Source organism: Botryllus schlosseri, chromosome 10 (assembly GCF_051294905.1).
Source record: "Botryllus schlosseri isolate E-star chromosome 10, Bs_hap1, whole genome shotgun sequence".
In the NCBI taxonomy this organism is placed as follows: Eukaryota; Metazoa; Chordata; class Ascidiacea; order Stolidobranchia; family Styelidae; genus Botryllus; species Botryllus schlosseri.
In genome coordinates this window covers 12,155,840-12,285,745 of record NC_137245.1, presented here as the reverse complement: position 1 = coordinate 12,285,745, position 129,906 = coordinate 12,155,840, and the positions used below count along the sequence as shown (strand labels likewise).

The 129,906-nt window shown below is 40.7% G+C and overlaps 4 protein-coding genes and 2 long non-coding RNA genes across 11 annotated transcripts in view; 3 read left to right on the top strand and 3 right to left on the bottom strand.

Annotated features, from left to right (window-relative positions):
- The window catches only part of LOC145448226 (uncharacterized), a 10,718-nt gene extending 2,690 nt beyond the window's left edge, over positions 1-8,028 (top strand). Inside the window, exon 3 of the long non-coding RNA XR_013917833.1 lies at positions 7,329-8,028. This is a non-coding gene — a long non-coding RNA (uncharacterized LOC145448226). The remainder of the gene's footprint in view (positions 1-7,328) is intronic.
- A 1,331-nt stretch (positions 8,029-9,359) lies between these two features.
- LOC145448221 (uncharacterized) lies at positions 9,360-15,446 on the top strand. Its single transcript, XM_080326582.1, has 5 exons — positions 9,360-11,816; positions 12,049-12,169; positions 13,089-13,260; positions 13,639-13,727; positions 15,042-15,446. Coding segments are annotated over exons 1-5 (462 nt in total). The 5' UTR covers positions 9,360-11,814; the 3' UTR covers positions 15,120-15,446.
- Positions 15,447-17,893: 2,447 nt separating this feature from the next.
- Positions 17,894-47,909, bottom strand: LOC145448209 (C-myc promoter-binding protein-like). Of its 4 annotated transcripts, none has more exons than XM_080326565.1 (30): positions 47,201-47,909; positions 46,588-46,740; positions 43,984-44,078; positions 42,370-42,530; positions 41,375-41,444; positions 40,552-40,721; positions 38,544-38,788; positions 37,395-37,461; positions 36,690-36,748; positions 36,408-36,552; positions 35,496-35,671; positions 34,528-34,717; positions 33,924-34,041; positions 32,104-32,338; positions 31,727-31,955; positions 30,607-30,965; positions 28,522-28,754; positions 27,799-28,005; positions 26,962-27,138; positions 26,083-26,189; positions 25,588-25,667; positions 24,829-25,015; positions 23,155-23,287; positions 22,354-22,564; positions 21,712-21,763; positions 21,554-21,652; positions 21,295-21,444; positions 20,445-20,646; positions 19,164-19,373; positions 17,894-18,190 (listed from the first exon to the last, which is right to left on the bottom strand). In XM_080326565.1, the coding sequence occupies exons 1-30, from the start codon at positions 47,368-47,370 to the stop codon at positions 18,042-18,044; spliced, it is 4,839 nt and encodes a 1,612-aa protein (XP_080182691.1). In that variant the 5' UTR covers positions 47,371-47,909; the 3' UTR covers positions 17,894-18,041. The 4 variants fall into 4 exon arrangements, with proteins under 4 accessions (XP_080182691.1, XP_080182690.1, XP_080182689.1 ...); XM_080326564.1 differs by having other exon boundaries at positions 26,083-26,192; positions 47,201-47,907; XM_080326563.1 differs by having other exon boundaries at positions 25,588-25,670; positions 47,201-47,907.
- Positions 47,910-53,204: 5,295 nt separating this feature from the next.
- Positions 53,205-56,721, top strand: LOC145448993 (uncharacterized). The gene is made up of 2 exons (XR_013918095.1): positions 53,205-54,136; positions 56,344-56,721. It is a non-coding gene; the product is annotated as an uncharacterized LOC145448993 (long non-coding RNA).
- Positions 56,722-65,544: 8,823 nt separating this feature from the next.
- On the bottom strand, positions 65,545-89,783 carry LOC145447892 (DNA (cytosine-5)-methyltransferase 3A-like). 2 transcript variants are annotated; one of them, XM_080326159.1, is made up of 17 exons: positions 89,312-89,768; positions 87,420-87,504; positions 83,633-83,770; positions 82,184-82,310; positions 81,183-81,281; positions 77,317-77,447; positions 75,173-75,280; positions 72,401-72,507; positions 72,295-72,346; positions 70,725-70,850; positions 70,112-70,184; positions 69,667-69,809; positions 68,814-68,907; positions 67,644-67,798; positions 66,665-66,750; positions 66,401-66,598; positions 65,545-65,804 (listed from the first exon to the last, which is right to left on the bottom strand). In XM_080326159.1, the coding sequence occupies exons 1-17, from the start codon at positions 89,368-89,370 to the stop codon at positions 65,666-65,668; spliced, it is 1,920 nt and encodes a 639-aa protein (XP_080182285.1). In that variant the 5' UTR covers positions 89,371-89,768; the 3' UTR covers positions 65,545-65,665. The 2 variants fall into 2 exon arrangements, with proteins under 2 accessions (XP_080182285.1, XP_080182286.1); XM_080326160.1 differs by lacking the exon at positions 65,545-65,804 and having other exon boundaries at positions 66,459-66,598; positions 67,654-67,798; positions 89,312-89,783.
- Positions 89,784-99,322: 9,539 nt separating this feature from the next.
- LOC145448214 (uncharacterized) lies at positions 99,323-121,083 on the bottom strand. Of its 2 annotated transcripts, none has more exons than XM_080326571.1 (13): positions 120,416-121,083; positions 118,610-118,748; positions 117,298-117,508; positions 117,119-117,225; positions 110,058-110,127; positions 109,846-109,978; positions 109,628-109,784; positions 109,028-109,196; positions 107,108-107,208; positions 106,980-107,051; positions 103,597-103,749; positions 100,070-100,232; positions 99,323-100,014 (listed from the first exon to the last, which is right to left on the bottom strand). In XM_080326571.1, the coding sequence occupies exons 2-13, from the start codon at positions 118,703-118,705 to the stop codon at positions 99,905-99,907; spliced, it is 1,542 nt and encodes a 513-aa protein (XP_080182697.1). In that variant the 5' UTR covers positions 118,706-118,748; positions 120,416-121,083; the 3' UTR covers positions 99,323-99,904. The 2 variants fall into 2 exon arrangements, with proteins under 2 accessions (XP_080182697.1, XP_080182698.1); XM_080326572.1 differs by lacking the exon at positions 120,416-121,083 and adding an exon at positions 119,366-120,350.
- Positions 121,084-129,906: the final 8,823 nt, after the last annotated feature.

The window sequence follows — 129,906 nt, the reverse complement described above, 5'->3', positions numbered from 1 at the left end:
GTACGGTCTCGTACGCGTGAGCGATACTGATATCATTTCAGTAGCACAATCTTTTCTGGGAATGGCGAAATAACATGGTTTAATTAAATAACAATGGGCTAGCGCGAAGTTAATCTGCGAGAAACTAACGAATAGTCTTCTCCGTGTGGCATGAATATTGCGTAAGATTTACTGTACAATTACATGCCCTGAATTTTCGAAGTCATCACTTTCATCAGGCAAATCTGATCACGTATGGTGAGACAGGATAATATGCAGAATATGCAAGTACAAGAACCAACATTGTTGAAAAATCCATCCCCTTGCAAACGTTGATCCGGAAACGCTGCAACTGTGCACTGTAGGGCGTTGAATTACATCAGTTTCTCAGCAGCAATACCGGAGGAAAATACTAAAAAATGGTGAATTGTTCCCATTTCGCAGTCGCAGGGCCGTAACTGCCGCACCACAAACCCCCCAATTGGGGTGGGGCCGAGCTCGAAGGGGACCAAAATTATTTCGTGAATTAGCATAAATTACAGGGTATGCTTCAAAAATTTATGCAACTTTTCAAATATTTTTCGCACTGCGCGCGATTTCAAGTCGCCAAATGTCTTGATTATTGGGTACTCTTCCCTCAATAAAAAATAGGCTACGCTAGATTTATAGAAATGGGCATATCGGCGTTGGCCATTACCGCGCCACGACGCACTAAGACATAAAAAGTTTTAGGCCATGTAACATGCGACTCCAAGAAGTGTGCCAGAACGATCGGCAGCAAGAAAACCTTGGCCGTAAAGGATTGCCCTATGCTGACCGAAAACTTCGTTTTATACAAAATACATATAGGTTTAATCGTCCATATAGGTGCCTAAATGACTGGCGCCGAATGTTCCTGTCTTGGCAATCTGAACCTCACAAGACAAATACCATCCCGCAGGAAAAATTTTTATATGCCAGTAAAGAAATACCAATCCGAAATCGTGTGATCTTTCAGTTTAGTACGTTTGGGCGATTCTATATTTTTTGATGTAACAGACAGGAGGTCACGAAATAACATCATGTAACGAAGATGTCCAATTATTATTTACGGGCTCTGCAGTTTCAAAGACACCTCACACAGCTCTACCAGTAAATCTGAATATACGTGAGCAGAGAGGACAAGGAATTGATAGCAAAAAATATGCATTTCCCGATCTTATTGATCGATTTTATCATGAATTATCGAAAATTTTCGCGCTTAGCGCTGGCTCACTAAACAGTACAACTATAATTTCGTGGCAAAAGCAAACAATGTAATAAGGAGGGGGGAGTTTATCACCCTATGGGAGCATAAGACTCAAGTTTTTTTGGGGAGGGGGGTGGCTAACGAAGTTCCTGCCAACGGTTATATACACCGGAAGATGTTAAAATATTATGGAGGGGTCCTACCTTTTCAAACACACCTCCCTCAGCTCTACCGGTAAATCAGATTACGTGAGCAGAGAGAGAGGATAAAAATTGATAGCAATATATACGCAATTCCCGATCATATTGACCGTTTCAGTCATGAATTATTGATATTTCTCGCGCTTCGCGCGTTTAGGCGAGAAAAGGTGACTCAGTAAACGTAGGCCCAATGAAGCAGATAAGTAGCGGGAAACAGCGTATAGCCTGAGGGGGGTCTGGGGGGCGTAGCCCCCCGGAAGTTCGGCTTATCACCATAAGGGGGGATGGTTGCGCACTGTTGTCCAAGGGCCTGCGCAGTGAGTTGGCATGTTTGCGCAGACTCGCGAAAAATTAGAGGGAACATTGGTCTTCGGACAGTTCCATCTGGAGTTATACATATCACCTGGTCTTAGAAAAAATCGTTTCTAGCTAGGTCTCATGCCCAGCAATCCATATTTTGAGGCATTGTCGAGATTGTCGACGACGTTAAGGACGCATGGTTCAAAATTGCTTGGTATATCGCTAAACCCATGAAATCTGCTTGAAAAGGTGTGTTTTCAACAAAACGTTACTATACTGTGCGAATCTCCGCTGTTTTCGGAATTTAGCAGCAAGGACAACTTCACCTAACAAATTTCAAAGCTGCAGTTGTCTGAATCAATCGTGACAAGAAGAGTGACAGCAATGTTAGTTAACCTTTTGTCGCATGCTTTGAAGAACGGTTGCCGCGTAGACGACTATAACCTAGCATTGGACAAAATCCACGGATATTGCAACGCTAATTGTATTAGAGTATTCTATCGGAGTGGATATATTTATAGACGTAATGCTGGCCGGGCAAACCTGGGGGAGGGGGCTAGCAAACAACATCACCTTGACAAAGCTGACTTCTGTAACTATTGGTGCAGGGCATCCGCCATGGAAGGAAAGGAGAAGGGTTGATTGGTTTGCTCAGAAATTACCCCGAACAAGAGACTTCTCATATCACTGAGAGCTCAAACTGACAACGGCCTCTGTAACGAAACAGTTACCTTAATTTTATGCTTGCTCGCTCACGCATTGAAAGAGAGGGTTCAGTTCTCTGGTACAAGGGTTTGAAGGAGCACACTGCACATACCGACTTGAGAACGAATGCAATACTCGCTTCATGAAGGGATTTACTTGTTCCGTCGGAAGATGACATAATCTCACTAGAAACAGCAACTGAAAGCTTACGAACGCTGTCCATTAATGCTGTAGAATGCATACAAATGTACTAAATGCCCATATACGACCGGTAAATAGGGTATATTAGCCTAAATATATAAGAGTAGTCCACAAATATACGGTAACAATGTTTTGCGGCCCGCAGCGGTTTTTGCTGTTAAGATGCGGCCCGTTATGCAAGGAAAGTTGAGAACCCCTGCTAGTCGGTAGTAACTTTGAATCGAGGAGCGAATATCGAGTTGATTATATTTCAACGGTATTTTGCATGGCTCACATATACGTAGAACTGCTATAAACGACATGGGTAACTGTGAGCATAGGCGCCGACTTACGAGGTTACGAGGTGGCGCAGCCACCTCGTCACCATATTTACGAGGTGGCGGCCACCTCGTACGAAATGCTCAAACGCCCAAGTTGTTTGTGACCAGTAATTAGTAATCAGGCGAATCGACGCGACCTCCTCAGAGACGTCTTCGTTATTTATACGCGCGTGTACCATGCGCGTAGCCAGGGGGTTCGAATCCCCCTGTTTGAAACGCGAAACCCCGTCCTTTTGAAATGACCATTTCAAAATCCAATATTCAGTAATTCAGTAATTGTGATATCATTGTTCCGTGCGGCGAATTTGCGAGAGGCAAGTTTTCAATCAGTGCGAACAGTCTGTGATGATTGATATCCGCTGAGATGGTCGCGAAATGAGGTCAGTCATTGCAGTGTGCGTGGCAATCGTCGCCAACCTGATTTATCGCATCTCGAACAAGCCTGATTCCGCTGGCTTGAACAATCGCATCTGCAATAGGCCCAGTTCAAACTATATCATCGCTTGTCTGCGCAATCGCATCTGCATTGGCGGCTTCTGCCTGGTGTGCACGATATGATCATTGTATTATATTGTCATTGTATTGATGATTATACGGCATTCTCGTATGATAACCTTGTCGACGAGTCCGGAAGTGTTGGAAGCGACTCCCTGATCTGTCGTGAACAATTAAATACGCGCGCTTATCAATGCGTCCTACGTCTTATGTAGCGTTGGCGACGATTTGCGCAAGTCAAAATGTACATTTGGAATATGTGTTACAATGACGCCGATTTCGGGTGGTTCAAACCTTTCCTGTTTTATAACTCAAGCCTTGTCACAGCTTCTGATGGTTATGTTCAAGTATTAGCGGAAATCGATTACGCATGTACGCAGTACGCACATGTTTGCGGACATTCGATATCATTCAGTTTCGCGAAGTCACACTTCCACAATCGCTAATCAGCATACACTTAACGGCATTTTATCCAAGCTATCGCCATCGGAAAGTAGGAGCCAAGGCTTGGTAGGCCCGAGACGCGGTAGTTGGGCTAGCGATATCTTTCGTACTAGGTCTATCGCAGATGCGATTGTGTAGGCCACTAATGATCACGTCGGCACCAAGCCAATGCAGATGCGATTTTGTAAGCCAATGATGATACCGCGCACACCGGGCCTATTGCAGATGCGATTACTTAAGCCAGGGGAATTAGGCTTGTAGGTGACGCAATAAATCAGGCTACCAACAATTGCCGAGCGCGGGGCAATGAATGACCTAATTTCGCAATTATCTCAGCGGGAGATCGTGTCGCGTTACATTGTACAGTGCAATGCGTACGGACGAATCTCACTTATTGTCGACACTCCTTTCGTTAATTGGCCGCGCGTAACTGTGATAAACTGATAATACGACTGAATTGCAACCGGGTATTACCGTCAGAGCGCTTAATTGAAAAGGGCGGGGTTTCGCGTTTAAGCAGGGAATTCGTGCTTCCAAAGGAGGGGCTTTCGACCCCCGAAAACCCTGGCTTCGCGCCTGGATGTACTCCAAAAATGCTTAGCGAACGTAAATCGGGAAATGCACCAATGCCGCCAAAATCCCTGTTTTAATCTGCAAACAATTGCCGCGATGCGAGCTTCTCAATGCGAAGTCAGAAACCACACGATTAGCACGATTAGCTGCGCGATTTCACGTTTGTAATCATCATTATTGTCGGTTTGAAATCTCATATTCGAGAGTTGTCGTGTGTTACTTGCGAACTTGCCAGCCCAGTGCGTGGTGTATTTCGTTACTCACACGACGCATTGCACGTTGATATTATTGATGCAACTTCAAATTCTCAATGACGTCCATTCTGATTTTTGTTCGATGCATTCCGCCTGATGGAATGCATCGTATACATCGTCGGACGAATGATCGTACCGTTTTAAGATTCCGCTTAATAACTTGACTGCATGGTTTGATAATAATGAGTGCAGAGTCGATATTAAAACGTAACATAAAACGCAAATGGTTAACGCTGATCAATCAATCAATCATCAGTGACTTTGCACGTACACCAGCGGCATGTAGGAAAGTACGTTTTAGTGCGACGATGACGTCATCGACACCGAACAATTATGACGTCACAAGACTTCGCCACCTCGTAAAAAAATAAAAGTCGGCGCCTATGACTGTGAGTCAGGTGAATGATAAAATATGAAACCTTGGAAAGCTGAAACCTATTGATATGATGCAGTACACAATCCACTTGAATTTTTGTACGATACAATTGTTAGCGAATTAGCCTGATTTAAATGACAATAGCAGTCGACAAACACCATGAATACCATAAACAAATAACAACACTGTCATAAATAGATCGCCACTAGTCTGCGACAACGTATGTTCCAATCCTGCGGTCACCAACTCAAGATATTGGTAAAGGGCCACTTTTCTAATTAAATAAGTTAAACACTTCAGCTAAGGTTCTACGATATTCCGTCCCTCATTACACAGTTCTGTCCAATAGACCTATAGGCCTACTTTCAATTGCATATACTTGGCTAAAAGTAGATATTGCGACAAAAACTCTATTTACATTTTGTATCGTGAGCCAGGCCTGATGTTAGGAAATGCTTTGCAGAACCAATATCGAGCCCATATTACGTCAAATTTTTTTAGGTTTTTTTCTACAATCGTTTGTACGTGTTCGTCTTCCTGGGACAACACGTATTTTCCCGTCTTGTAATATTGTAATTTCTCCTTGTGTGATTCTGACAAACACTGTGTTTCGTTCTAAAGGCAATAGTTCCGAAGCAGATGAGACAATGGGTTTGATTATTTCACTCTGAGACCGAACAGTACCGCCATTTCCTTACAATGTCCTGTACTCGTGGATACACTTCATTTTTTGGATAGTGTATTGAATGAGTGAAACTTGAAACTTGTAATTCTGTGAGTTTATAATAAATGATTAAGCATTAGCCACCGTAAATACTATTTTATTCAAATCCAGATTTTTCTACCGCAATAACTTCGTTTCTAGTGGCTGGATCGAGCCAATTTTTCGAGAATAAATTCAAAACTTTCTACCGCAAGAATCTCGCTTCTACTGGTTGGAATTGAGCCAAAGGTGGTGTGCAGCGTTATTTTCACCAACCTAACAATTTTATTGCAAATCTGAAGAAAAGTTTTTTTTTTTTTTGAACAGCCGCTCATAGGCGCTGAATTCATGTATGCAATATGCTGGTATGTCGCGCATACCTACTGATTTTTTTGGGTTCTGCGGCATACCCAGAAGTCGGTTAGGTCTGTAACTGACTGGCTATCGAATAGATCGATTTAGAAATAAGCAATGTATTTCGTAGTGCTGCTGGACATGTATAGGCAAATCAGCAGCAATGCATTCAGGCGCGTAGCAATACCCCGTCCTTTTGAAATGGCCAGTCCGAAGCGAATTCAGATGTATTTTATCAGTGCTGCGCGGCCAGGCTGTTTATGTATTGTATACGCTTGATTAGAAAATGAACATCAGGCAAAAACACACCGGGACCAATCGGATCCATGAAAAGAATACTTGTGGATGTTAATGCGGAACTAAAACCATTTTCTGTATAAACTGAACCAGAAATGTGTTTACTTTAAAGGCTGTTTAAGTGTTTATTCATGTAACATGATTGCGTACTGTATCCCATATACCTTGTAGGCCCCATGCGTAATCAAAATTCAAAATAACGCAAGGTATATGGCATAATAATCAGATCTACGAGTCCCTGTTTCCATATCCATTCGTTTAGTAAAAACCTTGTTGTTGCCATTGTTACGACTGTATTTAAAATTGCTCCGTCACAAGTTTCCAAAACCCTAATTTCAAAAACAAGTCATTCAGTACCTTTGATTAGCGGAATAGCGGTTATTGTCATCCGTAAAGGATGAATGGGCATGTCAAAGAGACCTGTGGAGATTGGGGGCCAGCATTTCAAGAAGATTTTGAGCACTTAATATTTGTTTACTGAAGTTGAGTCAAACTCGTCTTTATTGTGGTTTGTGGTGAGTCGGCCAACGTGTTTCAGGGATATAATTTGAATGAATGTTATGAGAAAACATAGGTATTTCCTTGTGGGACAATTCAATACACGGACTTTGCAATTACAATAATGGGATGGAGAAATTCGCCTAATAGAAAGCCAGACCTTTTTCTCAATCAGGTGAAAAATATATCACTTTTCATAGGCACATATATGTGCTGCGAAGTAAATATAAGCTTTATTTAACCCCATTTGGAAGTAGGCCTGTATTGAAATTCTAAGACACGTTTCTACTATCTTGAAGACATCTTCTGATGCAATTTACCACTTTGATTGAGTCTTGCTGTTGGTAGCTGGTGAATGATTGCTGATATCAGCTCATTATATTGAAACGTCTGTTCAACAGAAATCAATGAAGAAGATCTGATAAAAGTGGTCAATGCCAATACCCTCAATGTGACACGAGATTGCATACTCAAAGACTTCAAGTATGAAAAGCTTCATGAACCTGATTTCGCAGTCCATCCACGGATGCTAGAGGTTGACGTCAGTGCCTACTACAAAGGCCGTCATGGATTGGGATTAAGGGAAAATAATTCAAGCTCGGTGGCATCTCGAAATAGAGCTTCCAGAAATATGTTGACAGAAGAAGTTGGATTTCAGCGCCAACAGCAAAGCAAATATATATACAACAGTTTAACAATGTCTCATGTAGAAGTACCAGCCATGCCTCGCCCCACCTCTGGTATAAACAGTTCAGAATTTCAAATAGGATAACTGGTATTAACCAAAAATGCTACCGTCTCAAAAATTGATAATGCCATAGCACCAGAACCCTCAAAATCGCCATAAAATTTGACGCTGTTACGTACAATGATAGTGTAGCGAAACTATAAGAAGGTGAGGCACAGATCATTTCGATTATTGGCTAGCAGTCCGATAATCAGAGCGCCCTGAAACAATGGGGGTTCGCAAACCGACGGTGTAGTACGGATCTTTGAATCGCAACAGCCAACAGATATTGCAGTGCTAATAGATATATTTTACTAATGTAGCTGCTTCTGTATTTGCCATCTCTAGGCTACCTAGCCTACCTTCAGTTGCAGTTACGTCCCAGCAAACACTAGATGTCTTTTGAACCTGTCAGGATATCTTTTTCTTGTCCAGCCAGGTTCAAATCATATCTTGTGCATGCTTTGTGCTGAAGCACGACTTAAATATATCTTTTTCATGTCCAGTCATGTTCAAATCATATCTTTGTGCAAACCTTGTGCTGAAGCACGACTTAAATATATCTTGTTCTTGTCCAGTCAAGTCCAAATCGTATCTTGTTCATACCTTGTGCTGAAGCACGAATTAAATATATTTTTTTCTTGTCCAGTCAAGTCCAAATCATATCTCGTCCATACCTTGTGCTGAAGCACAACACAAATATATCTTGTTCTTGTCCTGTCAAGTCCAAATCATGTCTTGTCCATACATTGTGCTGAAGCACGACTTAAATATATCTTGTTCTTGTCCAGTCGAGTCCAAATCGTATCTTGTTCATACCTTGTGCTGAAGCACGAATTAAATATATCTTGTTCTTGTCCTGTCAAGTCCAAATCATGTCTTGTCCATACATTGTGCTGAAGCACGACTTAAATATATCTTGTTCTTGTCCAGTCGAGTCCAAATCGTATCTTGTTCATACCTTGTGCTGAAGCACGAATCAATTTTTTTTTGTCCAGTCAAGTCCAAATCATATCTTGTCCATACCTTGTGCTGAAGCACGACACAAATATATCTTGTTCTTGTCCAGTCAAGTCCAAATCATGTCTTGTCCATACCCTGTGATGGCCTCCGCTGCTTTCGGTGGTTGATGGGTATTATAGAGTGTATAATTGGAATTGGTCGGCTCCGAAATTTTGGAAGGCAATTTGAAAGTCAGCAAAATCCGGCTGGAGAATTTCCGGTTCTGCGTCCCAAAAACTTCTACCAAAATCATGATATCGTATTTAAGATTATAATTAAGAATGTTGCTAAAATCCAACTGTCGAAATAAATTCAGAATCCGCATCCAGTCCGGCTGAAATCGCTGAAATCCTGCTACGACTCCGGCTTCTGATCCGGAGTGTAAACGAGAGGCCGTTTCTCCCTTGCGAGTTCACATAAGTTTTGGCGCGGAATACTGGCAGACAAAGCGCTCTCGTAATGGCGGCTTACAGCTATACAGTCGTATGTTAGGTTTAGTTGCGTTCTGGAATTAATCGTGGTAAATTGAGGCTCAACCAACCATATTCCTTCAGAGGATTACTGAAAACTTAACTGTAGATGGTAATTTATATATGCTTCATACGAAACATAGGTATATGATGTATGGTATAAATGTCACAGAACTTGGTTTGCACTTTTGCGAATATCATAAGCTATTGTGACAGTGCTGGATTATATATAATATCATCAGATGGTGGTCGTTGAAATCATTCATTGTGATCGAATGTTTTTGTACTTTTGTCTATAATAGTGTAGTGGGGGCTCAGCTACCAACAACGTGGTAATGCCCAGACATAAAATAAGACGGGGGAAGCATAGACGTAGGCAGTACCAGAAAGAGTGGATACGGTCCAAGCGAGCTAGAATCGGCGATTTGACGGGACGGATCGTTTCATCATCATCAAGTCACTTGAGTACCTACTCCGAAAAGTCCAGTAGCAGTGGTGATGACGTTATACCTGAACCTGCAGTTATGTCGCACCGTTTGCATGATGCATATTCAGAGACACCTTTGTTGAACAAAGTCGGTACCTACTGTGGAAACTCCAGTAGCAGTGGTGATGAATTTATACCTGAACCTGCAGCTATGTCGCACCATCTGCATGATGCATGTTCAGACACCCCTTTGTTGAACGAATTAAAGTCACCCGAGCTAGAAGTTGTGAATCAGGAATCTGATGATGATGACGATGCTGAGCATATGATTGAAACATTCAAGACTGGGCTTGCTCATTGGGTTTCGGTCTGCAATATAACACAGAGCGCAATGGATATGTTGTTACGATTTTTAAGAGCAAATGGATCCTATATGGATTGGAAACAACTTCCTAAAACGGCTAGATGCTTGCAGAAAAGTGCAAGACAAATTGCCCTGAAAGAAATTTCACAAATGCAATATTATTATCTTGGTCTAGCTGTGGAATTAGATAAAATCATGAAAACGTATGCAAAATCTGAACTCGAAAATATTTTCAACCTTGAATTGTCCATGAATATAGACGGTTTGCCAATCTTTAAGAGCCTTAAGAGTAGTTTATGGCCAATACTGTTTTGCATTGACAACTTGGAACCCCAAAAAGTGTTTCCTGTTGCTTTAGCGTATGGGGGGTCGAAGCCGCAAAACCTTGACTTCATGCAAGATACAATCGATGACCTAAAAATTTTATTACGCGATGGTTTCTATTTTGGTAACAAGAAGTACAGTGTTAATTTAAAATGTGTTATTGCAGATGCCCCGGCTTGTGCTATGATAAAACTAGTCAAGCAATTCTCCGGTTATTCATCTTGCGGAAAGTGTACCATTAGGGGTGTTTATGTCGGTAATCGAATGACATTTGCCGATACTGCGAATTGTGAATTGCGGAGTGATCTTTCATTTCGCAATCAAGCTGATGCAGAACATCATATAGGCTTTACTCCTTTCTGCCAACTTCCTATCGACATGATTGCTGTGTTTCCTATAGACTATATGCATGCGGTCTGCCTCGGCGTGATGAAGAGGTTGTTGAGGTGGTGGACCACCAATAAAGGTCCAAGGAGTGTTCGTCTTTCACCCTCACAAATTGCAGTAGTGAACACAAGACTATTAAGCTTTAAAAGCTGTGTTCCAAAGGCCTTTGTGCGCAAGCCTCGGTCCCTCTCAGAGCTTGATCGCTTCAAAGCTACTGAGTTTCGAATGTTTCTCTTGTATTTTGGCAAAATTGCGCTAAAAGGAATTTTGAGGGAAGATTTATATCTTCATTTTTTAACGCTCAGTGTCGCAATTTGTATTCTTGTGTCTACTCATGTTACTAATGAATTAGCAGATTTTGCAAACAAGCTTCTCCAATCCTTTGTTCAGAAGAGTAGTGCGCTTTATGGCCAAGAATTTGTTGTGTATAATGTACACAGTTTACTCCATTTATCGAAAGATGCTGTCAGATTTGGCGGCCTTGATCAATTTTCTGCTTTCAAATTTGAAAACTACATGCAATCATTTTTGCGGAAAGTTCGATCTGGTAAAAGTCCATTATGCCAGATAGTAAAACGACACAGTGAAACTGTGCTAATGGAATGTCTGCACTTAGCTGGAAAGGAAAAGAACACACCAATGACAGCAGAAAGACCGAACAATGCATATATCCTTAAAAATATGTTATGTTTTGAAATTTTGAAAGTTGCGACCAGTGTGGAAGGATATCTTTATGGTCGTGTCTTCTCAAATGCTAAGCCGTTATTCACATTGCCATGCTCGTCGTCAATTATCGGTGCTTTCAAGGTTGAAGCTAAAAAAGGTGTTAATACCCGAGTCCATATCAAGGATTTGGCTTGTCAAGCCATTTTGATGGAGGGTTCTCTTGGTAAAATCACTTTTTTGGCAGTTTCCCATGATTTTCGTTATTGATAATTTCAGTTTCAAAGAACATTCAAGAGGTCTTCGCATTAGGTTTCATAGCATCTTATTTTGACTATAATTGTAGCCTGATATTCAAAATTTTTGTCTTTATATTTGCAGATTTCTAGACAACTACTTGTGTGTTTTTGGTTCTGTCTGATAATGATGGTGCTGTCTGATGAAGATGAATACCTGATTGTTATATTTCTCGAAGGAAAACAATCAGTTGCTGTGATACATAAAAGCTGGAAAACCACTGTAGATGTGAGTTCATTCAATCCTTTTTAACAGACTTGTATAAACTACCCAATAGTTTGTTGATGGTCAACGATTTGACGGTTTTGAGTAGTTGTAGCTCCAGTTGCTGATTTTAAAAACTGATTACGGTACTTCTGGTTCCAGTTGTGCTTTTTGAAAATCCAATAGATTATACAAGTCTGCTCGTTCGTATTTTATGGATTGTAATTTGCATGAAATTGTTTTTATCTATATTCAGGGAGTATTGCATTGCTGGTGGCCGAAGAAGAATGAGAATTATAAGGCAAAACACAAGAAGCAACCGAAATATGATACGGGCAATTGGTCTCTGTACAAAATATGTATCAAATGCTCATCCAGTAAGTCAACTCATAATTTGTGAAGGTTTACCATTACTAAGTACCATTAAATTCTCTTGCTTAGCTTGGAGTCTGGAGTTTTTAATTAGGATTGCAGAAAAGTTCTGAGTAGAGTGCTAACGTTATGTCACTACTGTATATAGGTATTGATAACTAATCTATAGATAGATATACAACACATGACTCACGGTTGAATACGCCGAGGCAAAACCCTAAATCTAGATCTAAAGCAGTCACGAATTCGCGCGGCCCCAACTATACTCTGAAATTCTAAATTTGGCCCTGACAGTGAAAAAGGTTGAGAACCACTGAGCTATACAGTTACTTGCGTACAGTATTTCATTAGCAGTCTAAGTTTGCGTGAGCGATACAATATCGTTTTTTCGAATTTTCAAATTTGAGTAATTCTTGATCTAGTTTTGCTGTTTAAAAATCCAGTAGTTTAATAAATCTGGAATCTGACCATCTATATCAGGGGTGGACAATTATTTTCCTCCGCGGGCCAAATGAGAAAAATAAATACGTTGGCGGGCCGAGTGAACATTTTTAGCTATATTCTCCAGCGTATTTCCAGCGTTGGCGGGCCGAGTGAACGATTTTTCTGTTCATTTGATATAGCCTATGGTTTTCGTCATTCAAAAAGCAAGTTTTATGTTTTGAATTCGAAGAAACCTTTCGCGGGCCGCACAGAATAGCTTCGCGGGCCGCATTTGGCCCGCGGGCCGCACTTTGCCCAGGTCTGATCTATATTATCCATCTGTTTTAGATGAATGGGACAAGGCCCTTCGTGATATGAGGGCAGTTGCAGACAATAGTAGCTTACCCTCCGCTTCAGATAAGGAGCTACAACGGTCTAACCGGAAACGTATTATTTTAAAAAACCCTACTTATTTTTTGCCATTTGTATTTTGTACTACAGGTATCTGCTTTGAAAGGACTTCACGGTGAACAATTGGCCTCAACGGTCAGAAATATCATGACAAGCATAGCTGTAAAAGATGTGTGGCAATTGTTCAGCCTAAAAGGTCAAAGAAGCAAAAATGGACAAAAAAGAAGTTTTCAAAATTTTACTCTTTACAAGACTATAAAACGTAAGTTGTTACTGATATTACAATCGCGATTTCAAAACCCATGATAACGATGTCTTCGAGAGCATTTTTACAGAGTTAGGGTATTTTGCTTTCCCTTCTTGTGAAAGATCATCGCAGCTAAATTGCAAATCGTTGCTGACCACACACCCTTATAAGCCCTCGTTTGAAGTCATCTTCTACTGACATTGCCGACATGGCGAAATCACAAGCAAGTGCGTTGATTGCGCAACTCCATGTTGAGTCTGGAATGTTTTGAAATACCAATTTTGACACCATGGGGTGATCACATTCGAGAGAGATTGTTACCGCTGGCGGAGATTCCGATTTGCCGCATTGTTTTGTAATGCCGCCCCTGATCTACTTATATTCTCTTTGAAGGAGCATGTAAAGTGGCTCATCCTACGGCCGACAGTACAACAATTACAACTAAAGTGGGACGATTTCTAACTGTTATTGGAGCTTGCAAGGTAATTTTGTTTATGAATCTGACGTCTGTGTGACAGCTGCGTTCTTTATCCGTAAGTGAATCGTTGCTACCTCCAGGGCCACGACCATTCATCTTCAGAACACTATACCAGTGGTTTCCAAACTTTGACGTGATGTAATTTAAAAAAAAATTATAGTTATTTAATTTCTCGGATTATCCTTGATTGGTGGATAATCCGCGATTTATCAACGAAAAACTCACATAAACCCGCTTCTACTGGTCGGAATTGACTCAAATTTGTTTTGCAACGTCTTTGAAGACAGCTCAACAATTTCATGGGGTTGGCAGGAAAATTGGGAAATTTTTTTTTTAATTTTCAATAATAAATTAAAAATTTTAATTGGATCTGCGGAGTCCTATACTTGTTAGAATCGAACCAAATTTGGTGTGCAGCGTTTTTAGGGTAACCTGACAATTAAATCAGTGAATGGCTGGAATCCGAGGAAAAAAGTTATTTTTGAACAGCCCTACTGCACACGTGAGCAATTACGCAGTGCTTAGTTGGTCTCAGCGCAGAAAAAGCGCAGAAAAAATCTGAAGTGATGTCATTTTTTTAGTCGTTACGTACTACTGTCGAAGGGACCGCGCAGTGAGTTGGTGAGTGTGTGCAGACTCTTCAAAAATTAGAGGGAACATTGGGCCGGCTGTTTCGGTGGCGAACAAGATGCATGGCAAATATGGCTCAATTCCAACGTGTAGAAGTCAAATCATTGAGATACAAAATTAGGGATTGGAAACTTCGCTGGTATATATATTAGGTACATTTTACAGCTAGCTATACTATCCCATTCACCAAAGAAATGTTTGAAGCTGGCCCAGAACGATAACGATGAGTTATACGATCTTCCAGGGCCGTAACTGTCACACTCCAAACACCCAATTAGGATAGCTCGACTGGACCCAAAATTACTTTGTTGGTCGTTTGTTGAAGTAGATGTAATCAAATTGAATATTTTTGTCGTGCTTAGCGCGATTTCTTGTCCCTGTAGGTCTACATTTAAATATGATTAGTAAGATAAAAAGGTGCTTATGTTAGAGAAATATGCAAATCGGTGGTGGCGATTACCACACATTGAAAAGGACTACGACTCTACTCTGTGCTAAGAGATGGGCCTCAAGAACATTTTCAAACAACACACACCACCAAGGTCGTCGTGACTTCCTAAAGGCGATTCGGAATCCTTGGATGAATGTGACTTGCCATGACCGTCCCATTGTACTCGCAACCAAACACATATAATGACTTTTGCTCTACTGCTAATCAATCGAAGTAATCAATTCATTTATGTTTTAGGATGACGATAAAGGAGAAAACAGGAGCAAGACTGTTATCGAGGAGGCTGAAGATTCCGATACCGATAACATAGACTAATGCTAATGCAGAAATATTTGCTGAAGTGATTGCACAGTTCTGTATCAAGGCCCAATTCTTGCTAACGTATTTTCTTCATCCATGTTTTTTTTGGCGTGTTTTGTTCTGATTTCATACAGAACAGAAAGCCATAAACATGATTTTTAAAATTGGCGATTAGTTTTAATTCTGAATCAAGGCCTACCTCTTGCTGCCTACTTCTTGCTAACGTATGTTGTGTCACGGACTGTTATTTTACCTTGATTCTTCATCTATTTTTATTCCAATTTTCCGTCGAGGTCTAGTCCAGTTCATTTTTTTTTGAACTGGTATAATACAGAACAAAAAGCCATACATGATTTGTAAATCTGGCGATTCGTATTCGTTCATATGTGAAGTCCAGCAAATAGCAGGTTTAGCCAACCAGGGTTCAGGGTCACACAGGGTCGAGTTATACAAAAAATCTCTTCTAGGATATGTTTAAGGATGTTAGTCAGGATATCTTTGAGGATGTTTATCAGGATATCTTTGAGGATGTTTCTCAGGATATCTTTGAGGATGTTTATCAGGATATCTTTGAGGATGTCCATCAGAATGTCTTTGAGGATGTTTATCAGGATATCTTTGAGGATGTCCATCAGAATGTCTTTGAGGATGTCCTACAGGACATCTTATATATATCCATTTCTGTCGACAAATGTATATATTTTGCAGTTCAGTGAAGGACATCTTTTGAACTCATGGAAGATGTTTAAAAAATATCTTTAATAAGTTTTGTGTTTGCTGGGGTAGTAGGTAGCAGATAGAGAGAGAGAGAGAATTATTTTATTAGTCAACCATGAAATATAGTATAGGCAAAGTCCACAAACATTCACGTCCAATAGTATACATTTTTTTTAAATATTTTCCTAACTTTATTTTACACGGTACAGTGGTGGGATCAAGTCACTGCCTTCTAGTCATTGCACATTATGACTTGAATCAAGTCAAGTCACTCGATTTTTGGAGTTGACCAGAGTCAAGTCGAGTCACAATTCAAGTCAAGTTGCCTTTTAGAAGTATGTGGCATGGGTCATTAGGTCATTGCATTTTGCTAGCTGTCTGAAATACTGATTGAGTGGTCATTGATTCAGAGCCGATGAATGAATATCGAGCTAAATATACGCCCAAGAAGGCGATGTATCGATCACATCAGGTTTGTAACCAAGTCACAAGTCAATTTTATTTTTATAGTTTTGACTCGAGTTATTTATAACTCACCACCGGGTCAAGACCGAGTCCAAGTCACCGAGCAGAGGGTCGAGTCCGAGTCATGGTATTATGACTCGAGTCGAGTCCAAGTCATTGTGTTGACTGCCCAGTTTCCAGTTAAATGCTTGTTAAATCCACTTTTTATAACTCTGTTTGGAATATCGAATGATTCGCATTTATAATATACTAATTTTCGTCATTTTTAGCAGTTTCTGGACGCATTTTCAAGTACCAGTGCCAATAGACGAAATCCCAATAGTGTGATTACTTTGCTATTCCTCGAAATTACAATGAAACGTCGGTCTTGGCCGTCTGAGTCTTGAGTCATATCACTTGGTTCGAGTCATGCGCAATGACTCGAGTCAATACCCAAATTGACTCGAGTCGAGTCATTTCCGTATTTTGAGAAAATCACTCGAGTCATCTGAAAAACGTGACCCGAGTCGAGTCATGACTCGAGTCATTACAACCCTGATTACATATACGTAGAACTGCTAAACTACTCAAGTAATTGCATAGCCTCAGTTTATATAGTTACCAGCCAAAATAGAGAAAAGAGAAACGAATTGATTAGATGCAATACATTACCCATCTACAAATTGATATGATACAATTCGAGCCTGCGCAAATGGTTGAGGAATATATAAACTATATTCGAATTCAATTTCAGTAAAACAAGAGGTTTGGTCAAGCTACGAACAGAGATAGACATTTTGCTATTAAATTATTTCACTTACTATACTAGTTTACGACAACGTAAGCTGTTAGCTTCGACCACTTCGTTTGCGGTCAATTTGTTTGTGAGAGAATAATGAATGTCCAGTTAAACGCACGATCATTGTATGATTGGCCGCTCTCACGGACCAGCACTTCGCGAACGATCAGAACATTTGCAAGATACAGTGATTTTTATCGACACCGATTACTTGAAATTGACCCGTGAATTTTGCTTCGAGTCACGAGTCAATCCACATTTCTGATGCGCTGAGTCAAGTCATTTGAGCAAAGTGACTCGAGTCAAGTCACACGAAAAAGGTGACTCGAGTCATCCCAACACTAGTAGGTAGTAGCTTCTTGCGTGTGAATAGTGCTAAGATGATTAAATAAAACAAGTCACTAACTGAATAAGCTAACCCTTTGAATTTATTTATTTGTATATCCATTACTAAGGGGTCAGTGCCTCACGGCCATGAACTTCATCGCTTGTCACTGTTCAGGAGTGAGATACAACAAAATGATCACTCATCTGAAAAAGTTTGAGAAGACAAATGAAATACGACAATGGGTTGCATACACTTATTATCCATAATCCCTCACTTCGTAATCTTGACGAAACAATTTTCTGTCCTTTACATCAAGTATGCATATGATCTTATTCATATAAGTTTCACAGCTAGTTAAAGTAAAAATTATCCAGTATCGACTGTCTTGAAAAGTTACGGAGTTGAGAGTGTTGAGACTCTTCAAAAACAATTTCTGCTCAGTCTTCATTAACACCCTGACCCCCAACATGCAGGTATACCACCAGAAACCAACAAACCGTCCACAGGCATCGTCAAGTTCATAATGACAAAGGTGAACATAAGCCAACAAAACGCTACCGTCAAAATAGAATGGATACTAAATCAGATCAAGCACCGTACGACGAATCAAGTTAAGTGCACGTTAATTCCAACGGACATCGCCCGCCGTTCATCGGATACCGGGCAGGTCCAGTTCGCCGAACAATGTCCTGCAGTCGCTGGCATGATGACTCGGCGGTTTATCGCAATTCGCGGTCATCTCCAGTTCGCTGACTGTGAGTTCATCGTAAGCTTTCTTGTAGGCTTGATCATACGCCTCTGTATGGTCAGAGAGCAAAGAAGTCAGTGGAGTAACCTCATAAATTTCAACTCAATTGCAAGTAGCGATTGCGATTTAAAAGCTCTGCCAGGTCTAATTCAAGTGGAAGTATAAATTAAAAGATGTCAAAAGGACTCAAGGAGTTCAAAAAGCAGAATTGACTACGGTATGACAGATTTTTAGAAGTCAATAGGAAATGGCTTCCTCCTAACTTGCAATATGCATCTACGCGACCAACGTACCATGGTGTCCTATTGTGTGAACACAGCGAGATATTACAGCTCACTGCATTTGGGTTACCATCATACTTTCCATTTGACCAATGGCAATTTTACGGCCATTTTGACTGGCTTGCCGAGCGCTAAATTTGATAAAACGGGTGTCAGTGGAAAGCTGTTTTTGTACTGATTACGAAAATATCAATTTTATTCTGCCCATGCTCTTGCTCCTGAGCTGCAGTTTTGTTTTGATAGACAGCATCGTTGTGTCTCAAAGCCAAACTCTGTCACAATGCAAAATTTGAGGCTGATTTTTTGGGATTCCAGGGAAAATGATACGTTATTAAATTTCTTGTAATCCAGATAGGATATACACACGAGATTCAATCATTCACAAATTGTCAACACACCGACACCAACCACACGAAATCCCCTACGACTGAGGATATTTAGAATTACTAGAGAAGTTCCAGATATCCCTGCCTAAAACTGACTGGTGATATGCAGCACGTTTACAACGGAAGGGTGTAATCATGTACATTATTTCAATACGATGGGGCAATAAGCCCCAGCAGTAAAACAAGGAATGGGCATTAAATGCAAATGAAGCACAAAAGTGGGCAAGGTTGATAGGACAGATTACTTTCAGCCAAGAACTCGGAAACATCACAGAAGACGAATTTTACGCTAATTCGATAAATAATAAACTAGTAACAATTTATAACAGATCACAGTAATAAGGGCCAATACTCACCGATATCGATTGAATCTTTCCCAAGCGCCACAATGATGAAGAATAGGATTTCGCGATACACGCCCCGCCTCGGCAATCGCGTGCTGTTCGAGTATTCGTTCAGCAACGTCAGAATTGGAGTCTTGACGTCGTCAGTCATGACGCTGTTTCGGATTGCATCAAACAGTTCCGCAGGATAATCGCACTCGACGGCAGACGGTCGCGATTGGGCTGAAAACGCATTCCGATGTCAGAATTGTAGCGGAAAAATGGAATCGGAAGCCATTCAGACAGTGTTGTTGTGTCGAAATATTGTCTCACACACACACCAGGATCATAAACACACCATTAATGCTGCATAGTTGGTATAGGGATTATAGTATTATTTGAAAACTGGAATTGGCGAATAGGCACCATTTGTAGAAGAGTCATTATAATCAAGCCAAGAGCCCCACAAGGCTCGTTAAGAATTAAGATATCGCTAGAAAGCTCGGATTCCTGGCATTATGTTGCTATCGATGTGCAGCCGCATAACGCCATCACTTCGAGTTATGTTCTGAAGGTAGGGACTTTTTGCAATTTAGCCACCTATTCGACAGAACAATTAAATTGGAAATTAACAAAGCTCATGTTCCTAAAATACAGAAGAGAAAATGTGGAGCAGGAAAGCGTACTTTTCGCCACTGCAATTTGAGTCCGATTGTCATGGATTTGTTTTAGCCGGATAGCGGCTACTAATAAAAAAGAACGCGAGTACGTTCATTTAATTCCGCAGCACATCACAGTATAGTGGAAATGGATATCCACAGGCCACAGCTACTAAAGTGTGATAATTAAATTGGGAAGGAAAACCATAGGAAAAACTATTTTCATGTTTACAAAACACTGAACTCTACGATATGCCGTTTCGGGACAACAAAAACGAAAATATTGAAATTTAAAATTTCCAGGTCAGTGGCTCTTAACCAGGCTTCGCACAGCCAGTCTCGGGGGATTGCTGGAGGTCATGACACACACCCCACTCATACAGTAGATATTACACTGATTTGAAGTATATTTCCATTATAATATTTTTTTTTGCTTGAAACCCAGGTTTTGATGGATTTGCTCTCATAACACTGATGATGATGATGCACAGGTCATTTTGATGCACCAGTATTTTATAGGACTGTATTAGATGTGTGATGTGGTACATTGCTGACGATTAACCCTGACGAGTGTCAGCCACAAATATTCGCGTTCATTTCAATATGAATGTTGAATATAGTATTCTATTGTAAGCTAGAGTAGAGCGTCACTCACATTGCAAATACGCCGAGTACAACGGAGCCTTCAGCTTCGTATCGTGGATGCTGACATTGTCCCACATGGTGGTTATCAAGACCCTGTCGGTATATTTGTTGGATTGCTCCCGGCCGGGTCTCGCAGCGTTGTTCACGTGCTTGGAATCCAAGATGAGGTTGTAGAGATTGCTTTGCAGGTCGAGCCGCCGGAAATACCAAACCTGCAAATGATGGCGATAGCGTACTAGCATTGGAACGGGCACAACAAACAAGCCAAGTTGACATGGGCCGCCATTAGTGCCGGATGGTTGAATGCCTCCAATTATTGGCATCAATCACATTTTCATAGTCGAACAGTCGTAGTTAAATTGAGGGTTAATTTTGATATCTGAAGGTTCACCGGTCCGCAATATTTGTTTTCAAGTTTTACTGATCCCCCGAGGTCAAAAAGGTTCACACACTGTCCAGGTGCGCCTGGTATATTTTCGCATACCCAGTCTCTAAGAAGAAAATGACAGACAATAAATACCATGAAATTCGTACGACCTAAGAGAAAGCAACTTGAAGTGCACAGCGCACATTGTATATACAGAGATTATCTCCATCCATAACAAGATTTCCATATTTTAGGCCTTCGAACCCAGTAACCAAATCTACTTTATTTATACCCAGGTTCAGTTATTCGCTTGGTAATCTTACAATGTCGACTGTTAAACGACCGTTTGTCAAATGTACATTCATTAAAATGTTACGAGCCCAGGCATACTTGTTATAACACATAACACGCGAACGAGACCAGGGACGGCATAAAGTTGATCAATCTGAGCTTACAACTATTGCAACCTTCAACGGCAAAACTGCCAACTTACGAAATTCCAATACACGATCGGATGATTGTCTACAAATTCGGGCTCTCCAAGAATGGCCATTCCTTCGTTTTCGAGCAGACTCTCCAGCTCCTTACGCAGAACGAGCGGGCTCAGATACGGCACCGAGACAGGGTCCAGTTCTTGAAAGCTCTGAAAGTACGGACGACAGCGTTAAGTAAGACCCATCCAGGGTGTCATAATGGCGAGGCATTCAAACAAGTTCTAAAAATTATGATAGTCCTTTAAAAAAACGACATACATCACGATTATTTGAAATAACGCTCCTCCTGTCGGGTACAGATAACTCGTGATGGGAAATCGAATCTTCTGAAACCACGTCGGTACGATTCCTGCAGTCCTAAGGAAAGATAGAATAAATATAAAAATGATAATTATTTTTGAACAAGAATATCTTACCATTAGACGAACGTTCAATTGCGGTACAAAGAGTCGATTGCAAAAGGGGCAGCTGCAAAAAAAAGGTAATGCTGTTACCAATGCCAAAATTGCCAATGGCCAAAATATTTGCTGGGATTTATCTGGAATAATGGTATTCAACTGTATCTCACCATACTTAAAAAGCAAATATGTCTCGAAAGTACAAGGTTGTTGCTAGTGTCATAGCCTTGTATAAATGTATATCAAAGCAGGATACCACTCGCAGAGGCAATTATTTGTCATTAGTTTATTGCACTGAAAACCCACATACGCAAAATCGCAGAGCTACTCAGCTGGCGGACTTCGGTTCAAATGTGGACCTTTTCAGTGCCAGTATCGATTTCTAAAACAAGCCAAATATGCCAAAGTAGAAGTAAAAAATTGATATACCAGTATGGAAACTTTCAAAAGTGGATTTGATCGGGTGGCGGTGTCATACAGTTAGCTGTTTATCGGGGAGGTGGCTCGAGTGAGCAGACAAACCAATGCCAACATTCCGAAAATTCAGAAGTACTGTTTTTGACCAGCTCGATTAAAATGGACATAATTATACGGTAGCCAGACCGCACTACACCTACGAATACAAAGCCAAACGTTATTTTCGCCATCAAAACATCTCACTGCGTATTGAGGTTCGACTCGTCGGCCATCCAGCCGGCCATGATTTCTTCATCGTAAACGAGACATTTGCATCGCGTGCATTTCGAACAGCTGCTCATCGACACCTCCATCTCCACGACGGCTTTCGAGTTGAGAGAAGTCGAAGACATGGCCAGAGTCGGCCGCGCCGAGTTCAGCGTTCCGAAATTTGACGGGTTCATACGCGACGACGCTGGAAAGAGAGAGATTTGATTATGCGAGAGACATTTTCATAGCAACGCTCATCGTGAGAAGTCGCAATCATTCAATCTAATTCTAATCAAATTCGTGAAACGTTTCAATAATCTAATTTCGATTCTAAAATTCCACAGGAGAGCTGTATCATGTGAAACAAGCCAAGAACTCTGATTTGATATAAAATGCACTTGAATTTTGGTTGCATTTTATTTTAAACTTTAATTAATATATTTCCAAGTTTTTGCTAATTCAGTAATATTGATTAAGACACAATTTTTCACAGTAATTTAACTTCTGAGAAGTAGGGGCACTTTTTGTCCCTAAAATCGGTTGATTTAAAAGTAAATTTCACTCATACATGTACATTGTACAGTGTACATTGTACACATTACTCGCGTTGCCACAGCCTATACTGTGTTTGTGTTATGTAGTAATGTATCGAGTGTCATACTTCAATTCACTTGAAACAAAAATAGCGATACCCATGCCCTTGTCTGATCTCTCATTCATAGGTTAATAATTGTGTCATCAAGTAGGCTGTAATCACTAAAAATAAGGGAAATGCATTCTTCCGACATAGTGTACCTGTACTTCTTGAACTTGTTTTCTCGTTGTAACTTTGTAGACTGGATTGACTTCCGCTGTAATCGTTATCGTCGCGTCTAGGCCTTGAGTTGTCTTGTCCGATTTCGGAAAGCGAACCCAGCGAACCTTTGAACTGAAAATAGGCGTAAAGGAGTTGCTTAAAACGTCGGGTAAATGGAACGGACTGCAATCCAATTAAAACTGGATACCATGCGCTTGTCAAGTTGTACCAAGTGGTCAGTGCGGCCTCGCAAGTAGCAGCAGAAGTAACGACTTCATTTCTACTCAATTACAAGTGGAAGTAGCGATTCCCAAGACAAGTCAACACTACTTGAATGGAGAACATGAAAAGTCTGTAATGTAACTGAATAAGCAGTTTCAAAATGTAGATTTGTTTGGAGGGCAGTAAAACTTTAGCATATCATCATATCAGCTAGTTTCGAAATCGCGAGAACATCTTCACGATTACGACACGGTGGCTCCTGACACTACAAAGAAGTGCAGTCTTTGAATATATCTTCCTTTATCGTCTTATTTCACGCCATTTCAATGACTATTTCTGACGCAAAGCGAAGTGATGCTAACTTTTGCCAAAACAATTTTCTAGTTTTACTTGAAAAATCTGTTTAAGTACTAATGAAAGAGGTCAAAAATATAGCCTCTCGAGCAGGGTTGTTATGAATGAGTCATACTCGACTCAAGAACGGCCAAGACAAACTTCGAAGAATAGCAAAGTCACCACATTATTGGTATTTCGTCTATCAGTCCTCATACTTGGAAAATAGGAACAGAAACTGTTAAGTAGGGCTGGGCAAAATCGAGTACCTGAGTGATTCGATTCTGAATCACGTAAAATGCTTCGAGTCGAGTCGAGTAATCGAGTATCACTCATTATGTCGTCATAGCAGAATATTATTTGTCAAAGTTTAGATACGTACCTTTTAAGCGACCACGAATAATATAATGCTTGTTATATTCATTAAGGATACTTTGTTATTTTTTTCGACCATACCGATTTCATTGCACTTGGTGACAATATTGTGTGATGATCATGACTTCGGAAATGTGCTATTTCCAGTTACGTTCGTAGCTTTGTACTTCATGTTTCGCATGCTACGATACGGCCAATCAAGGTTTCAAGGCTTCAACAGTGAAATTAGAATAAACTCGTTGATCGTTGATAAACTCCTCGTTGATAAATCAACTTTCAGTGGTGAGGAGCGTATAATTTCAGTACTCGAAAAAATAGTCTTTTACTACTCGACTCGAATCATTAAAATTAATACTCGATTCAGATTCGAGTACTCGAATCATTGTGCCCAGCCCTACTGTTAAGGCCGAGAAAAATTACAATATTATGAGTGCGATCCATTCTATATCACTCGAGCAGAGTTGAAAGAAGTGGGTTGAACCGGATTGAACTCAAAACTGAACAGTAAACACAATGACTTGGACTCGAGTCACAACAATATGACTCGGACTCGACCCTGTATTCACTGACCCGGACTTGACTCAGTGGTGAATTTAAAATGACTCGAATCAAGTCAAAACTATAAAAGTAAGATTGACTTGTGACTCGGAACCTGGTGACTCGGTTACAACCCTGCTTGAGTACTGCAAAATACACTATTACTTCGTTGCTAACCACCCCTGTTTTACAATCTAATAACAAACCTTTTCGGGAGTATAGTAGGAGAGGTTGGTCTGGACCGTTTCGTTGAAGTCTTTCGCGAGATTGGTGGCGAGCTTTTTCGCTTTGCTCGCTACGCCGAACGTGGTCGCCTTCAACAAGCTGTTCAGCTTCGACCCCGAGCTGATGACGCTTTCGGATAGCGTGGAGCCGGGCGCGAAAGAAAACGACCTGAGATTGAAGTGACGGAAAATTTGCAATTACAAATCTAAAACATGCAAATTGATCGAGCATATTTTTTGCTTTTGCAGATTTGTGTGATCCAATATATGACACTTGTCAGGTAGTGTGGTACGCTACAACGCCACAGTATGATGCATTACGAATGTCACGAATATAATGCTATGTTTAGTATACAAGATGATTTCAAAATGATTACCAAATTGAACGGCACATATTTCATGGAAATTGATTCGTCTCTTTAGAATTTAAGGCAGTTACCATTTGTGGTTAGTAGAAATTTTGTACAGTGCGGACTCGAATATAGCTTTCATCATATGGCATATGGCACCGAGTTATCGAAGTAATATTGCCCGAATCAATGGCTAATAACTAACATTGAGATACCGGTATATGGTTAGTAAATTGCAGGGTACCCGCCATCATAATTCACAAATCACCAAGGGCAAACGCAGTGGGTAATCAAAAGGAATTGATATATAATTAACAATTCTGATTTAAACATTGCAAGGCCGAATCATTCAATTCATTTCAATTACAATCATTCTGAATCCGTTCAATACCTTGTCAAATACCCGGGTCGCTTCTTGGCGGAATTCGAAGGTGTGCTGGTCAGACTGTCCGGTTGATTTAATTTTCGTTCCTCCTGTAAGTTAAAATGAGACTCCTGATAATAAAGCAACAGGAAAACGTCAAAAGAGGTCTACATGGGCCCATTCATACAATAATATACCCCTAAATCAAACACTTCCAGTCAATTTACAAGCACAAATTGACGGTCGCCAAAGCTTTACAATTGAGCAATTCACACACAAGTTTTAACTCAGCATTCGAGACTCATACTCTATTTATAAAGATATGGTTGGGAAATATGTGGTGGAAATTTTTTGGAACAAGACACACAGAAAAATGAGATTCATAACTACAGACAGTGGTACGAGTAGGGTAACAAAATACAAATATTCCATAATCAGAATCGATTAGGCAACATATATGGGCATGGGGTAAAAAGCAAAGGCCGCGAATCTGCTTGAAAGACAGAAACAATCGATACCAACCTTGTAGGGAGACATATCGTCGAGGGAGATGCATTTTTCCACGGAAATCCCGCTGCCGACCTTATATGAAACAGATTCTTCTTTCATAATTGGCTCTTTCTTTTTGACTTCTGAATAGAACGAGAAATGAGATTTTACAATTCTGAAACCCATTAGGACACGGGGATGATTTTCAACTGCAAGTTCGAATTACGCTACGTTTCAAGCGGTTCGAATAGGCCTTCGAACAGTCTTTCACAGCTCTCATAGTTTAATCTATTTTGTCATGGGCGGTAAGGCAGAAATTTGACTGGTTTCACCGCTCCTTTCGGCATTTGACAAACGCATACGCGGTATCGAGCATTCCTTCTGGAAATACCGGTATAACGCAGTTTTCGACTAGATTCCACAAGCTAACAGTAGATAAATATTGTACATAGATTTTATTAGATTTAAATAGTTGGCTGCAACTGCATTTAGATCGATGACTTTTGATTGGAGGAAGCTTGATACATTCGAATAGATATAAAAATAGAAAGTCAAAAATATGTAATGTTATCATTGAAAAAATATCAAACAGTGCCCTATTCGACCGAAGAGTATTAGTCACTTTCCGAAATAATCAAAGCCTGGAACGTAGGCCTATACCAGAAATGAAAAGGATTTGGATTCAGAAACAAGTATTTGAAATTAGTACAGGACTCAGATCGATGACTTTTGCTATCTGGGCTCGGATTCGAATTGAGAACTTGAGATAATTAAAAATTTTCATATATTACTGATAGAACGATACAGTCTTCAGATGTGACGATATTGACTAACACTTTCATTCAGCATACGTAAAAGACACATTCTTGCCTTGTATCAATCATCAACTTGAACTGAACCATATCCACTTACCGTTGGCAGGAACGAGCTCCTGCACGTTGACTTCAGGGTGTGCCGGCGGCGATAACGGGTCAAGAGCCAAGTGCGTGATGTCCTTGCGTTCGATCACCAGCTTTACGAGAGATTTCTTGGACTCACGGCGCGCGTTTTGAGACCTTTTCGAGGTCGCGTCTCCGCCTCCGTTTTCATCTGGGATATTCAAAAAAATGGTATAGCTTATCAACACGGCCGACGCAAAGAGTACACGAAACAGCGAGATGGTGGCTACAGCCACAGCATCCCGGTGATATAGCGAGTCTGTTTTGGCTTAGGGTTAGGATCAGGGATAGGGTCCGGTTATATTGCACTAGGGATGAGCTTAGGGTTCCATTAAGGCTCAGGTTAGCAAGTATCGGAGATAGGTGAAAGTTTAGGGTTAATCTAACACTTTCTACTTTGAAGTCCTATCCGTTATGACGGTCGCTATTACGACACTTATTATTATGATACTTGCTGTTTACAACGTGGGCCACCAAGATTTGTGTTGACTTCCAACTAGACCAGGCAAAAGTGATGGCCATCTATTTTAGTCATCAATATTTCAAATTGGGTTTTTAACAAGGCTTTTATACCAGCCTTATTTACAAGATTTGCGTCGACTCCCAACCAGACCAGGAGGAAGTGGTAGCCATCAATTTTAGTCATCAGCTTTCCAAATTTTCCAGACAAGTTTTTAATGGGGCGACGGAGTTGTTTGTTACTTTGGTGGGCCACGAACATTGACAAGACGGAACCACAGCCACAGAACAGATGAGGAGGTCACAGATTCTAATTGCGATCGTGCCAGTCTTTTGCTACTATCCCGCTCACCTTTACCGTCGTTTGCAACTAGCGCCCTTACGATGCTGTTGCTATGACTTCTCGGCATTTTCGGAGCATCGTCTTCAACCGGCACATTCTCAACGCCGCTAATCTCCGACACATCGCTAACTGTGTCCGGGTTAGACTCGGCAGCCCCGTCTTCTGAATTTTTCGCGGCAGAGTTCACATGTGGGCCGTCACCTTGCCCGATAAGTTCTAGTAAAAGGTAACAAGGTATAGATTACATCGTTCACATCTTTTATCGTTAAAATTAGACAGTCCGTGATTTGGAACTTTGTTTGTCTTAATGATAAGTACATTCATGTCGAAATGAATCTGAATATTTTCAGCTGACACTCGTCAGGGGTAATCTTCAGCAACTAGTAGAGAATTGGAAAGAGGATTGTATATCGACAATCGTATCACCAAATATGAGGTCACAGGTATGACATTTCGCGCGATCTTCAGAGATCTCTTCACCTAAATTATTCGAAATTTTACGCAGGTGACATCATATTTTGTGATACGATTGTTGATATGCAACGTACTTTCCAATTCTCTACTAGTTGCTGACGATTACCCCTGACTGTTGTCGGCCGAAAATATTCGGGTTCATTTCAATATGACTGCACTACTCAATTGTATATTGAAGTTCTGTGCCTCCAAGAAGCTCTTCAAATACTATTATACAAGCTAAAACGGAACATCGATATCTTCAAAACTACAAATTACCAGGCTGTGGAAGCGCCTCGGACAGCGGCGTCGCCAGATCTTTGTACTCTTCAAATTGATCGCTGGACTTGGTATCGACAACGTTCCTCTGCGGTTGCTCCAAGCTTTTCATACTGGACGAGTCGCTACGCAGGTCGGACTGCTCCGAAACCGATCCGTTCTTCTTCCGTACCAATCGTCGCAATATCACAGTGGCGTAAAACACATTTTTCAGTTTCCGCCAGAGCATGTACCTAGGAATGACGCGTCGTTTTAATGGCACGACTGACCCTCGAACATCTGAACCAGGACGTGACCGGTTTGAATAAAAAAAAGTATTGGGATATACATCATGTCATTAGATTCGCAAACTGGCCTCGAGTAAGTTGGGGAAATATGCTGACTGGCCGAAAGTAGCTCTGGGTGCAGGTGCTCAGCTTTTTTCCTTTTTCTTGGTAATCAGCTACCAAATTTTGAGGTACCGGGAGGTCATGAAACATTTTCAAATATGAAATTTGGTAGCGACCATTAACATAGATGGGAATCATCAAGTTATTTCATTATTATATTATTTATTATTTTATTAACCCTACTCCCGCGGTCGGCCTCCAGGCCAAATTTTAATGCATCAACCAAAAAGTTCATAAAACGCGAACAACGGGACTTGAACCGACGCCCAATATATCGCCGTGATCAGGAAATAGCAGCCTAACCAACTGAGCTACTCGGAAGGCTCAGGCGAGAGAGGTGACGATGATATTGAAACCAGTGTACGCGATTACTTAAAAGGGAAAGAGAAATTTGTTTTTCGTTTTCACGTGACGTGATACATAATCCTTCCCATGGTGAATGACCACGTGGTTGTCTTACATATCAATTTCAGCATTCAAACAAGACATTACTGAGCTTGAAATCTTTACGCAGCCTTGCGCACCGCGACTGGGAAGTATTCGTTATAAGCGTTACTCACGGCCGCCGCTGATTACGCCATCGCGATAGAGGCAACGCACGTTGTAATTCGTGTTTATTTGGCTTTGCCTGGTCCAGTTGTATAAGTCCAAATCCATGTTACTGATCTTATAGATACTATTGATCGTACATAACTAACAAAACCTTCAATTTGCAACTGCACAAGGCCATCGGAAGTATATATAATGCCTTGTTTGACACTTCTCATAGGCGCGCGATTTCTCATGTTGCTTCATTTCATATCAACTTGAAACGTGTTCTACACATCGAATGTCCGATACAGGTTCGTCAGTATATGAGCATATGATCACCATCTATTCATTGAAGTCTACAGTAACTTCGTATAACATATAAAACGTATAACATATAAAACGGATGATTCAACTGTCTGTATGATGTTGTTATTACAGGCGCGAGTACCATACACTCGCGCCAACTTACACACCCATGTCTGCAGTGTTTAGCACTGGCGTCGTGTAACTTATATAAGACCAACCTTCGTGATACTGATCTTGTTGAAGTGTTATGGACTGCATCTAACTATGTGTGTGACATTCAACTGTATAAGACAATCGTAAGTGAATGTATATGGCCTTATGCGGTAATGCTCATACGTGCGCGGCATTTTTCACGTGACAGAATATTGCTTCATTTCACACCAATTTGAAGCGTGTTCTATCCAACTAATTCCCGATATTATGGTTGCAATGAACTCTTGCGATCAACAACTACTCTAAAACGACAACTGTGTCTGCTTACGACGTGTATAACGGAAGATATAAGAAATTATAAGATTAGCGTTCATTCAGGCGAACTGAGCTACACATTGTATTTTGCGGGAAACGTTTTTCTGTATTCAATCTGCATTTTGAACAGGTTATGCCATAAGGCAATGGGTTATATATAGCTGGTCGTATGCCTATCGACATTCGCTATTTATAGACGATCATTGTAACCGTTTATGAACCCTACAACGCAAGATGTCGTTAATTGATTGAAGCGTGTTTGTGAAAAACTGTGCATGGATCCTCTAGGATCCACCCGCGGCGAAAGGGTTAAGTCAACAATTGAGACTTGACAACGGCTAGACGGCAACCCCGACTGTCATCAACAATTCCAAGTAATAAGTAAACTCACCCGTCTCTATCACTGGAAGGCCACGCGCACTCCAACAACGCCTTGTTGTAAAGACCGTACGTTACCGCGCTGAACTGCGTGCCCGAGTCTCTTAAAAACTGAAACACCTTCATCGCCAGCACCGGCTTGTTGTGCAGACAGCACAAGTGCATGAGGATGCGGTACGAGGTTTCGTCCGGCAGCGGGATGCATTTCATTCGTTCGAGAAGTTTCAAAATGTCAAGACCGTACCGCAGGATGGACGCCTTCGAGTGGTACCGCCGGGAATAGTCGAGCAGGCATCCGAACCAGACGCTGAACGAATGCGAGAACAGCAGCCGCGCCCACATCTTGGAGTTTTTACAGCTCGTTTTGGCTTGCTGAGAAGGGAAAGATTTCCGGTAAGTGGTGGTGGCATCAGGGCCGAGAAGCAACCATGCCTGCATAGATGGTTAAGTAGTCAACATTAGAGAGATTTTTTTCGACCGAAAAAATGGAAGATTTTGACCTAAAAAGTCAAAATTTTGACATTTTTTGACCTTGAAAAACGTAATTCTGACCAAATTTTGACCTCATGTTTGTAAATTAGGTGTTTTCCGACATAATGTCAGATTTATACCACTTATCTTCATTTCTGGTTGGAACTGTCTGTCCTTACGAAGTATTTTGGCCTGAAAAAACTTTTGACTTGAAAACTGACAATTTTTACATGAAAAAAATTTATTTTAACGAAATCTGGACCCATGAATAATTCCAGTAGTTACATCACGCCTTATGGTAGAAATAATTAAAATTTGTTGTAGTACAACGAAAGATACTTTGCTACATTCTCGGGTAGAAAGTGACTGTCCTTATTAATTAGCTTGCCAAGAATAGAGAAAGAGCGTTCAACAGCAGCAGATGTTAGCTGACAACACTGAATTTGTGCGTACACTGCTGGTGACACACCGTGTTGCTTCATTCTGACAATTTTTTGACCTAACGCTACAATTTTGACAAAATTTTGACTTCTTTTGGCATGACAAAATAATCGCCCTAATTATCACATTTTTTTTATTTCAGTGATTACCCCAGGTACAAATGAGTCCACAAAAGATATATTCACATGCAATGGACAGGACAGGACAGTTCCTACAAATACCTTCACCGACGTCTTTAATTCCTGCTTAGTTCGCTTGCCTACGACAAATTCCTGAGACGCCCGTTTCTTTGGCAGGTTACTCCACGGCGTACCGTTCTCATTGTTAACGGAGTCGCCGTCAGTCAGGGAAAAGAGTTCTTGACGAAGTTGCGGGAAAGTAGTGTATGAGTAACCTTCGCTGTTAGGTGAGCCTTTATCGTCTGGCGGCAAAATCATGATTGTTCTTTCACTGACGAAATAAAGACACAAATTAGCATGCAAAGAACGCATTAGCTATCTCGTCGTGTGTATGCCGGAGGTGATACCTAGTCAGGAATTGACTGTCAACGGTACAATTACGCTAACGCCTGCACCTAATGAACAACCCAGCACAGTACCTGGGAAGTGTATCGTCGCTGTCGATGAGCCTGACGTTGTGGATATATTCACCGCCCAGCCGGTCGATACACTCGTCGAAAAACACCAGGCTGGCCGCTTTCCCCGTGCTTTCGCCCACAGAGCTGCCGGAAAACGACGCAAACGACCTGCCCTCGATGAACGCGGCGAAGAGCTGCGTGCCCATCATCATTTGGAAGAAGCGCTGAGACGACTTGTCTTGCCTGTGACTGAAGCCTGCACAGAACAAAGTGCTGTACTGTCAAACTTGATATCAAATTTGTGCAGAAATCGTCACACATCAAACTTCTCGTTATATCTTTGATATAATACGACCACTCGATTGCCTGTTGTCGCAACAAGAAATTATTTATCCCACGAGTGATGCAAGTTTCAACGTGACAGCAAAGGTAGTGTTGCAATGTCAACTAGTTGCGTAATCCACGCAAAGATGTCATGCCATCCTGGCAGGGTTGTAATGACTCAAGTCATGACTCAACTTGAGTCCAACTCGGGTCACGATTTTCTGATGACTTGACTTGACTCAAGAGTCATTTTTTCAAAATATGGAAATGACTCGACTCGAGTAAAACTGTGTATTGACTCGACTTGGACCTGAGTCATTGCGCATGAGTCGAACCAAGTCATACGACTCGAGACTCAAGACGGCTAAGACCGACATTTAAGTGTAATTTCGAGGTATAGTATAGTAACCACACTATCGGGGTTTCGTCTAATGGTACTGGTCAGTGGCGTAGACAGGGGGGGATAATCGGTGTCCGATACCCCCCGTTTCGAAGCTCGAAATACCCCCCCGTCTTACATATATTTCCATTGATCTAATATTGCTTGTTCTAATTCGATAATCCCCTAATTGCCGCGCGGCATCATCACGCCATCGGTCAATCAGACAATGCAGTGCGGTGATGCCTTTTTCTCATATTGTTCTCTCGTCTACGGAAGCCCGAAAAACGCATCTCACATGGCTCTCCCATCTCATCTGAACGATATTATCCAGTTACAGAACCAGAAGTCACAGTAACAATAACACTCGCATTTAAATTTCGATACCGCGCCAGTTGGTTTTCGTGTTTGACAGTCTATTGTCAACAAACGTTTAGAACATGCGCGCTAGGCTTGTATCATTAGAGATAGCAGATCCCTACAGTACCAAAACAGATCGTACTAATCAAATGTTCTGTATGGAATCTATTATGTATTGATCCAATTTGCGATCATTTAGTTCGGTTTCCAGATCTCCAGCCGTTTCGTGTCTCAGGCCACTGGCGCATCTGCTGACTGTCCTGTTATAACGCGCTTGGCCAGTAGTAAAACATTGGAGGCTAGGAAAATTAGGCCGCTCTGTGACTCGCGGCGCGTGATAGTGCTACTCGATGTGCTATTGTAATGACCAGAAGTTATAGTATTGGCCTCGACAATTCGCAATTGTCACTTCTACACCGCAAACGCGTTTAGGAATGCATTTTGATCGCGACTTGGACTCGAGTCGCAATAACATGACTCGGACTCAACCCTCTGCTCGCTGACTCAGACTCTGACTTGACTCGGTGGTGAATTGAAATTGACTCGAGTCAGAACTATAAAAGTGAGATTGACTGGTGACTAAGGCCCTTGTGACTTGGTTACAACGCTGCATCCTGGTCCTGATAATGGGAAAGATGTACAGACGACAAGGCAGGGCATTATAAAAAGAATGGAGCGAATTATCATTTTTGTTGACATAAGTGATAAACCTGTGCTAGGCGGCTGTCGGGAGTGGATAATAATAATACTACGCTGGATAACAGCCCTACAGACTCACCCTGCATGTCAAAAAGCGAACCGGGATCCGTGGTGCCAATGCTCGGCGCCGCAGTCAAAGGAAGCAAATGGTCCCGGTACCCGTTCATCATGACGGCCATGAACTTCAAGATGGTCTCCTGAAAGATTGACCAAATAGGTTTTGAGAGAGCAGCTGCAAAATGATTCAATTCAACAAGCCTAGCCTTACGCACCATTACATGACCGCGTACTAAACCAGAATGCAGGTATCAAAGTACAAGAAGATCGTTTGCAGCTGTCTTGAAAAGAGGCACCCGTAAAGTCTTCGAGTTAATAAATATTATTATACAATGGATATTGTATTGAAAGCTATATCTTCAAAATAACCGAGATAACAGGCACTTGTGATGGCGTGTCTTGCAATTTCAAAAGTAGCTCATCAACACTACTTAGTACTTACCCAGCATTACCTACATGCATTTTTTATCGTGCACAAAAGTATTTTGGCATGCCCTGTAATTAGCTACTTAAACCTGTACTTGAATACAGATTCGTAGCATCACTTTTACTTCTACCCGAGTAGCAATGCTGCCTACTCTGCCCCACACAACGCCAGTCTACGGACCGCCACTTAAAACCAGTACCTGGATCGTGATCTCGATTTGCTGATGTCTCTGCGTCTGTGTTATGCTCGGATTCAGGAACTCGCCTTCCTCCTCTTTGACGCGCAGGTTCTTCTGTTTGATCTCGACAAAGAGGCTCTGCAGGATGCTCCGCGCGTGCTTGGCCGGCTTTTTCGGCAGCATTTTCCAAGTGATCTTCTTGTCGCCGACTCTGTGACGCATCGCAAAACGCTATTAGAGAAAAACTGGTATACCATCGGCAGATTCAGAGCTGGTCTATATCCCGGTCCTCAAACGCCGGACCATGTCGGGTTTTGTACCAGTCCGCAGAATATATAACAATTTTAAAACTCAATTACAAAGTGCAGTAAGTTAAGTTTGTCCATTATTTGGAGAAATAAAACATCGAATTTTTAATTGATTTAGAAATATAGAACGTTCATGGCCTGTTTTAGGATTGGCACACGTCGCGATGCTGCAAGTGCTGTACCAGATTGTTTTAAATTTCCTTACAACTCGTTCACGACCAGTTACATGTGAAAGTTAACAGGACTGCCAAGACAAAATTTGTTAAATTTGGACAGTACAATTCCCGCCATTTTGCGGCATAATATAGGATAGCCAACTGCTAAGTCGCAGTGATTTCAAGACACCTAACGATCAAGCAAGTGGTTTTCAACTGGTCTTTTCCTTGCAGACACTTCAATAAAATCAAGTGTATGACAGGTGAAATATTAAATGGATCATTCAAATGAAGTTGCCGGCATTAGCATTGAGTCGCATTTGCAGTATATCCATTTTGAGTGAGGTTTGATTTTAAAAGGTTAGCCAGTCAGAAAAACTTGTTTAGAAAATTTACCATTCTCCAAGCTAAATCTGATTGAGAACCAGTGTTGTATATCATTATTAAACATTGCGATGGGACACTCTGATAAAAACCTTGTAGCCTACGCCAACCTCAAGTAATTAGGAATCGGAATTATACTCACTGTGTCACTGTATTCGTGTCTAGGTTGACGCACACGACGTCCGGCGGAGGATCGCAGAGGTCAAAATAACGCGAATCCAGTCCGACTATGAATGGAGTGGGGGCTTCGAGAACGTACGCCATTTCTAATGGACACAGCGGCACGTACGTGCATTGCCACTTGAAAGGGAATAGCAGCTGAAAAAATGAATAGTGTCGGCGGATAGATATGACAATATCGTCGAGATCACGACTTTGCTTTCTCAGTTAAGATTCGGACTATTCACCGATTAAGAAAAAATAACCATGGAATGACCTTGCTTAAAATATTAAACTAAGGCATTAAAGTACAGAGGTGGACAGTGAAATACTTCTACTACAGGTTTGCATACTTTAACTACCTTAACCGAACAGTTGTAATTCTGGACTACTACCACTTCTACTTGAAAAACTACTCATTACTTACTTTTCCCACTTTGGATGTTGAAAGTAGAAAGGAGTTAGAGACAAGTATTTATCAGTATTCTGAGAAAACCTGTCACACAGACCGTGTAAAATAGCCCCTGCATCACGATATATTTGAACATCGCGAATGTTTGCAGTGTCAGCAGTCGTTTTTTGAAGACAAATCTTGCAATTTGAAAATATACCCACCTCAGACTAACAGCTGAAGTATGCGAGCCCTTCATTGAATATACTTTTCAACAGTACTTCTATTTTTGACCTGTTCTTAAAGTTATTTTGACGCGTCTAGCCAATCACTATTTCTACTTGTAATTGAAATTTACGGTGTTACTGCTCCTCCTCTCGACAGCACAGTTCACTACTTTGATAAGCTCCGTCGAAATACCACATATCATACCCGTTCCACTGTAAATCAGCTGCAAACGCCATCTAAGCTGTATTACTGACGAAAAGAACCATGAAGACTCACCGAAATGAGAGCTTCCGCCACTCTCGTAATTTCAAAACGTCGCAGCGAATGGATGAGTATCTTATATTCGAGCAGCGCAAGCGTGATGACTGTCAGGGTGTTGTCGGCTCCGAAATCATCCAATAGAGAGAGGAAAGAAGCACCGCTGCAAAAGCAAACAAGCGTCACACCGTAATGGCACAAGAAACAGACGGGCAGTGATACTGTTTTCGGGCATATCATCAGAACTTAGATGCAGTGAAATGTGGAGATTGGCTTGCAAATTACAAAAAAGACACAAACCTTAATGGAATCGGAGTGATTTGCGGTCGCGTAAGTACCGTAGCATGCATTGGAGACATCTGTAACAAGGGAAACATGGAAATTTTATGCGACTCGTCGTATTAGGAGGATTTCAGCTTGAAAAGCCACAGTCTAATTGTGCTGAGCACAAGTATGCCTACTCAATTCCACAGCATCCGAAACATGATGCGACTCGTCATGTTATAGACAAGCTATGCATGGAACTTTTCCAACAGCCTCAAAATTACCACTCGAGGGTTGATTTTCCATGTATTTCAATTTTCCGAATCATTCGCAAAAGGTATTTTACCAATTATAACAATACTAAGAGCCTGCATTCTTGAAATTTCACTAGCTACGTCAAGAAGTGTCATTTTCAGGTTATAAGATGTTGTAATCACACTATATATAATAAAATGTTGAGTCATTATGTGTTTTTCAAATATTTCACTGCATTACAAATGCACCGAAACAAGTCAAGTGATTTTTGTTAAGCATACCATTTCTTAGAGTTTGCTTAGTGAATTAACTGCATGGAACATCATCGGTGCGATTCTCAAATACTCAGTTGGCATAGAAAATATCTGATTCCAATTCGAAGATATAATATTCGGCTCAAAATCAAATCAGTCCACTACCTAATTTCGCAGTACCGTACTCATAAAATCACAACACTAGTTACAATATCCAGACATCTAACAATACCTGATATTGCACTCTTGGTCTTTCGGGTGATGGAAATGGAACACGGTGAATGAAATGTGCTATGTGTCTGAAAGTAATTCACAACCTCAGTTTAGCAAAGAAATTTCCATATGACCACACAGTAGGGAAGTCCTGTGTTGTAGTAAAGCACGAATGGAATTAAAGTCATGTTATCCAGGGTAGACTGATTTTGGAACAGGACGACAACAAAGTTGAAAACTATTCACCACACACCTGATTAAGCCGACCAGCAGACCTACTATTCTAATAGTGACGTGGCCCTGCTTTTAGTAAGGCCAACACTCATCCATCACCTACGTCACACATTAGTGTTGGGATGACGTACCTTGACTTAAGTCAGTGCCTTAAAACAACTGGGCATGCCCATAACTCTGATCACAATGGCCTTGACTGACATTATAATATCATTACAATCATACTTGGAAGATATTCCGTCAAGTGTATCAGACCTAGGGTTGGTCTATTCTCAACAATTTTAACAAAATTTGCTATCATTAAAACCACACGAAATATATTCAGTCAGCTGCATAAGAACTGAATTCGGTCTTTTCTTGGCAATTTCGACGAAACTTGCTAACAAGCTTCTCCCGTACCCTCATTAAACGTCTGTTACGTTGAATTACACTCCAATACCATTTCGAATGAAGCATACCATGCGAGTGACATTCCCACAAGTTTACATAAATGGTACCGACTTTGAGTCAAAAAGTCTTCGACTCATAACGTGATGTTTTAGTAGTTTAGAAAAGGCAGGGCACCAAGTTTTACTAGCTTGACACATATTAAAATAGAAAAACATTAACTGAAAATATCGGGTGACTTGGAATTGACTCTGAATCGAAAAAATCACGACTCAATTCAAGTCATTTTCAGAATGTACGTGAAACGACTTGACTCAAAATTTGCATCAGCTCAAAACGACCTGTGATACAAAAGCTTGTGACTGGTTCCAAACACTGCATCATTCTTTCCTTAGCCCTTGTGTACAGTGTAGGTATGATACATTGCTAATTACGATACTCTATAAATTATCATACTACTTCTATTATCATTTGATGCTAAAATCCCTATTTTGCAAAACAAGAATGCTGGTACCCAAAGAAAACTGTACAATGTCACAACACGCACCTTTCAATAGGCACCACGTGTTTGATCGGCGACACCGTGAGCCTGTAAATAAAAATGAGAAAATCCCGGAATACGTCGAACAGCGGCCACTGCGACAGCAGGCAGATGGCTTTCACGGTGTGTAGAGACTTGTCCCCCACGGATCGCTTGCCGTCAGCCCGCAAAAGGCCGAGCGTGTACTTGTGCTCCTCGGGCAGCAAGCTCTCGGGATATGGCTCGTAGAACGATACGACGGCACCGTAAACCTGCAAAAACGATCGTGTTTATAAAGCTTTGAACCAGTGGTGCGTTAACATTCTCGGCTCAATATAACGTCTTTATTACCGCCACACGTAGAAGTCAATAGTCAATACTGTAACAAGGTAAATCTACTTTTGAAGGTGCTTGAATAGTGTTTATTTACATGTAATGCTTACCCAAGTAGTTTTTTATATACCACTTGTACTTCAATAGTTTCAATATCAAAATATAAATATGACTGTGTTTACAAAGCATAGAAACCGTGCTTAAATTATTCCAACTCACTATCGCTAATTTAGCTTAAAATGTCTTAACATGTCGGCTCTAGGCATCCAGCCCTTCGAATCACCCCCGAAGGGTAAAATATACCACTTCAAGAACCCATGCCTTATATGTAACAAAAATGCTTATTGTCATCAGTGCGGTACATGATTTTGATAGATTCCATCTGCAGATCAATAGTCATTTACTGAGCATCGTAGACCACGCAGCCGTTATCCAAAGGTGGTCAAAGCAAAGCAATCGTTCATTTAACATTCAAGCATGAGTGGAAGCCACAAATGAATGCAGTAAATGTCTGACCAAGTTGACACCGGTTGACCGTTTGCAACCCAATGTCATATTAATAACAAATTCGGTCAAGCTATACTATCGTGCTCGTGCCAATATATTTAAACTCATGTATGTGTTTAATACCAGACAGTATTTGTTCATTGGAGAAATTCAAATGTAATAAAAATGCTGGACAAGACTGGCCTTGCTCCCATTCAAACCTGGACAAGTACACAAATACACACTAACTACCATCGTTTAGTATTCTCAAACTATCATCCTATTAAATACATTCTACGATACCAGCTATCTATCGTCCACATGTCTACCATCTACGAATTGGCCCTTAGAGGACACACCTTTCACTTACAGAGTAGCAAAACGTCTCAAAGGTATGTTGCATAATTCTGAATCAAAAGTGAAAACCTATGGATGGAAACATGGAATGAGGACAGAAGGTTTCACAGTCTGTAATACTACACAGTTGCACATCAGAACCAGGACAGTCTTGTGACTACCTACCTGGAAATTTATTAATACCATACAATTACCAGTAATGCATGGGAAAGTACCTAAAAATATTTATTTTGTGTTATGTAGTAGGCCTATTAAAGATTTGCCTTTCCAGCACAAAGTAACATAACCTATTGGTGCCAACTTTATCTCTATGTCGACACTTTATTTCCAAACTGAGTCACCATACTTTGCATTACAACTCCGGTTGAGTCAACAAATAGATTGGAAACCAAAGTCACTTGCTAGTCTTAGGTAAATTATGGCATTGTGTTTTGAAGTTAATTTCCTACTACTGTGCTTTACCGCAAGATGATGTCGTAAGCAGAGCCAGACCAATATCTGCCTTTATAGAAATGTTGATTTCAGCCACCTCCTGACAAAAAGTTTGCAGTAACCAGTGCTCAAGAGTACTCGAAGAACGTAGATTAATTTTGTTTACTGACCACCTCTGGCTGAGAGATTATAGTTTATCTCTGCATCCACCATTGCACGTTTATCATCGTTAGCTAATGAGGCATTAGTCTGTGAATTACTTTCAAGAGTCCACAACCTCAGTCACAGCAAGGCACATACACCAGTAACATGGAACTTTGTTGGGGACACCAAAAATACCACACAAAAAGATACAGCGTCCACGATTAACATGGGACAAAGCGAATTCCACTTATACTCCTTTATATCTTAAATATTTGCGTCTTACTTTATCAGATTTTTCTGTAGTCAAAACAAAGGAAGAAAACGAAGGTAAAGGATGCTTTGATTCCGGAGTCCAACACTCGATCGGACTTCCCATCGGCAGGCAAAATAACGGTACCGACGCTGGCAGCGGGAAGCTCGGTATGTCTTCAGCAGGATATCTCCCGAGCAGGTCTAAATCCCAGAGAAATCATCAGATTGTTGTGAAATTCGCAAAAGAAAAGTGATGGAGAAGTTTCGAATTAGATCATGTGATTCCCGACTCGATAAAGATCATTTGAAAAATAAGTGTATCGCGAAAACAAAGGATGCTAACATTTTCTCTTACACGCAATCTACACAATAATGTTGGAAGCAGCCCGATTGCAGCATCTAATCAATGACCTTGTGGTCTTCAAAATCGTTGTTCACTCACAATATAAACATGGAATAGTTACCAGGTATTTTTGTCGAAAATTCAATTTTTGATCTCAAATTTTCTATCACCATATTCTCTAATCCTGGGGGTTGTATTATCCTGAATTGTTAAGAACCAGATTTACTCGTATAACTAATTTAAAGGGTGATACATTCGAGTACCTTATTTTGGACTGCATGTCAATGCTTGTGAGCACACTATAATGTATGTGGTATTAAAAAATCCCTGTTGTCATGTACAAGGCACACGTCCGTCTAGTGTAGTCAGTCAGTCCACACATCATGTTCTTATCTTGGGTGTACCTGTCCCACGAATCAGCTCCCTATCACTTCACATTATCGCGAATGGGACGGAACCTTAAGCAATCAATGAAATTCCACAAAATTGACGGCTAAAGTGTTCACGGTACCTGGCTTGAAAGTGACAGAATTGACTTGTCGCATTGACTTCTTGTAGCACAAGAACACGCTGGACCCCAGCTGAAATGTAACGGAGAAAATGTAGAGCCAAATAGCATCAATTATTACATGACAATCCGTAGAGAGTAACAAAATCCATTACCAGCCTATCAAATCAATTCGTACGCCCACGATTTAATTACATCCTAATTACCAGCACACCATGTTTGGTCTGTCAGATAGCAGATGGATCTCTCCACTTACCAGATGGTGCATAGTGTACAGAGAGTGTGTTTAAAAGACCATCTTAACTAAGTCAAGAGATTATGGGCAAAAGTTATTAACAGAAGACTAGAGCAAACTTTCAGCATAGTAAATTTACAATTGACAATCCTCTCAAACGTTCCAACATGTTTTGACCCTTTCTTAACAAATTCAACCTTCTTTTAAGTGTGTTCTCAAGAATGCTCAATGTAGTAACTAGAAAATAAGACTACCATTCGCTAAATACAGATAAATACAACAATGCAAGCTAAAACGCCAGAATTCCTTGGTTAAAAATCACACTAATATATGGTATTGTTGCATGATCACAGGACTTGTGAAATGTATCATACTATCAGTAATCAAGTTTCAGGTAACATACCAACTGTGAATAATGTGGTGAAACCACAACACACACACACTTTCTAGTCCTTGTAATGCCAGTGATGGCAAGAGTTATGAACCAAATTTAATATGGGACAAGCTGGACAACACATAACAAACTTGCTAGGGCGAGTCCAGAGAAATACAAGTGATGTTTCAGGTCATGAATAAATTCTGACTGTATAATATAATTATTCAAGTGCGACCTCAGCATATTCATATTCAAATTAGTGTTTTCTTAGCTGTTCTCCTAGCCCACTTATGCTCAGCTAAAACATATCAGCCTGGACTAAATTAGAATGGAAGCCCATTTCGCGGGCCACACATTATTCAAAATAAGATATTTTGAGAAACTTACCATTCCCTTGTTTAAATTTTTATCTATCTGGCAGTATGCGTACGGCGGCACTTCATTTTTATTCGTCAGGATAACACAGATGTCAGTCACGACCAATGTGCTTTGTGGAGATGTTGAATCGGCTCTTCTGTACGTCAGATAAATCGGGAAGCTCCCCATACCTGCAATATCCCAATATCCCATTTTTACTCAAAACAAAAGTCACACCAGTGTCAAAAGTACCTACAGGCTAACCATTATATTTAGTTCTTGATTCCACACAAGTAGAGAGACTATCATTTCGGGTTCGGGTACTGAAATTATAGGACCCTTGCCAGTGAGAGAATTTTGTTAATTGATAAATTCTTTCCTTTGTGGAAGTCACAAAATTTAATTCACTTGTAGACCAGCATCCAAAACATGTAGGAGAAATCTATGCACGTTAGTGGAGAGGGGATTCTGTCAAGTACTGGTAGTGATAAATCCTCAACATTCTTGCAAACCGTAATGAAATAGGTATGGTAAAAGAATGTCAAATTATCATACTCAAAGCATATAGGTATATAATACACCGATTGGCAGAACTTTTATTAAAAAATGAAAAAATTCTAAGCCACGCATGATCACAAAACTATCTCAGCATATATCGAAAAGTGGTCGCACATCATTCCTAGCAAGGGATTGTTCTGAATTATGTTACAAAAACAAAGCAGCCTCTCCTAAAAATCACACATGGTCTCGATTTATGCTAGGAAACTGGGCTTCCCATATTAAGCCAGCAAAACATTCACAAATTTTGCGAGTCCATGAATCTATTCTATGAGGCCTTTCAACTGGGTTGCAACAAAATATCTCGAGGATAAGAAAGTTGAGCCTGGAAACATCCCTACCATAGCCTTCAAAAACGAAAAGCACACAATATCCTTTATCCATCGATCACAATAAAGGAGGTACATGCCAAGCAATTGATAGCGTGGTGAGCACATTATAGGACGAGAATGATTGTTGTTGGTATTGATGACTATTACGCAGGCAAGTTCTAGCGAAGAGGCATTTAAATCATAACTATTGATACTGGAATCTGCGTCACGTGTAAACAATATCAAGTAGAATCAGATGATATGGAAGTGATACGGCAAATGGATAATGTTCTTTAAAAGCATGTAATGCAGATTGCTATCTCTGATAAAAGGAGCTGCATTTATAAGACGTTATCTTCTAACAGGGTACGAGAAGCATCTCGATTAGGCAACAGAGATGAAGGATAAGTGAAAATGTCCTAAAACGTGAGTGAAATTATTGTTCAGTTTTAGAAGAAAATTCTACATTATAAATATAAAGGAAGAATAAGTCAAAATAAACACGGGATCAATGCTCATTATCCACCACCACATCAACTGAGACAAGCTTTGCCTTATTATATCCGATGGTGCTTTGAGCTAGGGAAGGCAGCTGAAACGTTACTTTAGCACTTAAGCTCAAGTCTAGACAAGGTGGGGTTACGTAATCCATATATCCTCCATTTATCCAAGACGATACATACATAATCCCATGAATTTTTCATTTCATTTCACCGAGGAATTCAGCGTCAGTTAGCGGATCGAACGCATCTCCAAGTCAAATCTACATAAATACCTGATTTGTTGTTGACGTTGGCGGTTCGTCCTGCGGGAGTTGAGGTGACGACGGACACCCCGCTTTTTATGTTCTCCAATCCCTCGTAATAGACCCTGATAAATGAAGGGTATATATGACAAACACAACAGTCTTTCGGATATAGGTAGACACTATTGCACAGGTATAAAACAATAGTTACACCAATAAGATGGAAAAGATGAGAGTCACCATAAATTCCACAAACACCGATATCCAGACTGGTATATATTGAATCCAACACATTTCTTATTATTTAATGTGTATGAACTTATACACTGGATTAAAATATAATTTTGTCAAACCAAAATAATTGGCCATCGTGTAGGCCTAAGAATAACCTGTACACTGTGTACAGGTACACATCATTAATTCAATGACTGAATAATTACCAGCCAGTCACCTCGAGTATGATAAAAATGAGACAAAGACAGAGTAAACGTAAATATTATTTCAGCAATAACAACATGTAAAGGCTGAGTAAGGTATGCTATTTTATGACAATGTAACACACCCAGCAAGTGTCTGTGACTACATTAATGATTACATAGTAGTACCCAGGTTGGTCTTAAATTATGTCAGCGAAAATTTTAATTTCATGATTCCCAATACTGAATAAACTCTCTCTCTCTCACTATCACCAAAACACACCCAAATGTCACAAAAGAACACAAGGGGAATTCCATACATTCCATTGCTGGACAATTTTACTTTGTTTCCCTTCAACAACAGTGGAATGAGTTTCTTTATCATGGCATCAAGACCGAAAAAGCAATACTTGGTTGGTATTTTATAAATATAACAACATTCCCAGATCTTACTACATCTATGTAAACATTATTAGCCTACATAATAATCAGCAGTTCCAAGTTGAAATTCAGAGCATTGATTAAATTCTAATTATTCTGTATTTAAGCTCATTCACGTTAATAGCAGTTGCCAGTATATATGTTTAGAAGAATGTCACAAAACCACTAATCACCAAGCATCCCAGCCCACGACATCTTGAATCAAAGTAGTGGTTTTAAAAACAGATTTTATGTCCCACACAATTTACCCTAACTTATCGATAAAATAGGTGTCTTACTATCTTACTGATATCAAGGTTGTCCAATTACGTGTTATTAAAATTTAGATGATTCGCATTTCAATTACAGGGTAAATCAAGCAATGTGTAGACCAAGGGTTCCCCACCAGGGGTCCATGGCCCCCTTATGAGGTCATGAGTTTTTTCTGTAGGGGGAGAAAAGAATTTCAAAAGTTTATCATATCCAACTCTAACAAAAGGCATAAATGCAAATCTATTAAAAATACTGGTACAGCGATCAGCTACTTTTTGATCTTGAGTATACTTTCTTTCCTCGCACGACCTAACCAGCAATTAAGACATTGCCAAAGCAAACACAAGTTCAACCATTACATTAACTGAATATGTAATAACTAGGGCGAGATTTTGCAACTTTTTTTTACAGCTTCCAAGATACTCAGAATCTATGTACAGTATGTAGTAGGCCTATGATGTGGTAAGGTGTTTGTATGAATTTTATAGTGCAACATTTTTCTATTTGCCATGCAAATTTTTACTGCAACTTTTGCCGAATATTGCACAAAATGTAAAGGAGTGATTAAAAAAACACACAATAAACTATTCCTAGTATGGTTCTTATTCTCTTTGATTTGCATAACAAAGAGCTATATGATGGATTAGCTGCATCTCAATGTCATCTATGACGCAAAGACTTGCAAGCAAAAAGTTCAACTAGCCTACCCAGCCAAGCACGACCGTGCCTGAACAATACATAAAATAGATCGCTCTATTAATTTGTTTGTTTGCAGACATAGGGGGTTTTGGATGTGGTATTTGACTTGTTTTCGGGGGAGGGGGGGTTATGTAGCCTACTTGCTGTGTACCGGACAAAAATGCAACTTTTTGGCGGTCTAGCCAGACCGTCTGTGAAATATTAAAGTATCAAATTTGACAGCTCTGCAGGAAGTGACAGCGTATTGCTGTCAGGTAGGATTCAATCCTAAAGAACATAAAGAGTATGAATGATTCTGATCGATTGAATAGCGAGGAAAGAAACGGAACAGGCATAAACCCTGCAAATTTTAAACTGTTAGGTTATACAACGGAACGTTTCAAGCATCTCATACCCTGATAACTAAAAGAATTATAAATGCAACTTTTTACTGCAACTTTCGTTAGAATCAAGTGCAACTTTCTCGCGAGTAGGCTTATTCGAAATCAGTATTCAATTCTAAGTTAAGTGTGGTAGGAGTACTAGGCCTATGCTAAATAGCTTGCGCCAATTTTGATGTTTGTTATCAAAGGAGACACTGGTTGTGAATTGGACTTCAAACACACTGTTATTCCACTACATCCAGTGCCAATGTAAAATATCGAGAACTTGATGATCTACCTACCACAGAAATACAGGTACCGTACAGAAATAACTCTGGTACTTTGAACAGTGAAAGCAATACATAAAAACACAACTCCATTCGATAGCTTGAACTTAGATCTTGTAGTCAGCAGCTCAATAGGCAATTTAATGTGATCCATCATAACAGCAAAATAAAACCTACCCAAGGTCGATAAGAGGCGGCTTGTCCCTATTGCGGCGATAACAGACGAACAGACTGTGCGCCGTGAAACTCCCATGGTTGAGGTCAGCAGGAAAGCCAGTCGGCGTTTTCTCAATACACGTGAAACCTTGTGGACATGATTCCTCGTTTGTTCTTCGATGAAAAAAGTTAAAAAATTCAGTTCCAATACCCGAATATCAGAGAACAAATGCTGCTATTCAAGCCTATACTATAACTGCTAAGCCTTTAATGCTTCGTGAACAATTTTAAGAACACAGCAAACAGTGTGTAATTAGAAAGAACTCATAAGTGGATCTTACCCACAATGACAAGTGACAACAAATATATAGATTTAAACAGATGGCAGCAGCTGTGCAATTTGTGGGGTTTACAAATGCTTCATTGGCAAACGGCAGATATTGTTGAAAGGGAGTTGACTGCAGTCACTTGTAAGAAACACTATAGTAATAGCCAAAAAGCAGGCTCATGACTATTAATTATAGAAATCATCGGTTGTGATGCGAAGTTACTACATGGATGTTAGGCATTTTGAATGACCTAATATACCAAGTGAGGAAGTAAGAGAGGAATAGAATTAATGTTGAAACCTTACTTGTCAATAACGCATATATCAACTATTGGGTCCTTTGGAGGTTGGTTCATGTTCACTGTAGCTCCAGGAAAATTAAGCTCCACATCACGGGGGTTTTGTGCCTCAGTAAGACCGGCTACGACAAAGTAGTCGGCTACTTTGGACTCTTCCTCGTCAGAATAGGCGTCCATGTGGCAGTTTTGTTAGGGAAATCAACAACTAATAAGCAATTAAACACGGTCCAACATAACTGAATGATACCATGATACAAGGATGTGAATTAAAATAATACATCTGAAATATATAGGGAGCTACATCAATAATTGTGAAATATAATGAACACGACTCACGGCATGGTACTGATATTTCCTAGCGTAGCTTACTGAAAACTGAGTCAGCCACCAGAATTCATTCAAGGTGAATGATTTACAGTATTACAAATCAACGGTAGCCGGTAGGTAGGTGGCAGCAGCAGTATCTTACTGTTCAACACTCATCCAAGGCCAAGGTGGGTGTCTGATTCCATAGATTACTCCAAGTCGCTTCGACGCCTTCCTATCTTTTCATTGTATCGCATTTTGTGGTGTATTGAACTGATAAAATTGCTAATAAACCAATGATGATGATGATGATTATTATCATGCAGTCATGGTTCAATAAGTGAACGGGAATTTCGCAGACTATTTCATGTTTAATGCATCGATATCAGAATGGATATGTGATATGTCAAGTAGGCTACTTATAAGACCAGAAAAGAAAGCAAGTGCTCAGTCTATCGCATAACTTTTACTTTTTACTGTTGATATTTATTATAGGGAGAGAGAGAGAGAGAGAGAGAGAGTCTTTATTTTCATCGAACCAAAATACATAACAAACGGCAGTGATGGTGGTACAGAAAATATGCGTGCACAGTATTCGAGGAGGGTTGGTTCGATTATGTTCACAATAAGAGCAATTCTGTTCACAATAAGAGCAGTCTCATGTTCACAATAAGAGCAGTCATGTTCACAATAAGAGCAGTCTCATGTTCACAATAAGAGCAGTCGTTGTATTATTCACAATAACATCAGTCGCAGCACCACCATATCCCCCGGACACGATGTCCGAGTGGCAACATAGTCCGAACACAACCCAGACATGATGTCCGAACATCCCCAGACACGATGTCCGAGTCTCAACGCAGTTCGAACACACTCCTGACATGATGCCCGAACACCCCCAGACACGATGTCCGAGTGTCAACGCCGTCCGAACACACCCCAGACACGATGTCCGAACGCCCCCCCCCCCCAGACACACCCCAGACATGATGTCCGAACACCCCCCAGACATCCTCATCCATACACGATGTCCGAACTCACCACGCCCCAGACATGATGTCCGAGTGTCAACGCAGTCCGATCACACCCCAGACACGATGTCCGAACCCCCCCCCCAGACACGACTTAACTTGACTCTGTGTTTCAAAATGTAAATTGACTCGTGACTCAAAGCTAATTTTTTTGAGTCAACTTCGAGTCATCAATCTATCGGTCTCGACTGGGTCGCTGTACCTGTACGCACGTACTTTACGTACGTACATCGTGTTTGGGGGTGTTCGGGCATCGTGTCAGGAGTGTGTTCGGACTGCGTTGACACTCGGACATCGTGTCTGGGGGTGTTCGGACATCATGTCTGGGTGGTGTTCGGACTATGTTGCCACTCGGACATCGTGTCCGGGGGATACGGTGGTGCTGCGACTGATATTATTGTGAATACAACGACTGCTCTTATTGTGAACATGAGACTGTTCTTATTGTGAACATGACTGCTCTTATTGTGAACATGAGACTGTTCTTATTGTGAACATGACTGCTCTTATTGTGAACACGAGACTGTTCTTATTGTGAACATGACTGCTCTTATTGTGAACATGAGACTGCTCTTATTGTGAACATAGGACTGTTCTTATTGTGAACATGACTGCTCTTATTGTGAACATGAGACTGTTCTTATTGTGAACATGACTGCTCTTATTGTGAACATGAGACTGCTCTTATTGTGAACATAGGACTGTTCTTATTGTGAACATGACTGCTCTTATTGTGAACATGAGACTGCTCTTATTGTGAACATGGCTGATCTTATTGTATTATCATGTCTGGGGTATCTTCGGACTGCATTGACACTCTGGACATCATGTCTGGGGGTGTTTGGATATCATGACTGAGGTGTGTCCACACTGCGTTGCCAATCGGAAATCATGTTCGGACATCATGTCCCGGCCTGTGTTCAAATATCAAGTCTAGGGTGTGTTCATAAAATCATGTTTGGGGTGTCTTCGGACTGCGTTGACACTCGGACATCATGTCTGGGGCGTGGCGAGTTCGGACATCGTGTCTGGACGATGTCTGGGGGGTATTCGGTCATCATGTCTGGGGTGTGTCTGGGGTGTGTCTGGGGAAGGGGCGTTAGGACATCGTGTCTGGGGTGTGTTCGGACTGCGTGTACACTCGGACATCGTGTCTGGGGTGTGTTCGGACTGCGTTGACACTCAGACATCATGTCTGGGGCGTGGTGAGTTCGGACATCGTGTATGGAGGATGTCTGGGGGGTGTTTGGACCTCATGTCTGGGGTGTGTCTGGGGGGGGGGCGTTCGGACATCGTGTCTGGGATGTGTTCAGACTGCGTTGACATTCGGACATCGTGTCTAGGGGTGTTCGGGCATCATGTCAGGAGTGTGTTCGAACTGCGTTGACACTAGGACATCGTGTCTGGGGGTGTTCGGACATCATGTCTGGGTTGTGTTCGGACTATGTTGCCACTCGGACATCGTGTCAGGGGGATATGGTGGTGCTGCGACTGATGTAATTGTGAATACAACGACTGCTCTTATTGTGAACATGAGACTGCTCTTATTGTGAACATGACTGCTCTTATTGTGAACATGAGACTGCTCTTATTGTGAACAGAATTGCTCTTATTGTGAACATAATCGAACCAACCCTGTAGCAGTATTCGGTATTAGATAGGAATGATCGATAAGACCGTGAAGGTCATCTAGTCTGATCACACCAGCATCAAACAGGTACACTTGACTCTGAACAGTCTGGCTGTAAAGAAATGTTTCGTTAAAGGAAAATAGAAAAAAAATTAAACAATGGTGGCAAATGATCAATGAAGCAATGTCTGGGCGAGGTAGGGCAACAGTGTTAGTGTAACGACAAGAGGTGATCAAGTAGGGCTTTTTTGAATCTATTATAAGGCAATTCACCGATATGTGGTGGTAATGCATTCCAGATGATAGGTCCCGAGTAATCGATAGATCTCTTAGTTAGGTTGCTATTGGGTGGGGGTAAGTAGATGTTTCCTTTAGACGAGGATGTCTTGAAATGGGAATGGACATGTTTAGCAGGTATGAAAAAGTCATCAAACACAGTAGGCAGACTATTGGAAAAATATTTGTGAACAACTTTTGATACTTCGAAGCGATATAGTTCGTCAACTCGCAGCCGTTTTCACATAGAATTAGACTGTATCGATGTTAATTTTCGTACATAAAAGACACCGGTATCTTATTCACTAATTAATCGTCTGCATAACTAAGGTAAGGTCCATATCTGCGACGGAGAAGACAACTAGCCCTGTTGTTGATTCCATATGCACCAGCACCACTCCGATTTTGTGATTTGCAATCGACAACGTAGATGCTGCCAGAATGACCATGTGCATTGACCATGAAGCTCCAATGCACGAAAATAAGAATATGCCTGAGGCTGTAAAACTAAAAAACTAATAAATATTTTATAAATTACAGAAACTAAATTAGAAGAAAATTCTGTAATGTAAAAAAAAATTCAAGATTTACCTCCGGTGTTCTAAGTTTGAATATTTCGAAAAAGTGTCCTCCCTTCCCGATTCCAAAATATGGAAACCCTACTGTATAGTGATCCTACAATCTCTATAGTTTTAGTTTCAGTACAGTTCAGTTTATTACATCCGATCAATACACCACAACATTACGATAGGAAGGTGTCGAAAGCTCGAAACGACTCGGAATAGTCTTTGAAAACAAATACTCACCTGTAAAAATTCACCGACAACCACAAAAAATTCACAAATATATCATCATCATTTATTAATTTTCATGAAATCAAAACAATCAACAACAATCATTGGGTTATAATTTTCATCTGAACAAGTTACACACAAATATACAATGCGATAAGACACAATGCGATGTAACGAACAGATAGGAGGATGTCGAACGACACGCGTCAGTAGCGATCCTTTACTCTTTACCCGAACCCACGTATAATCGGTTAGAAATTACCTATTTTGTTGGTCAACCTTGCCGTCGAAATCCAGACTTCACGTCTATCTCACTATCTGTGCGATCGCCTGACTCTCCAGGCTATAAAGGTGGACGAATTGTGAAAACAAAATGACATTTGGGCGTCCTCGGATGACATTTTAGATTTATTGAAAAAGGGACATATGGTAACCCGTGGGTATACCCACTCTAGAACAAAATACACATAGCTGTAATAATCGCAAGCGTGAGTGTAGTGGCCCATGACAGAGGCCGAAGGGATGCCTTTTAGGCTATACTGTGCAACCACGGCATTTCTTTCACATTGGCTGGACACTTTTGGACAATTCAGTTTATTGTCAACAATTTCATCATAGCAATTTACAGCGTAGCGCTAGCGCTACGCGCTGCGCTACGCTGTAAATTGCTATGATTTCATCATTTCAATATAGCACAAGAAGTGTAGTCCTGCGATACAATCAAAGATAGGAAGGTGTCGAAACGACTTGGAGTATCATCATCATCATCATTGGTTTATTAGCAATTTTATCAGTTCAATACACCACAAAAAATGCGATACAATGAAAAGAAAGGAAGATGTCGAAGCGACTAGGAGTTGTCTATGGAATCGGACATCCACCTTGGCCTAGGCGATGTAAAGAGGAGGCATGCACACTGAATGAAAGTAAAGAAGATAGTATAGAAAAAAGAAGCGACAAGAAATAGGGCGGCATGTCATGGGAAGCGAGATCGATAGGTCAGTCGTGGTCCGGTAATTTTGAGGATGGACTGTATTTATTTAGTAGTATAATTGCTTGTATTTCGACTTGAATGTGGACAAATGGACATGCTCGTCGACTGCCGGATGGCCGGCGGGATACTGTTCCACACATCAGGTCCGGCATATTTGATAGAGCGATGATCTTTTCGGTCGATCATATGATATTTGGACGACGTAGACGCGCGTGTGTTGTACTTGTGCGCTTTTGATTCAGAGGTAAAGAAGTCATTGAAGTATTCGGGGCAACGACCGCAGTGAAACTGATACATAAACTTGGCGATTTCTAGTTTCCGCATATCTTCTATGTTTAGGACGCCGAATCTCTTCAGCAGCGACTTATTGGATGGGCAGCCAGGCCCCTTTGGGGCCCTAGCTATGATTCGGAGTACTTTATGCTGTAGTTTCTGCAGTGGCTTGAGTGCAGCTTTACTGGCAGCCCCCCAACAGAGGATGCCAGTCTTCGAAATTAGACACCCACCATGCCTAGGCGATGTAAAAAGGAGGCATGCACCTTGAATGAAAAGTAGTATAAAGGAAGATAATATAATAGGACTATTGCAATCTGGACCCCGCGCGGCACAAATGGGACCCGTGAAAACAATGCGCCCCGTGGAGGCATACGAATTAATTTCTGGCAATAAGATAGGCTACGTCTTACGAAAGGATTAGCCTTTAATTTGGTCCTGTGTGAGCGGTTCCAATATCTTTTAAGTATAGCGACTAGGGATGGGCATAATGATTCGAGTACTCGAATCTGAATCGAGTATTAATTTTCATGATTCGAGTCGAGTAGTAAAACACGATTTTTTCGAGTACTGAAATTATACGCTTCTCGCAACTGAAAGTTAATTTACTGACGAGAATTATTGTTTTGATACTATTTTCCACTGAGGAAGCCTTGAAACCTGATTGGCCGTGTCGTGGCATACGAGACATCTACCAACGTTACTGGAAATAACACATTTCCGAAGTCATGATCATCCCACAGCGTTGTCAACAAGTGCACTGAAATCGGTATGGTCGAAAAAATATCAAAGTATCTTTAATGTGACGGATAGCAGGCATTATGTTCTTTGTGGTGGCATAAAAGATACATGATTGAACTTTGACATAGTACACTCTGTTGTGACGTCATCATGAGTGATACTCGAATACTCGACTCGACTTGAAGTGTAATACGTGATTCAGAATCGAATCACTTATATCAGGTAGTCGATTTTGCCCAGCACTAGAAGCGACCAATCATTACCCGAATTCATGAAAAAGCAACATGCTTCCGTAAAATAAAACAATAGGCAGTCTTAACTGCGATGGCGCGATGCATATGAACAATGAACATTGAACATTATTGGATATCCGTTACAATTGGCGAATGCTGGAGGTAGAACAGACAATTTTTAATACCGAAATCTCCGGAACAACTCGTAAAATGCGAAGTTGAAGGTTGCGCTACATGCAAGCCTAAATCCACTTATTCAGGACAGTTCTTTTCAGCTCTTTCAATTCAGACAGTATATAACGGAAAATTATTTCCTGCGACCGACAGCTAGCTTTTACTAATATCCGCAACTCCATGCCCCTCTGTCAAGCGAATAACACATATATGCGAATGTGTCGTAATTGATTACGCACTGATTGGTAGAAGAATGCAGTAGTTGCTCAAGGATTCTATAGCAGGATTCCTATACCACGCAGAGTGAAGTCAACTGTTATCGAACGGACAGCAGTAGTGAGTTTACGCTCCTCAATGTGTAGACAATATACAATGTCTCAGGATCAGGATGCGACAGATATTGATGTCATACTACCAATTGTATTCTGTGGAGCTGTCATGAGCATGCTCGTCGTGTTTATTCTATGCAGCGTCTTCGATTGTCGTTCGAGGTAAGATGTGTTTTGTCGAGGCTTTATGACGGACTGGATGGAAAGTCGTTCAGCACTAATCGAGTTTGAAGGCTTGCGAACAATTAATTATATTTGCTATAATAAGTAGCGGGAATTTCCAACACGATCACCAATGAAATAGTGTGGGACTGTTTATTCTTTACCTTCATTCTTCATCGAGTCAATATCTACAAGCTCGTGTGTCAAATCCCCTCTCTGTCCGTGATACGAATACGCAAGTCGGGGACAGCCAACGTTGGTCACTTGATATTGCTTCATTATATTTTATAAATATAGCTGTATCGAGTTCCTTATACGACCAAATACGAAGTAGAAGTAGCCATCCACAAACTGAAATCGCACAAGGCCGACGGCTATGACCAAATCCCATCATGGTTTTTAAAAATGATAAGCCTGCATATCGGTCAATATATGGCCCATTTTTTCAACTTCATGATGGAAAATGGAGTCTACCCAAGCTATCTAAAAAACGTTAGAGTAGTCCCTGTACACAAAGCTGGGGATAGAACTAATGTCACCAACTACCGTCCGATATCCGTTCTCCCATGCATCGGGATTGTATTCGAAAAGTTGCTCCTCTCCCGCCTGTCCTCATTCCTCGCCAAAATGTCTGTCATTTCCCCTCAACAATTTGGCTTCCGAAACAAATACCAAACCGCTCATGCCCTCCTAACAGTGGCCGAACAGTACTATGATATCTCGGAGAAGCGAAATGTGGGATGTAGCAATTTTCTCGACCTAAAAAAAGCGTTTGACTGCGTAGATCATAAAATTCTCATCTCGAAATTGGCGCGTTATGGACTTCGGGGCCCACAACTTGAGCTCATGAAAAGTTACCTCACTGGACGCCAACAAATGGTTGCGATCTCGGACACCTTGTCCTCTCCTCACCCGGTGACCTGTGGTGTGCCCCAGGGCTCAGTACTTGGACCGGTCCTTTTCACCTTATATGTCAACGACATTTTTGAAACCTCCTCATTGAACACCACACTGTTCGCTGATGATACTCACCTCCTCTCTTCCGCATCTCCGACGGCAGAGCTGGATGCCCTGACTGGTGACCAAATGCCCAAAGTCCATGAGTGGGCGGCCCAGAACAATCTTTGCATAAACGCCTCGAAATCGCAATTGCTGACAGTAAATTCAAAAAATAACCTAACCGTTAATATCGCTGGTCAGCCCGTTTCCAACACAGATAATGCCAAATATCTCGGAGTTTTACTGGACTCGAACATGTCCTGGAAGAGTCATATTCAGTCCCTAGAAACTAAATTATCACCGAAGTGCGGCCTGTTCTACAGCCTTGGGCGCTTCATGCCAGCATGGGTTCTTCTGATACTCTTTAAATCCTCAATCCAATCGAAGTTACATTATGGCATCCTCTGTTGGGGGGATGCCAGTAAAACTGCACTCAAGCCACTGCAGAAACTACAGCATAAAGTACTCCGAATCATAGCTAGGGCCCCAAAGGGGCCTGGCTGCCCATCCAATAAGTCGCTGCTGAAGAGATTCGGCGTCCTAAACATAGAAGATATGCGGAAACTAGAAATCGCCAAGTTTATGTATCAGTTTCACTGCGGTCGTTGCCCCGAATATTTCAATGACTTCTTTACCTCTGAATCAAAAGCGCACAAGTACAACACACGCGCGTCCACGTCGTCCAAATATCATATGATCGACCGAAAAGATCATCGCTCCATCAAATATGCCGGACCTGATGTGTGGAACAGTATCCCGCCGGCCATCCGACAGTCGACGAGCATGTCCACATTCAAGTCGAAATACAAGCAATTACTACTAAATAAATACAGTCCATCCTCAAGATTACCGGACCACGACTGACCTATCGATCTCGCTTCCCATGACATGCCGCCCTATTTCTTGTCGCATTCTTTTTCTATACTATCTTCTTTACTTTCATTCAGTGTACATGCCTCCTCTTTACATCGCCTAGGCCAAGGTGGGTGTCAGATTCCATAGACTACTCCTTGTCGCTTCGACATCTTCCTGTCTTTTCATTGTATCGCATTTTTGTGGTGTATTGAACTGATAAAATTGCTAATAAACCAATGATGATGATGATTATACTATGCTCGATAATCGTTTCGTTGATCGTTATGTATTTATGACTTGATGATAATTGAAAAAGGTGTAACGGTATAATAATCAGTATTTTCGTTTCACAGGGAAACCAATGACACCGTTGGAAAAACTATGTCAGCAAAAGTGTGACAACATATACCTGTGCTGCATCTGCTGAAGGCCCATTATTCACACCGAATGATGAGCAAATAATGTGTCGTTAGGAATTTGACTTAAAAGTGAAATCATAATGCCCACTCGTTGGAATGATTGCGGATGCGCACTTGCAAATTGTTACTAATTTGTCTCGTTAAGCTAAAGCTGAAAAATTCAGCTCAACACCAACTTATATTCAGACAATATTTTCTGAATAGAATCAAGGCTGAATTGATTTATATGATATGGCAAGGCTCGACGTGTAACCTTGAACTGGGCCCGAGATATCATCTTCTCTAAAAGCTTGAATAAACAGTGTTTTCAAACGATTGGCTGATACATTTCTTCCGAGGAACCAGTCATCGAACTGCTCGCAGCGTCGTGATCGGGAAGCTTTACTATTACATACAATAAATACGTGGGCATCGGTATGGCTGTGAATATGATCAATGTCTATTATCTAATCATCCCACGCAAACTTGTAGCATTCATTCAGCAAATTCCCCCAAAACAGCCCATGAAATTACAGAAATCGTCACCACTGTCTCAATTATATTCGTCGACAGTTTGTTTTGTGGCCACTGGTCGGTTCGGAATATAGGCTGGTTCTATAAGGGAAGGCGGTCCCCAGATGTGCTTTGAAGCGGCACAAACTATTATAAGTACAGATCAACTCGGTAGGCCTACTGCAGTCGTATGTAGCCTGGTGCTGGGCACAATCGAGTAACCGAATGCTTCGAGTCGAGTCGACTATTCGAGTATCACTCATTACGACGTCACACCAGACTGTACTATAGTACAGTCAAATTTGTACCTTTTATGCAACCTCAAAGAACATAATGCATGTTATCCGTCACATTACAGATACTTTGGTATTTTTCGACCATTCCGTTTTAATTGCAGTTCGCCTTGACAATGTCGTGGGATGATCATGACTTCGGAAATGTGTTATTTCCAGTAACGTTCGTAGCTTTGTACTATGTCTCGTATGCTGGGACACGGCCATCGGCCAATCAAGGTTTCAAGGCTTCCTCAGTGGAGAATATAGTATCAAAACTATAATTCTCTATAATAAATTATCTTACAGTTTTGAGAAGCGTATAATTTCAGTACTCGGAAAATCGTCTTTTACTACTAGACTCTAATCGTGAAAATATATACTCGATTTAGCTTCGAGTAGCCTTCTAGAATCGTTGTGCCCAACCCGAGTCGTATGATCGACTTCCCACTTCTGGACCAGTACTTTCTACTATGAAGGCCGAGTACCCAGCCCATGCAATATAAGGTTACGGACAGCAGAAGGCCTACTATTCAGCGCCGATGCAAACCGATATCCAAAGTTGCATGCGGCGGCTATTTTCGGCTAACCCTCTCTTTCTGAGCCTCAACATCGTGGCGTCGCATAGGGGTATAAAACGGAGTATTGGCCCATGGTACATCCTGGCTACGAGTAATCCCAATACCTGCAAGCAGCAGGACCGTAATAGCACTTCGTCAGCCCTCCAGCCCACCTTTGCGCCATACGTTTTCACAACTATCATCTCTTGTTGTCGGTAGTCAGCGTGTTATCTATGTCTTTGTCTATTGTCTAGTCACGCGTAATCGCGAAAAAAATTGGTCGAATTTGGTCAATGAAATTGGTAATTGCATACGTTGCTATCAACTTTTCAACGAAAGATGGTATCTTTAACAATACTACGCCAACATATTGTAGGCTCAAAATTGCGAATGTACATTAGGGCTGTTCAAAAATAACTTTTTTTTTTCCGATTCAAGCCGGTCCCCTCTTAAATTGTCAGGTTGCAGTAGAAAACCTTGCACACCAAATTAAAATATTAAATTAAATTAAAAAAAAAAATTTCCAAATTTTCCTGCCAACCCCATGAAATTGTTGAGCTGTCTTCAAAGACATTGCAAAACAAATTTGAGTCAATTCCGACCAGTAGAAGCGGAGTTATGTAAGTTTTACGTTGATAAATCGCGGATTATCACCGATCAAGGATAATCCGAATATTATCATCGAAAAACTCACATAACTCCGCTTCTACTGGTCGGAATTGACTCAGATTTGTTTTGCAACGTCTTTGAAGACAGCTCAACAATTTCATGGGGTTGGCAGGAAAATTTGGAATTTTTTTTTTTTTAATTTTCCATAATAAATTAAAAATTTTAATTGGGTCTGCGGAGGCCTTTACTGGTTGGAATCGAGTGAAATTTGGTGAGCAAGGTTTTCTACTGCAACCTGACGATTTAAGAGGGGACCGGCTTGATTCGGGAAAAAACAGTTATTTTTGAACAGCCCTAATGTACATTGTACAAATGGGTACCGGAATCGGAGAAGCCCTTTGGTGAACATATTGAACATTTTTAAGCACTTTTTCCATAACTCAGCTTCTCCATAACCCTGCGCTAACATAAACACCGATCTGATTGACCTGTTACAAACTATGCATCACTGATTAGTTTCCTACTAGCTCGTCGCGCATCGCCTCGACTCGTCGCGTCCCGACATGGAACCGTACCTTAACGCCTCGTCTGCGGGCGGCCAGTTGTTATCAATTACTCTGTTGCGTGTTGTTTATTTCGTGGCCGCCCAACTGCTCTAGTCAAAGGATGTTGGAATCGCTCAAACGTACCAGATCTAAAGAACTTCTTCAGTGTGACGCACACGACTCCAAGTAGCATTTCTTCACGGGGCGCAGGATTTTTCTCTACGGGTCTCATTTGTAATTTTAGGCTCACATTGCCGTGACAAGAACATTACTTGCCATGCAGCCATTTAAGCGCCTATGGACAGAGTAAAATTATATATATATATATATATCGGTGCAGGCCCTGACCGCCAGCAGTGGTCGGCAACGAATTAGCCTTCTACTTTGTCATAGTAATCATAATCACGTATGTGTTTTGAACGCCTGCATCAAGCCTTCAACTAATTCCACTTCCAGGAGTTATAATGTCACTGAAATTATACGAAGGCTTCGGTAGAAAGTAGGCCTAGTGTCGGAGTTGAGTTGCAACACATATACAATTATACATGAGTGTAATTGTCAGGGCAGTATAAACGTCTATTGCGCGATTCTTCACGGAATTAACAGTTATGCATGGAGTTGAGATGCGTCTTGCAATTTTCAATGTGGTCATCTGTTATATTTCTTGATAAACCGTGCCGAAATATATATGATACGAATCCTCGCACGTTTTATGACATTTCTTTGCCGTCAAAGCGATCAGTCTCAGCCCATGAACTAATAAGATAACGAACTTTATGACGACGGATATGGCCCTAATAGTAGGCTAATCTAGGGGTGTTCAAAGAATTTTTTTTTCAAATTTCATTGTCAAATCATCAGGTTACCTAAAAAAACGTTGCATACCAAATTTGACTCCATTCCTACCAGTAGAAGCGTATGTCAGTCAAATAGAAACTTCGGTCATTTTTGAAATAATAGTATTTACGGTGACCAACTTCGTCACATGGTCAATTGGTCATGACCAAATATCGTGCTCCAGGTATGCCTGAAGGGGCAGGGATGTCTTTTCCACTTGTTTTGATCTTGACAAGGGTCTATAGTGGATGAGTTTGGATGAAGACATCGCCAGTAAACGCATAAAAGATACGACACGGATTAGCTCGAAATTAGTCCACTGCATTGAAATAGCCACGTTGAAAGGATGGTGAGATCATTATCAAATAGAGTACTTTACGCACTGAAATTAACGACCACGAAAAGGAAATGAACTGACAAGCAGGTAAAATACGGGTAAATATATTTCTCAAGTGATAGTCATATCTATAAGTATTTTTGTCGGACCAATTTAGATTTCACGAAATCGATCCTAGTTATGCAGGGCACATACCGATTAGGGTTACCATATTTTGGAAATCTGGAAAGAGGACACTTTTCAGAATTTTCAGGCTTGCAAAACCGGAGGAAAATTCTCAAAAAATTAAAAGTTTTTGCCACTTTGTGGTCAGTTGACTAAAAAAAAGAAAAAGTCAAGGTCAACTTTCAAAATACAGTATTTTCATTTACATTGTCAGGTGGTTGACTAGATAAGAGGTCAACTTTCTCGCTCAGTGCCCAAAATACAGCATTTTTGTTCACATTATCAGGTGGTTGACTACAAAAAAAGGTCTACTTTCCGCTCAGCTCCCGAAATACCCGCCGGAGCGTCACTTCGGTGCTGATGTACGGCATCACAGGCGAATTTTGCTTTAGAGGACGTATGGTAACCCTAATACCGATGTCTCTCTGCCTTGATTCGAAGTTTTTACTAATTGCAAAGTCGCCATTCCCAAAATCTCGTCCACAGAGACATCAGTTCCATTCCTCAGCAGCTCAGTGTTAGAATATTTCTTTGCTACTTGACATTGACTGATCCAGGGCGTTAAAAATGGTGCTGATTGCAATGGAGAATGGGCTATGCCAATGAATAGTATTTATGAGTTGAAAAAGCATTTCTGGTACTTCACATAAGCGCTGATACAAGAGCTTTTTATGTGCTCGAAACTTTGCGAGCTTCAGGGAAACTAAATGGTAACCCAATACTTACCCCCACCCAATAGCAACCTAACTAAGAGATCCATCGACTACTCGGGACCTATCATCTGGAATGCATTACCACCACATATCCGTGAATTGCCTTATAATAGATTCAAAAAAGCCCTACTTGATCACCTCTTGTCGTTACACTAACACTGTTGCCCTACCTCGCCCAGACATTGCTTCATTGATCATTTGCTACCATTGTTTAATTTTTTTCTATTTTCCTTTCTTAACTAAACATTTTTTACAGCCAGACTGTTCAGAGTCAAGAGTACCTGTTTGATGCTGGTGTGATCAGACTAGATGACCTTCACGGTCTTATCGATCATTCCTATGTAATACCGAATACTGTGCACGCATATTTTCTGTACCATCATCACTGCCGTTTGTTATGTATTTTGGTTCGATGAAAATAAAGACTCTCTCTCTCTCTAAAGACTCTCTCTCTCTCTAAAGACTCTCTCTGTACTGAGCTTATTAAGCACATTAGTCATTTTCTGGTCTTTCAATATCAGATATCCGTATCGTATCTTTTTCGTTTACTGGCGATGTCTTCTTCCAAACTCCTGCATAGGCCCTTGTCAAGATCGAAACAAGTGGAAAATACATCCCTGCTTCTTCAGGCATACCTGGTACTCGATTTTTGGTCATGTCGGTGTCACGAAATTAGTCACTGTATTAGATACTATTATTTCAAAAATGACGGAAATCTTAATTTGACTGACCTCGGCTTCTACTGGTTGGAATTGATTCAAAGTTGGTATGCAACGTTTTGTTTACAGTAAGGGCATTTTATGAAATATTTCACAAATCTGTGAACTATATTGTTACCAAACAATTTCTTCACCAATATGTCTGTCAAGGTCTCTTATAACATGTGTTAAAATGTTGAAGTTCAACTCTTGTGGGAAACCCAGAAAAAAAGCTGTTAAATTTGACAACTTTGAAAAAATAAAAAAAAATTGAAAAAATTGAAAATTCTTTTTTATCTGCTATAAGTAACCAAGGATGGGTTTAATAATGGTTTTTCATGTTTCTCATGATTGTTAAAATTTACATTTTACTACAGGCTGTTTTGTGGAAATATATGTAAAAGTATGGCACTGAGGGCATAGTTATCTAGTCATAAGTACACCGTTCAGTAATTCGACACCGAACGATTCAACAAATTCTGTATACTGTAATACTGGGTAACACACACATATATAGGCTTAAAACCAGTTCAGTAATTCCTTAAATACAGTTCTAAGCCATGCAGCAAGGTCTAAAACGGTATTTTCTGTATCATTCCGTTCTATAAGAGGGACGCAATTGTACCGAAGTAAAAAAGCGGCTATGAATCCAGCACGGCCCTGTGTTAGTTCATGGTCAATATTGTTACTGAATGGTTCGTCGCTGTTTCACCATGATTTCTGATCCTTGGCATATGCATCAGTTTGGATCAGACGCTCATCTATCCAGGTAACACACTATGAGCAGCGGTTTGGGTTATTAATAAAGCCAACGATCCTGAGTTTCAACATTCCAACTGGAATGGCTGGATTAAGAGAATCAATGGTAATGATGCAAAACAGCGCGCACAGATCGAGTTCCTTCCAGTTATTGAAGGAGACCCTGATGACCTCAAAACATTCTTCGCCAGTCTTAAAGAGTGCACACAGCGCGTTGGGGTAGCTATAGTGACCGTCGATCTTCCGATTCGACTGAAGGCTATATATATAATGAAGCAGACAAATTTGTCAGTCATTCCAAGGTTGAGTGGTTTTCACCTATTGAAATCTTATCTTGGACCGATTGGTGACAACATGGAATATTCTGGGCTACTAGATGTGATCCAGTTGATCTTTGCTGGAAGCACAACAACCATCCACATCATGGATGGAGGATGTTTTGACGAGGCAGTCCCTCCTCACCTCCTCGTCGATGCAGCAATCTATCAACATACCATGGAAATTGCCTTAACTGAGGATAAGCGTGGTGACATGAAGTCCTTCATGGAAAAGGTGACTGGTGGAGAAATGGGAGCCAGATACTGTGACCCAGTATTGCGAGTATTTGAGCGAAGGTTTGAAGAAACGTTCAATCGATTCGCAAAAAGAGGAAGAACACCTGCACTCTAGACAGAGTACCAATACATGGTAGATATGCCCAATGTCTTTATCAGAACCGAGTGACTCGCAGACCACGATGGGAATCTGTCCTGCATTGTTACCAAGATGCTTCACACCGGCAGGCCATCATCAACGGTTCTCAAACTTTTTTTTGGCACGCCTCTTGATAAAAAATTTCGCCCCCCTCTTATCGTCATATCGAAAAGTATTAAAAAGAGCAACCAATGTTTTCAACCCCAATGCATTGTTTGGTGGCGCGGGAGGTAGGCTATTTATGGCTGTTGAGACACTTCTCAAATATGCAGTTGCAGTTGAATAATTTATTAAACATAACCATGTGCAATGATAACATGTAGCACATAGATATTTTAGCGATTTTGATGCCTAACCCCTTTTATTACCCCACTAGATCTTAGCTCGAACGGACCTGACCACAACCTTAAATCAAAATCCAATGGCAGCTACACGCATTTACCAGTTACACTTCATTCAGGGACATCTTCTGATTAGTGCAAGGTTCGGTATCACTCAAAATCTAGCATCAGTGTGTGGATGGTACGGCGGAACTATGACATTTCAAATCGAAAAGCCTAATTAGGATTATTTCCATTGTTGAAACTGGAGGTTTCTGCACAAATTAAACTCATTCCGAGTTCAAGAAATTCATTTCTCTCAGGCGGCTTCGCGCCTCCCTTCAGATGCTTCCATGACCCCCACCCCCAGTTTGAGAACGTCTGCCGCCCACGGGAACCACGTTGGTGAACCCGCAGAGGAAGAATGAGCAACAGCTTTTCTGGCCACAGATGTTGGGTTCCCACTCTCAGTAATCTGTCAGTTGTCAACCGGCGAATGGAGGAGGACGTCAGCAGACATGTACCCATTCACAGAGAGCTTACCAAGACACAGATTAAGCGAGATGCAGGGGCCATTGAACTTGTCCTAAAATGCTTTGAAGAAATGAAGCCATTCGTCAACGATGGATAAAAGGGGTTGCTCATGTATTTCTCAACTGGATTCACAAGTATACGGTTGATGACGTAGTCGAAATACTGAGGGAGCAGCTGAATTTAGGATGGCCATTGGCCATGTAGATCAACCTGGATGAAAAGTCAGTGACGCCGACCATGGTTGTCATGTCAAAGGTGAAGGCAGGGTTTTAATGACTCGAGTCACGATTTTTTATGACTCGACTTGCCTCGAGTCATTTTCTAAAAATACGGATCTGTGTATTGACTCGACTTCTCGAGTCATTGCGCATGGGTCGAACCAAGTCATATGACATTGATATGAGCCTGATGAGCTGTTGCAGTTCAGAAGCTATAGTTGTCATAAAGATTGCAACAACCGAATATACAGCTGCAAGAAGAATGAGGTCACGTGCATTTCAGCCTGTGGAGTAGGTAAAGACCCTATAATGCAATAATTGCAGTTACGATGATGTTGAGTCCGAAGAAGGCATAGGCAATGCCTGTTGAAATGCCTGATATTGTGCATGTGAAATAAGCTACCTCTTCGGTGAACATAGCTATATAAAAGTGGGTGTGGCGTTTTTCACAAAGCAGAGCCTGTAGTGAATTAAAAGTGTTAACAATCAATTGAGAATCATGGAAAACCATTATTAAACACGTCCTAAGTTACTTATGGGCGATAAAGATTTTTTTTATTTCATTTATTTATTTTTTAATTCGTCAAATTCACAAAGCAGAGCCTGCAGTGAATTATAAGTGTTAACAATCAATTGAGAATCATGGAACATCATTATTAAACACGTCCTAAGTTACTTATGGGCGATGAATATTTTTTTTATTTTTATTTTTAATTCGTCAAATTTAACAGCTTTTTGGGGGGTTTCCCACTAGAGTTGAACTTCAACATTTTAACACATGTTATTACACACCTTAACAAACATATTGGTGAAGAAATTGTTTGGTAACAATATAGTTCACAGATTTTCACAAGTTTCCCTTACTATTAGGTAACCTGACGATTTGACAACCAAGCCGATGAAATTTGAAGAATTTTTTTTGAACACTCCTACTAATCACTAAGGCTATTGCGGTGCGAGCACGCAAGACAGATTCGTCTGGGACAGGTCAAACAACCAAATGTAGAGATGACCCTAGTAATCACCAACGCTATTGCGGTGCGAGCACGCGCGGCAGATTCGTCTGAGACAGGTCAAACAACTAAACGTAGAGATGTTAGTACTCCAAGTCGTTTCGACACCTTCCTATCTTTTCATTGTATCGCAGTTTTGTGGTGTTTTTAAATGATGAAAATATTAATAAACCGATACTGATACTTTTTCTCTATCATCAATGTTGCCGTTTTTTCTTCTTCTGTATATCGTTTGAATAAGAAAAGTCTCCACCTGTCTCTGTTCCACATGCGTCTGTGAAATAATCTTTGCCTCCATACATTCCCGAAATATGTTAAATTCATGCGTGTACTTTAGTAACCCAAACTTCCCAGAAAAGTATTCACAGGATCTTATAAAAAACGAATTGTATTGAAAATAGCCGATAAAAGCGATGAAGCATGATTCAATGAACAGGCAAGTGCATAAAGAAACGGAAGCTATCAAAATTGTCCAAAACATAATGATGAACTTATGACAGGTAAAACTCGCGCAGCGGCTCTAGAAGATGGCGTATCACCGGAACGCTCCAAGTTCTCCCGAGCACAGCTCTTCTGTTTGTGCAGGATATGTTAGACTTGTCAGTGTAGTGGTCGGGCAATCCGAATGCTCTGCAACGGATCAAAATGCGATATGCTAGGCGTAATATAATTCCTGATTATCTGCCCGTTTCCCGGTCGACTTGATTTTGTAAGTAGAAAGTAGTTTGGTGCAAAGATAGGAAGAAACAAAATACTTCTTTAGAGTATTCAAGTAGGTTTTTGATTACTTTGCATTACTTACTCAAATCGTTAGTGATTTTGCTATAAAGTGTTGAGTGATTTTCCACTTGAAGTTTTAACGTGTCTACAAAATCATTAGTCAAGAACCAAAAGTTCAAGGCGCTGTAGCTGGTTGGTCATAAAACGTCTTCGCCGATCCTATCATAGAAGACTCATCTTTTGTGAAACAGTGCTCCCCCACGTGTGTGCATGGAGTACATTCATATTACCATGTCGAAGTCAATTTTAGACCTTCAATTACAGAAGGTATGCCTGAAAAGTTGAACTTCACCTGACTTTATTAGAAAGCATTACATCAGTTACGACCAGAGGGGATCAGAAACAACATAGTACTTATACTTTGAAGTATTCAAATACTCAATAAAGTACTTAATCCATTACTAACCCATCTGATCGGGTCAACCAGGAATGCAATCGAAATTTACCTCTCGATTTCAGAAAGCCAGAGCATATCCTTTTGTTTCTGAGCAGCATCCAGCACTGGGTACTTTTCCTGGACCGCCTTATTTGACACAGTATCAGAATTTGTGGTAATTGTCCCGACCTTCTCCACAAGGGCGACCCGTCCATTCTCGAGGCATTCCTGAAGGGTCAGTCGGTCAGCAGCGCGGGGAATCATGGGTCTGCGACGGAATGCATAGAAATCAGTCTCGTTGAACAGATTACAAATCAGATACTATTATGTTAACCTTGTCATGCCGGGCAGGTTTCCCCAGAATAGTCGTTGTCTGCTCGCCGCCGAGACCTTTGAAGCGTCCAGCAGCACTGGATTAACCTACGACACAAGCAGACTTGGTAAAAATAGTCAGCATTTCTACTTGAGCAGAAGAAACGCCATAAGTTTCTACTCAATTACAAGTTCCACTTGTGGGGTTCCAAGACATTTTAAAACCACTTCAAGTAGAAGCAAAAATTGGAAATCCTGAAGTGCTGTTGCAGTGAAGTAATTTTCAAAGGTAGATGCGGCCGAGGTGTCAAAAATCTATCGAAAATCGGAGGTGGGCCGACGAGATAACGTAATGGTGAAGCGTCTGGCTTCTTGATCGGTAGAACATGGGTTCAATTCTCTGCCGGGTCAGACAAAAGCCCTGATTAGTAACACTGGTATCCGTGACTCCACCACTTGGTGCTCAGCATTACCGGGATAGCATGGAGGGGCGTTGCAAGACTTAGAAAGCCTCACAACTACAACTACATTCTTCACATTTCGGATTTTGTCAGGTAGAAAATATTGTCCAACTGAATTTGCATCGTAGTTATGAGTTGAATTTATTTAGGAATACGACGATGTTGACCATGTCACATGTTGGACGAACAAATATAATCTACTTCCTCAAGCCATTCACTTTCCCGATCATTTAATTTTTACTTCTTCCTCAAGCAGTTTTGAATGACTTGAAATCGCTACTTCCAGTTGGAATTACAAAGTTAATTCAACTTGCAACACAGGATCAAGTATGACTACTTCAAGCAACTCTGCAGGTATGAACCAAAAAGTGAGTGTTGTCACAGCCTACCTTTCCAAACATCATTTCGTAGTACTTATGACATTACTGCTAACTAAGACGTTAGCACAGCTACATCTGTTTGGAAATAGAGGTGGCTCGGTCAGCTACGTTAACGGCCGTCAAGTCAAGATTCACAATACTTATGTAAACATTTTCGTACCTGAAAGTACCTGGAGATCGTCTCCTTGGTTTTCACATCCATTCTGGACACATTTTCGAAGAGCCAAAAGAACGGAGCGTGATTGTTAGCGGCTATGACGCAGCAAGCATTTAAGATCCGGAAATATTCAAAAAACAACCAACCAGACCCTTCGTCTGGGAAGAAAAGGAATTATTGGAAAGTCGCTGATACAAAACTTCCATATCAGAACAAGTAGTTTGCTGGAATCGTAACGCACAGTCCAGCAACGCTGTTGGATAAAAGAAGGTTGGTTATCCCTAGCTTCAGATTCAAGTAGTAACGTGATAGGTAATATATATTACTGGATTGCTGTGGCTTGATGCCACAAAAGTATGCAAAAGTTTAATGTAATTACACTGTGAATTACAGAATTTCTGTAAAATTATCGTGATCGTATGACTTGGACACTCAAACAGATACACCCCGCTACACAATTATTGTGATTTGAACTCTCCTTGTCAAACTCGGCACAAAGTGTAATCATGACTTTGAATCAAGGAAAGTGTCCGCACAGTGACATAGAAATAGTTTGATAACCAATGACACACAGTTTAGCCAACGATAAACGATAAACGTTTGTGGTAATTAGCTTGCTAGAGCATTCCAGAAATCAAATACCGGATCAACTGCACCGGAATAATTAAATTCAAGCATCCCACAAGCAAGAAGGCACAATTATTGATGTCAGTCCAGAAATCGTTCTACAGCGTGGCTTGATAACAGATGTTTCGCTTCGCGACCTACAATTTGCTTTATATGGAATAGGAACAAATACACTTGCATGCAGGTGTAGGACACATGCCTATGTCTTGCTAAATAAAACTCCTGAATAAGGCGCAATGTTATATTATTTGCTGTGAGCGGGGATGTTTAAAAAAAGGAAATTTCACTGCAATTGATGATAAGATTCGATAGATTGATGAAATTGCAATGCTCCATTGCCGTACGACATAATCAGTTCATTAACTCATCTATAAGAAATTTTGTTTACATCCCAGCACTATATTACAAGAGCCTACAAATATGCAATCAACCATGTTAACTCCGTAGAAATAGTGCAAATCCCTCTACTCTACTACCCAGAAGTCATCAACACACCTGGGCAATCTATCAAGGACTATCAATGAAATAACTCTTCTTGGGCATTACCTGACCAAAGACCTTTTCTTAAAGGATTTACCATCGCCAGATCATTACACGGACTCCCACCCAGCAAGAGATCAAACGGTCCCCACTCTAGAAGCTGAAAAATCAAATAAAGCAAGATAAAACACTTGAAAAATAGACCTGAAAATGACAGCCCGACAAGGAAGACGACAAATGAAAGTGGACGTTTTACACACACCTACATCCTGTTTCATTACATACCTATGTCATGCTTGGAAAGTATCAGTTGAGTTCAGTTAAGTGTCGAAGAATAATTTCATCAATTCAAAACGCTACAAGATTGCGATAAAATGTGAAGATAGTAAGGAGTCAAAAGGACATGGACAACAGTGATTCCAAAAGTGGGCGACATTGCCCCCTAGAGGAGGGGGGATTTTGAAAGACTATGGGACAGAAAATATGAAAGGGGCAATTGGGGGCCAAAATGCTCAATTCAGTAAATTATAAGTAATCTCATCTGAAACTCATCATAGCCCGCGAGAGGATAAATCATGGAAATTAGCTTCAATTGAACTTTATAATTAATATTGCCAAGTGAGGTGAGGTAAGGGGGCAATACGTAAAAGAAGAATATGTAAATAAGAGGCATGTATGTGGTACTGTAATACACATTGAGTTAGAAGTAGCAGAAGAAATAAAAAGGACAAGTGATGCACGAAGTGGCATGTGTTGGTAGGCAAAATAGATACATTACCACAATAATTGATATGTACACGCGATACATCTTTCACCTCCAGTCGCTAGTCCTTCGCCTCAGATCATAGCTTAGCTATTACTGTGGTTTTTCAGTGCATTTGACAGAGGTAAAAGACATTGCATACAAATCACGGAGTACCTGCTTGTTATCAATGCTACAAATGTCCCCAACATGTACAATCTCCGGATGGTTGGTGTGAGAGATGGTAAGTGCATTTCGATCAATCTCGGACGCGTAGTAACATTCAATGTCAAAATTCAAGGCCTTCAACGCCAGCAGGCCTGGAACACAAAATGAAGCCGGTTCAGTGAGCGGATGCATTTCGATTCGTCCATGGAGTAGTAGAAATGTTTATCATTACACACAGCACACATGATCTGCGTCTAGTTCATGACAGTCAATTATAATGAAAATTGAACAGTCGCCATGCAAGAACCAGTACCTTCTTTTGGAATCGAGCTACGTCAAAACTACAACATCATGTATATAGTTGTCAATTAAAAATGATTTTGCATGCTCATCAACTGCATTGGATGACAAAGCGCTCTTACTGAACTACTAGTAACACAGTTAACACCCTCACCCGCGGATATGCCGTCGAACAGAGACAAAACACGCAATTTCTTTTTCTTTGCGACCACAGGATTTTCATATATCTGTAACAAGGCGATAAATCAACTAAGCTATTGATCATGTCATTACCAAAGTCAAATTAAATCATCGTTAGATTTACCTTCGAATATTGGAACAGATCAACAACAATTTGATGATATAATATAACATGATTATTATATTATTATTTACTTATTAATTCGAGTCATTTCTATTTTATCACTCATTCAGTCCGAGCTTGAGTATTTCTACAAAAAATCGGGTCGGAGTCACAATTTTCAGTCAGGAATCATCAACGGGTCATGTTTTACCACGACAAACAGGTAATGTGACGTAAACACGTAATAGCTGATATTCCACCGCATTGTAAGTGATGATAGTGAAGTTTGATGAGTAGTTTCAGGTTTTTGGAGCAGTTGAAAGCGAATTTAAAGTTTTCAGATATAAAAAAAGATATGTGGCAGTTAAATATTATCGAATACTTCAAAATCCAAAATGGCGACGCGGGCCATACAAAATGATCTCTCGGGGCCCCTGATTTAGATTCTATTTAGCATTATGTGTAGTCACCAAAATGAAATTACCAAAGCATATTCAGTCGTATTCGTAAGATACTTTTGGAGTTTCTCCATCCAGTCCTGTCTTCGCACCAGCAAGCCTTTGGAATCGTGCTCAGTGCAGAGAAGGCACATCCATCGTTTTGAAACGGTCTGTAAATTCAGCGAGTCACGATCACACGAGTAAACAGAAACACGCACTGGTGCTACTGATGTAATAAATAAGTAAAATTTGGTTTAGAAAATGTTGTGATTTGTGTCTGATGGCTTGGGGTGTGGAGTGACGTCGCGAAAACATTGTGCCATCGTCATTGCCAGAGGTGCAGAGTAACGAAGTACTTCGAATTATTCTTGAGGACTTGGAGTAGGATTTGCCAACTTTCACTACTGACTCAAGTGTTTATTTGGCACTTCTACTTCTACCAAACAGTATTTTCAGACAAAAATGATGACAAGTTGTAAAGTGCAAAGTAGTGTTGGGATATGTTTCCGTCACATGCTCGAGTGAAATTGTCATAACGACTGCTCGAAATAGCCCGCACATTACTGTAAGAGCTTCTTGGAGGTACAGAACTTCAATATACAATTGAATAGTATATTCATATTGAAATGAACCCGAATATTTTCGGCTGACACAGTCGTCAGGGGTAATCGTCAGCAACTAGTAGAGAATTGGAAAGAACATTGTAGATCAACAATCGTATTACAAAATATGACGTCACCAGCATGAAAAAGAGAGCGTTCAATGTACTATTTTTAGGTGGTACACGAACTCCTTTTGTTGACAGAGTTTTGGCTGGTGTATTTTGATAAAAGTCGACTCCAAGGCACATAAATTACTCTAACTCAATTATTTTCAGAACTGCACACCAACTTGCGTTAGTTGCAAAGGTAAGTACTGTTACTTTGATAGTAGCCACCTTCGAACGATTAGTACAGGCATGCAACGTCTAACCCAGGGGTTCTTAAACTCCCTTTTTTATTGCGGACCTCTTTTATGATATAGTAGTCCAGGAAAACAAAACACAATAAAATGAATCAGTATCTAATAATATGTTTTATTACACTCAAGGACGAGCAAATGCGATAAGTTACACAATCTGTGATTGTTTTGCTTGGCAATGTGAAAAGCGAACTAATATGATGCTTCAAGATGAGGGTTCTGCAGTGTGATAAAGTGGGGATTTGGTAAAGTTCGAACTTTCTCAAATATTGTGAGATAAATTGTTGGCATGGACCGATTAAAAATACTATCTCAACGTCATATTCGATATAAAAACACTAAGGTTTTCACTGGCAATTCATTGACCCCTAAAACTAGGCCACACACCCCATTTTAAGAACCACCAGCCTAAACCAAATCTACTTTTTGAAATTAATTAGTAGAGTACCTTTGAGATCTTCATTTCCTACGAGTTTTTGTGACACGTAGTCATGACAGATCCTAGAAATCTCAAATTCTACTTATAATTGAACAAAAATCGTCGGCATTACTGCCACTTTTATGCGATTGTCAACAATCCCTACTTTGAACACTCTGTTCATTTGAAGCGATTGAAATTATCGAAAAGACAAAACCGTTTGTTTCGCCACTCACGCTTTTCGACGTTTTCATCATCAACACAGTGACACACTCAGTGCAGAAGCTCCTGTAGAGAAGACGGATGGAGATTTTGTGTCGGAATTAACAACATTAACCCAACCTGTTACATTCCTCCGTTCCGCAGCAGACGATATCTTTCTCACCTCCACAGATATTGCAATATACTGGCTTGCCGTTCATGCTGAGAACAGCCTCAAGATATTCTTTCTGAACAACATTTTAGTTGATGTATATTCGTACCTACTATGTACAGAGGTTGGGCGAATACAGGACCTTAAGAACACCACACTCTAGCCATCCAAGCAGTTGGCTTTGGGTGTTTTAATTGAAGCCGCATTGCAAACTTATAGTGGTAAAAAATTCAAAGAATTGAATGGTAACGTAAACTCAGTAAATCCATGTCGCTACAAGCAATTTGACTTACTCGCATCAACAGCAAGTTTGTAAATGAGACAAATCAAATTTAAATTTAGAATTGTTCGTGTAATGGTGCTTGCTTTTATTTTTGTAACAATTTTGCTAGAAAAAAGTGTGGTGGATAAAAATAACGCCATGCACCGATTAAATTCTCAATTTTCAATCCAAAGAGAAGTCTGCGTCCAAGATTACTTGACCACGATCTGATATATTTATTTTCCTACTGACCCTGGTCTCTTGTTTACGTGCTGTATGCCAAGGAGGGTGTTTAATTGAAAGGCTACTCCATCGATCGTAACACGGGGTGACTTTGCACCACTTTTCACATTCAATGTTAAATTATTTTATGGTACGTTATGATTTTCTGCCTTCTTCAACTTTGTTATGGGCGGAAGGGTTAGATCTATGGATTAAACTTGAAAAAGAAAATTATTGTCATGTTTTCGATCATTTTTTTTCAATTTTTCTGTGATGGCCAAAGTCACCCGGCAATGGGGTGTCTTTAGCTGAGCATCATATTTTCTACTTCCAGGACATCTAGCAGTCATATATGTCAATGACACATGCTGAGAAGTTGACTTTGGCCATCTACAGTCTTTTAAAAAAGAAGTATCCAACCAATGGTGACTTTTCAGACTTTAATTCAACGCAAAACCACAAAAATCTTCGAAGAACTTACAACGAAATTAAACAAATCAATGACAAAAAGTAGTTCAATGCCAATGTCCTTCAAGTCCATTCACTTTGTAGATTCCATGAGCATTCAGTGAGTCAGGGTCGGAGATTCTGTTTAATATGTTTCCAGTAATAGAATATCTGATCTTTTTGAATTGGTTATTTCCAATTGCTTCCCGATTTTTGCATAACACTGACTTCTGCACCATGCTGTTCTGTACTGTCCACAACACCTGGAAATAATTCTCCCTCATACTCAATTATTACACACTGGCCAGCTTTTGGTTTTGCTTTCAACTCCTCCCCTAATGCTCCCACTTCAACTGTATCATCACACAAATCTTCCTGGAAATATTCTGCTTCTGAAGAATCGTCATCACTTTCATGTTGAGTGCTTGTGACTAATTCAACTCATTTTTGTTGGGATGTTGATGGTTGGTCACCATTTTTCCTCCGTTTTGAAGCCTTCTTCTCCTCTTGTATGGCAATTATCCTCGCAACCTCCTCTCCCGAGATACTTTTCCTAAAGCAAAATTCGTCTACAGCAAATCCAAAATCTGCCTGCGCCATACAATGGTCTGCTATTTTCTTCTCCAAATCTGGCGATAAAACAGGCTGGCCTCCTGGTGATTTCGGATGCTTTCCTATCCTTTTATTCTGTAAAGTCCCTCTGAATACCAGTTATTTCACTCACAGATCTTTCAGACATTCCTTCCTCAATCATTCTTAGTGCCGCTTGCATCTCATGTGCGGTGTAGTCTTTATAACTCCTGGCACCAAGCTTTTTTCTATACTTCCTTGGCATTTAATTATTTAGAAGATACGAATACCGAGATGCAAAAAATACCCATTTTAGCTGACTCTAAATTGCTGGCCAAAGTCACCCCATAAATTGCAAAAAAATAAAAGAATTGATCAGCCACAGGATTTTGACAATCTTGAAATAATGAACTGCATTTTCGCCCAGAAAACCCGATAAATGTTGTCAGGTACATAGCCTTTGTCTGCAAATGAAAGGAAACTGCCTCAAACACCTACTTTGCATGTAAACCAAACAAAAGTTTGAGTACGTAAAAAGTGTGGTGAAATTTCTTACCATACCTGTCAATATAAAAATGGCTGCGAACATGTAAAAGTGTTGTATCAAACATGAACAATATCTAAAAGTACTCATACATCGATTAATTGTTCGATGTGTGCGATAGAAATGAATATTGGTTTTCGGCCAAAGTCACCCGGCAGTGCTAAAGTCACCCCGTGTTACGGGTACTTCATATCTTCATATCATAATCAGCTGGGTGCATATCAATTTTGTTAACAAACCTATATCCCGATGCAATTCGATTTTCCCAAAGTATCTCAGTACCCAATGAGGAACGGGTGCAAAAGTGGTGTATGCAGTTGTGATTTCGTAAACGGGCCTGCATTCTGACATTGTAAATCTGTGACACCTGGACTACGCAGCTCACAGAAGACACAATTTCACTCATAAAAGTGCAAATAATTCAGGCTTATAATCAGAGAGTTCAAAATTCAAAGACTTTTAAGTAGAAATAATTCAAACAGAATCATGTGAGTAGTGCGGGTGTGCTGTTGCAAAACCAGTTTGATTTCCAGAAATTCATAACAACTGCGCTTACTTAAAACTGTCTTCCTCCAACACGATATTGAGATATGAGTGGCGTTACTCTTGAGCAAGCGCATTATGACCGAGACATCATTACCATTTGAAAATTTGATACACTGCTTCTAGCAATCCATCATAGAAATAGTGAAGTACCTTGCAAGGCGGGCATAGACCTCCGTTGAAAATCGGATGTTCAGACACCAGGACCTGTTCGCCACATCTCAAACAGATCTCTTCGATTTTCAGCAGTTTCTTGCGCACCTAAACAATATTTGATCTTTGAAATTTTTGATTTCACAGCTATCACAGGTTTGGGTGCATTTTACACTGTGGAAGGCTGTTAATGCTCGATTGGTCATATCGCAGCACATCAAACAGGTAGTACAAAGCTGTACACTGTACAGTGTGTTGTGTTTAACGCATGTTAGACGAAGACTTTTCGTGTGCCCCTTATCAAGAGTTAACAGCACAAGAAGCATATAGAACAGTGGTTCCCAACCTTTTTGTTTTCATTCCCCACTTCAGATTTATTCCGAGCCTTCATTCCCCACCAGGACCGTAAACGCGCGAAGCGCGAAAAATTTATATAATTCATGTTTGAATCGGTCAATATGATCGGGAATTGTATATATTTTGCTATCAATTTTTTATCCCCTCTCTTCTCACGTAATCAGATTTACCGGTAGAGCTGAGTGAGGTGTGTTGGAAAAGGTAGGACCCCTAAATATGAATTGAACATCTTCGGGCTGACCCGTTGATATATTGACTTCGTTACATGATGCTGTTTCGTGAACTCCTATGTCAAAAGATCTTGAAATCGCCAAAACTAAAAGGCACACACGATTTCAAATAGCTATTGCTTTACTGGCAAATAATTTTGTCCCTGCGGGATGGCATTTGTCCTGTGGGGTTCAGATCGCCAGGACAGAAACATTCGGCGCCAGCTATTTAGCCGCCTATAAACATATGTACATTGTATATATATCGAAGATTTCGGTCACCACAAGGGCATTCCCTCTCGGCCAAGATCTTCTCTCTGCTTATCGTTCTGGCACATACCTCTCGGCGTCGCATGTTACATAGCTTATAACTTCATATGTATTGGTGCGTCGTGGCGCAGTAATGGCCGACGCCGAAGTCTCCATTTCTATAAATTCTACGTATTTTTGTGGGGAAAGGGTACCCAATAATCTAAATATTAGGCAATATGAAATCGCGCGCGCAGTGCAAAAAAAATTGAATAAGTGACATAAATTTCTAAAAAAGTTAACTGAAAACGGTAATTGCGCATGTGTCTTCGTGAATATGAAGACTGCCCTGAAGATAATTTTGAACAAACCCGTCTATTCCCCACCAGAAACCATTGAATTCCCCACCAGTGGGGAATTCCCCACCGTTTGGGAACCACTGATATAGAAAGAGATTTAACGGAACACCAATTGGCAAAGCATGACGTAACAATGCAACAATTAAAAAAAGTACTCTAGGCAAAGTCAGCTGTACCAATCAATAGTAGTCATAACAATGAGACAAGAGAGAATGAAATTATACAATACAGGGGAGACGTTACATAGACAACTAGCTGTATATATTAATGGACATTGGACAATATTAAGATTGTATAGAAACTCCTTCTGCCAGCATAAATCAGTACTGGTCAATTTTATGACAGTCGACTCTATCACAGACGGATGGAAAGCAGATCTACATTTAGCAATCACAGCGAACATATCATCATTGCAATGACTGACACAGATCGGATAGTCCATTACATGTTGACGGATGGCTGGATTGAACCTAGTTATAGGATCCAGAGTCTATTCTCAAATGAGTTTAGGGCAAGTTTTTGCAACTTGTTTGATTTTTCACGCAACTTTTTTTGAATTTTTCATGCAACCAAGTTTTTACTGGAAATATTTGGCGCTATACGTAAATAGATCGTTTGATTATTTCACTGTCGTTTAAATTTGAGGTCCGTTCTGATTTGATGTACATTCAGGCTAGACCGCCAAATATCATATTTTCACTGGGTCATTTTTTAAAGGCTATTGATTTCGTTGAAGTCGCCAACATTGAGTTTTGCTACAGCGCCTTGGACACAGAACAATTCGAGTATCTAATATCATAATAATTTCAAGTAACTTGTCCATGAATGCAACTTTTGCGATAAATAAGCGCAACTTTCCACGGATTTGACCACAACAAATACTTGCCCTAGTAATGACCGAATACGCACAAACAACTACACTCCACGCCCCAGCCAGGCTTTATGCAAACGGAAAAGGAAATAATCTCACATGCTGCACAACTTTGTTCCTTCTGTTAACCATATCCTGTTTAATCCGACTGGAAATCTGACTTTCATCATCCTGGTGCTTCCTGGGAACTTTGATCTTGGCGGGATCAAACTCTTTCATCATTTCCTTAACTGAAAGGTTTATCGTTACAAAACGGTAAAAACGCTACATGTTAATGAAATCGCTCTACCATGTAGAGAAAAGAGGCTTGAAAATTATATTGGTTGAAGTGGAAAATTTCCAAATTGCGATAATCATGTTACCGAGTCAAATCGTGTTAACTCATGGTAATGCATTAAAGATGGAATTTGATGTTGTACTTAGCATTGAGCACTCCATCAAATAGACTAGGGGTGCGCAACGTTTTTGGAAAGAGATCCTCACATAGACTTTCTATTAGCTGCAAGGCCCCCCCTCCCCCGGGTTGTAACCAAGTCAATCTCACTTTGATAGTTTTGACTCGAGTCAATTTTAATTGACCACCGAATCAAGTTCGAGTCCAAGTCGGTGAGTAGAGGGTCGAGTCCGAGTCATCGTGTTGTGACTCGGTTACGTTCACCGTTCAGTTTTGATTGTAATCGGGTCCAACCAACTTTTTCAGCTCTGCTCGAGTGATATAAAATGGCTCGCATTCATATTATCGTAATTTCTCTCAGTCCTAACAGTTTCTGGCCCTATTTCCAAGTATGAGGACTGATAGACAAAATACCAATGATGCGGTGACTAAACTATTCTTCGAAGTTACAATGAAATGCCTGACTCGAGTACAATACGCAAATTGACTCGAGTCGAGTCATTTTACGCATTTGAAAATATGACTCGAGTCATTACAACCCTGGCACCCCCCTCTTATTAGGAATTACAGATGGTAATGGTAAGATTTATAAATAAAATTTAATATCGGATCACACATACCAGTCATGAATATGTGGATCAGGTTTTTTCAAACTCTGTGAGTGTGACCACTATCCTAGCACATTTGAGCTAAGCTCAAACGTACCGAGCGAGTTAAATTGAAAACCCCTTTTGCGCACCGCACACAATTAATTTGCACAAATTCACATCCCTGAAATAGACTCATCACTAGGGCTGGGCATAAAGAGTCAAGTCGAGTATTAAAATATCAGTTTTTCGAGGACTGAAAGTTTATAGCTCTAGCCGCTAAGAGTTTTGTTGATCAGAATTATAGTTTAGATACTATTTTCCACTGCGGAAGCCTGTAAACCTCAATTGGCAGTAGCGCAGTATACAAAGCACGTAGTACAAAGCTAGACACGTTAGTGAAATGACATATATCTGTGAAGTCACGATCAAACCACACCCTTGTCACAAAGTGCCATGCAATAGGTATGGACGAAAAAGTACCAAATAATCTTTGACATGATCTAGAACGGGTATTCTTTGTGGTCGTATAAAAGGCGTATACTTGAACTTTCCACATCATTATACTACTCGAATACTTGACTCGAGGCCTAACACTAGGGTTACCATATTTTGAGATCTGAAAGAGGACACTTTTTAAAAATTCTGAAAGCTACAGAAAAGAAGAAAACTGTAGATTTTGTAAACTTTTCGACCGATAGTACTGTGTTGACTAAAAAAAAGTCATCACTTCGATTCGACTCCCGAATTACCCGCTTTTTTATGATAATGTTTGGTGTTGACCAAAAGAAAAGAAAAGGTCATCACTTTTAATCGTCTCCCGTTTTACCCGATTTTTTCAGAAACTCTGACGTTCGCCGCGCCGGGGTCAAGTTTTTGATCGCATTTCAATAATTTTTCTAGAAAAAGAGACAAATTCCCAAAAGAGGACATTGAGAGGGCACTTTCAATTCACTGAAAAAGAGGACAAATCCTCGTAACCGGCTGGCACCGGCGGGTCGATTTGCCGCACTTTTCAAAACTTAAAAACACGACCTCAATGCGAGGGTCAGACCACGTGTTTATGGTGAGACGCTCTACCCTGTTTTGATAGTGTCAATTGAATTCGTTGAGCAAAATCGGTCACTCACGGCTTGTTTGTACTTATTCGCACTAGGTATACGTTGTGGATTCTATAAGGAAGTAACCAAAATTTGTCGATTTTTACAACAAGGTTGTCTCGTCTTCTTTATTGTGTACAGGATCGGTTGTCCTGCTCTCGTCTAGCTTTGTGGTGTAGTTGGTTGGGCGTTGAAGTTCTGAGTCCAACGATATATTACTTGTCGGTTTCGCATCCCATTGAAGTCGTGTTCTACAGTTTTGAAAAGTGAAGCAAAATTTTTCGGAAAAACCCGCCAGCGCCGGCCGGTTAAAAGACAACGTATGGTACCGTAATTTTCCATGTATAATCCGCAAAATTTTCACGATTTTTGCCCTAAAATCGGGGGGTGCGTATTATACATGGGAACAACAAGCTTGAAAAAAATCACACCTTTCTTCATGTTTGTATCCAATCGCGCATCACTTTCAGCCATCGTGCCCAGTAATTAGTATTATCAGTGTAGCGCGCTACCAATTAGCAAAAAGCGTGTTGCCAATTAACGAGAGTCGTCTGCACGCAATCTCCTGCTGAATTGGTTTGCCGTTTGCACGCGAGCGAAATTAGGTCATTCATTGATTGCTGAACGCGCGCGAATCCTCGCTAACTGAACGCGCACGCGGCAATCCTCGCTAATTCATTGACAGGCCATGCGCGCAAAATATAATCGCTTATGTACGTTTACGACCAAAGACTCGAAAACTGGTATCCGCGGCTATCCTGCTAGGCGCTCAGCAATCACGGATAGCATGGAGGAGAAAAAACCGGGGGTGCAGACTAGATGACCTTACTATAAAGACCGTATCACATCTCCGTCGTCAAATCATCTCGATGGTGCAGGCGAAAAAGAATACCATATCTCTCTCTCTCTAATCAGTCGCACCTCCAACAGGCGTGGTGAGCACGACATAACCGTTGGCCTGAGCAATCGCATCCGACCTCGTGCGCAAGATGTCGCGTCGCCGGCCTCAGAGGCTTTGGCTGCTATCTACTATCGTATAGAGGCATTATGTATGTATGTATAATGATTAGCAATCGCATCTGTAATAGGCCTCGTGCGCAAGACGTCGTGTCGCTGGCCCGAACTATCGCGTCGCCAGCCTCGCAGGCTTTGGCTGCTCTGTACTATCCTTTAAGAGACAATGCCGTTAATTGCATAATGATTAGCGATGGTTATGTCATGATTGTTCGACAGTGACATCGCAAAACAGAACAACATCGCGTACTAAAACACAGCTATTCATGTACTATGAATGCAGGGTGCGTACTATACATGGGTACAGGCTTTTTCCCAGAATTTGCATGCCATTTTAAGGGTGCGTATTACACATGGGGGCGTACTATACTTGGAAAATTACGGTAATACTACCTAATACTCGATTCAGAATCACTCAAGTACTCGAATTTGCCCAGACTCATCATGAGTAGGGCTCTGCACAATGATTGGAGTACTCGAATCTGAATCGAGTATAAATTTTAATGATTTGAGTCGAGTAGTAAAGAACGATTCTTTTGAGTACTGAAATTACACGCTCCTCGCCACTGAAAATTAATTTATCAACAAGAATTATAGCTTCAATACTAATTTTCACTCTTGAAACCTTGATTGGCCGTATCATAGTATACTAAACATATATTACAAAGCTATGAACGTTACTGGAAACAGCACATTTCTGCAGTGTTGATCATCCCACAACATTGTCACCAAGTGAATTGAACAAATACAGACATTAATGTCGTATTACTTGATACATTTATTTGTACTATTAAAATGGATATATATATATATAAATACTGGTGCTTAGACCTTTCAGTTCAGTCTCCATGACACAGAAACCGCCCTTACCGTCATCTCGGATTTCAGGCAGAATCTTCTGATAACCACCGGGAAGAAAATCTTGCAAAGCCCACGCTACAGCTTCCTCTACACCACTGAAGTGGTTGCCTGCGAAACAAAATAATTTGACGTTAACACCAAAGATCAAGTTACAACGGCTGTTCCGCTCGGCTTGCTTCTCCGTGCCAGTCGCATGCATCACACCATGAATCAAGCGTCATCAACTCGAAACGGGTCGCGGGCCACTTTTCAAATTTCATAGAGGCAGCAAGAATGCAATATTGAGACATAATAGGCCACACTTTTGGCAAACACGTTTTTTAGTTATATACATCAGTATAGCGCTGTGCTCTCTAACATGGGCGACCGGCATTGTTTCAACAAAAATATTATGATCATCCATTGAATATTATTTCAAAATATGGGCGGAACATGAACATGATACCTGACAACGCTTTTCTGCGACTAAGGAATCGATATTGGGGCTAGCAAGACACTGTACTAGCTGAAAGACTATCTTCCCGTACAGCTTGATCCTGTGGGGAGTACTAAGCCCTTTTCTGAGTGTCTCGGTCTTTGCAGTGTCTGGGACATTGCATGCCATGACAATATTCCCAATTGCCCATACCCATTCATTTCTCTCTCGATGGAATGCTGTTGACATCGCCAAAGCCGTTTCAGGTAGTGAAGAATAGTGATGTTGCGCACTAGAGAATAGCTAATTTTGAAACAGCAACAACAATATTTTGAAACTGAAATCAATTCAAGCAGTTTAAAATGCTTTACTTAGCGCTCTTCCAAAATCTGAAACTAGAGTAAATGACTCGAGTAATCATATCCTTGAAGTAGGGCAACCGGATAGCGGGCCTCAACTTCCCATATGATGAAGAAAGAATGGGGTGAGACGTGGTGCACCAGGGGGTAGCCATAGTACATGTATCTCCCCGATACTTGATCTTCACAATTGAGGTAAATATGAAGCTGCTTAGATGATATGACACCATGATCACCTGATCGATTACTGGCTTCTTGCAAAGCTTCAATAATAGCGAGACGGTATCTTGAATTTCGGTTAAATCGCGTCTGGGAGAAGAAGCCATCAAACTCGTGGAAGAATGCAATTTCGCATACCAACACCTAGGAACATATCATGTCTTGGTAAGCTCAAAGTAGATGAAAATAGTCAGAAATACCACAGCGCAGTGCATGGCAGAAGGAACCCATGCAGTACCAGTACAGAATTCCTACATGCATCCACGTATAACTGTACTAAAAATAGCTACTCTGTGATTGCCACCGCAACCCTAAATTTTAGGCGTGTCGTACTGATCTACTTTGTAATCGAGGTGACTTGAGTAATCTTCAGCCACTTGACTAATTTCCAGACCTCATGTTTTCTAGTTGAAGTAACTTTGGTCTAACTTGGAAATGAATACTGTAATTTTCAAAGTATAGTATGCCCCCATGTATAATACGCAACCTTAAAATGGCATGCAAATTCTGGAAAAAAGCCTGTACCCATGTATAGCACGCACCCTGCATTCACAGTACATGAATAGCTGTGTTTTAGTACACGATGTTGTTCTGTTTTGCGATGTCACTGTCGAACAATTATGACATAACCATCGCTAATCAATATGCAATTAACGGCATTGTCTCTAAACGATAGTACAAAGCAGCCAAAGCCTGCGAGAGGTTGGCGACGCGATAGTTCGGGCCAGCGACACGACGTCTTGCGCACGAGGCCTATTACAGATGCAATTGCTAATGATTATACAAGTAACGGTATTGCCTCTACACGATAGTAGATAGCAGCCAAAGCCTGTGACGCGACATCTTGCGCACGGGGTCAGATGCGATTGCTCAGGCGAACGGTTATGTCGTGCACACCACGCCTGTTGGAGGTGCGACTGATTACGCAAGCGATTATATTTTGCGCACGCACATGGCCTGTGGATGAATCAGCAAGGATTGCCGCGCGCGCGTTCAGCAATCAATGAATGACCTAATTTCGCTCGCGTGCAAACGGGAAACCAACTCAGCAGGAGACTGCGTGCTGTGCAGACGACTCTCGTTAATTGGCAACACGCTTTTTGCTAATTGGTAGCGCGTTACACTTATAATACGAATTACTGGGCACGATGGCTGAAAGTGATGCGCGATTGGAAACAAACATGAAGAAAGGTGTGATTTCAAGTTTTTTATCGAGGGAGATTTTTTCAAGCGTGTTGTTCCCATGTATAATACGCACCCCCGATTTTAGGGCAAAAAATCGTGAAACTTTTGCGGATTATACATGGAAAATTACGGTACTTTCATTTGTACTTTATCAGATTTATATCTCCGTCTACTAATGTAGCCTCATTGGAATCTTAGACCAAATCCATGGATACGGTTTACGCACGCATCCTACTATCAATCCTACTGTTATTATATTGAGGTTACAATTTGAGACCTACTTCAGAAAATTTATTGTCCCCGAACCACCGTATCCAACGCGTTGGGTCGTTTGGCGGGTCCAATGGCCCGTCCAGTTCACTTCTATCGGCTATTCGCGCTGGCCACCATCCAAAACCTCTGAAGAAAGCCCACACAAGCTGTAACACAGGTTCAAGTTGAATTAAAGGGAGATACCAGTAAATGAAAATGATTCGTACGTTGCCACAAATCCGACATGGATCGGAGGCGATTTGGGCAGCCTACAGCGTTTTCTACTGGGACCACCACTTTAAGTGAACTCCCAGCCTAACCCGTATTCAAATCAGGGAATATTCCATCTTAATATTTGGGCTATGCAAATTCTATTACCAGTACCCCAGTGATTCCACTCTGAATGAAGTATTAGCCATTGTGATGTGATATAAGTAGGAAAGATGTGAAAGCTCAAATATGAGACGACAAAAAAGATAATGCCAGTTATATGTGGTATTTTTGGACCATAGCCTACCTATTTCATTGCACTTGTGACAATGCTGTGCTTTGATCACGAATTTGTGCATATGTAATTTCGACTGATGCGCAAAATTTTCACCACATATTTGGGGTGCCTTGATACCATTAATCGATTTCAAGGATTCAATAGTTAGGCAAAGTTTAGAATCAAATCTCGTCGATAATATAACTCTTGGAGCGCAGCGACGTAACATTTCAGCAGTTGAAAAAATAGTCTCTGGCTACTCGACTCGAATCAGGGCAGTTAATACTCGATTCGAATTCGCGTGCTCAAATCATTGTGCTCAGACCAAGGCTGTAATGACTCGAGTCATGACTCGGCTCGAGGCACGATTTTCTGATGACTTGACTTGAGTCATTTTCTCAAAATACGGAAAAGACTCGATTCGACTCAATCAATACACATATTGCCTCGAGTCATTGCGCACGACTCGAACCAAGTCATATGACTCGAGACTCAGACGGCCAAGAACGAGATTTCATTGCAATTTCGAAAAATAGTAAAGTACCCCACACTAATGGGATTTCGTCTATTGGTAGACTACTGGTACTTGAAATTGCGACCAGAAACTGCTAAGTAAGGAAAATTAGTATATTATAAATGCGAACCATTAGATATCACCAATCAGAGTTATAAAAAGTGGGTTTAACAAGACTATCCGGAAACTGAGCACTCAACACAATGACTTGGACTCGAGTCATATTACCATGACTCGGACTTGATCCTTTGCTCGTTGAATTGGACTCGGACTTGACTCGGTGGTGAATTGAGAATGACTCGACTTGTGACTCGGAGTCTTGTGACTTGGTTACAACCCTGGCTCAGCCCTACTTAATATTGACCATAGTAGGTGTGCAAATAAGAAAGCCGTAAGGGATGTTGGATTAATGAAAAATGTCACCTAGAAATACCAAACAACGAAGTTCAAGTCATATGAAATGTCCTAGATCTGTGCACAGTTTTTGATGCGTAATAATTAGGGCAAGTTTTTGTTGCAATAAAATCTAGAGAACGTTGCACTCAATTTTAACAAAAGTTGCAGTAAAAAATTGCATTTACACTTTGTTAGAATCATTGGGGTATTAGATACTCGAAAAGTTCAGTTGTATAATCCAACAGCTAAAGATATGCAGGATATCTGCTTGTTCTATTTATTTCTACGCTATTCAATCAATTATGCTAATAAATCCCACGCAATACACAGTATGAGTGTGACTACAGGTTTATTGCAAGCTAATAGGTAATAACCCCAATCACACTACGATCTGAAAGGATGAAGAAAGGCAGCAAACAACGTTAAGCTCCCGCGTATGCGTCAAGCCTGGTGACTACGAGCGAAGCGCGTCGTCTGTCACCGTCGACTAGTGTTCAATTATAATGAGCCATAATTGCGGAACTAAACATATCACAGCAAACGAAAGTTGAGATGTATCACATGCATACACTTTTATGTTCTTTAGGTTTGAATCTACATGACAGCATTTCGCTGTCATCTGCTGTGGAGCTGTCCAATTCAGCGAGACTGTCAAAAAGTACATTTGTTTTGGTAGACCTACACCAGAGTTCTCAAACTCAAATGTGCTTGCGGGCCAGTTTCCTAATTTTTGATGACACCGCGGGCGCAGCATCAATAGTAAGGGCGTTCAATGTATTTCAAAGTGGGCTTAAAATGACGGGAACTTGTATACTGGCATTCCACACATATCGTGCGATATAATAACGTAATATTCACGCCTGGCATGAACACATTTCTAATATTTGAATAAAATTGTTGTTGTACTTGGCATAACTTGGCAAAATAATGAGATACACAGACACAATGCAAGGGGACAAATGCATCATGACATCGTAAAAACTGTTGCGTGACGATTTAGCAGCTAGCTGACATTTGATGTGCCACAATTACAGGTCAGGATTGTAATAACTCGAGTCATGACTCGACTCGAGTCAGACTGGAGTCCCAATTTTCTGATGACTCGACTTGACTGGAGTCATTTTCTCAAAATACGGAAATGACTCGACTCGAGTCAATCGGTGTATTGACTCGACTTGGACTCAAGTCATTGAGTATGACTCGAACCAAGTCATATAACTCGAAACTCAGATGGCCAAGGCTGACATTTCATTGTATTTTGGAAAAACAGTAAAGGAACCATGCTATCGAGATTTTGTCTGTAGGTACTGGAACTTGAAAATGCGACGAGAAACTGGTCAGAGTGACGAAAATTAGTACATTATAAATGCGAACCATGTGATATCACCAAACAGGGTTATAAAAAGTGGGTTTAACAAGACTTCAACTGGAAACTAAGCAGTCAACACAATGACTTGGACTCGAGTCATATTTCCATGACTCGGACTCGACCCTCTGATAGCTGACTGGGACTCGGACTTGACTCGGTGGAGAATTGAAAATGACTCGACTTGACTCGAGTCAAAACTATAAAAGTGAGATTGACTTGTGACCACCCTGTTACAGACTGTAGAATGTTTTAGAATTTACCAAGGATTGATATGATATCAGAGAATTTGAGCAGTGCAACCCAATCCAGGTTTCGTGCACATACTCCCAATAAGTAGGCTATTGATCATGTCTTGCCAAAGTCAAATTAAATCACCGTTTGATTTACCTTAGAATATTGGAACAGATATATAACAACATGAATACAAATATACCTAGGGCTGCAAACATGGCCCAAGGCACACAGCAAAACTCGGTGTTGGCGACTTCAACAAAATCAACAGCCTGGAAAGGTGACCCAAATTTCGGCGGTCTTGCCTGGCGTCAGTGAAATGGAAAAAGACCTCAAATTTTAACTGAAGTGAATCAATCAAGCGTTCTATTAACATATAGTTCAGGCACTGTCGTGCTTGGGTGGGGTTGTTGAGCTAGATTGCCAGCCATCGCGTCATAGATAACATTGATATGCAGGTAGCACATAGGTGTTTCTCAAGCAAATCAGAGAGCCATACTAAAAATAGTTTTAAAGCATGTTTTTTATATCACTCTTTTAGGCCTGCATTTTGCGCAATACTTGATAGAAGTTGTACTAAAAAGTTGCATGAAAGAATAGAAAAAGCTGCATTATAAAATTCCTATAAACAACTTAAAACATCACACCACAAATATTCTTAGCATTTAGGAAGCTCCCGGAAGCTGTTAAAAGTTGTAAAAACTTGCCCTAGTTACCTCGGTTGGCATAATACATTGCTTGATAAAAATGAAGAATAGGGCTTATTCATTGACGATGAAGGCAATACATCCCACTTATTTTAGTTAGCAGACCACTTACCAAGTTTTCAAATGGGATGATAGTTTGTAACGGTCTCTTGCGTTGTTGAATTTCTCCAGCATCACTCGATTTTCGAGCTTTCTTACTGCCAAAAAGTGTAACGGATTTTGTGGTGACATATTATAGACCAGAGGTCTCAAACTCAAGTGTGCTCGCAGGCCATTTCCCAGTTTTTGATGACGCCGCGGGCCGCAGCACCAATCTTAGGGATATTCAGTGTGTAATTCTAAAGTAGGCCTTATTTGACGGGACCTTGCAGACAGGCATTCCACAAACATCGCGGCAATGTAATTTACTATTGCATTATTCATTCTTGACACGAAAAAAAAACACATTTTCAAAAATTTCAATAAAATTGATTTTTTGCCAGGCATAATATTTTTAATTAATGAGTTATAGACATCATACGAGAGCATGCCTCTTGACATCGTAAAAATGTCGGGTTATAATATTGCAGCTAGTGGACATTTAACGCGCCACAATTCTAAGTAAAATATTTTAAAATCTACTGAAGATTGATCTGATATCAGAGCATTTGAGCGGTGTAGCCTAATCCTGGTTTTGATACAGTCGTGATAAGTATCGGCTGTTGTTACGGTCATTGCCAAAGTCAAACTAAATGAGCGTTAGATTTTGCCTTCGATTTATATTGGAATATATCAATAACCAATAACAACTTGAATATAATCATTATTGAGCCATAGTAATAGCATTGCTTCTTAACCTTTTTAGCGATCGCACCCCTTGTGCTTCCGATAAGATTTCTCGTAGCCTCTGTCTATTTACACCACAGTTTCTGATGGTACCTTTATAAAAAATCAGAATGCCCATTCACATGAAATCGCGCGTAGCGCGGGGACTATTTTCCAGTTGAATCAATTGGCCAAGAAAATATTCCACAGCATATAGGCCAAATTCCACAATGCATCTCGTACACCCTGATGTGGTGCTTCGTACCCCGATGGAGTCTACGGACCCTGGTTAACAACCCAAGGAATTGAAATGTCCAATCGGCGAAGAATTCATTGGTGTGACAGCTGTAGAGCGTACTACTACCTTACTCACCTACGATAATAACATGGATAAAGAGAACAAACAACCCCTAGCATATATTGAACTATATGTCACGGGGTCACAGAATACCAATGGCTGCCATACTGACCTGATTAGATAGCTATGTACCCCACACAACGCAAGCTACAATCTTTTGATATATTACTATTCCCTATGACAGTATCATAGATTGTTGCGTCCGTAGAATTACCAACCAAGTCACCGTTCCGAGTCGCAAGTCCTTCTCTGATTTTGACGTTTGACCCGACTCAACTCGAGTCATTTTAATTTAATCACCCAGTCAATCCGAAATCGAGTAACAAAAAGGTCGCATCAAAAAAAGATATACGGCACTTGAATATATTGGTGAATACTTGAAATTCCAAATTGCCGTCGCGGGCCGCACAAAATGGTCTCGCGGGCCGCGGGTTTGAGACCTCTGGTATAGACTATATCTACATATATATGCACTATGCAGTGGTGCAGCATTAAGCAAAATATTGAAGGTATAACAGATCCAATAATTAGCCTATAAATTCAGCCTAATGGCAGCAGAGGTTGTGAGCAGAGCGACTATGAATACCCTAAGCCTAAGCAGTAGCACAATGCTTAGCTGTGATTCGCAGATTGGCTGGCACGTATAGGCCTACTGTTCTTATCGCAATAGGTTGAGATGGCAGTATTGCTGTTGAATAACAGGTTAATCACATCAACTATGTCTTGAAGTAGTTGTGACTATGAGGCAGCACCAGACACCCTATTCATCATGCCCACAAGTAAACCCGCATGTACTGTACACACACTGTGACACTTTACACAACCAAGAAGTAAATAGATACCTATGAGATGTTGTGGGTGCGAAAAAATCCGGCTTCTTTCTTGTTCTACTTAGTATCATAGCGAGGCAGGTTGTTTGTGACAACGTCACGACGTCCGCTTTCCGCCAAGATCCACTCGAAATAATCTCCCACCAACACGTTGCTGCATTCGTCAGCAACTTATAAAAGCGAGCAAGTGTGAGCGAGACACTATCGATTAGCTTCGCACACTACTCCTGCTGCATCGACAACTCAAACTGCGAGCTCCCAGGCCATTTGGACGCACTGCCGTCGATGTAGCGTGCAGCGAAGATCAAATGAGCCTCGTGTCAGGTCAGGTGGCGTGCTGCTGCATACAGTGTGCAATGTAAAGTGCAAGGTGCAGTGCATGTGCGCATCTTGTGAGTTGCAAAATATCGCGGGCTGCACGTATGCAGCAGAGATTTCAGATATGAGGAGAGAGGGTACTCCATTTTATTATTACTCATAAAATCAATGCTATTCCCTATAATATATCAACAGCCATTTAAGGCAGATGCAAAAATACGAGAGGATTTGTCTGTACCAAACATTCGTTGGAATTTAAGCTGCATGTGGCTGTGAGAACGGAGATGGCTTTGGAAACAGTGTGGGCAAGAGTATGGTTGATTATGTCACTTGTGTGTGAGTGCGCCTGGGACCTGAGATTTGGAGATGAAGTAGTAGTGATACTCAGAGGTGGTCAAAGTAGTCAAGAAAGCTACTCAAGTAGAAGTAGAAGTAGCAACGAAAAAATCTACTCAAGTACGAGTAGAAGTACTTCTTCCATAAGCAACCTAAAACTACTTGAAGTAGAAGTCGAATTAACTGACTTTAAATCTACTCAAGTGAGTAAGTAATTCTGAAAACGATCGTAATTCGTTCGCAGGAATTGTCAAAAGGTGAAAATTGAGCTATGCGTAAGGTGCCGAGCTTGATTCATGTTGATGCATACCAGGAGGTATTCAATTTTCGACAGCATAAGCATTCGTCCGCATCATGGGATGAAAATGATAGTATTGATATGGAAATGCGATACTAATCCCCTGTTCAATCGAACAGCACGTTTTAGAAAATATCATGGTATCATCATATTATAAGGCCCGTAGCTGTATAGGATACGGTGTAAACACTTTGCGCGATCGTGAATAAAAATATGGTGGATCGTAAAAATACCATATTGTGTAGCTTATTTCCGAAAATTAAAGGCATTAGCACAGTCGCTTTTATACTTCAACATGTATGTTATCCAGACAAAAGAACTGATATTAATTAGAACTTAAAGTATATGATACTGGGAATTGAAAGTGAGTTAAAAATACTACTACTAAAAGCGGAAAATGTATTTAATGTCTTTAGTCCAGAAACTTTCAAAGGTGGTATGCTAAAACAGCTCTAAAACTAAAAAAAAGTCAGAGTCCACTTTTCCAGATTAGGACACGCCATGGACTGCTAGATTACGATATGACAAGTAAATGCTAGATTGCGAAACATCAGTTTCCAACGTTATGATGAGCCATATATATTGTGATGAAATATTTCATATGGGCGAAGGGCGACGATGCGGTGTGAACGGAACCACGCCCACCCGCTACCTAAATTATAGTCACCGATACTTTCGTGAAATCATACTGGTTACTCCGTATCCACTGAGCGCGAAGTGCGACGAAAATTCTGGGCTTTATTCAACTTTTATGAAAATTAGATGTTGATACAGCCCCGAAATTCCTCAGTACCTAAGTACCACCAAGATAGAACAAATTCTGCAACATGGGATAACATTTCGGGGATGATCAGTAGATTTTCCAGTGTTGCAGTGATTTTGAGCTCGCGCGCTCTGTCGAATAAAAAGTTCCGATGAAAATCATATCGATTGCAGTGCAGCAAAAAATGCTCGACTGCTTCAGGTACTGTACAATGGTCGCATAGGTCGGTGTCGCTAAATCCAATTTTATATAAATGCGTTTTCAGGCGGCAATGACCTGAACGAAGCCGAATTATTAATCGTTCGTAAAGCCTATGTCGATGCATCGATGAAAAGTGCGCAATGATCTGTGGAAATTTCGATAGCGACCTCATCGTTCATTTCGTTGATATTCGGCGTTCCAGGTCGCTCTACAGGATTGACGTACTTTGGCTTTCGCCTCAGCGTGGCTAATTTCGTCTGGAGGCGTCTGAGAAGGGGTATTTTCGATATCGGTCCTGGCAGCTTGCCAAGCCAATTTATCGGCTAACTCAGGGGCGGGCAACTTCTCCAGTCGGCGGGCCGGATATGGGAAAATTAGGTACTTGGCGGGCCGGATTGCTGAATCGATACGATATTGACCCATTTATCCACATATACCAGGAATAAATCGTATTTAATGAATAGGCTTTTCGAAGTACAGAACTTCAATATTGTAGCAAACAATACGTTCATATTGTCATGTTTATTCCATTGGAAGCTTTTCGACTGGCTCTCTTCAGCAGGTCCTTGAATCAACCATTATAAAGCTGCAAAAGCCGATCCTCTGCCGCCAGAAGGAACATCTCTACACGCTGGGAATCTTCCATTAGTGTTGTTTGGTCATTCGGCTGTTTTACAGCTGATCTTGTGTGTGCTGTACCGTAACCGTGCGCTGTTTACTGCCGTTCGCGACTTGTGTACTTGTCATTATTACGTCACAACGACAAAATTCTTTCTATATTTCGAACTTGGTTAACCTCATTTACTGGCGTTCACTGCTGAAGAGAGCCAGTCGAAAAGCTGCCAGTGGAATAAATATGACAATATGTTTGCTGCAATATTTAATGAATGTATTTTAACGACAGCAATGTTACTTCAAAGCTATTTCACGCCAATAATGATGAAGACAATGTGGATTTGAGAACAGCATTGTCATACAGGTGCCGTCATGTCTGCATCTCTCTGATCATTGTGATCAATCAACACACGGTGCAATCCTTAATTAAGATTTCATGGCGTTCGATAGGCCCGGTACCCCAAATTTACCAAGATATCAATTCATTTGGGTTGGGTGGGTGACGAGATAGCGTCGTTGTTCAACTGTGTGGCCTAATTACTCTCGATATGGAATTCATGCGGCCCGCGTCCTCTGCGAAATTTGAAAAGTGTCCCGCGAGCCGTTTCGTGTCGGCGACGACGACGGCGGTGCCTTACAAAAGCCTAGAAGTGTGCCGAGCTACAATTCGGCGGTTACGGAATCAAAATTAAGAAATATCAGCCTGGTGTGAATGACCATTGCAGTCGACGAACACCACGATTACCACTAACGACATTAGGGTTGAGTACATCGTAAATGCTGATAATGTAAGTCTTCTCGCTTCGACGAACTTACGCGTAAGCTCCACTCTCGCACGCTACATTCAGTCACTAAATTATACGGTCACTAAAATTTAACGTAGTAGGCAAGTAGTGGGGAATCTCGGCAGACTGGGGCCGCGGGCCACATTTTCATGTAAGACGGAAAACTCTCCGCGGGCCGGTCAAAATCCCTTCGCGGGCCGTATGTTGCCCACCCTTGGGCTAACTCATTGCCACCGATATCAGCATGCCCCGGTACCCAGGCCAGGACTACGATGGCGCCTTACTGAACCGCTTGATTCAACAAGCGACCGCATTCAAATATAACATTCTGCGTTTGCTGTGCTAGTTAATTCGAACAACTCTCCGTTTAATGCGAACGCGGGTTCGCAATTCCTATCGTTATACAGGACTGCGTTCGTTTTAAGTTAACACAACCAGGTAACAATACCGGCTTGACGAGCGTTGAATTTGATACATCGGGTATCAATACAAAGCTGCCGATGCACTGATAACGAAAATATAAATTTCATTCAGGTCATGGTCCTGAAGGCCCCACGGCCCACGATTATCCTAGAACTTTCCATTGCGATTGAGTTTGACACTGTGACGCCACAATGCCGTGTGACAAAACGACGCCGCAGTGGCTGCGCGGCGACAGTGAGAGTGCTCTGTCAGCGGCGCGGGAATGGGCAATGAGCTTGTGGTTTGAAATGCAATCGCGTCGCAGGGAGAAGTGTTGCGCTGTTTCTACTTCCCAGGCCTGAGGTTTTCGATTTTTGGCACACTGGAAAAGTTATTAGGCTCTCGCGGCACACTTGCGCCGAGAAAAGACGCTATAAAAAAGATCGATATTTTTTATTAGGCTACGTGAACAGAACATATACAATAAAAAGGAGGTTGAAGTGTTCACAAACTTACCGGCATATTGTATTGCACATACCTAGATATCAAAATGATTTTTGGCTATGGCGAACAAAACCACTTGTGTTGTAATCTTTAAAACAAACAATCAACAACAACAACAACAGCGTATTGGTTTAATCCACAGCTACAACACAATGGGTTGCGGGTTCGAGGTCGACTCCAGAATTCTTACCCAAGTGTTGGGGGTTTGTCTAGGCTCCGCCTCGCCATCTCCTCCGCGTAAGCCGGAGGCGGGCAACTTCTCCAGTCGGTGGGCCGGATATATGAAAATGAAGTAGGCTACTTGGCGGGTCGGATTTCTGAATATATACATTATTCGCCCAATTATCCAGGTATAAGGAATAAATCGTATGAATGGATGTATTTTATCGACAGCAATGTCACTTCAAAGCCATTTCTCGCCGATAATGACGAAGAAAATATGGATGTGAGAACAGTATTGCCATACAGGCGCCGCCATATCTGCGTCTCTCTGATCAATCAATACACGGTGCCATCCTTAAAATAAAGACTTCAAGGCGTTCGATAAGCCCGGTACCCCAAATTAACCAAGATATCAATTCATTAGGGTTAGGTAGGTGGCGAGATAGCGTAGTGGTATAATCCACAGCTAAAACACCAATGGGTGGTGGTTTCGAGTCCGACCGAGTTCGACTCCAGAATTCCTGCCTAAGTGTCAGAGGTTTATCTCTAGGCTCTTCCTCGCCATCTCATCCGCATAAGCGGTTTCTTACAAATGCCTACAAGTGTCCCGTGCTACAAGTCGGCGGTTACGGAATCAAAAATAAGAAATATCGGCCTGTTGTAAATGATCATTGTAGTCGACAAACACCACGATTACCACAAACAACATTAGGGTTGAATAAATCATGTAATCGCGGCAGACTGGGGCAGCGGGTCACATTATCATGTAAGACGGGAAACTGTCCGCGGGCAGGACAAAATCCCGTCGCGGGCCGGATCCTGCCCGCGGGCCGTATGTTGCCCACCCCTGGCGTAAGCGGTGTCTTACAAAAAGCCTAGAAGTGTGCCATGCTACAAGTCGGAAGATACGGAATCAGAAATAAGGAATATCGGACTGGTCTAAATCAGCGCTTCTCAGCCGGTGCGTCGCAAAGATATATCAGGTGTGACGCGAAGACGTTTTAAATATGTGCGTGAGATTGAATTTGAAATTCATTTTTTCCTCCAAAGTCTTTGCGAATGTTGATCGGGAAATGCAGCAATACAGCCCGATTTCTCATGATAATCAGTAAACAATTGCCGCAACGCAAGCTCCTCATAACCACTTTATGTACGAAGTGATAGAGATGATTTGTTTTCTCGTATGTTGTTGTTTGTGGTATTCATGGTGTTTTTGTACTACAATGGTCATTTATACCAGGCCGATATTTCTTTATTATAATTGTGCATCTGCCGACTTGGAACACGGTCCACTTCCAGACTTTTTTAAAACACCGTTTAAGCAAATCGGATGGCGAGGAGCATAGATAAGCTTTTCACGTCTGTAATCGATCCGCTACATGCAGGACTTTACCGCCGCACCCCAATCGGCACATCGATCTCGAAGAGGGGACAAATTATATCATAAATCAACATACAATATGGAGTATTTTTTTGGAAAATTATTGAACTATTTTCAAACTTTCTTCGCGCCGGGCGCGATTTGATATCGTTCGATGTCGTGGTTTTATTAGGGCTGCCCACCTCCCTAATAACACAATACGCAAAATATATAGAAATAGGCCTTCATGTGTCAGCCATTACCACGCCACGACATACCAAGACATATGAAGTTTCTTCCAACATGCGACTCCGCGAAAAGTGGTAGCAGAGGTGAGAAGAGCTCTGCGGGAAAGAATCCAAACATTCGGTATATATATGCCGAATTTTCCATTGACTCTATACGTGCCTAAATTAGGGTTGCCATATTTTTGTGAAGCGAATTCCGGACACTCTTTAGCGCCCACTAGCGGATTTTAAAATGAGGTGTAACACATTGACCGTCAATATGACGTCTCACTAGCAAAGCATTGCCCATCGACTATATACACGATACAGGAATGAAGTGGAGCATAGGTCATGAATTGGGCCATCTGTAATTTGAGCTCTGGTGATTGCTACTTGCTAGGGCAGGGGTGGGCAAACTACGGCCCGCGGCCCGCAACACCGTTCTCTGCGGCGCGCGAGGAGTGTCTAAAGAAACTCATTGAAAATATTGATAAAATGCGTACTAAAGATCGAATTAGTGCAGGGACTTGATTAAACTTTTTATTAGTATATATCACCATGATGATTCTAACGCAGTGGTTCTCAACTGGGGGTGCGCCCCGTTTGGGGGCGTGAAAGAATCTGAAGGGGGGCGCGAAGCTGAGGCTCAACTGAAAAATTTTTCGCGCTTCGCGCGATTTACTTCCGATTCATAACTAATGCTCTGTATTTAGTCCAAATTTCATATTTAAAAAATCTCTCATCCACAGTGGTAACCTTCCATATGCCATCAAATTATTTCGGTTTGCCACCATCCTGGTTGCGTTGTGTGATATGACTGGTCGTGTCCTAAAAAGGTTGATAACCACTGTTCCAAGGTAATTACTACCTATAATATTTTTATGTGTAATTTCAGGCGGGACAGCCCGATCTCATGGCCCACGCAGTTTGAACATCACAGAAGTCCTCAACGAGATTGACATAATTCGGATCACGAGTGTGATTTCAGATTGATCACTCCCGGTTTTAATCATTTCGGTGATGTGCTTATAAAAAATATTTGCGCCTGTCTTAGGTAGATTCGTTCTCTGTATGCGTAGGATTTGAGTATTCATGTTTTATCTACACATAGTAGAAGCGTGTTAGAATCTAGCATGGTTATGATGCTGTCAGCGTTGTGTGTCCTGGAACTGAACCAAAAGTGGAAATAGTAAATCTATGAGCAGATCGCTGATAACAGATTTAATTTCAATCCTGCTTTAAGAATCGGGACAACCGACTTTAATCTCTATAGTTTTGACAATTTGGTTATTGAGGTCGACCAGCCTAAGAAATCTCGCTACTGTTTCTGACGCGTGTACGATATCATCAAAGCAATGTTTGGTTTGCTTTAAATAAGCATATATAGTATCTTCATGTCCTCACTATATAGTCAAATACCAATATTACGTTTGGTTTATTGCTTATAATCCCAATTTTATATAGTGCGGCCCGCGAATGGATTCAGATGTTGAATGCGGCCCACTGGCTTAAAAGTTTGCCCACCCCTGTGCTAGGGTTTGCAATAGATTCCTCCACGGGCCGGATGAAATCATCTGGCGGCCGTGTCTGGCCTGTCAGGATTGTGTTTGACAGTCCTGCTATACAGTTAGGTCGGTGCGGCTATCTGTTTATGTGTTTTAATCAGGTCCGAAACAACAATCCCATTGTCCCCTCCCCCCTTCCACCCAAAAAGCACAAAAGCACCTTGGGCCCACCCTAGAGTAGTCGATGTAACTTGTTGGGCACTTACTATATGCATTTGGCTGTTAAATTTTATGTATGAATTCTGTCAATAATGTTGATTTTTCGATATATTAGGCTACTATAGAATGCACCAGCAGGTTGCACATCCGGTGATTTCCAACCTTTTATTCTCGCCCTACTTGAAAATGTTCCGTGGCAAAGCTCAAAACTTGATAATCTGATTACTAAAAAAATTCAGCCTGCCCAAACTTACTCACGGCCTAGGAAACTGATTACGTCCAACATCATCGCGATCTCCAGATTAAGGCGGACGACCCCAAGATTTGGAACCACTGTCTGTGATTGAAGCATCCAATCGGCCTTAACCAACTCTAAGAATATACCGTTAGCTTATAATTACGATTACAATCAGACTTATTTCAGTAAATGATGGTTGTTTATATTTATTTTGATTGCATTTTTTGACGAGGGTGGTGCCTGGAGCCCATACTAATATCATTATACGTTGCATTAACTCGCACGCGGCGCGAAGAACAATTCTGAATAGCATAAATCTGCTTGAAAATAATATTGTTTATGTTTATTTACGAAGAACTTTTGAACCTGCTTCAAGCCTTCAAAATTCCGGACATTTAGGCATATTTTAGAAATTCCTCCCGGACGCAGATTTTTCAGTGAAATTCCGGACATGTCCGGGAAATTCCGGACGTATGGCAACCCTAGCCTAAATGGCTGTCTCCAAATATTGCTGTCGGCAAAAATTCATAGTAAAGTAGGCCTATATGCAATTGCTAATATCATTGACCGTATACCATCATGAATTCGGGAAAATATTCATGCTAGGCACGACCAGATAACTGTAACGCACTGAAAACATAAAAACTAGCGCCCAGGAGCAGTGACTTAAACGTCGGTCGCGAAAGGGTGTCTGGTGGGTCGCGCAATGAAATTTGGATGAAGAGTGGGTCGCGAACTGAAAAAGGTTGAGAAGCACTGGTCTAAATAACCATAGTAGTCGACAAACACTATGATTACCACAACACAACAACAACAACCCGCATTTTGTCGTTAATTCCGAGCAGTGTCTTTCGTTTACAGCAGTGATTCTTGACCTTTTTTCTCTAGCACCTCCTTTAAAAATTGCCTGGGTCTGCCCCCACCGCTATTTTAAGGACTGTAGTAAGCCTAGTGGACGAAGTCCGGATTCGGGTTGGAACTGCACTATTATACCACTCGATTAATTAACGGTATAATTGTTTGTGTTATTTTCGGGATCAAATCCAGGTGGTTAAACAACCATCGGGTAAGGACTGCTTCATAGCATTTGGTTCCTGATAGATGTACACATCCCGAATTCGCCTCTGCGACTGGCATACGTGAACGTTAATTGTATTGAGTTTTGTTCTATTGTTTTCTGTGACTAGTAAATCAACTCAGATAGTGATGAAGATCTTTGCTCATGCTCACATTGAGTTTAGTACTGCACCTAGTTATTATGTGCCTTTAACATGAAAGTATTCTAAACTAACGCAACCCATTTTATACAACGGTCGGGTTACCATCAATGTTCCCTCTAATTTTTTACGAGTCTGCGCACACTCACCCACCAACTGCGCACACTCTTGGACAACAGTGCGTAACGACTAAAAAAGGTCATCATATAGGATTTTTTGTGCGCAACATACATTTTCTCTGCGCAGAGACCGTTTCAGCACTGCGCATTTGCGCACATGCGCAGCTTAGACGGAACATTGGTCACAATACGTCCTCTTTTAGAGGATATGTCCTCTTTTTTGACTTTTTCGAAAGTGTCCTAGGAAGACGCCCAAATATCCTCTTTTCTGAGATTTTGTCCTCTTTTTTGAGAATTCTGGTTAAATATTGGGCAAAATAAGACAGAGATACAGTAAATCAACACTGAAGTAACGCTCTGGCGGCTATTTCTGGAGCTGGGCCGTAAATTTGACTTTTTTTTCAGTCTACTTCCTAAATTTAGTTTCTCACCAATGTTTACTAGTAGTGAAAGTGTGCCTGCTTGTTATCAATATAGTGCAGTGCTTTTCAACCTGTGTCACGGTTCGAACTCGTGCGAATGAAAAAAAATTCAGTGCAAATGACAATCGTGGTGCGAATGAAAATCCCGGATGAATGCGAAGGAAGATTGTCCATATTTCTCACTTTTTTGACGTGGAATAATTCTTAACAGGATATCAAGTACAGTGAGTCCGTAACTTTTGTCGTGTGGACGCAATTCTTAATATTTGTTGGTAGCTCCTCAGCAAACAAAATCCTGGTTCCCTTCTCAAAATGTCACGAAAGTCGTTAAATGATTTTGATTTTTATAATGATTTTAATGTGTCATTCTGACGGTATCATGATATTAGTGTGCAAACAAGACATGGCTATCCCTAAGGGTTGTGGGAAGAGATCACCGAGCCCGCAATATGGAGGGCGTCAACAACAATATAAGTTCAGATAATGGACGATATATAATACCAACAGTCGTCGAGCATGTCCACATTCATGTCGAAATACCAGCAATTTCTTCTAAATGAATAGGCCTACTAGCCAGTCTTCAGGATTACCAGACCACGACCTAACATCGACCTAGCCCTCCGCCACATGCCACCTCACTTTGTCGCTTGCGTCTTATTCTCTGCATTACTTTTCATTCAGTGTGCATGCCTCTTCTTTACTTCGCCTAGGCTAACCCGTGTTTCAGGCTACTCCAAGTTGTCTCGACACCTTGCTATCTTTTCATTGTATCGCAGTCTTGTGATGTTTTGAAACGATGAAAATGATAATAAACCTGATTGACTGATTGACATAATCATTGAAATGACATTTAGTTTATTGCATGTCTGCTTGGTATGCGATCTTTAATGCTGGCAAGCACCACATCATCAAACTCAAGACATTTTCTTCAATTGTACTCGGTCAATTTTACCGGTCGGCGACTTAGGAATCGATTGCACAAATTTGATTCCTCCTCTCAGGTGCTTGAAATCAGACAAATTCCCTTTGGAAAAAACGAGTGTTGATATCGTACAAAACACAAACTTTTGAATTCTTACTATTGACAATATCGTGCACATCTTCAATAGACAGAGTCGCATCGGCTTTCACGACGAATGCCTTGGGCACTTCTCCGCATATTGCATCGGCGACCCCGATAACACCCACGTCGGCGACTTTCGGATGGCGAATGATCACCGACTCCAACTCAGCCGGTGACATCTGTGCGAATCGACGGGTAAACAAGATATGCTCGTTAATCAGAACTATCCCCCACTGTAACTCAAAATGTAATCGTATCTGTTATGTTCGTGTATTTTACGTTGGTATCGTTTGTTTCTTAGTTGTCTAGGATTAGTAATTGCCGCCAATCATTATTTCCTCGTGTGTCGTGCTTCGTATTTATACCCAGGTTGAGTCCTGTTCTCTATCGTCTTTCGTTTTCCTGCACTCTGGATCGTGTCGCCTGTCTTAAGTTGTCCTGCTGATATTATACTGATTTCATATTGCAACCTCGTCGTATGAATTATTGTTCAAGCAAGATCAGGAACATAACAGTATGCTCAAGCCTAACGTAACCCCGAACTCAGCCCTAACATAACCCTATCCTTAACGTTAACCCAACTGATAAATTGGAGCATGCATGTCCATTGTCCAATGTCCACTGTCTAGTTGTCAAAGGGCCGCAATTTTTCTTCTGTTGGACTTTGTTTATATCAGAGGTCTCAAACACGCGGGCCGCGGGCCGCATGCGGCCCTCAAGACCATTTTGTGCGGCCCGCGAATGCATTTTGGAATTTCAAGTATTCGATAATATATTCAAGTGTCATTTTTTTTTGATTTAAGAACTGGAAGTTCACTCTAACACTACTACAAAAATCTGAAATCTCAACAAACTTCACTATCACATCACTTCTAAAATCTAGCATGAGGTGGAAGATTGCTATTACGTCACATTTCTAGTTCATCATGAAAAAAACATGACCCGTTGAGTATTCGTGAATGAAAATTGTGATTTTGTTTGGTACGACCGTTCGTCAAAATACTAGATTTTGGGTGAACTGGGTGATAAACTAAAAATGAGTCGAGTTGAGTAGGGTCAAGCGTTGAAATCAGAAAACGACTTGCGTCTCGGAATGGTGACTAGGTAATCCTACGCACGAAACAATCTATGAAACTGTCATGGGGAATAGTAATATATCAAAATGCCGTAGCTTGTGTTGCGTGGGATATATCTAATCAGATCAATATGGAAACCATTGGCATTCTGTGGCCCCCTTGACGTATATTTGGTTAAATACTAAGTAGGGCCTACTGTTTGTTCTCCTTATCCATGTTATTATCAGTGGTGAGTAAGGTAGAGGTACGCTCCACAGTTGTATCACCAATGGATTCTTCGGCGATTGGAGGTTCTTAACCAGGGGTCCGTAGCCCATTCGTGGTACGAAGCACCACATCAGGGGATAAGATATGCATTGTGGAACTAGGCCTATATGCTGTGGAATATTTTCTGGGCCAATTTATCCAACTGGAAATATTCTTCGCGCCGTACGCGCGATTTTATGCGAATGAGCTTTCTGATTTTTAAATAGGTACCATCAGAAATTTTGTTGACACGGACATGGGAAATCTTATTGAAAGCCCAAAGGGTACGATAGCTAAATATGTTAAGAAACAATTCTTTTACTATGGCCCAATAATGATTATATTTAAATTGTTATTAATCTGTTCCAGTATTAATCGAATAAAATATAACACTGGATTAGTTTGACTTCGGCAATGACAGTAACAATAGCCTGCTTAGGCTACACCGCTCACATGCTCTGATATCAGATCAATCTTTAGTAAATGTTAAAATATTCTACATAAAATTGTGGCACGTCAAAGATCCACTATAAGCTGCAATATTATAACCCGACAGCTCTTAGGATGTCATCATCCGTCCTCTCGCATGATATCTAAAATTATTTTATTCAAATGTTTGAAAATGTAATTTCTTTCGTATCAAGCGGGAATAGTAGGCCTATATGAGTAAATTACATTGTCGCGATGTTTGTGAAATGGCTGTCTGCAGGGTGCCGTGAAATAAGGTGTACTTCGATATTATACATTGAATACCCCTATTATTGATGCTGCGGCCCGCGGCGTCATCAGAAATTGGAAATTGGCCCGCGAGCACATTTGAGTTTGAGACCTCTGGTTTATATGGACCGATATAATATTTGGGCACATAAGAGAGCAACCGTAACAAAACTGATGTAACATAATGATGGTGATAACAATGATAATAAAGTCAGCTGATCCGGGAGAATACTAATCATGTGATTAAAAACTGCTAATCGGGACGCATTTTAGGCGCAGATAATAAAGTTAGCTGATCCGGAAGAATGGTAGTCGTGTGATTAAATACTGCTAATCGCGACGAATAAAGTTGAAAAAGGTTACGCGTGATGGTTAGTCGAGGTGTTTTCAATCAAGTGGCGTTATCTGTTGCATCATAATGCAGGGTTGTAAATAAGTCACAAGGCTCCGAGTTACAAGTCAATCTCACTTTTATAGTTTCAATTCACCACCGAGTCAAGTCCGAGTCCAAGTCAGCCAGCAGAGGTTCGAGTCCGAGTCCAAGTCATTGTGCTGACTGCTCAGTTTCCAGTTAAAGTCTTGGTAAACCCACTTTTTATAACTCTGTTTGGTGATATCGAATGGTTCGCATTTATAATATAACAATTTCCCTAATTTTCAGCAGTTTCTGGTCGCAATTTCAAGTAACAGTACCAACAGACGAAATCCCAATGGTGTGTTGGCTTCGGAATTACAATGAAATGTCGGTCTTGGCCGTCAGAGTCTCGAGTGAATGACTTGGTTCGAGTCATGCGCAATGACTCGAGTCCAAGTCGAGTCAATACACAGATTGACTCGAGTCGAGTCGAGTCATTTTCGTATTTTGAAAAAATGACTCGAGTCAAGTCGAGTCATCAGAAAATCGTGACTCGAGTCGGACTCGAGTCGAGTCATGACTCGAGTCATTACAACCCTGTCATAATGCGAAAATGCGTTATAGGCTATCGGTTTTCAATTTGTTGAATGAAACAGCAGCCTGCTGAAAGCGATACAGCCACTGTAATAGGTCGAATTATCACATTATCGCGAAATGAAAGTCGGGTCCAAATCGTACGGTACAGCTAAGAAAGGGATTATAGAATCGCTCTGCCATGGCCGGTACATAATTCGTTGATTTTTTAGTGAAGCTATTACCAGGAGACGATCGGCATGGTCATTATCGGTAATATTTGTGCGTAGGAATGGCACGCAGTGTACGCAGTTTTTATAGATAACTTCAACTAGTTTTCCATAAAGTTTGTTCCGGTTTGTTAAGTCATGAGATTAACGCTAACTATGCGCTGCGATGAACCGGTTTACTTAATCCTGGGCTGATAAATCCTGACGAACGCGATAATCAACTTTATTGCTAATCCAACTTTATTATCTCCGCCCTAAAAGTGAGTAATTGAATAGACTACTGGTTCAACAAATATGCTACACTGCTGTAACAAAGCCGTACTCTGGAAATTGCGCGTATTTGTACCTGTAATCCCTTGCACTTAATGATCTCTTTCAATCGACCAGTAATGCAAAGATTCCCTTGTTCGTCTATAGATCCGATATCGCCTGTCTTGAACCACCCATCATCAAATGCTGTAGCCGTTGCCTCAGCATTTTTCAAATATCCTTTTAGGACCTAATATACGAGATGAAGGGTAAATGAGCGTGCAAGCAGTTGAGAAAATCACTAAATGTATATACGATGGCCTTGGGATATCTAGGGTTGCATTTAAAACAAAAATCAATTTAAAACAAACGTGACTAAAACAAGGCCCTAATTTAAAACATGTTTTTTAAGCCATGACGTCACCAATATTTGATTGTGACGTCATAGTGGATTGACGTTAACAATTGAAAATATAGGGTAAATATCCAGCTTTTCGTTTGTGAATATTTAGTGACTCTCTGCTGTGAGCTTGACCCGCAATCACACAAAATCAAGAGCGAAATACACTACATGTATAGGCTATAGTCAGCAAATGATGCTTATTCAACCAATCAATGAAATTGATATCGTTGTCTGATGTAAAAAAATCTAGCAGGCGTATGGGGTTAATCTTGACTTCATATGTTCATTGTATCATGAAAACCAAATCCGTGCGATTGGGGTGTTGGCTACTGCCGTATAATTTGTTAATGGGGTAATATCGGTAGAAAGCATGGAAACCCGTTTTACACTCTGCTCAATATCAACGTAGCACCAGAGGTGGTCAGTAACGAAGTACTTCTACTTTTTGGAAGTACTCAAGTAGTTTTCCTCTACTTTTGATACTTACTCAAGTAGATCTGATTTTATCTACTTCTACTTCTACTTCATAATATTTTGTGATCTACTTACTTCCTTTCCGCTATTTTGAGTTTGTCAAGTAGAAGTAGTGTAATCCCCAATACGAAAGATAGCCTGAGGAATTTCGGGGCTGTTTTCACGGAGTACCAACATTTAATATTCAGAAAAGTCAAGTAAATCCCAGAAATTTTGTTGCGCTTCGCGCACAGTAGTTATGGAGTGACAAATACGTTTTCACGAAAGTATCATTGAATATAATTTAGGTACCGGATTGCTTGGCTCCGCTCACACCGCAATGGCGCCCATATTCAATATTTCATCACAGTAAATATAGCCCACCATAACGTTTGAAACTATCGTTTCGCAATCTAGCAATTACCTATCATATCGTAATGTAGCAGCCCATGACGTGTCCTGCTAATCTGGAAAATCCGTTTTTTTACCGTTACGCCTGTTTTAGCAGATCACCTTTGAAGCTTTATGGACAAAAGACATGAAATATATTTTCCGCTTTTTAGAAGTGTTATTTATATTTCACTTTCAATTCCGAGTATCACACTTTGAGTTCGAACTACTTTCAGTTCTTTTGTATGCAGAACATACATGTTGAAGGATAAAAGCAAGTGTAGTAATACCTCTATTTTCCGAAAACAAAAGCTACACTAAATATAAATTTTACGATCCACAATATTTTTTATTAACGTAAAATAATCGCGCAAAGCGTTGAAACCGTATCCGATGCAACTTTCCGCATTGCTCTTTGCTTCAACTTGGGGCCTTATAATATAGGGTGGAGCGCCATGCCATGATATTCTCTAAAATGGGGTCTTCTAGTTAACAAAGGGTTAGTATCGCATTTTCATATCAATATTATAATTTGCATCCCATGATGCGAAAGAATGCTTATTCTGTCGAAAATTGATACCTCCTGGAATGCATCAATACGAATTGGGCTCTCTGCACCTTCCGCATAGCAGGGTTGTAATGACTCGAGTCGCGATTTTTCGGTGACTCGACTTGACTCGAGTCATTTTCTCAAATGCGTAAAATGACTCGACTCGACTCGAGTCAACTTTTGTGTTAACTCGACTTGTACTCGAGTCATTGTGCATGACTCGAACCAAGTCATTGAATCGAGACTAGGACGCCCAAGACCGACATTTCATTAAAATTACGAAGAATAGTAGGTTACCACATTATTGGTATTTCGTCTGTCAGTCCTGATACCTGGAAAATAGGGCTATAATCTGTTAAGACGGAGGGAAATTACTATTTTACTAATTCGAGCCATTCTATACCAGTCGAGTAGAGTTGAGAAAAGTGGGTTGAACCGGCATAAACTGAAAAGTGAACAGTGAACATAATGACTTTGACTCGGACTCGAATCAAAACACCTTGACTCGGACTCGAGCCTCTACTAGATGACTTGGACTCGGACTTGACTCGGTAGTCACTTGAAAATGACTCGACTTGACTCGAGTCAAAACTATAAAAGTGAGATTGATTTGTGACTCGGAAACTTGTGACTTGGTTACAACCCTTCCGCATAACTCAATTGGCAGCTTCTGACAGTCCATGCGAACGAATTGAGACATTTTCCACAACTACTTACTTACTTGAGTAAATTTAAAGTCAGTCAATTCTACTTCTACTTCAAGTAGTTTTGGGTGGCTTATGGAAGACGTACTTCTACTCGTACTTGAGTAGATTTTTTCGTCGCTACTTCTACTTCTACTTGAGTAGCTTTCTTGACTACTTTGACCACCTCTGAGCAATACTCATACGCCGAATACATTGTCCGGCTTGGCCTAGACCGTTAAGGCGTAATCTTGTATTCCCTTGCAAATCTTCGTCGAAATTGTTGGCAAAGCGACGGAAGATATTGGTTTTACGGGATTATTATATCATTTGATTGCCCCAGTTGATACATTTGGCGACGTTTAGAACGTCAATATGAACGTGCACATTGAGATAGGTTATCACTTCACTGAAATGTAGGGCGGGAATTAGCGATAGAACGTCACGTGACGTCAACAGGTTCACGTTCGCGTTCACACAGAACCTTTCAAAAAGGTTCGCGTTCACACGAACCTGAACCTTTAAGAGGTTCACACCATCCCTGGTAAATATAGTTCCTTTGACGAAATATCTGTACTATTAATGTTGAACCGACTATTTTGAGGATTCCAACCATTCCATATCGATATACGTCGGCTATATCGGGTGGTAATTGTCCGTAGGCCCATATAACATGTATTTTGGAAAGTATTTACACAATTATGGCATAATTTTACTACTTAAAAAAACACAATTTTTTTAAAGGCCTTTGTTTAAAACACTGCTTAAAACATGTTTTAAACAACGTATTTTAAAACACCGTTTGTTTTAAATGCAACCCTAGGGACATCCATCACCTCCTCATCATTATAAGATACTGGCGCGATAACACACCCGCGGAAGAGAATGAGAGGGCTCTACTCGCGGAAGATGGAAAATAGCGCGCATAATCAAATTATTTTATTGAGATCATATTAGTTGTATATCATCATAGCATGATCATAGTTACATTTTTCGCTTACTTGAGAACTGCGAATATAAATTTCTCCCGCAGATTTAAATCCACATTCTTTCCTTGTCTTCAAATCGATGACCTGTGCGTTCATGTATATCAACCGACAATTAAACCTAAATTTGGGATTGAAATAACCTTCACTTCTACTCCGGGTTCAATTTTTCCCGAAGCTCCCATCTTGTCTGCTTCCGTTATCGGCCCAACGGATATCATACCGCCTTCTGTCATCCCGTATGCTGAATGTAATTCGTTGGATCACGGTTACGATATTCCTAAATTAGTTAGCTATGAAGGATACCGAGAACACGATCTTATAAGATATGAGGTTACGTGGCACCACATTTCCAATTATAAACCATAGAAGTCTGCGTACAGATAGGCCCCCGTGATTAAGCCATGGCTTCAAAAAAAAATGCGGACATGATTACCTTTTCCTCTTGAAGTGTGCAACTGGTGATGGGTAACTTTGACTATCAGACTGATCGATGTACAGTAGGCTACATAAAGCAAACGTTCTTACGGTGGGTCGCAAAAGATATATATTTTGGGTCGCGACTGTATCAGCGCGAGCATTTAATTATGCATGTAATATTTGCTGAATTTTTCGATACGAGAAAATTCTTCGCGCTCGGAGCGATTTCCTGTGGCTAGTGCCAATGTTCCCTCTAATTTTTGACGAGTCTGCGCTCACTCACCAACTCACTGCGCAGAACTTTTGACAACAGTGCGTAACGACTAAAAAACGGTCATCACTTCGGATTTTTTGTGCGCAGAGACCGTGTAAGCACTGCGCATTAGCGCACGTGAGCAGCTTATAGAAGGAACATTGGCTAGTGCGTACCCAGATTACTATATTGGGTATGGGCAATAAGCAAAACACGCAGAAAATTGGTTACGGCAATTTGACCTGGTCATGAAAATATGCCGACCTTTGTATTTAACGAAATTGTTTGATGTCATGTTAAGATTTGATACCATTGTTTTTTTTCTGGAAAGCTCCGACTTGCTTGGGGTAATACTCGGGAAGGGTAGACGGAGGGAAGAGTGGTTCCTTAAATGCCGCACCCCAGAATGAGTCTAACTGTATTCGGAAATGTATATAAGATTGCCCAGCATATTTCATTCTCAAAATTTAAAGACCAGAAGAATATAGGAGCCAGATGCATATAGTAAGCCCCCGGAAGTTTATCATCATTATCACGGCATATTTGATGAAGTAGGGTTACCATACGTCATCTTTTTTGACTTTTTTGAAAGTGTCCTCGGAGGACGCCCTTTTGTCCTCATTGTTGAGATTTTGTCCTCTTTTTTTTAGAATTTTGGTCAAATTTACTGCCAAATTCGACTAAAATACCGTAAATCAGCACCGAAGTAACGCTCCGGCGGGTATTTCGGGAGCTGAGCCGGAAAGTTGACCGTTTTCTAAGTCAACCACCCTGATAATGTGAAAGAAAAACTGTATTTTGGGAACTGAGAGAGAAAGTTTACCTTTTTTAGCCAACCGACCAAGAAGTGGAAAAAATTTACCATTTTCTCAGGATTTTCCTCCGGTTTATTAAGTCTGAAAATTCTGAAAAAGTGCCCCCATTTCATGTTTCCAAAATTTGGTAACCCTAATGATAGAGCGACGCGTTTTGTTGTATTCAGTCCCGATTAAGCGGTATTTGTTCTTCGAGGACGCAGCGTGTGTTGTAGTTGTGCGCTTTCGATTCCGAGGTGGAGTAGTCGTTGCATTGAATAGAATACCCTATGATGGGTCAAAGATCAGTGTTTATTTGGGCGGAAGGGGGCTGAAAATATATTGTTTCGGTCCTGGTTCTAACACAAAACCACATACTCCGGCTCCTCATCAGGATCGTGACTACCTCTGGTCGACAGGCAAAGCTTTTCTAGTGTGATGTCATAATGACAAACAATGTGTCATACCTCATTTTAAAATCCGCTAGTTGGCGCTTACGAGTGTCCGGCATTTGATCCACAAAAATAATGTAACCCTAACTTATGCTTGCTGATGTATAGATAACTATTAAAAGGATATGAAAATAATATTATTACCCGCCAAAAAGGTGACTTTGTACAGCCTTCTCATTTCTTTTATTCCGAAAGACGAAATTGGGGCTCCTCCGCAGATAACCGTCTTCAACGACGACAGGTCATATTTGTGCGCGTTCTTCGCATTAATCATTTCAATTACCGTTGGAGTAAAGCAAGTAGCTACGGTTATCTGAAATAGAAACGGATAAAATATTCGTCAATCTAGCATTACCGATAGTGTGATTGGTATGGTATCTAATGCTGAACATCACCTCGATTGTAAGGATTGGTATGTTCATGGTGAGATTTTCCTTGCCTAAAGGCTAAGACCTAACTTGAGAAGTGAAATTGCAATTAACAGAGCGAGGGCGGGTAAATGGTGCGAAGCATCGAACAGAGGTGGTAAAAGACGTCAGCATTGATTCTTAAATGATACTAAAAGTAATACCGCAAATATCTACTCAATGACAAGACGAACTAGCGATTCCGAGGATATCCCGAAACCAATCAAAGTAGAAGTCAAAAGTGAGATGTCTTAATAGCGTTGAACAAGTTAGTAGTTGTAAAATAGTAGACCCAATCGATACGATATGCATATGTGACAGCGAATCTTAAGCTTACTTGATATTTTTCAATGTCTTCAAATAGTTTCTGTAACTGAAACTCCCTCTCCAAGATTATTTTCCTTCCAATCTGTAGATTTGCAAAAATACTCAGGAATCCGCTCATATGATACATTGCTCGATCGTCGTAGAACGTGCCTCCTCCACTAATGAAACTTATGGTGAAAAAATGGAATTAGTTGTCTGTCAAAGCAATAATCGTGGATTGGAATTTACAATTGAGATTGGAGTGATAAAAGCACGGCTTTGTGAGTAAGTAAGACGCATTTTGGAAGACCCGTTGTTCCACTGGAATATGCAGCAATCGCGACGTCATTTTCCGGGTCAATGTCGTCTTTCGCCAGAGATTCTATCAGGTATTATACGATAATATAATATTACTTCACAGCGAGATATGATAGGTAGTTGAAATTATTGACAAAATATACCTGCAGTTGCCTCTTCCAATATGTCTTCGACGGTTTTATATCTTCGGCTTTTTCCAATCACGAATATATGCTAATAAGAACTCAATATTAAGTAGAATATCGCCCATTCATATTATGTAAGTCTTTCGATGAAAAAAGCACAGAAATGCTGCGAGCGCCACACCAACGTCTTGAATTATCAATGCTATTAATATTATTATTAAGTACATGCCCTATTATTCATAGTACAGTATTCCCCCAATATAGCAATTTAGTATCTTGCAAAGCATTTCATCAACGTAATACCCTTACCCTGTTATACAGGATTAATCCGATAAATTGACTGCATACCAAACTCACTCAACTATATCATTTTACTAAATCACGTTTGTTAGTCCACTGTGGGGTGATAGAGCAGGGTTGTAAGCAAGTCACATGGTTCTTATTCACAAAGTCAATCTCACTTTTATAGCTTTGACTCGAGTCAAGTCGAGTCATTTTCAATTCACCACCGAATCGAGTCCGAGTCCAAGTCAGTGTGTAGAGCAGGGGTGGGCAATTATTTTCCTCCGCGGGCCAAATGAGAATTAGAAAATACCTTGACGGGACGAGTGAAAATTTTTAGCTATATTCTCCAGCGTAGATTAATTTTATTTCTAAATCACATTGTTAATAAATGCTGCTCAGTGAATGTGTTTATGTTAGGTAATGAGAAAGTGGCGGTTATTGAAGAAATATCTATTTGCCGTCATGATTCGAAACAATGTTGAACATGATGCATTTGTAACTCTTTAAACCCCTATCGACGTAATTCTATCAAGACACTAGCACAGTGGTGCTCAAACTATTTTTTAGACACGCCCCCTTTATGATAGTGAAACTTTCACGCCAAAGCCCCCCCCCCCCCTATTATGATATCACAACATAACAAAACGAGCAACCAGCATGCTAGCAATCCCGATGGATAGTTTGATGGCATGGAAGGTTATGGATGTTGATGAGAGAATTCTGTAATATCAAAGTCGGGACAATACACCCAGCAATAAAGTATAAGCTTGGGTTAAATCGCGCATGGCGCGAAAAAAAAATTAACTTCTGATTCACCCCTATCCTGAGATGTATATGGGATAGCACAATGCTTGTCTTGGTTGCAGCATTCCGACCAGTGTGCACTGTGCAGTACAGCTCAAATACCCTTGATGTTGAGCGAAGTTTGCCGATTTTCTGAAATTCGCTGTCCCTTGACCGAGCGTTTCGTGTTTTTGTCATGATTAAATCCTTGATCTCGGCACTATACTCGGCAAAAACTACAAAGGACGTGTTTATCCCTAACTCCAGTATACAAATATTTAGTGCTCTTCTAAGCCATCTTTGAATTTCAGCTTTCGGCTTTCTCTTTTTGACATGTTCGTTCATCCTTTATGGGTGATAGATATGATGAGTCATATAGTAGTAGCGAGAACTGATTGAATTGTTTTTCGAATTAGGGATTTGGTACGCCGCAAGTAACAATTTGAATCACGCACCGTATATTGCGCAATGTGACAATGGCAACAAAGAAGGTTTTTCCTGAACTTCATGGAAATAGTGATTTCTTGTGAACTCGATTGTTATTCATACTTTGCCACATTGTCTTTATTTTGAATCCGGATACGCACGCGATGTACGTATAGGCAGGCTAATCGTGGCATATTTGAACATGCTTCAAAGTAAATGAATTTCCTGTTTAGTTCATACATCCTATGATTTTAGTCCACGCTTAAACATTCAAAATGCTAGTTTATTGTTGAGAATTCTGAGCAACCTTTCGCGGGCCGCACACAATGGCTTCGCGGGCCGCATTTGGCCCGCGGGCCGCACTTTGCCCAGGCCTGGTGTAGAGGGTCGAGTCCGAGTCACAGTGTTGTGACTCAAGTACGGGTCCATGTCATTGTGTTCAGTGTTCAGTTTGGGATTCAATACTGTCCAATACACCTATTTCAACTCTGCTCGAATGATATAGAATGATTCGCATTCATAATGTGGTAATTTTCCTCGTTTCAATTTCTAGCTCGATTTTCCCAGTATCGGGACTGATAGTCGAAATACCAACAATGTGGTGACTTTACCATTCTTCGAAGTGGCAATGATATGTCTGTCTTGGCCGTCCTATATTCTCGAGTCATATGACTTGGTTCGAGTCATGCACAATGACTCGAGTACAAGTCGAGTCACTTTACGCATTTGAAAAATGACTCAAGTCATGTCGAGTCACCAAAAACTCATGACTCGAGTCAGTACAACCCGGCACTAGAGTTGGAGATGCTAGTGTTTTTGAAGATGTTAGTGCAAACGGCTTATTTTTGTATAATGTGTGTGTGGGGTTACTGGTGCTTGACTACTAAGGTCTTGTGCACCAGACCACTTCGAATATAATATATCCACAAAAATTAGATTGATCGGGTGACTAATACGAATTCAATAACAAGCTGCATTGTATATGGACTGGATAATAGGGCCAGTACTGTCATGTCGACATGGTTCCCTCTAGCCTAGGGTTGCCATGCGTCCGGAATTTCCCGGACATGTCCGGAATTTCACCATTAAAACTGCGTCCAGGAGGAATTTCTAAAATATGCCTAAATGTCCGGAATTTTGAAAGCTTGAAGTAAGCTCATAATTTTTTCGTAAATCAACTTAAACAATATTATTTTTGGGCCGATTTATGCTACATGTAGTTTTTCTTCGCGCTGCGCGCAATTTAGGAACACAAATTTTGATTTTGATATGGGGACCACCACCGTCGCAAAAACTGCAATCAGAAATAAATAAAAATACCATTCATTTCCAAAAATAACTCTAATTGTAATCGCAATTACAAAATAGCGGTATATTCATAGAATCGGTTTAGGCCGTTTGGATGATTATTCAAAGATGGTGGTTCTAAACCTGGGGATAGTTTACCTTTATAAAATTATATAGTAATATATGGAAAAACCAATATTATTGACATAATTCGTTCAAATCATTTAACGACCAGATGCATATAGTAAATCCCCAGAAGTTGCATCGATTACCCTACGGTGGGCCCAAGATCACTGTTTGTTGGGACGGGAGGGGGCTGAAAAAATGTGACCTCGGCACTGGCTAAAACTTATATCACACAACCAGATACTCCTGAACAGGATCGTGACCACGTCTAGTCGATAGACAAGGCTTTGCTGGTGTGACGTCATATTGATCGACAATGTGCTGCTCATTGTCGATTGCTCATTTCTAAAATCCGCTAGTGGGCACTGAAGAGCGTCCGGAATTTGTGCGACAAAAATATGGTAACCCTACTCTAGCCGCACTCTCCAAATATTGTATCCGAGAAGCATCTGGGTTTTTGTATAATGTGTTGAATTCGTGTTTTAGTAGCTGGCCATACCGAAAATCTTGATCATACAGGGTGCAACACAATTTGAGGCATGTCTACGCATTGTCGATTTCTATTCAAAAAATGCATTCTTAAATTAAGCGATCTTGACTTCTTATCTTTACAGACCATGCCATTAATATATCGAGTTCTACCTTCATTGCATTCCCTTGGTTTCCACAGCTAATTAATAAAAAGTTCTGTAACTATACAAGGAACTCACTGAAATTAACGTACTGCTCGTCCCCAGAGGTGGTCAAAGTAGTCAAGAAAGCTACTCAAGTAGAAGTAGAAGTAGCGACGAAAATATCTACTCAAGTACAAGTAGAAGTACTTCTTTCATAAGCAACTTAAAACTACTTGAAGTAGAAGTAGAATTTACTGACTTCAAAAGTACTCAAGTAAGTAAGTAGTTGTGAAAACGACCCTAATTCGTTCACATGGATTGTAATAAGGTGCAAATTGAGCTATGCGAAAGGTGACGAGCTTGATTCATATTGATGCACACCAGCAGGTATCCAATTTTCGATAGCATAAGCATTCGTCCACATCATAGGATGAAAATGATAGTATTATTATGGAAATGCGATACTTATCCTCTGTTTTCTCGAACAGCACGTTTTAGAAAATAGCATGGTATGGCGCCATCCCCCATATTATAAGGTCCGTATAGTTTAGTCGAAGAGCAATACGGAGAAATTGTATAGGATACGGTGCAAACACTTACCGCGATTAGTAAACGTTATTGAAAGTATAGGGGACCGTAAAAATGCCATATTGTGTAGCTTTATTTCCGGAAATTAAAGGCATTGCTACATTTGCTTTTATCAGTGGCGGCTCGTCCTATAGGGCAACTGGGGCATTGCCCCACCTAAAATTCTGTTCAATAACAATTATTTACCATTTATAGATGCACGGCAATCAATATATACCGAAATCACAGCGAAACCCGCATTATTCTTGTGCTTTCGCTGGTAAATGCCCATACCTATAGCGAAGTCTCTGCGAAAATCGCATTCTCTTCTGTGTTTTCGCTTTGTGAATGCCTAGCCGGGGCTTGCCCCGGTAGCGCTCATAACAAGCTTTCACTTTCTATTCTCTCGAAGCCGCGCATAATAAAGAAACGGTGATTTACTCTCTCCTATTCATAAAATTACCGAGCAAGTGGGGCAACCTTGCCTGGTTGCCCTTAAGGTGTGATGTAACAATGGTATCTATATCTTTACTTGGTTGCCGTCTTATGCGTTAAGTCGACCTTTGCTGGTATAGGTCGATTTTGACGATGTTTCGCTCCATGATAATTCTTGAAACTTGGTATGTTATGTCGTGAAGGTCGTATTTAACACTGCTTCAAGTTTCAGGGTTGCTACTTGAAGTGTAGGGTAGTAATTTCGTTTCCAAAGTTGACTGTGTGCTGATCCGTCATGTATCGCAAACAGATTTTACTCAAAAGCGGGTATTGGTCTCCATTGATTTTGACGATGTTCCATACCGAGATCGGTCATGAAATTTGGCATAGTTGGTCGTAGTGTTAGTATCGATCGTCGTATCAAGTTTAAAGTTTATCACTGAACTATGTGTGTGGTAATTTCGTTTCCTAATTCGAGTGAGAGCTGACTCGCCATTTATAACAAGCAGATTTTACGCAATACCGGTATTGGTCTGTATCGATTTTAACGATGCTCCGTACCTACATTCGTCTTGAGCTTTTGGACGGTATATCTTGATTTCAGTATCGAACGCTGTGCCAAGTCCCGAGGTTGACACTCAATGATTAGGGCAGTAATTTCATTATCGAGGTCGAGTATGGTAGGCCTAACGCTGACTACCGCATTGCGGATTTCACTCAAAAGCTGGCGTTGGTCTGTGCTAATTTTAGCTGTGTTTCATACTGAGATAGGTGATGAGATGATGATTTCATGAAACAGTTTACTAAGATTCTCGGTTTGCATTCAGATATTTACTTTATTTTATATTCTCCAATGTCAATTTCACCGTGTGGTCTTCATGCCATTTGCTGACAACCCGATGTCAAGCGCGTTAGCTAGTTCGTTTTCGATGACGGCTAACAGCTGATCAATTGATCAGCCTATTCCTCAACATATTTCACGCAAAATTCTGTGGTTTTAGGCAAGACTCGGCTCTTATCAGCCTAAAAATTGTCCATTGATCTAATCGTACACTGGAGGAAAGCGCACTTTTACCTTTTCCCAACGTATTGCGATAAAAAATAAAAGGCTGACGCATAAGCGAGGATAAGGACGCCTTGTTATACACTTTTATACTGCTGGTGCCAGGGGACAGTGTCTCTAGTTCGACCGAAATTGGGTATCGTATCGTGATCTGAAGCATGTGGTCTACTGCAAACGGTGTCTCGATATTACCCGATAGTTGACGTTGCTCGGCTCGAGTTGACTTGTTTATATTCTAATACATCGATTTCCGAAGTAGTAACCACTAGTGAACTTTTAAAATTCCAATAGTTGAAAAATCGCTTTCTATCAACTTGACTGCAATAATTAGACTCGATGCGTTAGATGTGCGCCCGATTCTCAACGCTCTCATTCTGAGTATTCCAGATTTCAATGTACTCGTCATTGAACATTTTGCTACTATGAAATCACGCCGCGCGCAATAGGCCTGCTGATATAAACGTTAAAATATGCAGGTATGAACAACTGTACTTGATATTTTCTTTCGAATAATTTGAAATACGTAAGTCTTGTTTACCATGCTTAATGCATATACCCCATACAAACTGTGTGTGACCACCACGAAGTCCCATTTTCACGTCGGAATACACTATTGTGACGTCATTTAAACAATTAAAATCGCGTACACCCCTTGCCCCACCCGAGCCGCCACTGGCTTTTATACTTCAACATATATTTTATCCAGACAAAAGAAACTGATACTATTTATAACTCAAAGTATATGATACTGGGAATTGAAAATAAAACATAAATACTACTTCTAAAAGCGGAACACGTTTTTCATGCCTTCAGTCCAGAAAGTTTCAAAGGCGGTATGCTAAAACAGCACTAAAACTAAAAAAAAGTCAAGAGTCCACTTTTCCAGGTTAGGACGAGCCATGGACATGCTAGATTACGATATGACAAGTAAATGATGGATTGCGAAACATCAGTTTCAAACGATATGATGAGCCATATATACTATGACGAATTATTTCATTTGGGCGAAGGGCGACAATGTGGTGTGAATGCAGGGATATCTAGTTCTAGATATCCCTCTGTGAACGGAATCACGCCAACCCGCTACCTAAATTATATTCATTGATACTTTCGTGAAATCATACTGGGAACTCCGTATCCACTGCGCGCGCAGCGCGACGAAAATCTTGGCTTTACTCAACTCAACTTTTATGAAAATTAAATGTTGATGCTCCGTGAAAACTGCCCCGAAATTCCTCAGGCTATTTTCCTGACTGGAAGATTGAACTACTTCTACTTGACAAACTGAAAATAGCGAAAAGTAAATAAGTAGATCACAAAATATTACGAAGTAGAAGTAACGAAAATCAGATCTACTTGAGTAAGTACCAGAAGTAGAGGAAAACTACTTGAGTACTTCGAAAAAGTAGAAGTACTTCGTTACTGACCACCTCTGCTCGTCCCTCCTACCATATACACGAATATTACTATATTCACTATCAAAATATATATACCTCGAGGAAGAGAAGTTTTCCCTTTGCTGCTTCTAATATAGCGAGCCGATCTTCGTCCACAAACACGACCTTTGGCTTGGTTATACCGAATTCATAGAGGACTTCATCTTCACAGAAAGACACACAAATCTTGAGTGTATATATGTATATGACTGATGGTGTTATTATACGCATATTACTTTCTCGATAATAATCTTTACAGGGTGTCACAACCGCTCCTGATCCAATTACCCCGAGCATGATATAAGCAAATTCGTGGCGATTTGATGAAAAGATCGATACATATTCTCCCTTTTTTATACCCAATCCCTGCAGGTAGGACGCAATTTTCCGCGAGTTATCCAAGAAGTCCATAAACGTTATGCAGTTTCCGTCTTGTGATCCATCAACCTTAAATCAAAAATTCATTTTCCTCGTATGTTAAATATTACATGGGAGCAATAAATGTAATAACATGTTTCATATAGAGCAGTGGTTCCCAAACGGTGGGGAATTCCCCACTGGTGGGGAATTTTGAGATTTCTGGTAGGGGAATGGACTCACTTTTGAAACAAATCTTTACAGTGATATTCTCCTTTATTAAATGTCGTTTTGAAATGCCGACCGAATATTTCATAGCTCATTTGAAATTCAGCGATTCATATTATCAGTGCCTCCAATTAGCGAGAATCACCTGATTAGCGACACGCGATCTCCAGAAATGTTTTTATTCATTTGTTCACCATCATCCGTCACGAAACGTAGTTGTAGAAAAATTCTGATTCGTTGTAATAAGAACTCATATTGCTGAACACGTATTCAAGGAAGATCGCGGACTCGCTAATTGATAGCACACCCGGACTCATTACAAATGAGATTACATATTTATGTTATTTCAAGTTCTTTTAGTAGGCTATTGTGCGAAAGTGTAGTTTACGGCGGCTTATATATGTATCGTCAACATCAGGAAGTTTATCTGACCCAGGTATTATTCGGCATTTACGTAGGTAAACTGATGCTACCCCGTAACATTTGGAAAATTTTCAACCCCTTCTATTTTTCTGTTGGCTGCGCGCCGGGGTAGATACATATATTTACGGAGGTGCGTTTACGGTTACCAGTTCACCGCTGCGTTAATTTTATTGTGTGCTGATCAATTCTGGGGATCTTAACAATCACCATAGCACGTAATATTTACCAAGCAAAGTCTCGCAAAATTTTATTGCAGGTAGCACTTTAAAGGGTAGATATGGATATAGAGATTTTAGGTGGGGAATGAAGGCTCGGAATAAATCGGAAGTGGGGAATTAGGATAAAAAGGTTGGGAACCACTGATATAGAGTGAAATCGCTCATTTCATGATTACTTCGAATTTGAATTTATCATTCCACTGATACTGCAGTGCAAGCATGACAGCAAGCATTGCGACCTTGAGATGCACCTCAGTGATTTCAACTGTCAATTTTATTCATTGTATTTTAGACTGTTGTGGTGTTGGTACCAAATACCTACTATTGCTATCTTGTTTCCATGACTTTGCAGCTTCTCCCAAATGAATCCATGAACCGACACATCAAATATGTTGATATCTCCGCCATAGAACGACATGCTGGTCAGAAATATTTTGAGCTTTCTTTCGCACTAATTCAATCTGAAAGATAGAGATGGTGCGAACCCCGCAAAGGTTCAGGTTCGCGTGAACGCGAACCTTATCGAAAGGTTCTTTGTGAACGCGAACACGGATCTGGTGGAACGTCACGTGACGTCATATTGCTTATTCCAACCCTACATTTCAGCGAAGTAATATATGAACACGATACCTAGCGACGACTCAGACCAAATTATGCCATAATGTTAAAGTGCATGGTGACTTTTAAAACGTCACCAGATGTGTGAACTAGCACAGTCAAATGTTATAATGACCCAACAAAATCAATATCTTCCGTCGTTTTGCCATCAATTTCGACGAGGACTTGCAAAGGGCATATAAGCTTACGCCTTAGCGGTCCGGGCTCGACCGGGTAATGTATTCGGCGTGTGACTATTGCTACATTGATACTGAGAATAATTGCTACCGATATAACCCCATAAACAAGTTATACAGTAGCTAACACCCCAATCGCGTGAATTTGGTTTTTATGACACAGTAAACATATCAAATCAAGATAGATCCCCTACGACTGCTAAATTGTTTACACTAGACAACGATGTATTCTTTGTATCATTTTCATTGATTGTTTGAAAAAGCATAATTCGCTGACTACCTACATGTAATGTATTTCGTTCATGATGTCGTGTGATTTCGGGCCAAGCTTACAGCAGCGAGTCACTAAATATTCTCAGACGAAAAGCGGAATATTTCGAGCAAACTTTTGCAACAAAGCAAGCAAAATTTCTGAAATTGGCAAGGTGAATGCTCGTACAGTGTTGATTTTTTATGCTGCTAGTGCCACACGAAGCATTGTTCAAAGTTGAGATGCAAGGAATTTCGACCAAAGGTGTTGTAACGACGTGAAATATTGTAGTAATGAAAAAGGTTCAGAGTGCAGAACATACCAAGGCTCGATTGTGAACGGGAACATCTAAATTTCCGAGGTTCACACACAGAACGTGAATGTGAACCACTCGTTCACACCATCCCTTCTGAAAGCAACGCCAGATATGTCCTTTAGATTGCAACAGTGTTGGGATCAAGTCACTACCTTCGAGTCACGAGTCATCTCGAGTCATCGAAGATTTTGACTCGAGTCAAGTCAAGTCACTCGATTTTCAAAGGTGACTCGAGTCAAGTCAAGTCACCCGATGTTTGGAGATGACTCGAGTCAAGTCGAGTCAAGTCAAGTCAAGTCACGAGTCAAGTCACTAGTCGAGTCAAGTTGAATTTTCAAAGTACGATACATGACTCAAGGTCATTGCATTTTGCTAACTGTTTTAAATACAGATGGAGTCCCCATTTATTCTGAATCAAGGAACGAATAAAGAGTTGATTAGACACGCAAGAAGGCGCTATATCGCTCATGCATACGTATAGAACTGTCAAACTACGCAAGTATAGCGGTATAGCCTCAGTCTATAACAGGGGTGGGAGAACCGCGACTCGCGAGCCGCATGCTGCTCTTCGAGTCTTTGACTGCGGTTCTACAATGAGTGTGCAATGTGCATTCGGTGACAATGAACGTAAGCCACTGTGCCTTTTCCGTCAAGATTCGACCAATAATCACAACGCTAAAAATGAAACGTCATTACGAAACCAAACACCAAAACCTTAATAGCCAAAATTTACTAAAAATAGACATATTTACGAAGTATTATGATTACCGAGCTCCGCACTGTTGCCGTGATATCAGTCCTATTTCAAACACCTTGCAGCCTAGGTGGAGACGCATCGTCTTGTACCACACAATAAGAAACTTCATTCGATACCCTACATTTCCTTGAGACGAAATAAATTAGTATATCTAAATTTTTATGTTGTGATTCTTTTAAGGCAACGATTTTTGATATGCGGCTCTCGCGTGAAGCAGCTCTGTCCACCCCTGATCTATAATTATCAGCCAAAATATAGGATAGCATAAGAAGCATCAGAAAATTCAATAAAATTATATGGAGCAATACCCTACCCACATATATATCCAATATCCATGATGTACAATTATAAACGTATGGACGATATTCGTTCGATTTAAAGCACGCAAGAGGGCTGGTTGAGGTGAGCAAGTTCACGACAACGTATGCTATAAGCTCAGATCACTGCGTCAACGATCAATTCATTAGTGATGTAACAATGGAGGCTCGGTAAGACTCACAATCATTGAGTGATCGGTTAACAATCCGAACTTATACAAGATACGGCGATTTAGTCCACATAGTTTACTTGATGACTTGAAATTGACTCGTAAATTTTGCTTCGAGTCACAAGTCAATCTGCGTTTTAGAAGCGTCGAGTCAAGTCAAGTCAAGTCATTCTTACGAAGTGACTCGAGTCAAGTCATACGTAAAAGGTGACTCGAGTCTGACTCGAGTCAAGTCATGACTCGAGTCATGCCAACACTGGGATTGCCACTCTTGGTATGGCCAGTAGACGATATAGACCAGTGGTTCTCAACCGGGGGTCCGCGGACCCCTTGGGGTCCGTGAAGCATTTTCAGGGGGTACGCGAAGCCTCTAAATTTGGAAAATGATTGACAAGCAAATTTTATTTTATTTTTCAATCAGGAAAAGCATGGGCCTGTTTCGCTTCATACTAGCTAAGACTTTAGGACTCATCATTGAAATGGTCGTCAGAGATGAAATATCCGACTGTGCAGACTCATTTTAATTGTCAAATTGCCAATAGCCTGCTGATGCAAACTTATTGCTGTTTAGAGATGTTTTGTTGGGGTTTGTGGAAAAATGAAATGATGAAGATAGCAAGGTCAAACAGGCAAACATTTCGGATTTGGAGTTGTCAGTCTTAGCAAATTTGTATACAGTCGTTTAAGATAGAAATTCCTGAATTTTTTTCCGCATCTGTCCCAATGAAGGAATTGAAACCTCGTCACGAAATCCATTTTCTCCTGTGATATAACCACTAAACAATTTTAATATGATATGCTAGATAGAAATGACTCTAGGATGGACGTGGTATCTTCATTAAAAACTCACACCAAAAGCTGTCGTCGGAAGCGTTACGCGTTAATATTACATTCGCCACCAATATATCTTTGTGGAAATGGATTTTAGGCACTCATTCATATCAAATCGAAGACGCGGATTTTCAAGACAATAAATGCAGCTAGAAAATTCCCTTCGAAATAATATTAGTCTACCAAATTTCTACATATAGTGTGCTGTTATTTTCAAGAAAAGAGATTTTGTGGCTGTTCATCACTATAGTCTACATTTACTATTTGCACAAGACAGTTGACGGTTGCACGATAATTGAGCTAATTTTGAACGAAAACTTGAGGGGGTTCGCGGGGGTCCGAGACGGTCCAAAAGGGGTCCGCAAAGACTAAAAGGTTGAGACCCACTGATATAGACGAAGGAATTCAGATTGTTTCTTAGGACGCACAACCATGATTGCCGGAGAAGACTACTGTTTATCACAAACTTTTACGAACATATAAGATGCATACACAATTTGTGCACCAGATATCACAACGCAATCTGCTACAACTTAAACTTCCCTCACCACTCTCGCGTTCAACAAACTCAATACCGAAATTTGATCACCCTATATATAACATTTTATTGATCTCAAAGTATTGTGTATCGGACATGATTGATGATACAACCGTGTCATTACCTCGACTGTTCTTCAAGTTCAGGGAAATTTATAAAACTTCATACATAGGCTACATTTACGAAATATGTAGGCCTATGTAGCAGATGCCACTCTGAAATATGCTGCAACTAAAACTTCCTTCCGCACTCGCATTCGGAAACCGTACTATCGGAATTTGAGTAGCCTATGTAGCCTACATCACATTTTATTGACATTGTGCACCTGAAAACCAGCATTTCAACCTAATTGAATGTATTGAATCACCGTTCTTCTACTTCAGGATGCGCTCTCGATAGCGGATTCGGGTTTATGACATGAGCTGGGAAGCCCGCGTATAAAACTTCCATCGATTGCGTATATTATTTCAGTTCCTCGTATTTTTGTAACGATATTTTTTCGTAGTGCAGTCACAGTGCAAATAGGCCTGTAGCAGGCTTCTCAAACACACGCCTCTCTGGTCGCATGCGGTCCGGCAGAGCATTTTGTGTGGCCCGCGTCGAAATTTTGAATTTTCAAGTAATTTTACAATATCTAAGTGCCGCATATCTTCTTTTTTGTATTTGACAACTGTAAATTCACTCTAAAACTACTCCGAAAACCTGAAAATACTCATCAAACCTGACGGTCGCATCACTTTCAAAAGTTATACCCTGCATCGGAAGATCAGCTATATTATGTCACATTACCTCTTCATGATGGTAAAACGCCGTGACTTGGTACAATCACGGACGCAACAAACTATCAAACTGTTATCGGAAAACTAAAACTATATACCCTTCAAACTTCACTATCACATGACTTTCAAACGCTACAATGTGCGGTGGAAGAGCTGCTATTGCGTCACATTCCCTATTCACGATGATCAAACATGACTTGTATTTGACTCGTGACTGAAAATTCTGACTTGGACTTGGGCGTGCCCTTTCGTAGAGTAACTCGGACTCGGGCTGATTCAGTGAGAAAATGTGAATGACTCGGAAGAATTGAGTGAAGGACTTGTGACCCGGAACGCCGTGACTTGTTTACAACCACGCAGTGGTGGCTTTTGGGGTGGGCGACGTGGGCGGTCGCTCGGGCCCCCACCTGGTCGAAGGGCCCCCCTCTTTGGTGTTAGCGCATTTTTCAAGGGTTGTAGCGAATAGACCTGGAGATCCTTGTACCAATCAAGAAGACGATTCCGTTCAGATGTGTCAATCATGAAATCTCCGCATTTTAAAATTAAGTCCCATATCACGACAATCATGAAGTCTCTGCATGCCTGTTAAGTTGGTAGGCGAAAGGGGGGTCGGGGGGGGGGGGGGGGGGGGGGGGGTCTGGTGTTGATTACGAAATTGCAGGTATAGGCTTACACATAATACAGAGATTAGGGAGTAAGCGCGACATACCCATCCTATCAAGGCTTGGAACCTAAGTATGAACATTGAACAATAGAACTCGGTTACTGGTTAGTTCAGTGGTTCTCAACCTTCTGTGACCTCGCGGCACACTTTGAAAATGAAAAATAGTTCGCGGCACGCTAGCACAATGGCTCTTTTGTTTTTCAACTTACGGCACGTGTAAGTTACCGGAATGCTTGGCAGCACGCATCGTCGTACAGAGTTGGTTTCTGACGAAATTTACTTTTACTCTGCTTCAAAGAAATTACGGTATCTTCTATATCTGAGGACGTCACAAATTCATCTACGAATAGCATCATTTGAATTTTTAGCGATTACTTCTGGGTCCTCTGCTATCACATATCTGGCTTGCCGCAATCTCGTTAAACTTCGGGCTGCGCTTGTATGTATGTATGTAATGTATGTAATTGACCATGGCATCGAAGAGACCAAGCACGGTCGAACAAATACAGAGGCATAGAGTAGGGGTATTCAAAAATGACTTTTTCTCTCAAATTGTACTGACTACTTGATAAAATTGTTAGGTTACCTAATTTAAGCATACTGCCAAATTTGGTTCAATTCCAGCCTGTAGCCGCATTGCTAGAGGAGAAGAAAGTTTCTGTTTATCACATAAAAATAAATAAACAAAAATTTCAAAATTTCCTGTTCACCCCATGAAAGTGTTAGGTGGTCTATAGAAACGATGTTCACCAAGTTTGGTTCAATTCCAACCAGTGGAAGCGGAGTTATTGCCGTTGAAAAATTTGGATTATCAATAAAATAGTATTTACGGTGACCAATTCTTCAAGTATTTGTTATAGTTGTGCCCACCGCAAATACTATTTTACTCAAATCCAAATTTTTCGACGGCAATAACTCCGCTTCCACTGGTTGGAATTGAGCCAAATTTGGTGAACATCGTTTCTATAGACAACCTAACACTTTCATGGGGTAAACAGGAAATTTTGAAATTTGTGTCAATTTATTTTTATATAATAAATAGAAACTTTGTTCTTCTTGTCACGGTTGAATCAGACAACTGCAGCTTCGAAATTTGTTAGGTGAAGTTGTCCTTGCTGCTAAATTCCAGAAACAGCGGATATTCGCACAGCATAGTAACGTTTTGTTGAAAACACACCTTTTCTAGCAGATTTCATGGGTTTAGCGATATACCGAGCAATTTTGAACCATGCGTCTTTAACGTCGTCAGCAATCTCAACAATGCCTCAAAATATGGATTGCTGGGCATGATACCTAGCTAGCAACGCTTTTTTGTGAGATCAGGTGATATGTATAACTCCAGATGGAACTGTCCGAAGACCTATTCAAAACAATAACAATCTAAACTCGACCATATATCAAGAAACCAGAACACATTGAAGAACGAGAATAAATCGAACGAAACAGAGACGGTGCGACAAGAGAGCTTAAGTAGCTAAATTAATATATAACAATACTGTGCCGGTAGTAATTGCTATCAAATTGAAAGATCTCGCGGGCCGCAGAATAAGCGTTTGCGGGCCGCGGGTTGAGAACCCGTGACCTAGAACTACCGAGTGACTTTTTTGACACATTACAGCTTTTCTACCGCAAGGCATCGCAGTTTCATTATCTTGACACTGGTTATGTATCTGCCAAACGCATAAAAGTCGTTTGTAACCACAGAACTTTGTTAATATCGACTTAGTCTAACTGTGTTAGCAACAATATCCCTTTTAATAGAAGGCAGTGTCTTCCTCTTTCCGAGTCATCAAGTCTCCGTAATATTATATATCTGAAGCTCATCGTGTTACAGGACATGACAATTGAAATGTACCGCTAGACCAAGCCGACATATCTATTGGTCAAGTGATATACTAGGGTTTTACAAGGGCCAAGGGCCTTTGCTCTTGTCTACGAGATGGATCTTCGTGGGGAGGGGGCTGCATCTAGTAAATTGAATGCATATGAGGAATGAGTGCATGGGTGCATTATTTTTAGTCAGACCCTCTCGAGGAACAGGTTTGTGGAAGTCATGAACTTTTTATTGACATAATGAGTAAAAAAGGTGTAGACTCGATAAAGATAATTTTGTTTTCATTTATTTCATGGTTAAAATGCCAGAAAATAATTGGGATGAATCATCAAATGGTGGATGCTGCTGCTACCAAGTATTTCTAGGGCGTTTAGGGCGTCTAATATTTAGGGAAGGATAGTAGGGATGGTGTGAACCTCTGAAAGGTTCAGGTTCGTGTGAACGCGAACCTTTTTGAAAGGTTCTGTGTGAACGCGAACGTGAACCTCATGACGTCACGTGACGTCGTCTTGCTAATTCGAACCCTACATTTCAGTAAAGTGATAGACTATATTGATGTACACGATACCTAACGACGACTCAGGCACATAATGCCACAATGCTGAATTCCATTTTGACGTTTAAAACTTCGTCAAATGTATCAACCAGGGCAATCAAATGATATAATGATCACATAAAACTAATATCTTCCGCTTTTCCAACAATTTCAACGAGGACTTGCAAGGGAATATAAGCTTACGCCTTAACGGTCAACGCCAGACCGGATAATGTATTCGGCGTCTGAGTATTGCTACGTTGATATTGAGCAGAGTGTAAAACGGGTTTCTATACTTGCTACCCCAGTCGCACGGATTTGGTTTTTATGATACAATGAACATATGAAGAATGACACTGTGCGCCTGCTGGATTAATTTTTATATCGGATAACGGTATCAAGTTTCTTGATTGGTTGAATAAGCATCATTCGCTGACTATAGTGTATTTGGTCTTGATGTTGTGTGATTTCGGGTCAAGCTAACAGCAGAGAGTCACTATATAAATATTCACAAACGGAAAGCTAGACATTTCGAGCAAACTTTTGAACAAAGCAAGTAAGATTTTTAAGATTGCCAAGGTGTATGGTCGTTTAATGTTGATCTTTTTATGCTGCCAACGCCAAGCATAGAGTGGCCCGCGCAGTTGAAATGCAATAAATTTCAACCAAAAATGTTATAATGAAGTGAAAATTGTAATATATATAAAAAAAAAAGGTTCACAGTGCAGAACCTACCAAGGTTCGTTTGTGAACGTGAACCTCTAAATTTCTGAGGTTCACACACGGAACGCGAACGTGAACCTCGCGTTCACACCATCCCTAAAGGATAGGAAAGGACAGTAGGGATGGTGTGAACGTGAGGTTCACGTTCGCGTTCTGTGTGTGAACCTCGGAAATTCAGAGGTTCACGTTCACAAACGAACCTTGGTAGGTTCTGGACTGTGAACCTTTATCATATATTACAATTTTCACTTCATAATAACATCTTTGGTTGAAATTTATTTCATTTCAACTGCAGACTACTCTATGCATGGCGTTGGCAGCATAGAAAAAATCAACACTTAACGAGCATGCATCTCGACAATCTCAAAAAGTTTAATTGCTTTGTTACAAAGGTTTTCTCGAAATATCCAGTTTTACGTTTGTGAATTTAGTGACTCTCTGCTGTGAGCTTCACCCGCAATCACACAATGCGAAGAGCGAAATACACTACATGTAGGTAGTCAACGAAGGATAGTTATTCAACCAATCAATGAAATTGATATTGTTGTCTGATGTAAAAAATCAGGCAGGAGTAGGGGTAAATCTTGAATTCATATGTTTATTCTATCATAAAAACCAAATCCGTGCGATTCGGGTGTTGGCTACTGCTGTATAACTTGTTAATTTTGTAATATCGGTAGCAAGTATAGAAACCCGTTTTACACTCTTCTCAAGATCAACGTAGCAATATAATCAGACGCCGAATACATTGCCCGTTCTGGCTTAGACCGTTATGGCGTAAGCTTATATTCCCTTGTAAGTACTCGTCGAAATTGTTGGCAAAGCGACGGAAAAGAGTGATTTTATGGGATTATTATATCATTTGATTGGCCCAGTTCATATATTTGACGACGTTTAAAATGTGAATATGTACTTCAGCGTTGTGGCATTGTGGCCCAAGTCGTCGCTAGGTATCGTGTACATTATATAGGCTATCACTTCACTGAAATGTACGGTTGGAATTAGCAAAATGACGTCATGAGGTTCACGTTCGCGTTCACACAGAACCTTTCAAAAAGGTTCGCGTTCACACGAACCTGAACCTTTCAGAGGTTCACACCATCCCTACAGGACAGTAGAGTTGGATCAATTGCAATATTTTAATTCAATTACAATTACAACTACAATTTCTTCCTTGCATGTTTTAATTACATTACAATTACAATTACTCAATGCTAAAAATATCAAATTACAATTACAATAACAACTAGTTTTAAACATGTAATTAATTACAATTATAATTACAATTACTTTTAAACAGGTAATTGATTCAGTAAAGTGGTGTTCTTTGACAACCGTAGCGACGTAATTAGCAACAATCTCAAGCTATTCATGTTTCATTCTTGATATGTAGAATACCCTTTAATTAAAAAAACTCGAACGTATTCGAAATATTCCTAATCATGAGTACTGAAAACTACAAGTGCAGAAAAACGTTTCAAGCGACTGTTAAGAACAAAAGGTTTGAGCGACTAACAGCGAATAGGCTACAGGATGGTCAATGAAATGTAATCAAACGATTAGGCTACTCAGAGCTGGGTCAGGATAATGAAATGTAATTGGTAAGGCGTCAGCGATAAGGATGATACCGATAAGGTGCGTAAAATTAAAATAAATGCAAAAGGAAAGAACCTCCTGATAACTAAGAATTACAATATTTTGGTTCGCATTTACATTTTTACTTGCTCGGAAACTGTTAGATTGGATTTGATGAACATTAGGGTGCGAAAAGTTTCTGGCCCAAGTTAATTTGGCAACAAGCCTCGGGACTGGTCAGAGATTAGAAAAACTTTGACAGTGGTGTAGGAAATGGTTCAGCACAGGTTTCAGAACAGTTTATTTGCTGTTTATCCATTTTTTAAATATTAAGATTTAGTTTAACCCACTGGTTCTCTAACTTTTTTAGACACGCCCCCTTTATGACAGTGAATATTTCGTGCCCCCTTATCGTCATAGCACCCAATGAAACCAGAAAGTTAGCAGTCCTTACATATCGTTTGATGGTATGAAAGGTTATGACTGTTGATGAGAGAGTTCTCCAATACGAAATTCAGACTATACACCGAGCTGTAACCATAAAACGAAGGTGAATCGGGCCAAGTGCGGAAAAGATTTCAGTTCACTGGAGCGTCGCGCCCCGTTCAGATGCTTTCGCGCCGCCCAAGTGGGCACGCCCCCAGTTTGAGAACCACTGGTTTAGCCTATATTGTTATTCACAAAGTTTTCTGTTGCTACTGAAGTATGGGAACAGTTTAGCGTGACTGAATTATCTAGTTATATCGCAGCACGCATAGAACACCGATCTAAATAGGCTAATTATTAGATGTGGTGACTGTTTACTAAGGCCTTAAGGCCTCTCGTCGTCATCCTGGGTCGTACCAGATTTTCACTTGTGCGACGAATAAATGGTTGATTGATTAAATGATTATTTTATGTTGTGATTGTCAGGTTTCTATGAAAATGTAATTGAGATTGTAATTGAGCAAATATTGATCAAATTACAATGACAATTACAGAAATTAGAAATGCTTCAATTACAATTATAATTACAATTACAATTACATGAAAAAATGTGATTAATGACATTCAGCTCAATTACAAATTACAATTGATCCAACTCTGCAGGACAGGACACCTCTTCTATAGTCTATACATTTGCCAAACATAGTAATGAAAAGAGTCTGCTGTAATCCATCTTGAAACAATGTTTCGTGAATGGGGCTGTATACGCTTGGTGAAGCGAAAGAAGTCCCAGTTGACACTATTGTAAAAAGTTGCTTGAAGCTACCCAGGCCCAGAAGGAAAACAAATAGATTCATGTATAGCAACACATTTCAAAACTATCATCTCGTCGATAAGCGTAACGGCGAGATGCCATGGTGTAGAGATCGAAGTTGTACACATATATATTGAGCCCACTTCGACCGGAAGTATCTGTTTCCTTCAGAAACAACACAAGCAAGAAGCCAATGACGGGTACATGTTATAACGAAACAAAACCAGGGGGATATTATCAGAGGTGGTCAAAGTAGCCATCTTCGCTACTCAAGTAGAAGTAGAAGTAACGCCGGA

Coding starts and splice junctions, on each gene's coding strand:
- LOC145448221 (XM_080326582.1), top strand. Junction 13,261..13,638: donor TCTTTACAAGACTATAAAAC/GTAAGTTGTTAC, acceptor TTCTCTTTGAAG/GAGCATGTAAAGTGGCTCAT. Junction 13,728..15,041: donor CTGTTATTGGAGCTTGCAAG/GTAATTTTGTTT, acceptor TTTATGTTTTAG/GATGACGATAAAGGAGAAAA.
- LOC145448209 (XM_080326562.1), bottom strand. CDS start 47,370: ATGGACGCCTATTCTGACGAGGAAGAGTCCAAAGTAGCCGACTACTTT. Junction 38,789..40,551: donor CTACAGAAAAATCTGATAAA/GTAAGACGCAAA, acceptor TCGTTTTTGCAG/GTTTACGGTGCCGTCGTATC. Junction 34,718..35,495: donor GACACGAATACAGTGACACA/GTGAGTATAATT, acceptor GATGCGTCACAG/AGTCGGCGACAAGAAGATCA.
- LOC145447892 (XM_080326159.1), bottom strand. CDS start 89,370: ATGATACTAAGTAGAACAAGAAAGAAGCCGGATTTTTTCGCACCCACA. Junction 72,508..75,172: donor GTCTATGCCCGCCTTGCAAG/GTACTTCACTAT, acceptor AATGTTGTTCAG/AAAGAATATCTTGAGGCTGT. Junction 69,810..70,111: donor GTTCGACGGCATATCCGCGG/GTGAGGGTGTTA, acceptor TTTGTGTTCCAG/GCCTGCTGGCGTTGAAGGCC.
- LOC145448214 (XM_080326571.1), bottom strand. CDS start 118,705: ATGTCGTTCTATGGCGGAGATATCAACATATTTGATGTGTCGGTTCAT. Junction 109,197..109,627: donor AAGACATTGAAAAATATCAA/GTAAGCTTAAGA, acceptor TTTCTATTTCAG/ATAACCGTAGCTACTTGCTT. Junction 100,233..103,596: donor TTAAGTGCAAGGGATTACAG/GTACAAATACGC, acceptor CGATTCGCACAG/ATGTCACCGGCTGAGTTGGA.